This window comes from Myripristis murdjan, chromosome 12 (genome assembly GCF_902150065.1).
Source record: "Myripristis murdjan chromosome 12, fMyrMur1.1, whole genome shotgun sequence".
Classification (NCBI taxonomy): Eukaryota; Metazoa; Chordata; class Actinopteri; order Holocentriformes; family Holocentridae; genus Myripristis; species Myripristis murdjan.
The window spans coordinates 21,387,338-21,509,233 of record NC_043991.1 but is presented as its reverse complement, the minus strand read 5'-3'; the positions used below and the strand labels follow the sequence as shown (position 1 = coordinate 21,509,233).

The window sequence follows — 121,896 nt, the reverse complement described above, 5'->3', positions numbered from 1 at the left end:
GTAATTTATGTTCAAGAAAGGAATTGATCAGGTAATCTGTAAATAATTGGACTTTTAAATCCTTAAGGAACAAGCAATTCAATTCCTATTCCATCAGTGACATGTTCAGGGTTAAATGCTCTGCTGCCAACAGACATCTGAGAAGAGTGTGCGAGCAAGTTGCTGAGCTCAGACCAATCGTACAGTTATCCTATTTAAGACACAAGTTGGTATTTTACACTGGAGGCCAGAGGGCTGAAGCCTTTCCCCTATGATGTAATGTATGATTGAAAATATCAGCTCTGAGGATTCTTCGGTGTTTGTGTGGAGTGAGCAGCTATCAGCTTAAGGATCTGACTTTGCAGTGTAGTGAAAAAGCCATTCTAGCTATCTATGCCCTATACCCAAAAACACAGATTTGATCCATTTCATACCCATGAAGTGGAAACACAAGTCATTTATCCCGTCCTCCTCTTATCTTGTCACAGTTGTTTGTGTGACATTTCAGCCCTGAATGCATGGCTAGATAAAGTGTATGCAATTCTGGTTAAGGTTTGGCTGGTGCACTCTCCCTGTTTGCAACACTTTGTCCTCGGATCTTTTCGTTCAAGGTTGCACCATGGCTAAAACAACAACAACAACAACAACAACAACAACAACAACAAAACATTTCAAGGCTAAGCTGAGTACTTGATAATGAAAAGTAAAATTTCCTAAATACATTCAGCTCAGTTTCATTCATATTTTATGCTATAGCGTGGTCCTTGTATGAATTCAGTGCATCGCCTATTTTTATATTCATAGCTGTTCCATTCCCAAGCGTTAACCCCAATGCATTTCCGGAAGAAGAGAAATCAGTGCAAACAGCCATAAAATTGATTTGAACCTGCTAGATATCAGCTCAGGTGTTGGCGTCTGCGGCGGCATATCCTCCAGTGACCCCGCAGGACCCCCGCCTGGTGCTACCTGTCAAAATTCAATTCTGCACCAGCAACCACTGACCCGGCTGCTGCCTCTCTCTTTTTCCGAGCAGGCCTGATTGAAACACACACACTCATACACTCACAGGCCTTATTTCCTTGTTTGTGCAAGCCCCCTGCTGTAGGTCAGACACTAACACACTGGATTGGCAGGACCATCCATTTGTTCCCGTCTCCTCCAGCCCTGACTCATTCCTCTCCATTTTGCTGCTTCACTGCCACTCCAAGCTGATTTTGCAATGATTTCAGTTTATTTCCTGTGTGCTAATTGGCTCTCAGTAGGTAATCATCTCAGCACAATGGTACAACAAAAGTAAGCAGAACACCCCGAAATTTCTGTTTCTTAACATGTCTTTGTAAAGTAGATTCATATCATAAAGTTTCATTTGCCAGTGATGAATCTCGTCAACATTATTGTATTTGACTGCCGCTCATAAGAGGGATCTAAATGTGTCACACTGTGCCTGTCATTTGTGTCAAAGAGATTTTGCATCATGTTTTGTTGCAGATGCCTCTTGATGTTTTCCTAAGCTAAACAGTGTCAGTATTCAATTACAAATTCAATTACAAAATAAATGCGATTCTAAACCATTTCAGTTGTAGAAATAAATAAAATTAAATTAGAAGTTACTAATATACATGTTGGTGATTACACCCAAATGTATCCTTTTTGGTGAAAAGCTGATACGTAGAATTTATAGAACGTTCACTCTGTTGCTTTGCATGCTTTTGCCATGCAGGAAGGCCTTCTTTTGGCTTATTTCCAGATGTGGGTCAGCCAAAGCTGTTGGGACAAATTTGAGTGAAACATCATCAAGAGTAGAAGCTGTCTCTACGTCTAGACTGGCTCCATTTATTTGGCAGTAGGTATACATACTGCTGCACATTTTGTTTTGGATTGGCTCTCTTGTTTGAATTTTAACTGCCTCTCATTTGCCAGTCAAATCAGTTTGCATTGCTCTGCGCAACCAGTCTGCCACTTTTAATAAAAGCTGAGCAGTCAGTTTTGAGTACTGTTGTAAGTTTAACACTGCCAGGTTTAAACAAATGTTTTTAGGACTTAAGTAATCAAAAAGTAATTGTGTGTCTTATCTTTAGAAAGGTTCTTGTAACCGAATTGTTGACTAACTCCCTGAAATAAATCAATGCAGAGGTGAGACAGACAACATTATTTTTTTTCTCAGGGAATCATTATTATGTTGCTTAACTTTTTATATGAAATGTAAGATGTACAAGCAGCACTACATGTGTGAGCATGACAGTATATTGTCGACTTATTGTGTAAGTAAGGGACAGTTGTCTTATTAGGCTCATTTAAGTCAAATACAGCCACAGCATAATGGACGTTGGCTAGGAGCCCAGTGAACATGAAGGAAATCCCGACACTCAACAAACCTTTCATGGATGCCCTGAAATTCTCCTAAAACCAGTTCGCCTGATGATAATGTGATGAAAATGTGTGTTAAATTGGAGGATCCTGTAGTGATGTCTTCTCAAATCAGTCACTGTCTTTGCTCCCATTCCCCTACGCAATATATGATACAGGAACGTTTTTTGCATAGGATGACATTTGTGAAGAAATCTACCTCAAATCCCTGTCTCAGTCTTTCCTCAACCACCAGGTAGATCTGCAGGCTGTTGACTGGAGGGAGGTGAAACCATCAGACAGCTTCTGGTATGGTAATAGGTCATGCTGCTTTTGGAGCATCTCAGCTTTGTTATGCAAATAATGAAGAAATAAGTTTATGTGGCTAAATAAATTAGTTTCACTATTTCTCGCTAAAGAAAGTCCCCACACTTGGAATAGAAGAATAAACTTTCACTGACTGATTGCAAGCAATGATCATTCATTTTTAACATCTGCCAAAATAGAGCAGATCTGGGTGCCTTTCTTGATTTGGTCGTGACACCTTATTCTGCATAAAAATAAATTAAATAAAAAAATAAAAAACAACATTAAAAGGTTCAAAAACGTCTTTGCTCAGACTGACGCATTTATCCTCATGTGACAAGGTGAAAATCACATTGCGTACGCTGTTTTCACAAGGTTTAGATTTAGATGAATGTCATTTCGGCATCACAAAAGTCTACAGGTACTCACCTTTTGCTATAGGTCACCCTCACCGCTGTTATAGAGAATATCAAGTCTGTTCTTTGAGAATTGACACCCTTCAAAGTGAACAGGGATTTGGGCCCCAGGTAATGCTTTGCTGTGTGTTTTTGCTCCTCTCTGATTGTACCCTTGCAGGAGAAAGCAGGCGTGCAGATGACCATGATTCAAGATGTTCCCATGCCCACTGGAGCGGACAAGCCCCCGAAGAATTACTGGGGATCCGCACAGAGAGCAGGTCGCTCTCGCAAAGGCTCAGTGTGTGTTCGGCTGTCTTTCCAGTTTACACTCAATTTTACACATTTTATGCCGTCAGTGTTCCATTCAAAAATTTGAAAAGCTGTCTCGGCTTTTGAGAATTTTCTGCTGCAGAAAGTACTAATGCTGAATATCATTTGTGAAAGCCCTCAAAACACAATAAACGGTAAAGACAGTGTCCTTATACTAATATATTGTATATTACTGATTCTGAAGATTTCCCTGTAACGTGCTTTCCTCTCCAGTGAGCCTGACAACTTGTGCAGAAGACGTAGAGGAGAACAGAAACATCCTGGATGTCAGAGGGGTATTTGTGCTTCTGTAACTGGACAGCCAAATTGATTCTGACTGATTCAGACAAGCAAACCCTCATGAAATACAAGAGCTTAACATTAATCACTCCTGAATTCCTTTGGTCTGTTCTCATTGTCTGTTTTCATCCACTTCAAGTCCAGGTGAGATTATCTCCTAAACCTAGGGCCAGTGGTTAGAGTGAGATTTCTTGTTTCTTAATCTCAGTAGAGAGCGTCAGGGTTAGGCTCATTCTGCATGATACGCCTCGAGCTTCATTTTTACAAATCAAAAGCTAGAATTGCTTTAGTCAAAACATAATTTTTGTGTCCAGACACATTTTCAGGCTCAATTTGTACCGAGACAGACGGCACCACAGCGGGGCATCCCTCCATTAATGTTAAACCACACGGACCAAATAAATAAACACATAAATAAATCAGTTGAATGAATCAGTTGATACTGTGTTTAGAAGGGAAAAATTCACCAGTTACTGATATGGCAGCTGATAGAGTGAATTTATTTTTTTTAGCTGGAATGAAGTTAGATGTTTTCTGTGTGGATTGTGTACTGATTTTGCACTGATGTGACTATGTAAAGCTACTCAGAAGGCTGCTTCCTTAAACAAATTTATTAAGGACTATTCTATATTATTAGGCTACATGTTGTCAAACCAATTCTACAAATGAACACTGAGACATAGAGAATGAATATTTACAAGACAGTAATTTGAAAATTCTTATGCATTTAAGTTCATCCAATGGGGATTAGCTCTGCTGAATTCAAACAAAATGCCATCTTAGAAAACCAGCCTCTGGACAACAACAGCAACAAAGTACCGGTGCTAAATTTCAAAGGGCAATATGTGCAGTTTCTTTGAAAAGATTAATCAGGCAGTGGCCAACTTGGAGCACATTGTATTTTCTGAGTAAAATATGAATATGCTCGTTGGCAAGGCAGTGGTGTGAATGTGTGTGAGTGTGTGTGTGTGTGTGTGTGTGTGTGTGTTTGTGTGAGCGAGAGAGACAGAGAGAGAGAGAGAGAGAGAGAGAGAGAGAGAGAGGGAGAGAGAGAGAGAGAGAGAGAGAGAGAGAGAGAGAGTGACAGTTGACTGATGCAAACACATCAGGGGTCAAAAGTGGAAGAAAAGCCCAAAGATACATTATAACTCGAGGGACATGATGGGTATGTTTTCCCTAAAGGAACATTCTAAAATATATGTGATAAAAATACCAACTTTTTAGGCCAAGTTAGTGTCATTACAAAGACATTCAAAGGAAAACTCTGCTTCAAAGAACAAACACAACAAAGACAATCAGCAAAGGAAGCAAACTTTTGACGGGGCATTTTCCCTCTAAATTAAAATGAACATTGATTTTCTTTGACCTTCATGTCTCTTCTAAATCTTTGCCTCCTCTCATATGGAGTCCTTCCCTGCAAGTAGGATGAGATGTGCTTGGGTGTTTGAGAGGACGAAGAGGGAACAGCAAGTGCAATGTACAGTTCCTGCCGATAAATGTGACCTAGTGAATGGAAAAGGTGAGGAAAGTGTTTTCATCAGTGAAACTATGTTTTTATCATATGTTTCACCGAATTAAACACCTGCTGATGAGCCTGATTCTTCCCGCTTTACTTTAACTCCTAGCTTGAACATAATACACAACCTGCTGATCAGTGTGACTGTGCGCGGTTGAACTTGTTTCTCACTATGAGGGCTTCTGCTCTGCATGCAATCATGCACAGATGTGACTTGCAGATGAAGTGCGGTCCATCAGTGTCAAACTACACGTGAACAGCTGAAATACGATATGGCCAATTCACAAAATAGTTCTTTTCTCTTTCATAACCGAATGCCATTTGGTCCTCTGCCACTCCGTGAAACTGATGAGAAGAGGGGTGAGTGGCCACCCTCCTATTCTCCCTCCAGGGCTCATGTATACAGCACAAGTGGCATTCATTGGTTTCACTAAGGGCTTAATGACGGGGATAATGCGTGTAATGTGACATTAATTGTTAAAGGTGCATAATAACAGCCCTCAATCATGTGGAAGGCTGCCTGGCATCTAATGAGGGCCTTTCAGCCCAATAGAGTGCAGCGAGGGAATGAAAAGGAGGAATTAGCTTATTGGCTATTCATGCCCACTCTATTGCCAGCTATTTAAAAGTCATTGACCATTGCGTTGGAAGGAGCTGTGTGTGTCTGTGTGTGCGCCGTATATGTGCGTGCATCCCCTTAGTGTCTGTGTGTGTGTGTGGTGGTGGGCGGGATCCAAGGGGGCCTCTTTACCTAAGATAAAAACACGGCAATAGAAATGTCAAGTGGCTTTTGTGCATGTAGTGGGGCGAAGGAAACAAATAAACCTGGGCGTTGCGTCCCCCTTTCTCCGCATTAGCATATGAAGTGGACCAATATGGTGGAGATGGCGGTGGGTCTGGGTGCTGTCAGCAATCCCTTAAAGGGTGCAGTGATTAATATCTTTACGATGCCATATGCAGCCCATTGCCCCTCTGTTTTGACCCCCTCACACACACACACACTCACTCACACACATACACACACACACACTACTTGATGAATCAAGCCACCCACCAGTGTACAGTCTTTGTACTGTGCAAAATTGTTCCAAATCTTGTATTGCAGGCTACTAAAAAGGAATCCACTTTTGTACATTTGCTAAACTTGCTCCGTGCTACTTTCCAGTTTATGTATTTACGAGTGCTTGAGAGACATTTTAGTTGCTATGCTGAGAAAATGAAAGAGCCATAACCACCAAACTGCTATTAAACCCAAACTGACAGAGAGCATGTATCGGTTTTCACTAGTTCTACTTTTTGGATGCTGGATGTAAAACTGCAGCTTCATTGGAAGTTTACTTAACGTTATTTTATTTTCCCTAGAGGTCACAGAGGCATTTTTTTTTTTCACACCAGCAGCTAACCAGTCCCTTGGCTTTGCCCTGAATGCCGTCACCAGTTGCACTTTTGTATCCCCTCCTTTTCTCCAGCTCACTAAACCAGTCTCATTAATAAGGCCCGTATTATCTGTCCTCACTACAGCCCAGTCCATGAAATGAATGGTCAGGGTCTTCATTGCTCTCTGCTGTCTGACTAGAGGAGCTCATAATGGCTTCATTAAGGCAGAAGTTTCATTTGGTTGACAATGGGTTAATGGTCCATGTGCAGTCTGTTGGCAGCAGGGAATAGGCTACGGGAGGAGGAGAGGTTTTTGATGAGCGTTTTCATTCCGAGGTCAGCCAGGGTCATCTGAGTGTCAGCCACCAGTGAACAAATGTGTAATTGATGTTGGGACAGCCCCGGTGTCCCCCCGGGAAGCACCCCCAACCTTTTTCGATGAAATGGGCATGGGGGGGTCGTTGTATTCCCCCCGTACTCTCCCTCCCCTCATCACAGAGGACAACACAGAGTCAAGAATGAAAAGGGTAAAAGAGAGAGACAAACGATATCCCAGAAGGAGGATACGCTTCAATTTTGGCCCTTTTCTCCTGCCAGCTATGTTTCATTTCTCCCTGCTGGTGTAATTGCTCTCCCCACACGTCGGGAAGCTGGCATCTGATTCTCGCTGAGGTGGGGGGGGTTGAGGGTCGGAGAGATGTCTCCTTTTGTTTCCTGATTTGCATGGATGTTAACACAGAAAGGCAGATAAGTGTTGAGACACATGCCATAGTCTCATAAGGTAGAGCCATCGCGTCCGTTCTGTCCAGAGAGTCAGCACGGCTCGAGGAGGACAGCATTACTCTGGGACGTCATGGCTAACACGTGTCTGATTAAAGGGGCATTGTATCTGTTAGTGTTGTAAAATTATTAAATTCGCCACTTTAAAAAAAAAAAAAAAAAAAAAAAAAACACATATGTATCACTCAATCACTGAGAACTCCTCATTGCTTGATGCTTTTTTAAGTGGACAAACCATAAGGAACATCTCAGAGTGGTTTCATGCCCATGTGGAGCGGTGATGAAATCCACCAATGAGTGAATCTTCTTCATCGCTCATCGTTCCAGGCAGCCCTGCACAGTTGGAAAACGCCTGCAGGCTTATCGATGAGAAAGTTGGGGTAGGTGGTCTGGGTCTGGCCCCCTGGTTCCCCCTCCAAAAAAACACCATTGTCTGGGCTGATATTCATGAGCGCACATGTCAATGCAGGGCGCTGCTGGGGTGAGCTTGGTTCCTGTGGTCCTGGTGGCCAGCAGGATGTCACCAGGGGTTAAACATGAAGAATCCATCAAATGGACTTAATGGAGTGCATCAGCGGCCGGCCCTGCCCTCTGACCTTGCCTGTTGGCTCCCTTTAAACACAAGTGTGGTCTCTCACTCTCCTTCTCGTCCCTTTCTCTGCTCGAGGTGCCAATGTTGGGGAGAGCGGAGTCACACTAAAAACTGCTGTTGCCCCACAAGAACCAACCACTCCTCCCGAACAGTAGGGATCCCCACTGAACTTCTCACTTTCTCACTATTAAAGCTGGTTTTACACAGCATCTATGAGTTATTGGTTAGCTATTACTGGCTCCAATTATGCTTCAAAGTAAAAGCAGTGTCTTCCTTAAGAAAATAATTTTAAAGGAATACACCTACCTTTTGGGTAACATAGCTTTTTTCCAATTTACCCTGACTGAGACAAGATGTTCGATACTATTTTCACATCTGTACGTCCAGTGGTTTGGTTCCACTGGGTAGCATTTCATGTTAGCTTAGCATAAAGACTTGAAGTCTATGGGAGTCATTAGCCTAGCTCCATCAAAGAGAAAAAATAAACCTTACAGCAACTCCAAAGCTGTCGTATCTTGTGTATTTGAAACACAAGTCTTGTTTTTTTTTTTTGTACAGATATTTTAGGTTACTTTACTGAAAAAAAAAAGAAAAAGAAAAAGAAACAATCCATATACATATACACTGGATATTTTTCTGCACAAAATGCTGCCAAATTAATCAAGGCAACCACCTTTCTAGATAAATCTAACACAACAAACAAGTAAGAGAATAGATGTTAATCCAGATGGAAAATTATATTTAATACGTTATTTAGTGAGAGGTAAAAAAAAAAAAATATATATATATATATATATATATATATATTGTCTTCTTCTTCAAAGTTGCCAGTTTCAATTCTCAGGTTGTTTCATCACCCATGAAATGTAATCCTGGGCCATGTTAAGGCAAATTTTACCACTGAATGTTGTCTTGCAGCAGTGTTTTCAACTTTAACTCTGCAGACTGGGATGGGATGCTCACATTCCCTGTGGCTAACCACCTCTTTTCTCGACGGATACATCTTAAATTCGCTGTTGATGGAAGCTGTTACGAAAAAGGAGTTGGTGATGAGAGCAGAAGGCGACAGAGTCAGAGCCAGGCCTCACTGCTCTCAGACAGTGTTATCTGTGTCTGGTTTCAGGTCACAAAGCATCCCAGATGGGACAGATGGACTGGGAGCAGTATTGTAAAAACTCAGGGAGGAGAGAGCAGGGTTAGTTTTTTGTCACTCCATCCCTAGGCCCGTTTTGTTTTACCTTCACACTCTGAGGAAAATGCGTTTCTGAAATTGTTCTGTGCTATCTTGAACACTTTATGTTCACTGCTACTTATTTGGTGGTGGTGTATACTATTGTTTTGTCTCCCTTTCCCCTTACCGTTTCACACTGCCCTGAAAAAATTTTACTAAAAAATAACATACTTCCTATTATTGACCATATTAAAAATTACAAGTTACAAATTGCATGGCACTTTCACATGTGCAAAATTTAACATGAATTGTCTTTTGAATGACAGATATACAGTGCTTAAAATGTGTAAAGGATATTTGCTTCAGGTGTCCCAGTCTGTGATTATTCTTGTGTCTCATGTTTGTGTTCTTGTTTTTGGCCAGCAAAGCCAAACCCAGAGGTCTGCTGCTGAATGTGACAAAAGTTTAGGCTGGGTGCTGCAGGAGCAGAATCAGCCCTGGTGCTCTGCTGTATAGCGAGTCAAAAATAAACCAAGATGTGACTCCGCTTAGTGTTTAATCCCACCAGCAACCATGATGACTTGGTGCTGTTTTCTTAACTCCTGGTATTTCCTCGTTCTTGTCCTTTTTCCTGTCCTGAGTCCGAGCACATCTTTGATTTCTGAAGACAGCTGTCGTGAATTACACACTGACGCAGGACTGCCGCAGCGAGGCTGAGGAAGAGACACGAGCCCCTGCCTTCAGGTGAGGACCGGCACTCTTCACCTCTTTGATAATTATACAGGTTTTACGTTTAATTATACCAGGCAACTGTCAAAATCATTACAACAGGCTCTGTGGGAATCAGCCATGTACTACTGGCAGATATGGTGTGTGTCACAGGCCTGAGGGACATGACTGTTAACAAACTGTTGTCCTCCTTCAACAGGATCATTAAAGAAGATGCCCAAGTTGAGGACTGTTTTTTTAACTAATAGTATTATAACTTAAATAAATCAATCAATAAATCAAATATTTCTAAATAACAAACATTTTCATGGCTAAATAGATACAACCTTATTTTGAATGTAAAGTATCTGGGATCCCTTTTTTTGGACTTGAGAGCTGCTTTGTTTTCTACATTTTCCTTTTAGATTCAGGTTTTACTGCCAGGAGTTGCCTTTCAAAAGGCAATAAAGGTAAATATGGGCTTTGCAGGCTTTAGTGCATTTATTTATAGTATAATGTGTTTAAAGCTTGCGCAAAATGTGTTTCTCTCATTTGTACAGTAAATTGATGTCTTTGTGATGTTCTGTGGTTTTTTTTTTTCATTGTCATTTGCTTCTCTGGTTTTTGATACAAAAATTTAAATGTTGCCTATGTTGTCTCTCTTTATTTTTGCATATAGAAGTATGATGGGATAATTTATTACAGCAATCTGATCTGGAGTTTAAAGGGATGTTGCAAACATCCTTTAAATTCTATATTATCTTGTAGAAACTGTACATGTTCATAGCTGACTAGGCTATTCAAATAATCTATTTTATAAATATATGAAATTATTTTTTCCTGTAGTTGTTACCACAGGGAAGCTGTCCCTCTTTGTTGGTTCAGTTTTCATATTGACAATGTTCAGAGATCAAGGTGTAATTTGAAATTCGATGTTGCAGCTTGCCATGGAGAAAAGTCTTAAGATTTGCTGTGTACGTTGTGTATCTGAACATTTTTTAACACCAAGTTCTACGATGAAAAAAAAATGTCTATTTGTTACCATGCAATTCCCTAATTCCCCACCGAGTCCACAGTGGGATGTTGGACTGGGTCCAATGCTAATAACTGTTTTTTTTTTTTTCTTTGTGTGATCTAATATAAATGATGCATTAAGTAGGGTAAAATAAAAATCTGCTGTTAACTTCATTTCTTATTTAACAGTGATGATTTCTTACATATTTACTTAGATAGTTATACAGAAAGATATATAGGTCAACTGTATTTTAAATACAATATATATTTTCTATAGCACATTGTCAGCTGACAATTTAAAATAAATTTTCTGTCTTCATTGTTCTTAATGGTAACTGAATCCCTGTATTTCCAGCCTCCATGCAGGATCATTTTAATATAGTTTCATACTTACAGGCACACACAGCGTTATCCTCATCATATTAACACAATATAACGTCAGTATTACAATAACTGAGGTTTTGGGGACGTCAATCATGAATAATTCCTTACATTCTCGCTCATAAAAATGTGTTTCCTTCTTTCAGCTAAAAGACAATAAACTTCACACACACACACACACACACTGCTGCTTCACTTTAATTGTGGGAACACATTTTTGATCACTAAATAGTCATCAGAGCATTTTAAAAAATTATTTCTGCCAATACCCTGAAGAATAGATGTTGAACTTTTTTTTTTTTTTTTTTTTTTTTTACTTCTGCCACATGAGGGTGAAAAAGGAAAAATAATCATCACAAATAACACAAGTTGTTGATCTGTCTGTAATTGGAGTTCAGTGGTTCAGTAGAGAGATTTCCTCTCTTTTCTTTTCAATAAACTCGACTCCCTGGTGGGAGTTGTTTTTGTATTTATTTATTTATTTATTTATTTATTTATTAATTTCTATGGGAATCCTAGAATGACATCCTAGAATTACTGACACACTCAATATGCCTTCATCATACAATTCAGTCTTAATGGCTGCAGAGTGTCACATAGTCAAAGATACAACCAAACACTATTTTTTTCCCATATTTTGCTCAAATATGGAAAACTATGTTGTGACTGTGTTGTGATCCAGCCATCATTTGTAAACAGTGTGTTTTGGTTTGTTTCAGCCTGTTTCTTTGTCTCTTTTATAGCATTGTTCACCCTTTCAATGAGCCAGCAGCATACAGGTATTGCTTGCTTGGTGTTTTGCAACCGTGCATACTGAGTACCCATAATTCCATGGTCATGATAACACCACATGTAATTGTTCCATCTCTTCAAGTCCTCCTACTGCCTCAGCCCTGTCCAGTGACATGTCCCATTCCTGTTCCCTGCCAACCCAGCAGCTTTGTCAACCCACATCTTTGCACTCAGCAGGGAGGCTCCTGCCACAGTGGACCCTGCACGGCCCCATACTGGCGTTCGCATTGATGTCGTGCAGCTGTTTCCAAATCCAGCCCTTGATTTTGATCCTCTTCCTTTTTAATGTGCCGGCCCCGTGGACATCTCCGGCCCGGTGGTCCTTTGTGGCTGCGTTATAATTTAGTTGCTCTCAGATCATTCCCAGACTGAGGTTGAGAAGCACGATTATTAAAGGCCATTCCTAAAGGCCATTCTGCCTCAATAGTTACTTTATACTACAGTGTATGAAACCCAATCCTCATCAATTGGTGCATAAAATGCATAAGCTTTGTGTATTGTGCAAAGCTTGTCAAAGGGACATACACATAAATGTATATGATGTTGCAGGATGCAGACAGTTTTCTTTAGGTGTGTTTCATGTTGAGGCTCATTCACTGTGCACCCCATCACTCCTGCACAGCCACTCTTTACAGCAATGAATAGTTGATTCAGTGAGTCCTATTGATCTGTTTATGGTGTGTCTATATTCAGTTTTGACATGTCTATGGAAGAGGCCAGTGCCATTACACTCCAGTAATCTAATCTATCTAACTGTAGTGTGAGGATCTGATGCTCTTGTACCCAATTAAATTTTAAAAATGTAATACTACCGTCTCAAGACACACTGATTGCTGAAGACAAGGCTCGAAACAGGATGAATCATATAACTCTGTTCCCTGTTAAGTGCAGTAAATGTTTGAGTCAGCAAGGCAGGAATGAGCTATTTACCTAAGTAACAATTTCAAACAGTGTTACTTGCTGTGTAAATTACCTGGGGAGAGAAAAGCTCCATATTTTTTCTGTTTAAAGAAACACACACATGCACACACACACACACACATGCAAACACATTTCTCCACCCCCTCTACAGCTTGAAGAGACTCCACTTCCATCAAGCAGGTGTCCTGGCTCCCACTGTCCTGCCTAACATGGGGAAAGCCCCTTTGGGAGGGCCTGCACCTTCCTCACCTTTGCAACAGATAAGCCGATCTACAGTATCCAGCACACTGTGGCAGCTACCTTAATCTCTTTTTAATGACCCTGTGGAGGCTCCCAGGAGAGCCCGCTCTGCCGCTCGCTCCCAGCTGGCAGGGCAGGGGTTTGCTCGCACGTTTCGTTCACAGGCCTGACCGAGTCAGCTCTGAGGTGGATGAACACGGACTCCTTTCAGTGCAAAGCTGCAGTGAGCCATTAGTGTGACTTTATTTATTTATTTATTTATTTATTTATTTATTTATTATTTGCTTGGCCTGATTGGGTCCTCCAGAGTTGGAAGTAAACGCTGGATAATGGTTTTGTCTTATAAATCAATAGAATTGTAGCTGGACTGGAGTCAAGAATGAGCCACATCTCTTTAAAAGGTGCTAGAGAAAAGATAGACTCATATCACTAAAAGGAAATGGCTGATAGACTTAAAATAACATGCTGTGATTTATAATAATGACTAATGCCTTCATCTCATCTGTCTATCTGTATATATTTATCTTTCTACATGTACATTTATATATTATCTATATCTATTATCACACACACACACACACACACACACACACACACACAGATATAGATATAGATATAGATATATAAATTAAGGAGCTAAATTAAATGGGCTATTTATAATTTCTCTTCCAACTTTTCAAATTTCAAGAAATGACAAGTAGCCTATATTTTTTATGGCCTAATTTACTGTAGTCTATTTACTTTAATTTGTTTCGTTAATTTTGTTGCTGTGGCTTGTCAAAAGTTCAGCATTATGCCTCTGTTAGAAACATCTCAGGCATTCATATTATTCTGTCTTTTCTCCGGGCTATTCGTTTTTTTTTTTTTTTTTTATCTTGATAAGCGTAAGCCCCGCTATTTATCCATAAACAAATGCTTTTCTTTGATAGGTTTCCCACCGACTCTTTGAAATAAAACAATTACCGTATTCTTTGTGCAATAATTGTCAATCATCCACATTAAATTGATAAGCTTTAAATGGACAGAATAATAGCTTAAATTGTTTTACAATAGAACGGCTAAGCAAGATGATTTGCTATTGCTGACATGCCCAAGGCTTTACCAGCTAGAAATAATGCCATAGGTTAATGCATAAATAAGCAAATCAAATCCATGCGTTACCCCAATTCAATTCATTTAATTCCTCTTTAATAAAGAGCGGCCCCACCCCCCTGTCCCCGCCATTTACTTCGGATTTGTGCAATGAATGCTATAAATGTAAATCAATCTAGATGAGAAAGAATCCCATTCACAGAGGAGAGAAATTTCATCTGGGAAAAGGAGACAAATGTAGGAGGGGCCCGCTCATAAAAAGCAGCTGTTTCACAGTAATCTTTTTTCGTGCCCTGTCACTCACCTTGCCTTTTCACTATCTCTGCGTTCAAAACTCTCCGCTATTGTATTTAGGTGCCATATCTTCTTTCCCATTACATTGCCATAGTCCATATTCGTCCAGAGAGCACAACTTGCCCATTTTTTCGGACAATCCCCTTGGAGTTGTTGGAGTGAAAGAGGAGTGCATGGATGTCAAATTGCCCTCAAAACACCATGAAAGATTGATTTGCAGCACTTTTCAGGCCCCTGACATTACTTGGAGGGGAGCTGAATAGGAAACCCCCGAGCCGGGGATGGAATAAAGATGTCCTCTCTGCTGGAAAAGAAGGAAAACTGCCCATTTACCCCCAGTCCATCAAGCCCGAAAAATAGGCAAGAGAGGAAAAAACACAGAGGACTGTGACTATTGAGAAGAAAAGGGCCGTATATACTCATCTAAACGTTGTCACAATACCGGGGGACTAAGAACATCCATGAATATTAAACCGCTTACCTCAACAAGGGCTAGAAAAGTGAACCACGTCAAAGCAGCTTTGCATTTTTTGCATGGGAACAATGCTGTAAAAACACGTCGAGCTTGTTGCCATTCTGTTATTCCCGCGCTAACTCCTCACAAAAAAATTAATATTACCACCACATGAATACGGAATGCCTGAGAAAAAAATGTGTGAGCAACTCCCAGACCCAATGACCTAATTTGGCGACAGGCAAACTTGAAAAACTAATTGTCGCATTCCCAAACTTATCACCATGCGTGTTTTTTTTTTTTTTTCTTTTCTTTCTTTTTTTGGGGGAACACTAACAAGAGCAGCCATGCTCTCTACAACATGCATGGCTTAAAAAAATTGAAATAGGTTAAAAATTAATCATAAGCTATTTGTTATGGCCTGTAGCCCGTTTAATTAATTTAGCCTAATCAAATTCATTTTCCCAATGCTCTCGGGCATATTAAAAAGTTGCTATTTTTTCCAGTCGACTATAGGTTTTTGATCAAAGTAACCCCTTCTTAAAAAAAAAAAAAAAAAAAAAAGTATTTATGGTCACTTCAGCCAACCGACATGCTTTTGTAAATGGCAGTTTATCAAAAAAAAGTGTAGATTGCATTAACTGAATAAATGAGACGAATGATTATGTAGTGTACACTAAATGGTTTGTTTAATTCTGGGCTGTGCGCATGGTCCATACACACACACACACACACACACACACACACACACACACACACACACACACACAAACAGAGAGAGAGAGAGAGAGAGAGAGAGAGAGATAGAGAGAGAGAGAGAGGGAGAGAGAGAGAGAGAGAGAGAGAGTCTCCCTCGCGGTGAGAGCAGAGGACAGTCTAATAGCGCTTTCCTTGCGGTGCGGCAGGCAGGTCCACACCATAAGGGGTGTGTCATTAATAAGTAATTAGACAGGGGGTCACACCAGCCACTTATAAAAAGAGACCCCTAGGAGACACGGCAACACTTTCCACACAAGTCATCTGAGGAGAGGGAGCGGAGTTTTAAGACCGTGTCCACTTTTCCAACACGTCCATCCCCTCTTTCTCTCTCTCTCCCTCTCTCTGTCTCTCTCTCTCTCTCTGCGTTGCGCCAGCTGCAGCCTCAGTTTTTTGCGACATGGGCTCCGTGTTACCCGCTGACGCCTTGGCTCTCAAGTCTGGATTTAAGTGTCCGAGTCGCTCGCTGTCAGATGTCATCACCTCGGACATTTTGCACAGTTTCCTGTACGGCAGATGGAGAAACGTGCTGGGCGAGCACCTGGTGGAGGAGAGACAAAGCAGCATCAACCCCAAAACTGCCTTCACCGCCGAGGTGCTGGCCCAGTCCTTTGCAGGAGGTAATCATTTGCACGCAGGTTATTAATTAGTGTTGGCTTTTAAAGACTTTTTATTCATTTATTTGTTTTATTTATTTATTGGTGTAGCCCTTTTTGTGACAGCCCTAGATTTTTTATACCGGTCAATTAATAATTTAAGAGATTATCCTATAAATAGTGGAAGGCCTATTTGGCAAACTTCATTTTTTACAAATATTATTTGTAAAATATTGATTTCCACATGCCTAACATTTTAGGGTAATTAAATCTTTGTTTGCTTAATGTTATGCTTAAGAATAATAGTAATAGTTATCAATAGTTAAATAGTTAAATAGTTATCACTGTAATCAAGGAAGGAAAGTTTCCTTTTTAATTGTGACAGTTAAGCTTAATTGGGGCATTTGCGTGAAACTCTTGGCCCTCAGTCCTAAGTCGCTCATCATTTATAATCTTGATAACGCACCATATCCTGCTCCGTGGGGATGAGCCAAGAAAAGTGAGAACTTGCTCTTCCTTTCACTAAATTTATTTCCCAAGAGTTTCTGTCGCTCACTTGTTGCTGTTTTCCACATTTTCCCCATTTTTGCGTCTTTTATTTATACCCATTTAACGCATTAACCCGTTCAGGGCTTTGAGACCTTGCATTTAGAGGCTTGTTAGGCGTGTAACTGTTGCTGATTGAAAGACGAAGGGCATTAAATTCATTTGGTTAACTTTGTGCTTGACCTGGGAAAGTTTCCACTTAAACCTTGAGGAGAGAAAGGTTCCCTTTCTTTGAGATGTCCCGGGTTTTTATCCCGCATTCATCAATCTCCGGACAGTCTCTTTTCCTCTCTTGGCAGCTATGGGGCTCCGGAGCTTTTCTCTTTTTCTCTCCTTAAAAGATTTGCTGTTCCTCGCATAATGCACCGTGAAGGCTAAATCTAATGCTATTCATAGCATGTCAACCATCTAATCGCCTTTCCATTTTTTTGTTTGAGAAATTCCTGGGTCTTTTAAACAAGTCTTCGTTTCATTCAGTGCAAATTTATTGCTACAAAGTTCTTAAAAGGATAATGAATTTGGAATTAGCCGTTTCTTTTCCAGTAAGGTTTAATGAATATCACATCTGAAGCATGACAAATTGCTGGACCTTGGGCAATAGAGGACCATTTAACCTCTATTCGGCCGGGCTTTTCGCAGTCCCAAATAAAAAAAAATCTTTGATTTCGACATTAAAGAAGCGCAAGAGATTTTTTTCTTTCCCCTTTCTGAATGCGGATGAAAATGCTTTCCGAGGGGTTTCTCCTCGCAACAAAAAGTTTCAGTTCAGCCAGATAATCGAATTAAACGGCGGATAAGGTGTAGCTTAATATTTCGTGACTATAAAATCCAGTCCATTTACTGCTTTGAGGACTTTTCCAACAAATCCATTCCGTGAGAAGCATTTGGATCTCCTCACCCCACTGAACAACTATTTCAGCAGAAATCACAAATTCTCCTCTCTGTCTAAATTACATTTATGGGGAATTTTACTCCTTCCCATGTTTTTTTTTAAATCACTTTGAGGCCACTGATGGAGGCTCAGGCCTTACAAACATCTTGACTGTAAATGCATGCACACTCCTTAACCCTCAATATCCCACAATAGGGGAATGTTTAAGGTTGTATTTATTTATTATTATTCTGCATGCCCAGACCCATTTTCTCTGTGTATTTTTTGCAGAGGTGCAGAAGCTGTCCAGCCTGGTGCTGCCCAGTGAAGTGATCATCGCCCAAAGCTCCATCCCTGGTGAAGGCCTGGGCATCTTCTCCAAGACCTGGATCAAGGCTGGCACTGAGATGGGTCCCTTCACTGGCAGAGTCCTGTCCCCTGAACATGTGGATCTGCTCAAGAATAACAACCTCATGTGGGAGGTGAGACAAGACTTTGGATGAAGTTTTTAGGCCTGTAGCAGCAATGATATAATGTCTTGGATGTGACTGTGTCCCCACATTGTATTGAATTATTTCTGTGTGTTGTGCAATCAGGTGTTCAATGAAGACGGCACTGTGCGGTATTTCATCGATGCCAGCCAGGAGGACCAACGCAGCTGGATGACCTACATTAAGTGCGCCCGCAACGAGCAGGAGCAAAACCTGGAAGTGGTGCAGATCGGCAGCAGCATCTTCTACAAGGCTGTTGAGGTGAGAACCAGCTCACTAATGTCGAGCCTGTAGTGGAAGGTTTTCCATGCAGTGTTTATGCACACATAGGCTACTGGGTCATGTTGAACTGTCAAATCAGCCATGCACAGCAGAGTGAAATAGGCTGTAATTGGAGGAAGCCTACACTTTGCATGCCACTCTCGGATTTTCACTTGAGACCACCAGGTGTGGATGACCTTGTTTCTGCATAACAGCACAACTTGCTGGTCAAAAGGAGAATAGCAAAATGTAATTCCTGTAACTTGGCAAAGGTCAACATTGGGATCCACAGGAAGTCAGAGAGCAGCAAACTGAAACTGACCTTCCTTCTCTGTGTTTCAGACCATCCCACCAGACCAGGAGCTTCTCGTCTGGTATGGAAACACCCACAACACATTCCTGGGAATCCCTGGCGTTCCAGGCACAGATGATGAACATCAGAAGAAGAGTCGCAATGGTGAGACACTTTGCTTGAGGCTTCACATGGGAGGAGAGGAGGGAGGGAGGGAGGCGCAGTACTGATCACTATCAGGGCTGTGACGGCTGTTTTATTTGTCTGTGGCTCTTGTGGTTTTAGAGAAGAGATGGAGATCTGCCTCTGGTCTCTGGACCTTTGCTGAGACAGATTGTTGTATTGGACATGTTAGGATCTGACTGTTCATCAATATGCTGTTCCCCTTGACAGCTAATGCGACATAATTTAATGTTCATTTTCCTTGACTCCTTTCTCAGAGGAATCCCACTCATGTGATGCCTCCTCCTCATGCTCACCCTCGTCCTCATCCTCCACCACCAGCCGCATGCGCTGCGTCATCTGCCACCGTGGCTTCAACTCTCGCAGCAACCTGCGCTCCCACATGCGCATCCACACTCTGGACAAGCCCTTCGTCTGCCGTTTCTGCAACCGCCGCTTCAGCCAGTCGTCCACACTCCGCAACCACGTCCGCTTGCACACCGGTGAGCGCCCCTACAAGTGCCATGTTTGCCAGAGCGCCTACTCCCAGCTGGCAGGCCTGAGGGCACACCAGAAGAGTGCACGGCACAAACCGGTGGCCACCGGCAACGATGTACCCTCCCAAGTGTCCCCTCCTCCCCCACAGATGCCAAGCCTGTCCCACCAGCACCAGATGCCCATGGTGCACCACATCCCCACCATGGTGCTATGATCACACCAGGGAGAGACCGAGAGAGACAGTCATGCAAAACAACGTTGCACTTTAGAGTAGGGTTGCAGTGGATAAATAAGACAAAGCGAGCTACTAATGAGGAAAGACCTCATGAAACAAATGGGTTGATATGATAGTAAGCATTTCACAAAGATATTTAAATTGGTTGCCTTATTTGGATTGTTGTTATGCTTGTTTTTTTGGTTCCAGAAATCCAGTGTAACATCAGTTAAATGATTGTATTTTGGAAAGCAGAAATACACTGAATAAATACAACCCAAGGCTATTTCAAAATATATTTTTTTAAATAATTTGTTTTTGATTTTTCATACCTTTGTTAATAAACAAATGTCATGTATCCATACTACAGGGCATAACACGTGAGACAAGACATAGTCTATTTTTTACATTCTGAATCATCTTTATTTTGCGTCACATCCTCACCAGCTCAGGTGAACTGTACTTTTTAAATGAACAAAATGAAGTCAGAGATTTGTATGCTAGGTAGAAATAGGGAACCTTATCACCAGTGTACAGTGTTTCAGCTATATCATTCCACACTGCAAACTAAAATTGTCACTTTATCTTTGTACAGTCTGTATACTTTGGAGCATTGTGTAATTCTAAAATTGTATTGCACTGTACATGTGAATGTAAATACATTTGTGCTTTTCTTATATTCTAAATAAATGATATAAACAAAACAGAAGATTTGTCTGGCTTTTGGGATCACACTGTTTCTAGTGCCTGCAAGTTAAACGAAACAAAGCAAGATGTGCGAAAAATGGGTGGGGGTTACAAAATGAAAAGCACATTTCAAGTAATATTACTTGCTCACTACTCACCGCTGTATACTTAAAATAATCACTCTCACATATGCAAAGTATTGCACTTTAATATTACACATTTGCTGTGGTAAAAACATGAATAAATAAAGTACCATAAACAATCCACTCATGCATCTGCAGACTTTTTGTGGAAGTATTTTCTTGTAGCCAATTAGGTGTTTCTCCGTTGTCAGCTGGATTTCTGGCTGCATCCAACATCATTTGGGTTGAGGGAAATCTCTGAAGGTATTGACCCTCCTATTCACACACTGGTTGCTGTGTCTCTCACACTGGCAGCAGCAGAGTTGTTACATGCAGAAGCAGCTGGGATGTCTGTCACATTTTTGACTTGACATTTTAAATTGCTTGCAGGAGAGCTGACAACGTGTGGGACATCTTGTTCAGTAGCTGCTAACGTCAGTGTCAGAGGAAGACAGCTTGACTGATTGGCAGATTCCTCCTCGGTCAGTGATTTCAAAGCAGGTCCAGCTCCCGGAACAATATGTGTCAGTGCTGAGTGCTTTGAAGGCAGCAGAACGACAGCCACTTTTCTAAGCACATCTGCAATGCTTTTATGTTCAGCTGCTGTATGTCTGATGGCTACTTGGTGTTTCAAAGGCTGGGGTACTTTATGTATGTTTTACCTTCATCCAATGTGATGCAAAGAAGGATTTAATCATCTCGTACTCCAGCACAAATTCATCAAAACTGTCCCTCCAGTAAAGATGAGGTTATGTTTTTAAGGGGGTTTAGAGAATAATCTGAGAGTCTGTCAGTGTCCAGATTTTGAGAGAAAGAGAAAGAACAATCCAGTCCAAAGACTGAGACAGAGACTGAGATTGAGAGCCTTCCTCAGTTTGTGGCTCCAAGGTGAATCAGGTCCTGTCAACATGAGGCCAGAGGCAAGAGAGTCCTTAAAAAAAAGCAAACCTTTTTGACAAACATACTTAAAGGCAGACTACACAGATTCAAAGCGGTGGACACCCCTCAGTTCTCAAAAGAATCCTTAGAGATGCCTGAGGACATCAGGACAACTCTTTTAACCTCATCAGAGCCCAAAATATAAGAGCATCCCACTTCATTGTGTTTCTATGCTCATTTGACAGCAAAACTTTAGATTCAAGAAAGGCATTTAAGAGTGTTAAATTTATTGGTTATGAATCTTGGTGTGAACCTGAAGGATTTTAGCCTTCCTTAGCCTCATCCTTAACATTACTAAACAACATGAATGCACTCTCTTTTGAACAATTTTGTGCAAGTCTCATAATTTTCATTCCGAAAGAAACTTTTTGCCAAGGTCATTACAAATAATTTAGAGGGTCTTTGTTGGTAGAAGTGTGACAGTGCAGACTCACATGGCCACTACTTCTTCAAACTGAGGATCATTATCAGTGTTTGTGTGCTATCACCAGGGGAGCCCACTCACTGAGCTCTAAAACACTTTACTGTCTCTTATCGTTTTCTCTTTAATAGTTCCATTATTAAATGTTTAAGGCAGATAACAACAGGATAAAACAACAGATGAAACACTCTCACCTTCAGTTCCTCTCCACGTCCTGGATTAAAATGTTGTCGATGTTCCAGATCCATGACAAATGTCACCGAGCACTCACACATACACACTTACAACTGACTTGACTGAATCAATTTCAAACAAACAACTTAAGTGTTACATGAGTAACTACAGTCCAACCAGTTTGAAATATATTCTAGCTTTGAATTTTGATTTGCTGCCAGGGCGGTGTAATGCAGCTTGGATTTGACCTAAATAAACTGGAAAATAATGCACAGGTCATCTAGGCCAGTGTTACGTCTACATCAAGATCTCAAATTGTTAATTACAAAACTATAATATGTATAGTTTACAAAATGCCAACACTAATGTCCAGAGAAACATAACTGAACGATTCATGCCGTTTAAACAGTTTCAGTTATTTAAGGATCACAGAGTATATTGCTCACTTACATGACAAACTTCTTTATTGTTACAATGTATGCATTAGTTAGAGGGATAACTTATGTTCTGCCCAAGCACTGATGAATAAATCAACATGTACATGATTTTTACAATGCCATGGTAAAAATGTATTTCTGGGCCAGGTTTGATTGGCTTGTTGATCAATAGGGTTGCTTATGCAGATGTGGAGATTTCTGGTTTTCAAAATTCCCTTTCCAGCCAGTACTCCCTGAACTGCATCACTCATCCCTACATCCATTTCCTGTACCTCTTTATTCCTTTATTCTAGTCAGGGTTGTGATAGGGCAGGAAAACATCCTGGGCAGGTTGCCAGAGCATCACAGAGTCCAGGGACAGACAAAAACACACTTACAGACCATTTAAAGTATCCAATTCACCTGACTGTCAGAGGAAACTAATGCAAACATGCAAACCCTACACAGAAAGAAAGAAAGACATAAAGAAAGAAAAAAAAAAAAACAGCCTTGTCCGAACTCAAACCCAGGACCTTCTTGCTATGAGGTAACAATACAAATTACAATTACAAGCCTCCAAGCTGTGTCTGACACCGACAGAAACATATTATCATGTATTAAAATTGCAAATTATTAACGCCCCTTTAAAGATGATAGATGAAGCATGTTCACATCAGGGAATCATTGCCAGATTAATTTAGACACAATAGCATTTCTGCAGTAAACAAACAAGACCAAAAGCCAGATTGTGTGGAATCTTCTCTAAAACAACTTTATTGTGGCTGAGTGGTGTTCTTCCAACCTCACATGAATAGAACTTGTTGGGATGCATATCTGCTGCTGTCACGGACTGTTACTGGCTCTCATTCTTCTTCTTGCAAATGGTCTTGGCCCTCATCTTTCAAATGCATGCAGAACAGCAGGAGGACAAGAGACAACATCCTCTTTGTGACAGGAAGCTGCAGGGGTTCATGGGAATTGTGGTCTTCACTTTGAGTAACATGGAGTCAACACATACCACCTTGAGATTAAATTTTATTTATATATTTACAATAAAAATGACTGTCATGTTGCCTTGTGGATGAAGTCCATAAGATGAAAAGAAAAAACCTGAGGCACTCTTATTGTGAAAAAGTAAAAATCCTATATTCAACAGGGGATTGCATTGATTGCATTGATTACATAATTTTAATCAGGGTGTGTGATTTATTTATTTAGTTATTCATTAGTTTGTGCTGTCATTCGTTCATTTGTTATTTAGTTTCTAAATAAAGAATAGTTCCCTCTTGTATGAGTCATGTTTGAAGTCGTGGTGAATCCTTACCAGGTACTGGCTGACTTAATAACTACTGTCCAAAACACACAGTAAGTCTAATTGGTGGAATTATATAATTATAATTAAATTATGACCGGTTATTTTGTAGTAGTGCCTGTCTATTGACTGACTTGGAAAATCATAATGGGCCTACAATCTCATTATAATGAAAATGAAATGAAATGAAATGAAAATGTTCTTATTTTAGTATAGTCTCTACTGGTCAATTGTTACCTTATGTTAATGTTGGGGAGGATTGTAGCTGGTTAAAATTAAACTTATGTTCACATGAGTAACCATTTACTTACAAGTTTTGGTAGAAGAATCTGAAGTTTATTTGTATAATCATTGCAAAAAAAAAAAAAAAAAAAAAGGCTCATTGAAAAATGATTTCCAAAGAGCACATAAAACAATAAAAATAAGATAATAAGATAAAAGTTAGATGCATTAGTCCTGTCAGTAGTCTTATTAGTAAGACTGTAGAAAGATGTAGAAACTAGTATAGTGAGTATTTCCTTGCTCTTGCAGCTTAACCTAAGCCTTGGTCTTGGTGGTTACAAGCCAGGTTAACTATAATCCTGCATTAATTACATCCACCACAACATTCTTTTTATTACAGTAATCAAAATGTGTCACTGCTCACACCACTATTGTCAGCAAACACATTTAGTTGCTGTTCAGGAACTGTTCTGCTTAGCGGAAGAATACGGTAATGATGATTCTTGTTCTTGTCAGTTTTAAATAAAATATATTTTTACAGCCTCTATTAGCTGCTGCAAAACCATTGACTGAGGAGGTTAGGGTTTGAAAGAGTGAAGCACGCCCTCTGCTGGTGATATATGGGAAGTGTAGCATAGTGCTATTTGACAGAGCCTACCAAACTAACAGAAAAATGTTATTTTCCCAAAAATGAAGTTTAACTATTAAGAAGCAATGGCCATATAACATAAGCCTGATGTAATGTTTATTCATCCAGGAGACTGTGGTTGTCAGTAGGGTTTTAAGTAATAAAAGGTAATACAGGTACCCAATGCCTGCCTTAACCCAGCTACTCATGATGATCTAGTTTCTTTATTCTAACTGCAGTGACTGTTTACTGCAGTCTGAACAGCAGTTTAAAACTTTTCATCTATCTGCAATAAAAACACTAGAATTAATTCAGTTATCATTTATTTTACATCAAATACATCACAAGAAACATTTAATAAAGGAAGAAAAAAGATGCACCTGCCACCTGACTGACGTTTATGCAGGTTCAAGTTTATTTGTTGGCCTCAATAAGTGTCAAAAGGCTTTAGAGGCCTTAAATAACAATGAAGTGAAATTATGATTGTGTGCGAGTGTGAAACAGTCTGCTAATAGAGTGAATTAGGCTGCTTATATCTGCTCATTTATTTGGTTGTAACCTTCTTTCACCAAAACCCACTGGGGACAGCTGAGATATTAATGAAATAAAGCCCTGCCTGGAAAAAAGACAGAGGTCATTTGATCTTTTTTTTTTTTTTTTTTCTCATATGAAGGGCAGACATTTTCACACTTCCTCTCATTTTTTTGGTACTTTAGTGAGCAATTTAGTGATGCTGTTTCCAACATGGGTGCACCAGGTGGAGTGTGGTCATCCTCCACCTGCTGCTCTGGCACACAACCTCTCTCCTTATTTATTTGATTTATTTTGGATCATTTCTCAGTGTCATGAAACCTCCTCGGACCTCAGGATGTGTTGTTTGCAAACAGGTTTTATTTTAATTTTCACTTCCCCCAGATGAGACTGATCATCCCAACTCTGTTCCATTTGGAAACTAATTTCCTGCCTGCATTTTAATATAACTGTCGGAAATGAATGACTAATAGAATAGAATAGAATAGAAGATACTTTATTCATCCCACAGGGAAGTTCAGGTATCCAGCAGCTCAAAAAACAAAACAAAACAAAACAAACAAACAAAAAAATAATGTAATGAAAACAATCAAAATCCTTTATTTCTTATAATTCGTCATTTCTAAGCCAGTGTACGTTATAATATCCTTCACTCCCTTCTCTTTCACTCATTGCTCAAACTTCCCAAACGCCTTTAATTTTTCCCTGCGAAGCCCCGCCCTCCTCTGCCTCTGATTGGCTATAAGTCATTGCCACACGTTGCCTCCGTTGGTTAAAGTCAGGGTTAAGGTGGTGTCAGAGTTACGGTTATCCAATCAGAGGCGGATAAATTCACACACAACGAACCAGGACGCCTTAACGTCACTTTCAGGCGCCAATACAGACTTCCTCCACACGGCAGTCGCAAGCATGGCGTGGGACAGGCAGCGTCGCGCCTGAAGCTGTTTGCTAAGTGCTAAAAACACCAGACGAAGAGGAGGATGGCATCAGACATGAGACTGCCAGTTCTTCGGAAAGCCGTGTCGGTTTCATCCGCCGGCTCAGACCGAGCAGATCACAAAGATCTGGTGGTGCCCGGCGATGTGATCACGTCGGACCCCGGCTTCATGAGGTAAACAACAGCTGAGGATGTTTTGCACTCAGTAATGCAGCTTTACACTGGACCACAGAGCTGTAGTGGAGGATAATCCACAGAAAACCACTTTACCCAGCTTTTATTTTGCAGAGTAGAACTCATCCACCTCTTTTCCCTGCTGGTCTTTCTGACAGAGGATAACAGATACAGGGGATGAGGGAGGGTACTTTAAAGGTGTAGTGCAGCAGAGTTTATCAACCTCATGGTATGATTCAACAATGACCTGTTAATTTAAATCTGTCAGGATTATAATATCCATCATCCCTGTGGGAGTTTGACTTGACTTTCTTACTAAAACCCTCTGTATCTGCAGGGGTCATGGCACCTACATCGACGAAGAAAAGCTGACGGCATCAGTCGCTGGAGAGGTGGAGAGAGTAGACAAGCTCATCTGTGTCAGACCCATCAAGACCAGGTGAGTGCATCTACTGTATTAATAGACAATCATGTTTTTACAGTCATGGACAAAGTAAAGGTTAAGACAGTGGTTCTCATATGGGGGTATGGATACCCCTAGGGGTACGTTGGAGTACTGCAAGAGGGCATGAGAAAAGAGTTATTCTTATTTTTAAAATCCTAACATAATAAACATATGCTATAATAAGTTCAATAAAAAGCGTAAATGTAAGGTTGATAAAGCACATTTTATGTTCAAGGTTTCCTGGTGTCAAGTGTGTGTGTGTGTGTGTGTGTGTGTGTGTGTGTGGTTTAAATCTGCTGCTGTGGTCGTTGAGCGAGGACGTTTGTTCACTCTGATGGGGAAGGCAGTCAAGAAAGTGAAAAAGAAGCAAAAACAGAGCTAAGAAAGTCCTGTCAGTATCAGGTTGTTGTTTCAGACACGTGGCGCTGTATTGAATCGCTTTATATAGATTTTTTTTCTACCAAAATTTTATTTTGCACTGGGCGTGGGGGTACATGGCTGAAAAAATATTTCAAAGGGGGTACATTGTTGAGAAAAAGTTTGAGAATCACTGGATGAAGCTGTATTAATTTGATATATAGTTGCCTGCATTGCTCTCTGGCACATTTAAGCAGTGCTGATATTTTCATAATCTTTATGGATGTGATGATTTTGTCACTACATCGGCTTGCAGGTTCAATGGAGAGGTTGGAGACGTGGTGGTTGGCCGAATCACAGAGGTAAGACGCTGCCATGTCTTCTCTTATATCTGATTTCATGACATGACATTTTGGACTTGTATTTGTTCAGACATCTTGTTACAATAAGGATGTAAAGCTGTTAACTCTGTCTAGTGAACAGTGTTTGTGTGATCTGTGTAGGTTCAACAGAAACGCTGGAAGGTTGAGACAAACTCCCGACTGGACTCTGTCCTCCTGCTGTCTTCTGTGAATCTGCCTGGAGGAGAGCTGGTGAGCTGCTAGACTCATGACATGCCATAGAAATTGAACTAATAGCATAGAGTAGATTTCACATAGAATTCAGTTTCTATGTGGAATACACACTCGGACATCTTTGAAGTGTGATTCTTGTCATTCTGCTGTTAATTTAGGATCTGTAGCAGCAGCATCCTGAGGGATAGAGAAGTGGGTTTGTGCAGAGGCTGGCTTTTATTCAACATTTGTCTTGTTTTTTTTTTTTGTTTTTTTTTAGAGGAGAAGATCAGCTGAAGATGAGCTGACCATGAGAGATTATCTTCAGGAAGGAGATCTCATCAGCGTATGCTCAGTCTCCTAAGTCCCAGTTTGCAGTCGCCTTTGCAGTTCTTGGTTTCTCCCTCTCCTCCTGGTTCTCCTCCTCAGTGTCTGTCTCGTTTTTGTCTCGTTCTTCCAGGCGGAGGTGCAGTCCGTCTTCTCAGATGGAGCCTTACTGCTTCACACACGCAGTTTGAAGTATGGAAAAGTAAGTTCTGGCAATACATCCAAGAGATGCGCACAAAGCAAGCATGACAATACATTCATTGTTCAGTACAGTCACAATATTTAAAACATGGAACCGAATTTTGACCAAACCAGACTTAATGCATTTTTTTTTTTAAACAATTCTTCTTATAAACACTTCTTTTTCTGTGAACCAGTATATCATTTTAAGTGCAAACACTTCAGCCACTGAAATCCCAGCTGGGCCATGTGCAAACACATGTGAGTGGAAATGACAAAGCTGGGATAACGCAGCCGCTCAGAGCAAAATGTAGATGACAGACTGCGGGGAAAGAAATGAAGGAAGTGGAATGAAGAGAGTCAACATTGATTTTAAGATATCTGTACTAATTACTTGCAAAATTGCTTTTAGTCTGCACTCAGAATACTCAGACCTGAATCAGATTCCCAAAGACAGTGTTTTCTGACACTTGCAGGATGGTTTTTCAAAACGGAGGGAACCCATAGGACAGGCTGTGCCCCCATCTGATTTTTAAAAATACAGGACAATTCTCTAATTAAGGACAAATCTGTAATATTTCATGGTGACAGGGTGCAGAAGCAGGATTGTGTAGTCAGTACATACATGTGCAGGTAGTCGAGGCATGGGCCGTTTTACGCACTTGGCCTCCAGTGTGAGTATTCTGGCTGTTGCATTTTGAATAAGATAAATATTTATGCAGAATTGGTATTTCTGGAGAGTTTTGGAGTAATCAATTCTGCAAGAATGAAAAACTTGGATCAGTGTTTTTTTCTTGGCCAGTGAAGGAGAGGAAATTGCCAATTTTGGAGTTAATGCTGTTCTGGAAGTTGCCTTGATGAAATTATAAAACGAGGTCAGGATCAAAGATAACACATTTTGATCGTTTCCGTTAGAATAGCTGCGCACAGTCTGACTGATTTTCATTCTGCCATGTGAAGTTGCATATAATTTATATTGGAGTGGAATAAAACACCATATACACAGCTAGTGTTACCAAGGCAGAGTATGTAAAGTGAAAGAGGGCATGGATAGAGCTTAGTGTGATGCCAAAACAGCCATTATGATTATAGGAGTTGTTATAAAGTTACATTTTCAAAGCCAAGACAAATGCTACAATATGGTAACTTACCACTAGTTTGTAGTGTCCTCCCCTTTGTTCACATCATAACAGTGCTACCAGATCATTGGTCAGTTAACATTTTGTGATGAGTCAAGTCACTCAACTGAAAAACAAAGTACATGATAATGAAAAAGTGTTAATATCCATCCAACCACTGTATATCTCATACGATTCATTAAACATTTACACTCTTAAGTTGAAGCTGGCAGGGAGCAGCTATGTAACATTAGTACCATTGGATAAATGTCCATGTAGGCCTGAGTTTGACATTTAACTTTAAATGAAAATGCTGTAAACAAAATCATTTATCTGCATTTATTGACACATTACTGGGTCACTAGAAAAATAATCTAATGAATCATTATCTAGTTTTGATGACAAAGCTCATTTCACCTCATTTTACTTTGTTGTTTATGTTTCTGTGAACATCAGCTGGGCCAGGGAGTGCTAGTACAGATCTCTCCTGCACTGATCAAGAGGCAGAAGACCCATTTCCACAATCTGCCCTGCGGTGCATCCATCATCCTGGGCAACAATGGCTTTGTGTGGCTGTATCCCACACCAGGGCAGCAGGAAGAGGAAGCTGGAGGCTTCTACACCAGTCTGGAGGTGAGAACAGGAGCCCTAAACTAGAGATGCAGGATAATACTGGCACATCATCGGTATCGGCCGATATCAGGTTTAAAATGAAATATCCGTATGGGCCTGAAATGAAAAGTTTCTGAATAGGTCAGATTAGCCCTGGTTGTGGCTGTTGTCATGATTGTCTCAGGCAGAGCATCGTCCAAGCCTGTTTTAAGTAGGAGGAATATTTTTGTGTTTTTTGTAAGAAAATGTTGCATGAAAATAAATTCGGCATGTTTTGCATAACTTAAGCTGAAATAGTTTTCTTTTTTTGCCCAGTGAATGTGCACATTTTGAAAAGTTGTATTTGCCACTCTCATCACGATAAGAGTAGTATTTTTTGGTGGAAAAAATACTGTATGTGCATATATTGGTTATCAGCATCGGCAGTTGGCCAAAAGGCAGTTGGCATATTGGCAAAAAATCCAGTATCATACATCCCTACCTTAAACAGCCGTAATCAAAAGTAGATAGGTAAAGAACAATTATACTGCTGCATGGGACTATCATTTTTTTGCTCTCTGGTTTGCTGTATATTTCTGTGTATGTTTGAACATGTTTGTCTACGACTCTCTTGTCTCTGTTCACTCAGCCTGTCTCCCTGGCAGACCGAGAGGTGATCTCGCGGTTGAGAAACTGCCTCCTAGCTTTGGCTGCACACAAGGTCTTACTATATGACACCAGTATTCTCTACTGCTATGAGTCTTCACTCCCACATCAGGTGAGGGACTGCTCAAGTAGAACTGGATGGGCAATAAAGGACCATACTGTTTTTTTTTTTTTTTTTTTTTTTTTTTTTTTTTGCATATTTCACCCCATGCATACTTTGATTACTACCAAGCCTCTTCCAAAGCATACAATACTGCTTTATATATTTTGTTTTTCCTACCTTCCAGGCAGTTATTTGTTTCCATTCATTTCATTATGGTATGAGAACTTGCAGAGACTTGAAACTTGCTTGAGATAAGTAATCACTGCAATGAACATGCTGCCAGGGTTTATTTTTTTCAGCGTCGCTTTAACATTACACAGTACTTTAGTTTTAATGGCCGCACTGGTTTGAAAAGTTTACATGTCGTCTGGTGTGGTCACATGCTGGTGAGAAGCTCCGACATCTGGAGCTTCAAAGTTGGCTGCAGAACAGCATTGCATTCACATGCTATTTGCTCGGAAAATCAAACCCAGGAGATAAACTAAAGCAAACAGATGTTGTGAAAACTAAAACAAACAGATGTTGTGAAAAGGATAATGTGGATTTGTCATCTTCTAGCTTTAAAAAAGTTATGATAGTCTGGTTTCCAAGTAGGAAATTGCTTTCCCGATTTATTGGTAGCACATGAATGTGCCACTCCTCTCGTTTGAACTTGGAAATGCTTTCCATGCAGAGACAGGACGATGCACATCTTGGTCCGAAAATAGCTGCCGAGGAACAAACTAAATTCAAATGTTCATGACTTACAAAACTGGGCGCCGACATTAGCTGCAGCAGTAGAGAGCTTGAAGGTAGGTTTATCATCTGAATATTTGAGTGAAAAATGGGTAAATCAAGTAAATATTCAAAAACCTACATAATGGTGTGCTGTGAAGATGGTAAGGAGTAATGTAATCTGGGCTAAAAGAATATGTAAAAACAGCGATATGGTCTGTTAGCAAGATTTACTCAATCCAGTCTGAGAGAGCATGCAATCTTATTCAAATTGCACTTTCAAACCCCTTGGGCATTACAAAAAATTAAACCTCTGCACACCAAACATACACAAATTTTTGCCCTAAGTTCGGGAAACTTTTACTGTTTACTGCTATGCATTATCAACTCTGGGTTCATGTTTTTAGGTTAATGTAAAATTGGACTCCATAATGTCTTCTCACTCCTCTGTAGCCATTGTCATGTAGCATGTGGCTCCGTGGTGATGTAATGTGCCCTCTGGTGTTCATATGGGAAGCCGACAGCGACTGGCAGCTCTCTGCTTTGACTCAGTGGTGGACAGACAGGGTTAATTCTTGGCTGGGAAGTGATCATTTTAACACTGATGCTTATGCCAATGTTGCTTCATTTTTGTACAGTGGGAGGAAGTTGAGACGCGTATTCAATCTTTTATACAGTCTATGGCTGTGACTTGTTAAAGTTAACATTAGATACATGGATATAAGTAGGATGGATGTACTTTATTGATCCTAAATTGGGAAATTCCTCACTTAAAGAAGCAGGTTAGGGCTATGTCAAACTATTCACATTGAGCTGTGAATATACACTCATTAATTTTACCTTTTTTTTTTTTCTCTACCTGGTTGTAATATAAATGGTCATTATTGGCAAAATACCAATTCTCCATTGAGACCTCAAGCGTGATGGTAGCTGTGGTTAATAAGACATTTCTGGCTCAACTGCAAAACTTATTTTGGAATTTGGGAATTTTATAACATCTCAATAACGTTTCATTATGGTGATATTTACAATTAGAAATAATGCTTAACCTACATTTTTACTGATTTACTTGGCCCTTTGTATTTATACAGTAAGTCCTTATTTTCACAAAAACTAGATGTTTGTTTGACATTATATTGAATTTAATACAGTTATTTCAGTACTTGTGTTTGGATTTAGGAGTGTTAGTCTTTGTAATCCCTTGTCATGATCAGAAATAAATTAAAACACTTGAACTGGTTTAGTATAAACACAAAAAACCTCTTTTGCTACCATGTTGATTTTTTATTTTTTTTTTATTTTATTTATTTATTTATTTATTTTTTATCTTGGTACACTGTATACCAGTTACTCTCCCCAAAGTCATCATTGAATGGATTTATATGTACTTCACAATGTTTGTTTGCTTTTGTTGTCTCACTTTTATTTTTTATTTTTTTACAGTTTTTCTCAGGACCATAGCCAGCTTCACAGTGATTGATTTCATCACTTGCAAATTTGGGATTCACTACATTTGCTGGGTTTTCTTATTTTCTGGGAAAGACTTTACAGTTGGGATTGCGAAATGAAATGTTAAATGGGCACATGTCAGCAGCAATGGTTATGATCCATTATGTGAGATAATGCGGTGTAGATAATAAAATAATCCTTGACCTGTAACAAAAAATGAATGTGCTCTCAAATATGAGAGTAAGCAGATTCCTCAGGGTCATCCTTCGTTCTCCAATTATCTTTTCTATGCCGTCTCCACAGGTCAAGGACATTCTGAAACCAGAAGTGATGGAGGAGATAATCATGTTGACGCATCATAAGCTGATGGAGCAAGAAAGTTAGAGAGCATGAGTCCTGCTTGTGACCTTGTTTTAAAGTGTCTCTCCTGCATTCCAAGTTGAGGAACCAAGTTAAACCCATCCATGTCAGGGCCTGACCAGCAGCCCAAGGACTGACCTTGCCTTTTAAAGAGAAACCTAGCGTTTGTCACAGTCTAACAGGAAGCTTGACCAAGAAAAATTGTGACTGTTCTGAGTTTATTTATGAAACCAGACCATTCATCAGTATCTCACAGGTAATGAGACGAGTTTGTATCTCAGTATTCAAAAATCATCATCCCAGCTGTTCTTTAATCTTTTTATGAACCTTAGTTATACTGAAAAACTGATGATGCCAATTTGATGTACCAGGTGTGTAATAAATATTGTACACTTTTCAGAAAGTCTCGGTGTAACAAGCTTTGCTGAAAACTGTCAAGAAACATATTTATGCACGTTGTTGTGTATGATGTGCCTTTACTTGGATGAGAGCAGGCAGTGTATGAATGTCAGTGCTTTATGGCTTTAACTTATGGAAAATGTCAGGAAAAAAAGTCATCACAAGGGGTTATAATTTTCCCAGACATTTTCCAAGGGCAATAACTAACTGATGAACTTATGAAGATGTGTATATTTCTATACAATCTCAAATTATTTCTTTTATGTTGTGTTAATCACATCTTTATTATTCAGACTATTTTACTGATTGACTGATTTTTGTTTGAGAAGTCACTTGTGACTGGACACGGGTTATTGCAACAGTTAATATGGACAACTGTACAAGAGGTAAATAAAAGTAGTTCATTTGTTTGGCGAATTTTCAGAAAATCATTAGTTTCAGTCTTATTCTTTTCTTTTTCTTTTTTTTTTTTTAAAGATAAAATAAAATATTTTCTTGTATCCTTTTACCCCTCAGAGGCCCAGACGTGGGCTTTTGTTCTCACACATTTTAATTAGCCCTGTGAACAAAACGTCCCTTATTTTTAAAAACTTTTTTAATCGCCCATGAAGATGCAATTTTCCTATGGCTGTAAAGTGAAACCCTAATAATGATAATAATGATAATAATGATGATATCAGTGGTAACTATGGCCTTAAAAAAGAGATTTTTTCTTTTATTTCTTTTTTTGCAGAACAAAAATAAAGGAAAAAAAGACATGACTTTCAAACCAAATAAAATGCATCTCCATTGGCTGACATAGTGATGTCATCAATATGTTACTGAGACAAATATAGGGAGTTTTGTTGAGTTTTAATAAAAAACATGTCATGGCTTTCAGTGGGTTAATACACTTACAGAATCAGAAATACTTTATTGATCCCCGAGGGGAAACTAGGTCAGCTGCAGTTGCTGAGATTCACCATATATATATATATACACACCATACATACATAGTGATATTGCACGGTTGAATCGTTGTCAGGTCCTTCAGTGTAAATTATAGCACAGTTATATGGTTAAATAAACAGTTATATAGTGTACAACCATGCTGTATGTTATTGGTTTATGTAAAGGTTAAGAAGTGTGTACTCTGTATTATGCAAACAGCAGAAACATAACAAACCGCATGAGGGGCTGGATAAACACGTTCAGGTGGGTTTCACCCCGGCCTCCACCACACCAAAGTGTGTGTGTGTGTGTGTGTGTGTGTGTGTGTGTGTGTGTGTGTGTGTGTGTGAGAGAGAGAGAGAGTGTGTGTCCCCTGCACGGTCGCGGATCCTGCAAGAAACCAAATCTCAGCCTCGCTCCGCTGTACTAGCCCACGCACGCACGGTGACGTCGAGCGTAGCCCCACCCACATATTTCAGTAAACCACCTTGCGTATGGAAGTATGGCGGCCTTAGCGACAACTACTCGGCCAAAGTTTATTGCCCAGATTTTCACGTGAGAACAATGAATAAGCGCACCAACCGAGGGGACAGGTAACGAAGAGTGCGGCGACTGTGAGCACCGGGAAGGGTTTGCAGGAGCGGTCTGACAGCGCTGTCGCCCACCGGAGTTTCCTCGATAGACTTTTGCGCCTCCTTGATTGAAGTGCCTCGGTCCGGGTACCACGGGGAAGAAACTCCGCAAGACGGAAAGAGTGGACACGGAAGTTTGGAAACTAATTGAATACCTTGGGTTTGGATGGACCGGTTGACAAAGCTTTATGCCGTGACTGCCAGGGATGTTTCGGTGGAAAAGTTAAAGCACACTGTCGGATGTTTTCGCCGGCGTGGTGCTCAGTGAACCAGCGACAGCCAACTGTTGACTGCTCGATGTGCACACCAGCAGCTAACGTTAGCCTCCGCGGCTACCTCCAACATTAGCTTTATGCAGCCAGCTAAACAACAATATAAACCCTCCTGTGGCCTCGTAAGTGTCCTCCTCACACCTGTCTCTTGTACATCTGTCAGCAACCAGTCCCCCATGTGCTGCTCAAGTCTGTCATTTTCCCCTTAAAGTTGGTGTTGCAGGTTGTAGAGTGTTTTTGACATTACTTGTTTTTTTTTTTTTTTGTTTTGTTTTTTTTCTTTTGCCTTGGACTAATTGCAGAGATTAGGGCTGAACGATATATCGTTATCACATCGTTATCTAGAGATGAACATCTTAATATCTCAAAAGTAAACGATATGGACAGTATCAAACTTAGGGTTATGGTTAACCTAAGACAGTGATTGGTCTCTTGCAATTAAAAAAAAAAAAAAAAGCTGCATTTTCTACATCCATTTGGTATTACTACACTGTTTTTTGAAGAAGCTCAATTTTCACTCTTGTTACACTTAAAATATTGTTGAAGCATTGTGTCAAAGTAGAGGTGGCAGCAAAACATTTTTTAAAATGTATTTTAAAACAGCCTAAGATACAAATTGGTCGATTCTGATTAATAAAATACTTTATGCAAGCTGCTTTTTCTACATCCATTTGTTATTATTATGCTGTTTTTTGAGGAATGCATAGTTTTCACTGTTGCTACACTTAGAATTTGAACCCTGTAATCATGCTGACTATAGTATCGCTATCAAGATATTTGGCATACATATTGAGGTATGAGATTTTGTCCAAATTGTGCAGCCCTAGCAGAGATAAGGTCATGTTTTACTTTGTGTGCAGTTGTCAAGGGTTTTATTTCATAGATTATAAATAAATAAATAAGTCTGTTGTATGTCTGTCAGTACGAGATCTCTTGATATTTGAGTCTATAGCTCTAAGTACATTCTTAACAAGGTACTAGGTACAAGAGGTGTACAGGAGGTGTTGACCACCATCACTTTTTCATGTGAAGTCAGGGGTGAGCTGTTGTCAATTTTAATCTAAAAAATGTTGAATTAATGGTCACAGAAGCTGTTCAGACTTAAGGTATTATTTTGCTGATACTGCATTTTTACTTAATTTGCTCTTTTTGACCCGAGATAGCACCAGAGCTGTTGGGGTGGAGGTTTAGTTTTGGGTATCGTTGAGCTAATAAACTTATTACTCAAATACAAGTTATTAGAACAACATTCTATCTGTCATTTAGCTTGTAATTGAGAGAAAAACATACAGTTTGTCTCTGTTAGCCATGTCCTATATGATCTCTGTTATTCTACATCAGAGCAGTTTTCTCTCAAGTTCATTTTTGACCCATGCCTGTCTTTTCCATAACAAACTGCAGCATGACAGTGGTGCAGTAATAAATAATAATCATGACTGTAACAACAGCTCCAGCATCTTCCATGTTTGTCATATTGCTGTTGTCAGTTGCACAAGAATAACAAGACCCTTCCCTTCTCCTTTATTTGCATCAAGATTGCTGTTTTCAGGGTACAGTGAAACATAAAAAGACATATCAGCTTAGTTTAGTTTAGTCATGTCTTTAGCCCAGAACAGGTTCATTTGTACCTTTTTGGGGAGTTTGAATGCTTTTTCTCTGTTTAAAAGCAATATGTTACTCTTTATGACATTATCACTGATTCTGGATTGTTTTTCTCCCCCCAGAGTCCAGTGGAAGTGCCTTCTTTTGACTTCTGAATGACTCAGGTTCCATTAATGCATGATAAACGGAGACATACCAGAGTACTAAGAAGGACCTACAGTGTTGATCCAAGTCACCCACACTCCTGGAGACGCCAAACTGATCCAGGGAAAGGGACTCCTGTTTCCTCCCAGTCCTGTCCCTGCCTGGTGGCCAACTGTTGGACGGTGAGCAACTGAGTCCAGCTTGGAGAGTCCCGGCTGCGGCCTGGCACCCTGCCCTTATGGGGCAGCAGCCGGGGAAGTTTGTAGGGGACCAGAGGAGACCCAGTCTGCCAGCCTTCATCAAGGGTGGGAAGAGAGAGTCATCACGCCATGGGGCCCAGCACTGTAATGTTTTTGCTGTGCACGGTAAGAAGAGTTTCCTCTTCATTCTATCATATTTTACATGGCTGCTGTGATCATAAAGACTCATCCAAGGTCTCTCTTGCCAATTAATACCAAATTGTTTTTTATTTTAATCAAAGTATTCATTAATTATTCTCAGGAGCGTAAGGTGTATTTTCTGAGGTAGTTAAGTTTGGAAGTTCACTGACTCTGGAGCCACATGTGCTTCCACTAGTGCAGGATAAAATCCCATCTGAGCCTTTTTATCCTGTGCTTTAATCTACTATCTTCCTCTTTACCTTCATTTTAAGTGAAGGGAAAATAAAATTGAGCAGAATGGACAGACCACTGCATTTTTAGGAGAGGTGCCATTATACTATTACAAGTGTCATTTTGCTTCTAAAACCTATTCGAGATCAAGACCCTGAGACATGTTTGGAAAAATGTAACCACATGCACGGAAATCAAAAGAAAGCACAGAAAGCACCCATGCAGTTGTATATGTGTCAGCAAGAATGCAGTGTACAAACAGAATAGACTTGTGCACCCATAATATGTTGACGAGAGCAACATTCACCATAAAGCAGGCACAACATATTTTGATGGACATTTTGTTGTGACACTGGGGAATGTAGAGATGGGATGTTGTCTCCATAGCTTTGAATACAAGTTGTCAGCTTACATGAAGGATGTCTGAATCAATATGGATGCAAAACTGCAAAGCTGTGATCTCCAGCTTTGTAACATCACAGACTTGGTCAGCTCTCAATTGTAAAACAATCAATATAGGACTTTTAACCAATGAGCTATGAATTAGCTAAGAGCTAACTGATAAGTCAGGCTCTTCATGAAATGGAAGAAAGGCTGAAACAACATCTCCCTCAAAAACAACAAGAACAACAACAACAAACAAAAAACACCTTTGGTGCTTATTTCTGTTTTCAGCTAAACCTTTATTGGCTTTTGGCAGGCTCGTGTTCTGAGTGAAATTGAAGCCTAGTGGCACAGGGCCAGAGGGATCGTGTGCACAATCTACTTGTGCACGAATTTGGCTGGTTTCTTTAGGCTACTAGTTAAACAGCAATTAGTCCAATTAAGCCAGTGGAGGTATCCACACTGAAAAGGTACCTTAGCTTCTGCAATATTCTCTCTTGTTACAGAGGGTACTTCTGTTACACTTCTTTCCTTACATTATGTAAATAATGGACTTATCATACTACTTAAAGGATAATTTTGATTGTTTTCAGTCTATACTTTCCAAGTTTTTGGCATTACGACAACTGATAGTGCCTAGTTTACTGTTGATTGTCACATAGTTTCAGTTCTCTGGTAGCATGACTGTCGAAACCTCCGTGTTGGGCTTATGTAATCTTCAGGAGTAGAATCCAATAAGTGATTAAAATACGCCCTTTCAGCACATAACACTCACATTGCATTTAAGAACAAGAGCTTCATCGCAAAAGTACTTCTCCAAAGTAAATGAAGTAGATTAAGATCTCAAAAACAACACAATTTTAGAAGCGATACAAAGCTGAAGAAATGTTTTCACAGATGCATGGATTCAGCCAGTTGGTTTCCGAAAAGGCGTAACTATTTTCTACCATAGCACTGCCACCTCTGTCACCACTCAGTGGTGCTCTGGTCCCATATTCAATCTACGGCATTATAAATTGGTAGTGCTATGGCAGAAAACAGTTCTGCCATTTTGGAAACCAGCTGGCTAAAGACAGCTCTGAAAGAAAACCGAAACAAATGTGCATTGTTTTGCATGCTTCAAAACAATTTTTCAGTTTTGTGTTACTGCTCGTCTTGTCTTCTGGCCTGTATTTACTTCATTCATTTCGGAGCAGCACACTCCCGGTAAAGCTCTTGCTCTTGCAACAGGGAAGGAGTTAATGGACCAGACTTGGTGGATGCATGACAATCGAATGGACCAGCGAATACTACTATATAGTTAAGACTTCAAACTGTCCCTTTAAAAATCAATCAGATGAAGTACAGCAGATATTTTTTAGTTTTCTTAGCTGTAGTCGATTGTAATAGTGTATATATAACTGTTAATTACCTTTCAGGGGGTGATTTGATGTTTTTTCTCCAGTCAGTACTTTGTGTTGACTTTAGATATACATTGAATACAGCATAAGATTATATTAGTAGTTTTGCTCATGATAGTTAAAGTAACATATTTAATAGTGCTAATTTCAGGCAATGAGTCAGGAATGACAATAAGGTCATAATTCTCACTAACATCACTTTGGCAAGCCATCATGGAACTTTACCAGCATGTATTTACTTAATTGTTTATTTATGTTATTCACACAGTGGCCATATTTAATTTATGTCATTTTAATTTAGGTGTAAAACACTATATGGATGACCATCAGCGTGATTTAAACAATGGAACACGCAACTGGTTTTTAAATATCAAATCAAAATACATTGTCCTGAGGTATTGTTGAAAGATGAGCAAAGATAGGTGCCAAATTACCAAATAAGGTCCTGATCACAGGCTATATCAACTGACTGACAGTGTTAATTTTAACCATTATCACTAGACAAAACACTGGCATAAGCTGTTTCAACCTCAATTAAGTGTTGGCACTTCTAGTTCACCTTGAATGAGTGCTGACCATTTCACCAGCACCATGTGTTGGATCATGCAATATGCAATGACTTCTTGTTGTGTACCTCAAAAACACATTTTCAGGGGTTTATAGCTTTACACATTCGTTCTTATGAGCAACCTTGAGGTGAAATACTAGGTTTTCTTGCCAGCTTAGTGCATCACAGCACCCAGAATTAATCTAAAGCAAACATTTTCATGGGTGACTGTTAATTTACTCAGGCAGGCTGCCCAAATGTAATCAATATTTTGGGAAATCCTGGGCCATGGTTAACCCTGCTCCCACCAGTGGTTCACCCAAGGGCGTAACAGTTAGTTTACGATTGGGGTGTGGATTGTACAAATCAGAAAATCATACTGATGCAAAAACTGACAACTCTATAGCCTAAACTATAACTAAAGTCCCTCATCTTCTATTTAAAAATAACTTGACAGTTAAAGTAGGTGATTGTGTCTGCTTTATGGAAAATTTACATTGTATAAACCCATGATTGTCATATAATCTGATGAAAAGCCCTTTGAAATACCATGCATGCAAAAATCTACATGTATTCATCTCCAACCTATAGTAGTTACTATGGAGATTCCTTAACACATTGCTCATGAAAATATTATCAAATGACCTCTCTTGATGTCCAAAAAGGACTGACCAAAAATCAGTTACTGATGGATAAAAACAGTATTTTGGCATCTTTGTGGTCTTGAACTTACCAGCGCTGAGATGGGTTGACTGGCACAGTTGGGTGTGTTTCTTATGCAGATTAGCGGCGCTGTGCAATTATGGTACCACTCTGGTGTTAGATATAGTTATCACTTTCGCCCACCAAAAACAGATCTTAGTGAAAGCGGTGTCTGTTGTGTTTTCCTGGCGTTAATTGACAGAGGAGCAGTTGCACAAACCTCTCCAAAATCACATGAACCTCTTCATGAATGCTACGTGTGCTTGTTGCACAGTGATACAAATTCTTCAAGCAGTACAAATTTCTAGTTGCACATCAAAAATGTAATTTTAATTTGATGAAGGCAGCAATACCAGTAGAGCTCCGTACTGGATAAGATTAACGTCTAATTCTTACCAGTGTCTCTCCTCCACAACTGACCGAAGGATGTATGGCAGTCTTCTCTTATGACTGATTTAATTTCAATAGCCATCTGAAGGCATCTTTAAATTTCATCTTTATAGCCATGTTTATATGCAAGGCAGCACACTGAGAGCAGACTTATTTAGAAACCAATCATTAGTTACTTCATAATATGTAATTTTCTGGATTTGTTATTTTTTTCTTTTAATGCTTCTGTAGTTTGTAGCCCTATATAGAACATCATACTGAATATATGCTTTGGTAAGGTATAGGAAGGCTTTTCTCTACAGCAACTCACAATATATGATCCTACACTTCTCGTTTGGACTATAATCTTTGCATTCTTCTCAGCTGAAGTGCTTAGCGGTCTTGTCAATACTTAGTGTGGGGGCCTGTGCAGTTTCTTAAAACCATACTGTAGGCTTAAGGTGGACCATAACATTTTATTGTACTGTTTAAAGACATGATCTGAAAAAAAGCCACCAATTTAGCAATATATCAGCTGAAGTACATAGTTAGGTCGGTGTTTTAATGAACCATATGCATTCCATTGAGCCAAATAACTGATAAATTTACCAAATGTGTCCATACGAATGTGATTGCCTTGGCAGGGATACATTCCACTGACTCCTGCTCTTGCATAACACCAAGGGGGACAGGACAGGGAAGGTCAAAAAAACAGAATGAAAGGTTTTGCCGGTAAATGAGTCGAATTTGGCAAAGGGTCAGAGACATGGGGTATTTTTGTTGTGTTTTCTCTCTTATCCTTCTGTAGTGAGTGGGTTATATTATCAGTGGGGATATGAGTCACAGTGCAAAACGAGGACGATATCAGCACATGTTTTTACACCCATGTTGTTTTTCTTCCTGGTGTGCCCCAGCTAGTTAGCACCTAAGTGCACTAGTTTAGCCAGCGCCATGCTGCTTTCACCAGGCAGGTTCAGACCTCTGCTTGCAGCTGGCTGGGAGAGACAGAGGCAGTGAAGGGCAAGCAAAGACCTGTCTCCGCTCTTGGCACTTCTGTGTACTGTACAGTGGTTAGGCATGATCTCACGGGCTAGCTAGCACAGATTGTTATATTGGAGCGGAGTAGTGAATTTTGGAAACTATAACTAGTGTATTAACAAGTTGTTGTTCTGTGTGTGATCCAGCTAACTGATCATCTTTGACAGCTGACCATGAGAATCCGAGACTACAAACTGTGATAGGTTTGCAGGCCTGTGTAAACACAGCTCTGTCTGAACACACTGGAAGTTGAAATGGCTTAGTTATTAGCCACCCCAATTTTCACTTCCGCTTAGTATTGTAGATTCAAACATGAGAGCTGGATAGTGGATAGGTAATGTAAAATTGCAGATGTCCTGTCACTAATATCAATTAAAGAATACACATGCCTAAATTTCAGCTTATTGGCATTTTTATTGATACTTCTGTGTGTATGGAGCCTTTGTACTATAGCTTGCTCCTGCCATATCAGTGCCATTTTGGGTATGCAAGTCTGAAATAATATTTTGAAGCTACAGGTTGCTTAATTGAGACAGCGGAACAACAAGTAGAAATAAATCTGTGCAATTTAACCAATTTTAAAAAGGTACAATCAAGGTGATTAACTCCGTGTTTGTGTCAGCATCAGTTTTGCATTAGTGTGTGTTTAGACTACTGCAACCCCACTGTATCAAGATAATGTTTTTTTTACTCTTGGTGTCAAAGATACACTCCCTTCCTTCCCCATGGTGCACCAATATGTGACCGCTGGCCTGCCTGGAATGTTTTTGACTGGCCTGAGGAAATGGAAGTGCTGTGTAAATGCATTTAATAAAGGAATGATGCCCCTCATTTGTTTTCCTGCCATTCCTTGCAAAAGCCTGACACAGGAAATAGGAAAGCAGTGCTAGATTTGGAGGTTGAAGGGCACACGGGAAAGAGGAACTCTCTGTTCGGGCTTGCAACCACGCTGCTAACTAGGCTACTGTCTGGCTAATTTGAAGGCAGCTTGGAAGATGCAGTGCTAATGATTTTACAGAAACTGAAGGGCGAAGGTGGGCATGTTGGCTCTCTGGTAGTTGTATTTATGTTAATTGATGTACAATGCAAATGTAACTTTAGGCCATTTTTCATGTGTAAAAATCTTTCCTTTCGTTGTCTTAAAGCAGACAGAATGTAATTGATCATTTCTCAAATCAGTTTTGATAGCATTGTATAATGGCTGTAGAAAATCAAGAGCATCACCGTGAAAATTGGTTTATCCTGTGTGTTGTTGTCTATATGTTTATTCTAATTATGTGTGCCCTGATGCAATTCCCTGCAGACTATGCAGTATTGACATACAGCACAAAGGATGGGCCTCAACCAAAACAGGAAGAGGGCCGCCTCACTCTTGTTATTGGATGAACAAATGTACAGACAAGAGTACATGTGATCCAGTCCCACAGTGACCAGCTAGGTGTACAGCATCAACTGTTGCTGTAATTTAAGTTAGAACAGTTGTAAAAAAAAATAAAAAAATAAAAAATAAAATTCAGGGTAACCACATTATTCACGCAGTGTATTATCAAGAGTACAGCATCCCCACTAAATTGCTAAGCTCTGCCTAAATAAGCCTCCATGCTAAAGTGCTTTGCTGGCATTGACTGTTATGCAAAGCTGTTTTTCTTTAGAAATGTTGTTGTAACCAAAAATACTTTATTACACAAAATATTTTGTCAAGCACAAATTAGTCACTGCAGTTGCACAATACACACACATACATATACACATACATACACATTTTGTAAGCAAGCATCAGTCAATATGAAATTGAGAGGCTTTTATTTGCAGTGGAAAAATTACGTAAAAATTGCAAAAATGCCACACCTGTTACACAATACGCTTTTCTAGCCCATTCTAGTTCTAAATAAAATATTTGCGAGCTAAACTTTTTTGTCACATATTCGCTACTGCAGTTGTAAAGCTTTGCAAGATGGTAATGGTGGGTGACCGAGTATTAGTCAGTACAAGGTGAAAGAGAATTGTTTGACTGACTGACCTGAATCTGGCACCTGATGAACATGTTGGTGCCATGGGGAAAATAACTTGCATGATCCTCACACAAGTTCATTCCAGTTCAAGTCATTTTGCATTATGATAGATTCATGTGAGGCCTTGTGTATGCACATTGGTCTTCTCTCTGTAGAGAGGGGGAGCAAAGGTTAAGCTGACTTCATGACAACAATGTAAAATATTACCACTAAGAGGCTTGTGGTCACCAAAGCCATGAAGGTTCAAATTTGACTGGAACCATATATTTAACAAAGGACTTGTGGCCAAGCGCATGGCATTCATATTTAATGAAAAAAAATAGTCCTAGAAATACTCCTGGAAATTGACTTGCCCATCAAAGACCATAGCTTTCCCTGTTTCTCCTCATTCAGAGGTGCTTGATGTAGAATTTTTAATCATCAGCACATCATAGTCATTTAACTGTGGTACCAAACAAATGAGACGGAAAAACTGAGACTGGTGAAAATAATAGTAGCCCCTTTCTTATATGTGTGGAATCGTTTGGGTTAGTGTTTCTTAAAATTATGACCATGTTTCCTATATTCCCTGTAACGTGTTGTAAAGAGGATGGTGTTTGTATCCCCCTCTAACATCACCCATTTTGTATTTGGTGTGAAGAGCAAGAAGAAGAGCGTCAACTGATAATTTCTAAAAGAAATTGTGCATAAGACATGAATCTGTTCCATTATCTGCCACTGTGAGAAATTTGAAGTTTAAGTTCTGTTTGTGCTGGAAGTAGATTGCCCTCCTCCTAAGTTGTGCCTCAGAGCAATTGAGTTGATTTTGACAAAATCTGACCTGGTGGTGCACAATGTAAAATTCAGTGTAGAGGCAGGCAGAGGCTGACAGTGTTCTGGGCAGTGGTCTTGTTGTAGTTTTGCTAATTTCTCACATTTGATGTGTTAATATTTATTGATGTTAAAAAGCTATGTTTACCAGCATTAAGATATTTGTAAACAACTGTAAGCCGGTTATGTCTGAGTTCTTGACAGAGAGCAAACACTGCAAAGGTGAGAATACTGTGAAGTAAACAATATAAAATGAGTTAAGAATGCTTTTGTGACTGGAGGTATTAAGTTCTGCAGAGAAAACAGTTGGAGGTTCTTTGGTTCCCATCTGATCAGTGTAGCAAGGTGAAAGCGAGAAGACAAGCTGGCAAAAAATGTGGCTCGATCCATTTACCTTACATTGTAAAGACTGACAATCAACAAACCACCACATTTATGCAGCTTATTCTGCATAGCTAAGCAGTGACAGGAGAATTAAATCGCTAAACTATCTATCCTCCACTCTACACATGCTGACAACCAGCTTTTCTTTACACAGATGAAAATTCTGTGTTCAAAACACAGGCAGCACAAATACTTGTGAGATTAAAGATTAGAGATTAAAGACAAATAAAGAAACAAACAATCAAACACAAAAAACATTGCTTTAGTGTACCTCACTGTGGTTAGTACTGGATGACTGTTTAATAATTGACAAATCAGTCAATCAGCATGCACAACATTAATCACAAGTTATGCTGCTGTAGTGACATGCAAAATAAGTAAATAACACTGTCTTGTAAACGATGAAATGCAGTGTGCAGTCAGAGCCTTTCTCTGTGTCCAGCCTGCGGTCTGTTCTGTGCTGCGGTGTCTCCTCTCACCTCATCAGCACAGCGGTCCGTCTGTCCGTCCCCTGCTCCAACCCTCCCCCTTGCTCTTTGTTAAGAGTCATGTTTATTTTTTTTTAAGGTTTGTGCTTTATATGTCTCCCAGTTGTTATACTGGACCAAATTTGTGTCTCAGCTCATTCAGGTCAGGTTGGGTCAGGCTCAGATTTGTATACCTGTTGAGAACTCTACTCTTGTGTGTCTACCCCGTTGAAGTTGAATGGCTAGAACCAGCATGGGCCTTTGGTTCACAGCAAAATCAGAGTATTTCCAGATGATTCGCCTTGCCATGGGAGCTATACCATGCCTTTCACACTGTCGCCTGTAATATTTATGTAATATTCCTAGTTACTCCTTTATGCCTAGGGAGAAAAAACAACAATGCAGTTAATTAGAATTAATTTAGGTCATATCTAAATCACTAATATTAATGTTAGCCTGAGGTAGGCTATGAATTAGGTTTCAATAACCAGCATCATTTTTAAATAACTTTAGCAGCAGCAGATGATTTTGATTAATTTCATGCGTTCATTTTAATTTACCCTTTGTTGTTCCTGCAAGCTGTGCACACCATGACAGAGAGATCCACTGAACGTCCAGGTGCTTGTTGTGTCATGATGGAAGTTTCAATAAAGTTATTCGAACAAACTTTTCTGCTGATGTGGTGATGCTATACCTGTTGCCATGGCAAGGAGAGCCAGTTCTTTGCTACACCAGAAGTGCATATCCTTGAGCCACCTTAAAAGTGGTAGCACACTTGTTACAAAAGTTTATCTGCTGCCCTGTGATGATAATGACCTACTTATAGGACCATACATCACTGTACTGTATAAGTTTATGTGAGTGAATTGACAATGAACTCAGATGTACGTTCTTGTGTCATGTCGTCATAGCGTTCCCATTTATAGCTGGATCAGTTTAGCATGTGATTTGTTGCTTATGGCTGTTGTCGCACAAACTTTTAGCTGCAACTAACTTTCCTTTGTGGAAACTAAAAAGGAAACAGTGCTGTTGCATTCTGCCTAACTTGAGGGTAGGTTACTGAAGGGTTTCCCCAGTGGACCTCAAAAAGTAGCAGTATGATGGCAAGCACAGATAAAAACTGTGTAATTGTGTAAAAGTGTAACCGCTGTTTACTTATGGTTGACCACAGCAAAGAATACCAAAAAACTAAATAATGTCACCAGTCTATATACAGTATTTACAAACATGGTTGTATTGGTGTCCAAGTAGTAGTGCTTAGATGGAATCCCTTGACTACCATTGCCTGATGTTTTCACATCCCTAATATGCTTTAGGTCCCTTCTCCACAGACCCAACTAGGAATTTAAGAAATCAAGGACATTTTAAGCTGACAAACACATGCAGTAATACTGTACCTCTGACTGGTGCGTTACACATTAACTTGCTATGTCTTACACAGCTACTCTGCAAAAATAGCTTTTCCATTGTTACACAACATAATTTATGCACAACTGAATGGTACAGTGTATGTGTGTAATGCATGCCTCCATGTAGGCACCCAAAAGACTGCTGTGAAACACTGGAAACGAAGCTGATGTCAACTCATTCCTTCATTGTCTTTTCCTGTTTATCGATGTTGAGGGTTTGAGCACTCGGGGTGAAGGAAGGGAAATGCCCAGGGTAGATCGCTGGTTCATCACAGGGATAACACACAGATGGACAAAGACAGATAGACAAATAAAACATGTGTTGACAGTCACACCTTTGAGCAGTTTAGAGTCGCCAGTGTGCCTGCCGGTCTGCCTGTGGAGGACATGCAGACAGCAAGGAAATTACCATCACTGCAAGAGAAAATGTGAAATTAAAATAAACATTGAAATTTAGCTTTAATGTTACCTAACACTAGAGTAAGTTTAGTTCAGATACTTTAGTGTTAATGATTATATAATAATTAAAAAAAACATTTATAACACTAGAACCTTAACTTTAAATATAACTTAGACCCGTGACAAATATTGACCAAAATTGGAATTACTGCCCATAGCACCACAGCTGTATTAAAATTACAGAGGAAACACTGAGAGAGCCAGGAGTAAAATGTGAGAGCTTCTTGCTGTGAGGTGACAGTGCTCAGTAGTAAGTCGAGTAGATGGTCTGGCACAGCTTCACCTCTCTTTAAGGTGCATGGACTCGCCGCGCAAACAGGAACAAAAGGATTCTAGCAACACTTGCAAAACTCACAAGAACACACTTAATTGTTGAAGTAATAACAAGCAATTAAAAAAACAACAACAACAAAAAAAACAATATTGGTTTTAACAGTAAAGTGTGTTCTTCTGAGTGCTAAGCAGTAAACCACCCTGCACCCCACTGTCAACATAAAATGTTATCATGGCCGATATTAGATTTGACAGTAAAATGAACGTCCTCACCATGACCTTGAATTTGGATGCTGAATCTGGTCAGGGATACCTAACTCTTCAGGAGTGTGCTGTGATCACTGAACCTGGAGTAAATATTGCAAAATAATGGCTGAAATGTCATCACTTGAACTGCGTGTTTTGTGTCAGCTGTTAAATTGGTATAGTAAGCCCCCCCTCTATTGTGGATTCCAGGAAATGCAGCTGATGTTAAGAATATCCAGAACTGAGGTCAGACGATTAGTCATGACTGAGTTATCAGAGGGGTCATGACAACTAGCTCATAAGTTTTTGGGAGCTGGATTCTCAAAGACCTATTTCAAACATTTTAAAAATAATTTAAAGCCATAACAGATATATCAGAGGGTAATATGCATTGGCCTTGAAAATTATTCTGTTTTTAAACAAGGAGTTTATGTACCATGAGTTCGGTTAAAAGATGTTTCTTGGATGCGGGGTAGACTGCTTGACCACTCCTCTAGTTTAGCCTTTCAGTGACATCATACCATTTCCTGGTATATCAAGCATGCAGTGTGTGTTTCTCCTGCAACAGCTGCATTCAGCATGTATGGAGTCAGTGAACCCATTTCTGTTTTAGTTTGTAGCTCGCTCTTTCTTGGCTGGAACTTGTGGAATCTATACAGTCTAGACACCAAATCTCCCCCCATGATCCCCGTGGGTCCTGAAGATGGGAGGGGAGTGTGTGTGTGTGTGTGTGTGTGTGTGTGTGTGTGTGTGTGTGTGTGTGTGTGTGTGCGCACGCGTGTGCGCGTGCGTGAACCCACGCAGCAGGCGCCTCATAGTAAGACTCATTCAGGCCAGCTGTTAGGCCCTTGGTGGCTTGTCCCTTGCTGTGGCTGGCCACGTCGCCACCATGTGGCTCCAGAGAGCGTGCGCGCGCACACACACACACACACACACACACACACACACACACGACTGCATATCCATATCTAATATGGATAGTACCTAACATCAATAATGGATATTTTTTGGTAGCTCTTGATAGGTTAGCCCATACAAATTAGGGTAATTTTATTAACTTTATGTTGGAATGTGTGTGCGTGTGTGTCTGTGTGTGTATGTGTGTGTGATGCATTTGTCCCTTGCCGGATGACACCTTGCTGATTAGTAAGTGTTTACCCCCTCTCATTAAGGCTTGACCACCTGGAAAGGAGTCCGCTTTATTCTCACACCAACTGATGACAAGCCACAGCAGGTGTGTGTTTATAAATCAAGGTAGACCATGCCACAAGTTTCCTCTCTTTTTTTTTTTAAATAAAGAGCCTTTCAAAACCAATTGTGGAAGGAAGCACAAAGCAACAAGACAATAGACAGAACAGTACAACATATTGTAATGGAAATAATTTTAATGTTGAGTAGGAGGCACTTCTTTGACGGACCTAAGGGAAATTGCTGTAATGGAGGGACACAGCAGCTCTGAGATGTACAATCTGGTTCATATGTAATGACATGTCCTTTTCCACAAGGACCTTCATCACACAAGTGACGGGATTATTTCGCAGATCTGGAAAATCGGGAAAAGGATGAGAAATGTAATTGGTTGTTTCAGGGTGTGTAAAAGAGGTGTAATAGGAGGTGTAGAAAGATACAAAGTAAAAGTCATTTTGTACTAATACACATTTCTGTCGGTATTAAGCTACTGTCAGTAAGTGACAGAAATGGAAATTACAGAAATCTTCAAATTCAGTCAAGGACTTGGGGTCAGGAAAATGCAGGGGAGTGCACATTTTGAGAATTTTAAAATGAGTTTGAACACTATCATCGATGATATTAGTGCATTTATATCCCTGTCCAGACCAGATCGGTTTTATTGGAGGAGACAGAGTAATTTAATTGTTACTGGGATAATTTATGAAGAAGATGAATAATTTTATACCTGTGCCAAAAGATTTTACTGGTAATTCAGATTGGGCTAACAAACTCCTATGTCTTCCTTCAAACTCATTTTTATTTATTTATTTATTTTTTTTTTTGCTAGAATTGTTGGAGTTAGCATCGTTATATCATTTTTTTTTTTTTTAAATATCATAAACAATACCAAAGGATAAAACCAAGAAACTGGCTGCTGTATTCTCTTTCTGTCTCTTGTATGAATGATAATATTTGATATTTAATGTATCTGGTCCCTTGAAGATTTTATAACTTTGTGCTTTAGCATCTGAGGATCAGTGGATTCCTAATGTAAGGCTTCTTCTCTGCTCAGTCACACTGTTTTCTGTTGAGTTTTTGTGTTTGTGTTTAGTGTTTGTATGGTGTCTGCTGCGCCAGAGGTGTCTTTTGAGTATTGCCTATTTTGCAGCGCGAGAGGGAGAGAGTTGAACATAGGGCAAGCCACAGCAGTAGAGTGAAGAATGTGACCTCTTGTGCATTCCTCTCTCAAATAACTGGTGCAATCCCCCCTCCCTCCCTCCGTCTCTTTCTCTCTCTCTCTCTCTCTCGCTCGCTCTCTGTTTGTCTCCAACTCTCTCTCTCTCTCTGTCTCTCTTTCTCTTTCTTTCTTTTTGAAATCATTTATATAAACTGCATTCTGCACTTCATTAGACAGCCTGTAAACATTGAGAGAAACGGAAAGGAAAGTAAGCAAGGGTCAAAAAAAATTGTTGTGAAAAGCAGACAAATGTAGCAAGCACAATAACAGAAGTGGAACAAAACATCAACATACAGGCACAACAAACAACACTGCAGTCGTCAACAAGCATTTTGATAAGCCCTCCTTTTTTATAATTCACACCTGCCATAATGCACAAGTTAGTTTTACCTATAGCCTCCAGGCAATATGGTTACCTGAGTGTCTGCCATGTATTTGTTAATTGTTCAGTGCTCCTATTTCTACAGTTGAGGACACGGCCAAGCTGCTATTCATATAAACTTTTGATGGTGGATATTCAGCAACCCGTTTTTTTGGCCCACAGGCCAAGTTACATTAGAAAATCACTATGTGGGTGTTTATGGAATTATGCATACAGTTAGAGGCCATGTTTAAGCCGCATTTATTGAATCAGCTGAATCAGAAAGCCATTTATTGTAATAAAGTTAAAAAGCATATTTGTTTTACATGTTGGTATGTGCTGTTAACTCGTGATTTGATACCACTTTGGAGAGTATGATGATTAGTCCGTGGAAGATGCCCTCTCAAACAGTACCCGTGTGTGTACATGTGTTGACAAAATACAGTTATTAATATTTAGTAATGCAACTCCCTATGTCTCACTTCTTGTTGGTTGGAAGAAATTATTTATTCCTTGATGAGAAAATTGGCAGCATTCCTACAGTTCAGTGTAACTTGATCTTACAATTCATAGTGCTGTGATTTGATCGTAAATCGGTTGTTGTGCCATGATTTTGATTCAGTCTTAATCAGTACACAAGACTAGAATTTTATCGCTTTATAGAAGTTGACCTAAAACTCACAATTTAACTGCTTAGTGAATTAAATTAACTCAAGGTGATTTTTTTTTTTTAAATGCTGTAATGCTTTTAATGTTTTTTTAATGTCCCAGACAATCTGACAACTATAAATGTTGAGTGCTGGGTAAAAAGAGACTGTGTGCGATTATATGTATTTAGATACAAACAGGAAACTGTACTGAGTGGTGAACACATTTGTTGTTTATGAAAAGTCAAAATCAGGGCTCTTCTTGCTCAATCTTCTTTCTTCTTGCTCAAAACAGAGGGTATTTCAAGTGAGCAAGAATCTCGTGAATATTCTACCATTGTCCTCAGGCTAATTGTTTTTTTTTGTTTTTTTGTTTTTTTTTGTACCATTGCATGTTAGTGAGGCAGCAATACTCAAAATAACAAAGTCATTAAGAAAGCTAGCTCCATTATTGGTGTAACCACAGACTCCTGGAGGCTGTGACATGAAGAATGACAGAGAAAAACATGAACTATTATGGACAATGGACCACTCTCTATGTTGTGCATTCAGACACTGTAAAACATTGTCATTAATCTCCCTGTTCTGCCTAGAAATTCCACTGAACACCTAAGGAAGTCCGTTTCACCCTCTGACTCCTCTCTTATTGTTAGATGTTGCCAGATGACAGGAATTTTTTATCTTGAAATATTGTTAAAGTAGTCCGTTTATTTTCATTTTATTCACGTATTGTATTGCATGTATGTCTGTTAGGACTGGGTGGAAGGGGGAACAGGGCACAATGTTTTTGTTACACACAGTTGTGTAGTGAAGACTGCCATATTAGTCTGGATTGTCACGCATGCTCTTTACACTCTTGAGGTGATTAGATCAAGTTTCCATTGTACTTAGAGGTGCAACAAAGAGTTTTCAGATAGGTAACCGTATAATGCTGTTTGGTTTCTGATCATAACGCAACCAGATTACACAAGATGTTCCATATTATGCTGTGATTTGTGATCCAGTTGTCAAATTGTTTAAACCTACTTAGTGCAACAGTGAGAGGCCACATCCACAGGCTCTTCCCTTTTGGTGGTGTTAATATAGAGCAACGGTTTCTCATGTCACTTTTTCATCTCCTGGACCCCAAAGTTGATTTTCAATAAATTGTGGACCCCCATTTGAAGTGATTTTGCCTTATAGAGATCCTTAACTCAGAGATATTTTGGTTTGTGTTCAATTGCAGTTCAGATGCCAAATACACACACACACACACACACGCATGCACACACACAACATAGTCACATGCGCACAGAGAACCTCCAAGTTGGGACAGGAATGCAGTGTGTGGGATCTCACTGCCATCCTGGTCCACACAAACAGAAAAAACACTCCTTCTCTCCAGGCTCTAGCAGGCAGCTCCAGACACAGCTGTTGTTTTCTCTACAGACAACCTGCTACCTAGGATGCCAGCTCTGTCTGGTGGTGAAAATTCCACCCAGTCCTGGCCTTCTCACTCTGAAACCTTCCGTCCCCTAACAGATTACTTTGCTCCCCCAGAATAAAAGTCCATTTGGGCATGATGAGTGCTTTGGCGGTCTTCTTCAGAATGCCCTTATATGAGGTTGCTGTTTTTATACCGGTCAAGATGTCTCCTGTCTGTCAATTTTTTCTCTTCTTGTGCTCACAGAGTTGTATATTTTTTTTAATATAGTTTCTAATTCCATTTTTATTGAGGAGGAACAAGCTAAGTCCTGTACATTTACTTTTCCCTCCTAGCCATCGCGCAGTATCTTTTGGCCAGCTACATCATTGTCCTGCTTAGTTTTTTTTTTTTCTCTCTCCAGTCCATACAGTACTGGTATGCTGTCCTGTCCCTTCGTGTTTTGTTAAGCTCCTCTTCATAGTGCTATAAGAGGGGGGCCTGCTATGCTTGCTGCATCTGGATCCACTTAAACACAAAGAAGAGCCCAAGCAGCTCCACTGCTGCAGCCTGAGAAGCCTCATAGCCAAAGTCACTCTTGCATGTATCTGTCTCTCTTTTTACGCTTATGGACAGACAGACAAATAGGGTCTTTCCCCAGACATCTAGATAATGTCTGCAAGACATTTAAGGTTGATAGTCTGGAAAAAAAAAAAAAAAACAGACAGGCCCTGCTTTGCCTTGTCTGCCTGCCAGTATTAAAACAATGTTGTATTTTTGTTCTGTCAAATGATTGAATTAGAACCAGTGTAGTTTTAGTGATTATCATACTTACACGTTCACTCGCTTAGCAATCTCCAACCCCCACCCTTCCACATCCACATGCACCCTCTGCTTGCTCTTTCAGTCCTGATAGAGTTTGGCTTTCCATGGGCTGCACACTCATAAAACAATGGAATATAAAAAAGTCATGCTTCCATGCCAGCACTCTGGCTCAAATTGAGTAGTTTTGCTAAATTTTGAAAATGACTGAATTAGCACCCTCCCTCCTCAACAGACGTGCACACACACATACACATGCACACATACACACACACACCTATGCATACTGCTTCTGCTGTGTAGACCTCAATTGTCTGGTCTCTCAATTGGTTTTTCACCCACGTAACACATAAAAATGAGTGGCACTTTTCAGAGCCATCAGACTTTGAATACAGTGAACTACACTCCATTCACAACAAGAACACTTCATAGATTGAGATTCTGACTTCTTGTAATTTTCCGTGCATTTGAAAACTATGTCCGTGTGGTTCTGTGTTTTACCATCAGTGAATTTTTGTGGGCAAAACTGTTGTATTCTCTGTCCCATTTAGCCCTGCCAGTTAATGTATGGTTGTATTGATAAGATTTGATGTACTCTGGGCTAGCATCCATCTATATTAATTTCCATTCTTTGGATTTTAACACACACTTTCTCTTGGAAGATCAGGTTGTTGCACTGTCCTGTCCATGTCATCATATAATGCTTCCTCTTGTCTTGCTCTGGTAGGCTTGCTGAGTTTAACTCCCCTTTTCTCAGCTGTGCCCTCTAGTTTGTGTTCCTGGTTCATAGTCTAGTTTGATAGAACTGTTTTGACAGCAAGTCACCTCAAATCAGAGAGATTTCGGCAGAGAGTCTGTGTGTCAGCTAATACACGTTTACACATTTGCTTTCATCATAAAATGTGTAATGACCTTTGGGCCACATTTGGTGTTTGTGACATTGATCACTTAAACTGTGTTCGTGCTAAGCTTCAGGCCAAAGCTCTTAACCTTCCAGCTGCCATGTGTCCCCTCCCTAAGTGTCCCGTCCCCCTGTCGTGCTGTGGATAGCGCCGACTGGGGAATTATGTGGAACTCAAACCCCCTCCTCCTCTTCCCTTGTGCTGCGCGCCTGAGACACTCTGGCTGCATTCTCCAGAGGGACCTGAGTAAACAGCCACACACACTTACACACATAAACACACATCCACTCGCCACATAAACACACATGCACACACATACATGGTTCCCGATTCTTGAGTGTGTGACACTGAAGTAAGCTGGGCTGCTGCAGACAGTGGTGTCTGCTCGTCTCGGCACAGCACTGGCAGGATGAGCCAAGTATGGTGTGAAACCACTCGCAGGAACCTACACAGTTTGGTTTCTCTATATCCCGCCTTCTTCCCCTGTGTAATTAGAAAGCTGCTTGGTTTTAAGTACAATAACTCATGGTCCATGACTTTGATGGACACAATATATGCCAAGTGTTGGCTGGATCACATTTCTGACATTGTTAGACAGTGTGATTACATTTCCTGATGCACACGAGATTCTGTTTGTGTGTCTGTATGTGCGCCTTGGTGCATAAATTTGGTAGGACTGTATTTTGGAGTGTTACTAAAGAGATTAGGAAATTGAGCAGCCCTCAGGCCTCATGGTATTGGAATGTCTGAAGACAAAGTTTTCTTACCTTCTCCTCAGCACACCTTTTACTCAAGCCTCAACACCATTGCCAAGTATTATTTTGCCATATACGTTAATGGGTGCCGCTGCATCCTATCATGTTCATTGCAGATGTCAGTATCAATTAGTCATTTAACGGTCTGAATTATTGATGTACATTCCTGCTCTGTGCTTGTGAAAAGTATGAAGTATAAAATAACAGCAGGCAATTATTTGAAGGGTTCGTATGTTGACATCGCCTTAACCAAGAGGTCTTCCATTAACACCAGAATTACCCAAGCCATACCAATGTTGATGGCTTAGTTGAGTTTTTGGGAATTCAACCTGTTGAATGCTGGAAGGTTTGTAAAGTAGAATCAGGAAAACAGGAGGGGGTACATGGGAGGACAAGGGCCAAAAACCATCCCGTGGGTGGATGTACGTCAGCTAACTGTTAACATACCGAGAGAAGCTGGATTATAAAACGCAAGCGAGTGATTCTCCTATGAGCTCACTTCCAAACAATGTGCTTCATGTTTCTCCATCTGCAACCTTTTTTTCCCCTTTTTCTTCCTTCATTTTTATAGCCCCTCTCCTCTTTCCTTCATCTTCTCATCTCCCCAACACTCTGTGACTGCGGTAAGTTAATGGGCCTCTCTCGGAGCTTGAGGAAGTGTGCATTTCTTCTTAATTGGTCTATGTGGTGGTGGATGATGGGAACACACAAGTTTGCCATTCCAGCACTGCAGCGATGATGTAGGGCCTGGTGGCATGTGAGTGGATGTTTAGGGTACTGAGGTCACAGGGTACTTACAAAGCCTCTGAGACTGAGCCATGTGCAAGAATGCCCAAAGATGCACATACAATAGAAGTTGCAGGAAATATGTAGAGATAACAAGAATGACAGCGACCCTGTGTGAAAAGCTTAACCACAATAGATCTGTGATTTTAGGTATCTCTTATTTCCCTTCCTCAGCTGAATGGTCACATTCGAGTGTGGTTCAGTGGGTTACTTCCAAGTTCAAAACAAAGGTTATTATTTTGACAGTTTATCACATGTTGATTCGAAAATCTGAGGAACATGTCCTGCCATATACCTTATATTCACCTGTGGTCCTCACTGTTTGTTAGGGTTAGGGTTATCTGGGTTACTTTGGGCAGAGTGAGTTTCTATGGCAACTGCTGGATTATAGAATAGGTATCGATTTGAATGTCAGGATGCTTTGCTCTTCTGTTGAGTATTTCCCTCACCTTATTATTGAAATATAATCAGTCCAGTCAAGAGGAATGACTCACTGCCAGTTTTATTTCACTAAGCAGTGAAGGTAAGAGTCCCTTTCTTTCCTCTACCCATCCCTACTATGCCATAGCTTCCTAATGTGTGTTATGCATGGCTTCACTCAGTGCGTTCCCACCATTGTAGTGTCAAGGTAAATATGAAAAGAATGAGATTTGAGGACAAACGTGTGACAAGCATACTGTTTAATGCCCTTTGAAGCTATTTATAAGTCACAGTTCTCTCCCCCATTAGCCTTGATGTGTGTGTAATCTCTTTGACAGTTGGTATGGGAGAGAGCAGCAAGTCAAAGTGCATACTGAAATGATGCAGTTTAGTTTATTAGGGATGGATCATAATCAGATTTTCACAGTGTGAATTATCATAGCCAAAAACATTCCCTGGTAAACCGTATTATCACGTTACTCATCAAAATAGCCTGAAATAGTGCTACTAAGGCTACAACATAGTAAATCGATTCACTACATGTTTTGCATTTCAGCTTATTAAACCTGACATGCTCCAATTTTTCCGTTAGCAAACAACAACAATCTAGATATTATGTAGCCCTTGCCATAAATGCAGGCTTTTTTTTTCTCAACACAGCCTTAAGCAAATAAAGCACTAAATATAGGCAATTATCAACAAGCAAATTCTTTTATAAATAAAATGATAGTTCCTTGTCCTATGGCTTATGGTATGAACTGCATGACCCAAAACCATAAATTGAGCATTTTGAATTGTTGCCATTGTGAGGGTCCTTCTGACTTTGTCATGTGAATACCTGCAGGTTGGTTTGAAAAAGGCTATAACTGACTATTGAGTGGAAATCAGAAATCTCTGATGACTACATGAATACAGCAGTGCAAGCCAATGGGAAAAAGAAGCAGCAATGCAACATGGAAAGTTTTTGGTTACTAATGAATATAATTAGATACTTTAAACTGTAATTAGGTTGATAGCCCAGCTTTATATATTTTTTTTTTAACTTAATTGCCATAGAACCCACCTATATATCGACATAAACAAAAATACTTGTGAGCTCTTTATTTTCTGATTTTTGTTCTGTAAATATATTTTAGCAAAAAAATGCAGTCACAGTAGTGGCTGTATCTGTGACAGTAATTTTCAGAAACCAGTGTTCATGCTGTCTGATGAAAGATAAAAATGTTCCTCAGTGCATATTAGAGAGTGACTTCTTACTTCAACTCTGTTATAGGAAAATTTATATCTGTCATCAGATCAGTTCAATAGTACACAAAACAGACAAATACCTGTTGTTCACAAAGGCACCGCTGACATGAGCCATCATAGTCATACAGTGTTTTTGTTTACTTTTGTTGGCCAACAGGTCTGGAAGGCATTTGATTTTTCCAGGCATAAATAATTCCTGTCTTAACAAGAGTCTGTATGGATGAGAGCATCCAAAGCCTTATTTTCTCTGAAGCTATGACTCATCCCTCACAAACTGGTCAGCTGGTAGTACTTGGTTACCTGGATAATTGGAGTTTAAAAATGCAAACATGCAAAGACAACCGCTACTATGCATAATCTCCAAAAAGCAAAGTATCCTACTATGAATACTATGGTGCCATGACCCCAATTCATTCAAGTTAACAACCACACACTGGAACAGAGATGAACTGAATACTATTTGTTTAAAAAAAAAAATGAGTACTTAATTACTTGTAATTCCCAGTGGTGATTCTTCAGCATGGCCTGTGTTTCTCCTTGTACCATTACCTAATCATTCCCTACATGTTATATCATGTTAGCTTACCTTGAACTCATTTAATATCGTCAGGTGTTTATCTTTAAGGTGGCTAATTATACCTGAAATATTTCCTGCCCACGCTGCTATTTTTTTCTCATTTTTTTTTTTATAGAGTGTGTAACCGTTCTTATTTATGTCTCCATTTGTAGCACATTACCATAGGTTAAGTATTTTGAGCACCTGGTTGATTTCTTCCATACCACCCACCCACAACTAGCTTGGTTTGTTGGCTCTAATATTGTGCCTTGTGACTATGTGACACAGCGCATGTAAACACCAGTGCTGTGTTGTGTTTTTTTCTGAAAAATCATTGTAGCCACCACAATAGCATTTGGTCTTGGCGTTACTGCTTTTGGTATTTTTCACTGTTGTACATATTTAAAATGGTATAATACTCCACCCCTAATGTTAAAATGCTCATTTGCAGGCCTATTTGGAACATGAATTATATCTTCCAATCTGCCAGGCAGCACTTATTTCAATAAAACTGCCAACCTTTAAAGATGTACTGCACTGTTGGCACCGCCTCCTTCTTTTGATGTAAGAAAATGAAGAAGAAACTGGAGAATATTTTTATGACTTGAAATTTCATGCACAAGCGACAGTGCCATATGTTTGTGCCTCATGCCACTGGTGTGAAACTCACATAAGAGGTTAGTTTGTAAACTGTAAAGGTTGTAAAGACCATAAGTTAGTTCATATGATTAAAGTTCGCTGATATTTGCTCATATTTAATGTAATGCCTGGTCACCATCATTATGTGATAGTGGCCCAGTGCTCAGCTGGAAGTAACCTTAGTTTTGGCTCTTGTTTTGAAATCTCCATTTAACCAATGTATCATCTGAGAAATACATTTTATCTTCAGGAACAATTTCAGACTGTTCTTTCCCTTTCTTTATGCAATTAGCCAGGTGACCCAGTTGTCCTTCCTCCTAGTGAGGTAGACCTCACTGCTTTTAGTTGCAGATGGAGTTGTTCAGAAATCCTTGGCCTAGTAATTAATCATCCTTGATGCTGATCTATGACGCCAGCATGGATATAGATAGTGCACATGGCCCAGTACGTGGCGTCCACATGTCAGCAGGCTTCAAAAGTGCCTAGATAATACAGGAACGTCATTTCATGAGGCCAACCACTTTCAATTTTAGCATCTCAAAATTTAAAGCCAGGCATTAAACAAGTGGCAACAACAGTAAAACAACAATAAACATATGCATCACACAAGAGCCTTACCTATCTGAGCTTTCCTAGGTGAGCGGTTAGAGAGCACATGACTGTTTCTAATCCATATCGGTGTGAAACTCAGGTTTTCCAGTTTGTCTTGTCTCTGATGAAATAACTGAAAATTTGCATAATTGAAATGCCAGCTACTAACTAAAACCTATAAATACAATTCTAAGCCTAGGCCTGCATGTATATCCTTATCCATAAATTTGTTTATTATTATTATTATTATTATTAGTAGTAGTAGTAATAATAATAATGATGATAATAATAATAATAATAATAATAATAATAATAATAATAATATTTTATAATTTTATAACAATAATAATATAATTTTATAATATAAATTGCATCAATTACAAGTACAAAATACACCTTTCTATTGGAACTCAATACAGTTTCATATGCTAGACTAGGATGTAAGATGTCAGCTATTTGCATAAACCTACTTGCATAGATGGACTTTTATATTGTAGTTGCCGACAACTTTGTATTTATTCATTTAATAGTTTGTTTGTTTGTTTGTTTATAGCTGTAATAAAGGTTTTTGGAGCCTGTGTTTATCAGAGGAAACCTTTGCTCTAAAGTAGGGCATATTTTTAGTCACAACTTTTTTCCTCTGTGATTGGAAATTCCCCTGATTGGGTCAGCCAGACAGACAGCCAGTTCACTCCTATCTTGCACTGTGTAGTGATAAAGCCAGTGTTCCCATCAGCATGAAATCACCCACTTGACTGTGCCTGTGATCTTTGCAGAGCCATACACTTGAACATAGACTATGATGTTGGTCAAGTCAATGGAAAAACTTTGGCTAGACAGACTCAATAGGTTCTATCTTCTATTATCCTGAATATGAACAATTGAAGAATAAATATTTCAAGGGAGTTTGAAATTAAGTGTAACAGAGATTTGCACAGTGGCGAGCTGGAGGCAAAGAGTAAATAGACCTTGATGTACTAGGCAGTAAAGTTTTTACAGATGAAGACATTTTAATGTGTGGATTTTGCTGAGGAAAAGGTGGTGGTAAAATAACTGGAAAAACAGTTAACATTTGGGAGCACAAAAACCACAGGCAGAGCACTTTTTGAGGAAAGTTATGGACACACCAAGGTGCAGTCACAACCACAGCTGTAATGAAATCTCTGCTCTGATCACCACTGGCATTTTACATTATCAGGTAGTAACCTTTATTTCATGTATTCTGACTGATTTCCTCATGCCACCTTTGTCGATGGCTTGTTGCATTTTTTATAAGGTATGACAAAAGCTTGAAAACCTATCTAGAGTTGCAAATAACTATACTTGGAGACAGCAGAGAGAAGACAGAAGAGAGATAAAAAGAATCATGTCGCAAGAGTGCTTGGCTTCTGCCAAGGATTATTTGTTCCTTCCAGATATGGCCAAACCACAGCTGCTCTCTGAAATCACATGGTCCTGTGTATTTCTCCAAAGATAAATGTCTTAATTTTGATTAATGCAAATATATTAAATTGCTCAGTTCACTCCCTTTTGAAAAAGCCATTGACAAACAAGCCTTGTCTGAGTCGTGTTTCAAGTCTAGTGGGAAATGGAAGGTAATACTTTTCTTCTTGTTGTCTGCTCTGCATTCAGAGCTTCAGCTGTGACTTCAGCCAGTCTCATTTCCAGCACCAATTACTTAACCTGTAAACATTTCAGACCAGAGAGGGAAAGAGCATGGCTGAGAAGAAGAGAGTGGCAAAAAGACAGTGAGGGGGGGAAGGGGGGTTAAAATGTTGGAGGAGGGGCTTCTTGTAATCATCTTGTGACTCTCAAGCAGAAGGAGGGGGGAAGTTTTTAACTTCTCTACTGAATCTAAACTTAATTCCAAGTGTACATAACTGTCTTTTGTTGGCATGAATTTTCTGTGCTAGCGTACTGTTGTTTATATACTTGTTGATGAGTGTGTGTGTGTGGTGGCTCTCCCCATGTCTCGTTGTGTGTTTGCTGGGGGAGGTGGGAGGGTCCAACCAGCTGATGTCATTGAGTGCACACAGGCTGAGCCTGAAAGAGGCCCTTTGTTGGCAGCTTGTAGCACGAGTAAGTCCCTGTGCTTCAGATACACACTCACACAGGGGACAGGAGAGAGGAATGGCAGTGTTCAGACTGCCCTAACTGATACATCTGCATGTTAAACACGTTTTTGGACCAAAGACGCTCTTTTGGAACGTTTCTGTATCCCCTTGAAGTGGAGCGAACTAAAACCAGAGAGAAAAAAAGATGGAGCCACACGGAAGGGAACGTTTGTAGACTTTGCGGGACAGAGCGGAGTCTGCTGTTCTGTTTGGAAGAAGAGCGGGGAGAAAAAAAGAGCTTACAGCAGCTGGAAGGACCTGGTCAAAGAAAGCCAGCATATGCTAGCACCCATTTTGGCTTTGTACTGTATGTCCTTTTATCTGTTTCGGTTTTCCATGTGATTGACTTTTTCTTCCGTGGAGTGCTTGTAAAAGGAAACAGTGGAGAGACATTCCTTTTGATCAAGGAACAAAAGTTTTCAAGCAGGAAGGGAAAGAAAGCAAATGAAAATGTTGGAGATATGCCTAAAATTGGTGGGGTGTAAATCTAAGAAAGGCCTCTCCTCGTCCTCCAGCTGTTACTTGGAAGGTAAGAATATTTTTTAACGGATGTGTTCTGTTGGCGCATTTGATGTTAAAGTTTGCTTTTGGATAAAATATAGATGTATTGAAAGAAAGACTGAGTGTAAAACAAAAGATGGGGAGATACAGTGAGAGGAACTGGAGATGGGCTATCACTGTGTGAAGTCTCAGAAATGATTCCTTTGCCCTGGAAAATGGAGGAGGAAAAGAGAGCAGGAGAGTATGAGCACAGGGGAGGGCGAGTGAGGCCAGACACACTGGCTAGCTGCAAAGGAAAAGTGGAAAAAGAGAGGGAGCGGAGAATACAAGGAAATCTGATTCCTGGCCATGTCCCACTTAACTCTTGTTTATGAGGAGAGGGGATCTAATCTCGATCTTCACGCTCCTCTAACTTTGTGCTCTTTTCCAACACTTGAATGTTGTTTAATGCTTCCATATATGATTGAAGCTGAATTTAGTAGATGACATAGACCTGTATATTTTATATCCTTTTTGTGGTGTGTGGATTAGAGCCGACATATTTTCCATTTCTTCAAATTAGCTTAAGATCTCTTCTGCTCAAAGTAAAGCGAGGTAATTGATTTGCCTTGTCTGAATGAAAGATCAGTGAAATTCAGGGCACATTTGAGTTTGGACAATCAGCAGATTTGTAATGGAAGACTCAGTGAAGTCTTGCAGCTGCCAAATATTGCGCAACCAAATGATTTAATAGAGCAAATAGCCTTGGTGCGTTCCCCAGTCAAGTGGATGACTGTGATCAAGAGCTTTCAGTAACACCCTTGAAATTTCACTGCATGGAAATCTCTTGCTTAGATATTCCACTTCAGTGATGTTTCATGGTAAGTTAGGTGTAAGTTAACTCACTAACTTTGTTAATCTTTAGACCTAGGGTTTTTTATTTGACTTGGATTATGGTCCTTGGCGCAAAATTGTCATCTTGCTCCAGTTGGTTATTTGAAATCATTAGCTCATAAGCATAAGGATATAATTCTGCATGAGGCTAATAGGCTCCTTCTTGCGTCTTTTCAACCGGTATCCTTTATGCTTCCTCAGGCTCAGGTCTGAACACTCATGAAGATGTTATCTCCAAACTGTGGGTATATCCTCTAGATCTATGCCCTGATTAACATGGCTTTATCGTCCACCACCTCTCACCCAGGTTATGACAGGTGGTACAACAGAAACATGTAAGCCAGAGGTTCTTTGTCTCACAGACCTGAGAAAAATGTGGCTTGGATCTAGGGACGAACAATATGTATAAAATCAGGTTTCTATGGTATCTTTGGTGGAGTACCTCTATATCAGTATTTTAGATATGACTATTGGTGCTTTCATAGGAAATTTGCACACAAGATTTTTGAGAAACAGTCACCAGTGGATATGATGGCCAAGCAGATAGAGAAAAGCATCAGAACAGCTTAATAACTTCAGAAAAATACATCCATTCACTGTAATGCAGCCTTTAAAGTAAAACTGAACTTTGGTAGAGTGCTGGGTTGTATAGTTACCTGGCCATGATATGAGTCCACATGATGGTGAAATATCCTTATTAGTTGCTCCATGCTCCCCTGGGCTGCTAATTCAGTATACTCTACTTCATTGACTTCCATAGTGTGGCTCCTAGAATAACAGTTCTAGCATATATAAACTAATGTGAACAAAGTGGAATATGCCAATATAACAAATAATCCCCAGTAGCCGTTTTGAAAGATAATAAGTTTCTTTTCTTATTATTTTCCTATCTGATATGGAAAGCAGATCTGGCAGCCAGCGCCAGCAGGAAACTTCTGCATAGTTACCTTGCGCTGGGAAGAAACGACCTGATAGTACTTTCAAAAATAATTATTTTAAATGAAAAAAATAGGTACTGGGGCTTATTTTTTGTATTGACATTACACGGTTTGTTCATGTTTATTCATGCACATTAAGTATTTTTTTGGTATTTATTATGCCATGCTGTGGAATTTAATGCAATGACACACAAACATAGTATTGCGAATTATGAGTCCAAGAGAAACCTGAGAAAGAAGAAGAAGATATTTCATCAACATGTGAACTCCTATGACAACCCAACACACTACCAAAGTTAAAGTTTGCTTCAAAACCAGGAAAAGACAACACTTTGTTTTGGTTCTCAGGAGTAGGAAGTTAATTGCGTTTACCATGCATCATAGGTGTAAATTAGCTGCTGGTTAGAGGGCTGGAATGAAAAACCAGCAGGGCTTTGGTTGTGTTGACAGGACTGAAAAACACTGGTTTAGATATCAGTGGAACCAGAAATGGTGCTTCAGTAATTCTTGTAGCAACGTACTCACTGTGAAGACATGATGAGATTCCTCTCTGTCTTATATCACTGTGTTGCAGTCAGTTTGAGCACATTCCTATTGCTCATAGCAATGCTGTCATAGCTATGAATTCTTCACAAGTTCCACACATATTTAATCATTTTAAGTGTCATCTCAGTGATGAAGCCAGGACATGCTGTAATTTCTCCCACTGCACGACTCTGGAGAATTGAAGCTCTGTAATGGCTTTTCTCATTTTTCTTCCTTTCACTCTCACTCCCTTTCTGAGTTTCCCTTTTCATGTCTTTTATTTTTCTTTCCTCTGAGTGTGTGTTGTCTTGGTGCATGTGTCAGTGTGCTGTCACCCTCTCACAAAGAGCTGCGGTATTTGTGGTTAGTAAAATGGACATGTATGGTGTGGCCTGCTCAAATGCACTGCCCACATGTTTTTGACCATGGCAACCTCTGGACATATGGTCTCTCTTTTTCTTTCTTTCTTTCTTTCTTTCTTTCTTTCTTTCTTTCTTTCTTTCTTTTAAATCATGCTTTCTCTCAGTCTTGCTCAGTGCTGATTGCTTATCTCTCCCTCCATCTCTGGTTTCAGCTCCCTCCCAGATTCATTTGACAAAACACGGCTGTTTTTTCTCTCACTGTGGTTTTATTTGTTTATCTTTGTGTATCCTCAACATTCAGTGGGAACACACTGCTCATCCCTGTTGAGCCTATGTGATGGATGATGCACAGACATGTAAATTTTTGACCAGCAGTGATTAAAAAATAAGACTTGTTGATCAATACAGTTCAGTTTTTTCTTTTTCTTTCTTTTTTTTCATTTGCCCCATGGAAAAGAAATCTCTCCTTCTGCGGTTCAGTGCCTTTGTTTACAGATCTGTGGTAACATCTCATGGTGAAAACCTGAAAATTATTTGTTTTAGTGCTAGATTTGCAAATTTTGTTTGCAGATATCTGCACCTTTATTACCAATATAAACTTCTACACTGTATTTGGGGCACGTGTGGGTGACTGTGTATTCAACAGCACAAAATGCACACAAATATGTCTCATACACAAGAGGTAAGTTAAGTGTAGTCTCTTTTCCCCAAGGTCTATAGCCTAGATGGTGCTCATGCACGGATTAGTTGTTTGTCTTGTTAGCGCAGGACTGTTTCATTTTGACTTTAACTTAACCTTTTGTTCATGTTGTGCTTGTCTGGTGAGAGGTCTTTGTTATGTTTGCTTATGGAACAAATCTCCATGCTGTCCTGAATTTTGAAATGTCAGGATACGTTCCCTGTATAATTAGAGGCCAGCTTCCTACTCTTACCATTTACTGTTACATTGTCGCAAGTTTAGTATTTGTGTTAGCGTTTTAGGACAATCATTGATGACAGATGTATATGCATTCATTTGTTAAATAAGAAACATGTTAGTTGCACACTCTAAAAGGAGACGACACTGCTGGATTTTCCAACGAGCCAAATCCCATTTCTCTCTCAGCCTCCATCGTCTGTTGACAATTACCTGTCTAATGTGCTTTTATAACACACTTGACCATGTCCTGCCAGTCGACAGCACAACGGTTAACAAATAAATAAATAAAAAAAAAATACAAACTCTGGCATCATTTTTGTAACAGTTGAGCGTAGAGCTGAAGTGGAAGTTACAGATGCATTTGACAGTTGCTGAGCCTTTAAGTTTATATTAAATTTTCATGTTTTTATCGTTGCTTAGTTTGTATTGATGTTTTTTGTTTGTTTGTTTGTTTGTTTTTTTTTATCCTTGCTGAATCCTACTGCTTTGAGTTTTATTAAGGTTTGGTTTATAATTTTCTGTGCAATTAAACCAGACATATTTCATACCTCTGGAAACCTTTGCACCTTATTTCATTTGAGCTTTCATTTAGCTCTGTTGTTAAGAAGAAGGATTAGCTATGCTCAGTGAGCTATCGGTCTGTGCCAAATAAGGCATAAATGTCAAGGATTTAGGACGGTACACACAGAATAAACAATTATTTCAGTTAAGTGAGTCAGAGTGATTTTATTAACTAAGTAAGCAGATTGAAATGACACACGACCTTACTACTAATTTCAGTAAAGTTAATAAAGTTAATCTTGGATACTCAGACCATGTATCACTGCTTGGTCTTACAAAGGAGTACGTCCTTTAGGTTTAAATCATTACAGTAATGAGAAAATAATTGGCCTTGAGGTGTCATGGCTACGTTCTAATCATGCACATATCTCCTTATTCAGGAATAGTGACATGTCATGATTTTGAATATAAAAATGCTTTTCTACACTCGAGCAGACAAGTTGGCTTCTCTTTTCGTCAATTACACAGTTACAGTGCTAAGTAGACCCTCACTGTGCTTGTGCATGGAGCATTTAAGTACCAGTGTGCATTTTTCCTATCTCAGGGAAGTCCCCTCAATTGTTGCTCCAAAATGAAAGAGGTGTGTTGCTTCTGAGTTTGGGGACTTTTGTGAGATAATAAGTGGTTCAACTTTTCAGCTCCCAGGCAGTTTGGTTTTTCTCCCTCTGAAAGTCTCATCAAACATGTCATTCAGAGAGAATGTGTATGTCTCCTCTGTTATATACCGTCTTTTGTCACGGGCAATCATCTGTGCTGTGTGGGCTATGATTGGCTGGTATTTCCATCAAATCCAACTATGTCTCAGTCACTTTGCACACTTGCTGCTTTCACCCACATCAGTATACCAATTCCTACATTGCAGATCAAAAGAAGTTGCAATACAGCACAAACGTTCTGCATCCATTTGGCTAAACTGTGTGGATGCATTTGGCTTTTTCAGCCTGCCTGTTTAACAGACAGCTCAGTGTCACTGTCTTTGATATCACTGACCATCTTGCCCAGTGTGTTATTGGTTCAGGACCTATCTGCAGTAATAAGGTTGGTGTCTAATAGGGCTGAACGATACGGTTTAAAAAAAAAAAAAAAATCATTGTAATTTCACAGATATTGTACCTGTGTCATGATTCACGATTTCAGCAGGAATAATAGTTTTTGCATCATAACTTTAATTTTCACTGAAAGTTGTGAAAATGATGATGTTTTTGCTGGCGTCTGTACCGTAATGGGATATACAGTTTGTAGGCCAGGGCATCTCTGTAGCATGACAGTACTTTATTACAATGCTGTTTTGTCACACATTTCACCTTTATCAAAAAAATTGCACCTCCTGCAGTTTGGAGGTGTCATACAAGGGAGCATCTCTGTTTGAGCCGCACCATTTCCTATTCCTGCCGGTTTTGGAGTTAAAGAAGGGTTTTTATCTTAATATTTATATTTTTCTATATGGACACTTGTGTTGTAATTGTAATTGTAATTTTGTTTCAAATTCACATTTTTCTTGCTATGTGGGCAGCTTCACTGCTGCAGTAGGGTTATGTTGCTAAATAACTGTTAGAGAACCAATGCTTTGTACATGGGTGGTGTCTGTGTTTTGATTGCATCCATCAGGTTTACTGAGCACATGCAGTCAGTCCCCAGCCTCAGCAGGTCACTAGATGCTGTTTTATTATTTATTTATTTATTTATTTTTTATATCCCTCTGTCCTCCTTTCTTTGACCTGGGTGTTTTTAAAGTCAGACAATGGGTCTCACTTCAAAAAAAAAAAAAATGCCACCACCACCACACATAAACAAACAGCAGCCCCCATTTGTAAGGTGACTGTTCCTTTGTAAGCTGTTAAATAAAGGAAATTGTAATGCTGTGCAGAATTATGTTGAGCAGCAGTGTTCGAGTGCATAATATGTCATTTTGTGAGCATGTTTTTCAACTGAAATTAAATTTAAAAAGAAAAGGAAATAAGGTGTATATTGCATGTAAATATGCAGTGCTCAAACAAGAATTGCTGCTGCTCTAGCCTGTTGTCCCAGATGAAAAGGTATGTTTGTGTCGGGTGGGGGCTGGGTGGGGAGGGGTTGTAAGGTGCCCCCCAAAACATGTGTGACAACAGCTGAGTAGGCCACACAATCAAGCCTCTGTTAAGGCCAAATTGCAGTTAAAAGCCCCTTCATCCCTACATTGCCTCTCCCTGCGGACTCTGACACACCAAGCCAACCGCTGGCCCTTGTTGGGTCGGCAGGGAGTGTCTGTGACCGATGATCACCTGCAGTTTTTGGTTTTTGCGACGTGTCCTGCACTGTCGACACTTGTCTGGCCTCAGTGACTGACTGCCCGATTCAGCACGTTGAATTGGCTGTGGAGGCCATAGGTGAAAGAGAAAGCTTTCTTATTGGCTGTTTGAGCAAAGCAAGCAAAGGACACAGGGCACACAAAGAGGGCACTGCCCATTTTTCAGACATATTCTCAATTTGTATATCAAAAACCATTTTCGAATACATTCAAAGTGGTGTGAAAACTAAGGACTAACTAATTTCAGTTAGTTTGTTTCTGTAACTTTCCATGATTTTGAAGCTTCCCATTGGCCTTTTGAATTACAAATAAAGACTACTGCCACCTCTGGAGATGGAGAGTTATTTCCTCTCATGCAGGTGCAAAACGTGTATATGATAGTCATCAGCTATAGTCTTTGCTGCGTGTTCAGGACAAGTTTGAGCAGGAGACATGAGGCAATGCAAAGCGACCTCACCAGCTGCCTTGGTTGGTGCTGGTTCTTTGCAGTCGTCTTTGTGCATCCCTATCCTGTCTCTTTCTCTTAATTACAGTCTTCTCCGTTTCTCCTTGTTCTGCCCATTTTTGCAATGCATTGCCATCAAATTTACTTCTCTAAAATTGCCATAATTCAGACTGGGCCTGTTATGATCATAATGATTAGTTAAACCACTGAATTAAGGCGCTTCATCTGGGCACATTATGAGTCTAAGCACAGCTAACTCCACAGTCAGTGAAAGTTGTACCGAGACAGTGCACGTTCTTAAACTCTCACATGTAAAAGTTCTCTAGCTTGTCATGAAACAGTCAACAAGGGTAGTTTAGGAACTGAAAAATAGAGCAATGATTGTACCACATGATCAGTTTTATGTCTGTAGTACCACAGTGGAATCACAGCTGTTGACCTGCTGGTTGGAGCAAGGCACAGCTGATGGTTGTAGGCTGGTTGCACCCTTTCCCTTTCCTTTCCCTTTGGGAAATGGAAGAATTTAAATGGCACAAGGAGAGAGGGAAGTTGTCATTGTTGCTGAAGCAAATTAAGTTTGCTGGACTATATTAGATGGTAAAAACAGCTGAGTACTGATTCCCAACACCACTGCATTCTGAATGGTACATCATGTAAACCTCTATGAAATCTGCATATCGTTTGCCTACAAGTGTCCCGATTTTTGTTGCTTTCCCTCATTCTTCACTGAGCCATACTTTGTCTGATTCATTCACTCATATTTCAGTGAGTTGTGTGTTCTGACGTAGTGGTTCTCTGTGTGTTTCAGAAGCTCTCCAGAAACCAGACTTTGAGCCCCAGGGTCTGACAGAAGCGGCCCGCTGGAACTCCAAAGAGAACCTGTTGGCTGGACCGAGCGAGAATGACCCCAACCTGTTTGTCGCTCTCTATGATTTCGTGGCCAGTGGGGACAACACCCTCAGCATTACTAAAGGTGAGGAAGAATTTGAGTGGGAGAGAAATTATGCTATCCATTGGCAAAAATTTCACATGGAGCAGTTCTAATCTCAACACTGTTTCGATTAGGAGTGAACTTCAGCTGTCAAATAAATTTATGGCAAGGTTTGAAAAGTCATTGTAATGTTTATATATCATCTGAAAGCATATACATATCCTTGATCATGTACATGTTGTCATGATGCCAAGTTTGCATCTTATGGATAGGTTAAACAAACACGTGTGTAAATTAGTCATCATATTGATATGATATGCAAGTAAGAGCAAAATGAGATGGACAGTTATCTAATTTTCAGGCATTTTTGTAACACAATAAAAAAGTGTCATTTGGGGAAATAAGAGTAAAGCAACGGCAGTGCTGCCAATATGCCAAAAGAGACAAATTTTATCAAACCTGTATAAAGATAAATGAGACTATGATCTCTCCTCTCCTCTCACTACAAATTGCAAGTTTCTTTGGCTTTTCCAGTACTACCTTTCCTAAATGACCGGAGCAGCAGCTCATCATCTAGTGCATGAACAGACACAGATCCTCATTGCCATACAGTATCTGTCTCATAGGTTTAATGAAGTGTGTAAAAATGGCCATTTTTAAAAAAAATCCATTTGGATTTAAGATCTGTTAATTGTGTATCCTTAATTGACCACATCTCTGTTTTTGTTCACTTTCATCCAGCAGCGCCTGCTGTGTATTCTCAGTTCACCATGTTTAATAGAAAAACAGCTGATGTCACTGGAGAGTCAGTTCACCCAGCACAAACAGTCTGTGTAAAGTTATTCTCCCTCTGAGATTATATTTGGACGGGGATCTTCTTCTCTGTTTGTCATTTGGTCCAGTGAGATCGTTAATGGAAGTTCATGTTGTGGCTGTACAAAACCTTGACTGAACAGAGGCACAGCGCGGTCCTAGAGATACTTGAAGTGTCAATATGATGCTGGGTGGTTTACTGGAAGTCAACATAAGTTGCTTCCTGTCCAGTCGCCTTTCCTCTCTCTGTCTTTATCCCCGTCTGACTCTCACTTCCTGATGCGGGCTCATGTGAGTATTTTCCACTGAAAAAACTGTAAAAAAAAAAAAAAAAAAAGTCCTGCAGATGGATCACACAGACAAACAGAGGAAGGAAGGAGAGAAAACATTCACCGGGATATTCAAGGAAATGCCCTGCACAAAGCAATCATTTCAAAATTATGTCTTCACTTAGCTCTAATATGGACCATTACATTTGGTCAATATTAGAGTGTGGCAAGAGGATTGTCACTACTTTTATTTGTGCCAGCACACTGCTAGCTTGTAATTAATAGTCCTTTCCACCCACATAACATGGATTATATAATCATCTTAAAATGCCTAGCGGTGTATGATATGATTTTGGGTTATTAAAAAAATCCCACTTAAGTGTCCATACTGAGTTGAGCCACTCTTTCATTCTGAGAGTTTTGCCTCAAAACACACTGACCTCTTTGAGTTGTGGTGTGTTTTATAGTAATCTGTCTTTAGTTCAAAGGTATAGAGTATTCTCAAAAGTCTCAGCTGTAAAAAAAAAAAAAAAAAAGCAAGAGGTAGCAGCTAAAAAATATTATCAGATGTTATTGCTTTACTGGGACAAACCAGGAATGCTACCAATTGACAACAGCTTCCTTGGCATTGTAAGTTTTTTGTTTTTGAATCTCATACATACACCCCTGTGCTTTCTAACGCCCCTTCACTGATATCAGCCTAATGCCATGTTCTGCTGTTTTACCTACAAGGAGAGAAGCTGCGTGTGCTGGGCTACAACCACAATGGAGAGTGGTGTGAGGCACAGACCAAGAATGGCCAGGGCTGGGTGCCGTCCAACTACATCACCCCTGTCAACAGCCTGGAGAAGCACAGCTGGTACCATGGGCCCGTGTCACGCAATGCTGCAGAGTACCTGCTCAGCTCAGGCATAAACGGAAGCTTCCTGGTCCGGGAGAGTGAGAGCAGCCCTGGCCAGAGGTCCATTTCTCTGCGGTACGAGGGTAGAGTCTACCATTACAGGATTAACACTGCTTCTGATGGCAAGGTAAGCAGGGCTAGAAACAGATACATACGGACAAATCAAGGTTTTAACTAGCTGTTTTTTTTTTTCAATCAGGGCACCAAACACTTCCCCTCACATACACACTCGGTGTCCAAGTCATAATTACAGTGACAGCTGAAAAAAGGATGACACCCTCTCTGCACACACAAAGTGTCTAGATGTTAGGGCTGAACAATTAATCAAAATATTTTCAAAATCGCATGGTTGTTTGGTACAGACCTCAGCACTCATATCATCATTTTAATAGTTTTTTCCCATGAAAATTAGAATTATGATGGACAAATGAAATTGTGAATCATGTCCCAACTGCAATATCAATCAAAATAATCACAACATACTTATGCACTTATTTAGCCATATTGGTAAGCCCTAATAGAGTTTAAATTATCATGAAAATGGAGCATTACTTACATGGCAGTGTCTTTTATATCTTTGGGTAAAAGTTCTGCTTAGAACTTCTAAAAATGTGTTGCATAACTCACCAGTACAAACGACTCGTATTAAGACTGATGACAGGTATGGTAACCACGGGGATCGCTTTTCTGGCAGTGTAGCACTAGGAGAGTGGTTTGGAATACTTGACACACACACACACACACACACACATTCACATTGCAGTATTACTTCAATTGCTCTCTCTCTCCAAGGTATTTATAAAATGGACAAAGGACATCCCAGTCCACCAAACTTCGCCTTTGCTGTCCCTTACTTGGCCTTGCAACTCAAATGATAAAAAACGTGATACATTTTCAGTGATCAAAAAGGTGCTTGGAAATGTTAAGAGGTTTTGCACAATGTTGCTCACTGTTATCAATGTAAAGAACTTCGGCTGGAGATTGGATAAGGACAGGATCCATCATCATAATGTATTCTGCATGGACAAGCCCATTTCCCCCATGGTAAGGCATCGCTAAGGGGATTTCCTCAACAGTGGTCATTTAGGTGAATTGAAAACCCACTGCAGAGAGCTGCCACCTTGCCTATGTCATCCCCAGTCTGTGATGTAGCGAGGTGAGCTGGCTGGAGGAGTGCTAGGCATGACAGGAATGCCTCTAACTACCACTGTGCTGCTCGCAGCGGCCAGTAGACACAAGGCCAGACACTGACGCAGATGCTAAGACATGCATTTACACAGACAGATGCAGAGAAGTATGCCTGCACACACAAAGCAAATGAATGTGCACAGACAGACATGGCCAAGCATGCGCATACACACACACACACACACACAAACACAATACAGACACACACACTTGCTTCCATGTCCTGTATTGTTTTACCATCCCCCACTGAGAGTTGGAAGTCAGGAGTCTGGTATGATAAGACTTCTCAACCCTCAAAGTTCCTTCCACGTTGACTGGCTCCTTGACATGACTCTGGTCATCCAAGGATAACTCTGTTAGTGTAACTCAACAATTCATGCTGTTTTGTGCCTTTTTTTTTTTTTTTTACATTGGCCTTAATTTAATGAATGGGATTAGCCAGGACAAAGGCTCTGGATTATAACAGACCATCAAATCCTCTTTAGATTTCAAAGGTCTTTTCACTTGGATGAAAGTTGTTATTTTTCAGCTTCTCCTCCGCATGCCTTTAACTTGTGCAAAGAACCCATTCATGAATAAAGAGGTGACCTGTATGTTTTCTTGAGAATCAGGCCGTGAATAGTGAGCAATTTGTAGAGTTATATAAGTCCTGGACAAAAGAAAATACTGTGCATTCTGTAAATGTTGTGTATTATGATGATATATATTGTGGGACGAGAGAGAAATGTCTATCGGTAGATCTTCCTCCATTGTCAGAGATCCCAGTTGTCTTGAACGCAACATTACTACACGTGGGCTCGAATAACAACACAGAACGAAACTCCCCACAACACTCTGATAGAGAACAGGACTCAGCCCAATCAGGACAAGATGAGGAACTTGTACCCGAAAAGGGAGGTACCTCTGTTGTTTGGATGTAGTCCGAGCACAAGAAATTAGACACCGACCAGAAAACGGTACTTTGCAAAGTATGCCGCGGACCAGTTCCCATGTCAGACTCTAACAGAATAAAACTTCTCTACCACTTACAGAAGACCCATGAAATGCAGGACAGGGAGAAACAAAAGATGTGAGCCAATGGAAGACAAGAATTGAAACTAAAAGCAAACCTCACTTCTGTTCAGTGTCACTTCTAAATAAAACGAGAAAAGCGAAATTGTTTGTAGTGCACAGCATTATCGAAAAGTAGTCATGACACGTGTGGCTATTTTGTATGGACAACTGTTTCTTGAAAGTCACTGAAAAACAGGTAGTTTGAATGGAGATTGACATATTTTTTCTCATAGTAATCAAATCATATCAATCCAGCGGAGGATTCCCAGCTTGATAAACAAGCAGGCTTCCACTCTCTTACAGTCATGTGTAATGCATAAAATAACAGAACTTGACAAATTCTCCACCATCGGAGTTTTACTTGATAACAAGAGTTAATGTCTCATGTCTTTGTCCTCTAGCTGTATGTGTCATCAGAGAGCCGTTTCAACACACTGGCGGAGCTGGTGCACCACCATTCCACCGTGGCCGATGGCCTCATCACCACACTGCATTACCCTGCACCCAAACGCAACAAGCCCACCATCTATGGAGTGTCACCCAACTATGATAAGTGGGAGATGGAGCGCACTGACATCACCATGAAGCACAAGTTAGGAGGAGGCCAGTACGGGGAGGTGTACGAGGGCGTTTGGAAGAAGTACAGTCTCACTGTGGCTGTCAAGACACTAAAGGTATGGAGACAGAAAGAGAGCCAGGTTTTTTGGTTAAGGCAGGAAGCAGATTGTTGTTGTTTTTTTTTTTTTTTTTTTTTAATGTGGTGGTTACAGTCCTGAAGCCTGTACAGTTGTCTTTATTGGAAAAAAAAGGTAACAGTTGAATCCTAATGTGCTAATGTGAAACAGCTACTGACACTGCATGTTAACCTGTGGTGTCATGAAATGCTTTTGGTTGGCTAACGGCACCCCCTGGTGCCATTTAGATGTAACTGCAGTTATTTTCACTCTGACAAATGTTTACCACTGCCTCTCTTCCCTTGTCCAGGAGGACACTATGGAGGTGGAGGAGTTTCTCAAGGAGGCTGCTGTCATGAAAGAGATTAAACACCCCAACCTGGTACAACTACTGGGTATGTTTGACACCCCAGGTTTCTCTTAAAAGCCCTCACTCTCTGATTGTCAGCACATTGAAATTTATCTACCTGGTAAGGTTTAGATTGGCTTTCTAGATTCCTGTGAAGAAATTCACTTTTTGCTGCTGTATGGAATGGGACAGGAAAGGAATACAATCACAAAAAAAGTTGTTGATTAAATTTACAACCTCTCCCTCATGTTAAAATAGGATTCTTTTTGGCTTGAATTTATTCTTGTTGAGTCATTTAAAGATTTACAAATGTTTGCATTTTATACATTTCTAAAGAGCATATTTGCAGGTTGGGTACATGTGCATTGTTGAGTATTTCTATTGTCAGATTTACATATGGAACTGACTCTATTCCATTAAACTAAATTATTCAGTACTCTGCATTTCTGTCTTACATACTTTGATTTGTAATGTGTGTCCTTGTCAGGGGTATGCACACGGGAGCCACCATTTTACATAATCACAGAGTTCATGACCCATGGCAACCTATTAGACTACCTGAGGGAGTGCAACAGGGAGGAGGTGAACGCTGTGGTGCTGCTCTACATGGCCACACAGATCTCCTCTGCCATGGAGTATCTGGAGAGAAAGAACTTCATCCACAGGTGGGTGTAAACATGTGGGTGTAATCATGGTTGAAGTGAAAATCTTGGATGCTTGCTCCTAAACAATCTGTCTGTATGTCTCTAATCTAAAACATTTTTCTTCTCTAAACCCACATTGAAAAAAAAAAAACATTCTTGTAATTGAAGAGATTGGGCAGTATTGAAAAAGCCTCCTAAAGTCTTGAGTGCTAACCTGGCCTTGATTTTAATTTTCTTTAGTTACGTGAAGGTTTGCTGTGCAACCTCGTTTTTACCAAGAGCTGCCTGATGCTTTTATTTCATTCTTTCCATTCTTGCCATGTCCCCTGTCCCTCCTCTCTGTGCATCTGCTCCTCTCACCCGTTTGCTGTCTTGAGCCATCTTGTGTCAAGGGTGGTCAAACTGATAACATGAGCAAGGCTGTCTTGTAACATAGTTATCGTTCGTTGTAACATGTTTAATGAGGTCCTTCAGAAGCAGTGATATGATTTATGGCTTCTCTCTTGGCCAATCTGCATGAAATTTTAAAGGCTGTCAAGACTCAGCTTGTGACTCTGCTACACAAAATACGCCAAAGGAATGCCAGCACTACACTGGATGTGGGGAAAAAAACACACTTAATGCCATTCCCCCATATAGCCAGAGAGAATATCTGATATGTGGACATGTAATATCTCAACTGAAAACACTAATGTTTCAGAAAGTATGCTATTGCGATTGTGGTATATACCAACTTATTCTGATTGGAGAAAATCAGGATTCTTTCCTCTCTCGCCTGCAGGGACCTAGCTGCCCGTAATTGTCTAGTGGGCGAGAACCACCTGGTGAAAGTAGCAGATTTTGGCCTGAGCCGGCTGATGACTGGAGACACCTACACAGCACATGCCGGGGCCAAGTTTCCCATCAAATGGACCGCACCAGAGAGCCTGGCCTATAACAAGTTCTCTATTAAGTCTGATGTGTGGGGTAAGCACCAACACAATGTCTGGTTGCAATTGTGGAGTTTGTCAGATTCAAGCAATGCTAAAATTTTGAATTCCTTATTTTCCTTCCTCATCTAAGAATTTTTTCATGTCCCGCATTTCACAAATTGAATTATCTTCACTCTTGGAGGCACTGCACCAAAAACGTGCATGTCCTTTAGTTACAAGCTCCAAAGAAAGTCATGGTCCTTCAGCTTCCCATTATTGCAGTGCAGTAATGTCTCTGCTTTTTGTTGTTGTATGAGCCAAGCAAGTAATTGTCCTGTTTCTACATCCCCAGCGTTCGGCGTGTTACTATGGGAGATCGCCACCTACGGCATGTCTCCGTACCCTGGCATCGACCTGTCTCAGGTCTACGAGCTGCTGGAGAAGGACTATCGAATGGACCGACCAGAGGGCTGTCCTGAGAAGGTCTATGAACTCATGAGGGCCTGTGAGTGTCAAAAACCACCTCAGCATAATTGAACCGGAGGCATTGTATTTCTCAGTGACTACTGAAACACAGATGGACGGGTGATTTAAAATTTCTTGGTGTTTCTACCAGGTTGGAAGTGGAACCCTGCAGAGCGTCCATCTTTTGCTGAAACCCACCAGGCCTTCGAGACCATGTTCCAGGAGTCCAGCATCTCTGACGGTCAGTGCTGCTTTCTTTGGTCACCTGAGTTCTTCTACTACCGAAACCACAATAACAGAGATTTGACAGTCTGTGTAATGAAACTGGCACTGGTTGTTTTGAAGCACAGGGATTTTGTTAACTCTTAAATTTTGACTGTTGTGTGTCTCTGTTCAGAGGTCGAGAAGGAACTGGGGAAGAAAGGGAAGAAGGTGACATTAGGCTCCATCCAGCAGGCTCCAGAGTTGCCCACCAAAACCAGAACTCTGCGCAAAAATATGGACAACCGGGATGGAGACAGCCCTGGTGAGTCACACACGCACACACAGACACACACACACACACACACACACTCTTGTTGCTTGTTGCTATCATTGATTTGAACATATTCTATCGTAGTGGCTGTTTTGACAGTCAAAACAGACCTAAGACCATGTGACATGGTTATTATAATATACACAGGACTATTTCATACACAACTCACAGGTTTTCTGATGAGTTAAATGAAAAACACAAGCCTTTTGTGTTTACAATCCATTCAGATAGTGCTGATAATATTAAGTCACCGATTAGTTTTAAGTTATGTTCTGGGCTACTGCATAGTTTCATGTCTGTGATTCTAACCCCAAACGTAAAACCAAGTGCTGTCTCAGATCTTTGGGCATTGCCTCTTTGGCTCTCTCTCAAATGGTCTCCATTTTGTTTTTATTGTAGTTTTTACCATTGAGTGCATTTGTTAGTTTTTTGTTCTGTGTTTTACATATTTATTGTACTTTCTTTTTGGCTTTTCAAAGGAGTTATTAACCTCTCTTTGGGTGATTGTTCTGTTTTATGTTGTTCAGCATCTCCTGTGCTTTTCCTCACAGACCCAGTGGAGCCGGAGGTGGCTGTGTCATCACCCATGCTCCCCAGGAAAGAGCGCCCCCTTCTGGACACCAACCTGAATGAGGATGACCGACTGCTACCAAAAGACAAAGACAAGACGCGTGGCTTCCTCAGCCTTATCAAGAAGAAGAAAAAGAATGCCCCAGCCCCACCAAAACGCAGCTCCTCATTCAGAGACATGGATGTCCACCCTGAGAGGAGGGGCCTGAATCTAGATTCCAGAGACATGGACAACATCAACAATGGTGCATCTGTTGCCTTTAATGACACCACACACAACATTGACCCCATAAAGTTCCTGGGGTCTAACAACAATGGGGCAGGGGGTATCGCCAATGGGGCCCCCACCTACCCAGGACCACTTTTCCCCAGGAAAAAGGGGGTCCCTGCAGTGCCAGGTCCTGGAGGTAAGACAGCTACCACGCCACCCAGCGAGGAGGAGATGATGTCTAACTCCAAGCGCTTTCTGCGGTCCTCCTCTGCGTCCAGCATGCCCCCTGGCTCAGACGGCACCGAGTGGAAGTCTGTCACTCTGCCCCGTGACCTGGGCCAGCGTCACTTTGACTCGGGCACCTTTGGAGGCAAGCCAGCACTACCACGCAAAAGAGCCAATGAGCAGAAGGGGGATAATGCCCCTAGGATGGGCACCTTGACTCCCCCCCCACGCCTGCCCAAGAAGACAGAAGATACATCAGATGAGGTGTTTAAAGACACTGAGCCCAGTCCAGGATCTAGTCCTCAGGCATTAACACCTAAGCTGGTGAGGAGACCTGGAGGCCAGGGGCTGGACAACTCCAAGACCAGCGCTCTCCAGGCCGAGCTGCTCAAGCCCAACGTGTTTCCTGCTCTGGGGGCAGCCGGGGACGAGTGCAGGGCCCGCCGGAACAAACACACGGTGGACTCCTCATCTGTCAGGGAAAGAGGCAAGTTCCAGAAACCCAAGCCAGCCCCTCCACCACCACCCTCCAATGCCAAATCGGGCAAGATCTCCCGCAGCCCGACCCATGAGCTCCCGTCCCCTTCATCCAGCACGTCAGACACCAAAGCTAAGGGCCTCCCTTCACTCTCAGAAGCCCAGCACACAACCACTCCCAGTGACCAGGCCCGCTCACCCCTCAGTGAGGGCTCGAAGAAGCTGCCTCTGGGCTCCACCTCCAAACCTCAACCGTTAAAGACCTCCGCTTCCTCCACTTCAGTGACCACCTCCATCTCCAGCCAGAGCCTAGGAGGCTTCTCTTCCTCCCTCACTTCTCCAAGCGATCAGACCTCCCCCACTGCTTTCATCCCCCTAGTGAACAGCCGGCGCTCCCTTCGCAAGACTGCACCCCGCCAGCCAGCTGAGCGCACGCCCAACTCGGCCGTGACACGGGAGATGGTGTTGGAGGGCACCGAGCTGCTCCGAGCAGCCATTTCCCGCAACTCGGAGCAGATGGGCAGTCACAGTGCTGTGCTGGAGGCCGGCAAGAACCTGTCAAAGTACTGCATCAGCTACGTGGAATCCATCCAGCAGATGAGGAACAAGTTTGCCTTCCGTGAGGCCATCAACAAGCTTGAGAGCAGCCTGCGCGAGCTGCAGATCTGCCCCACTGCCACCGGGAGCGCCAGTGCACAGCAGGACTTCAGCAAGCTGCTCTCCTCTGTCAAAGAGATCAGCGACATTGTTCAGAGGTAGCGCCATAGACTCCCAACCTACCAAGACATAACACTTGAACTGATATGAACTTTATCTTACTACCATTTTCCTGGCTAACTGCATGACCCACAGTTGTTTTCACTAAATGTGGTCCATGCTGAACTCATGTTGGAGAGCAGAGTGAAGCGAATTGGATTCACACTAAGTACTGGAGTACACTTTGAAACACTTAAGCCTGTGGTTATTGTGGACGGAATCAAAGAAATCTTTCTCTAGACATTTCAAACAAGAGTTTGTAATATTGAAAAGCCTTAACTATGAATGAACATTTCCTTTGGCCTTAAAGAGAGGCACGGGGCCAATTCTGTATCAACATGACTTTTCACCAATCATTTCAGAAATGATCATGTCTTACTTTTCCTAGTTCTTTTCCTCATCAGTGACACTAGTAGATTAAAAAAAAACCCTGTGATACTTGTTTCCATCACTGTCTGTGTGTAAAATTTTGCATTGCTGCCAATGACTGAGCAAAAAAACAAAAATAAAACAAACAAAAAACACCCTTAACCTCACTATGTTTAAGGATGCCTTCTAACATTCAAAGCCCTTCTTGTAACTTGTATTTTCACCTGTAAGAATTAGGGAGCTTCTGGAATCGCACAATGTTATAATCTGATGTCTCCAGCCACCTCATTCATCACTTCCCCTCTGCTATTGGATGACATGAATGATGAACATGTATGCCTGTGTGTGTCAGTATTTAGTCTAAGTGGATGCTTATCGCAGTATTTGCAAACATGTGCCATAAAGGAGTGATGGAAACAAGCAAACTAGGCAGAAAGAACACCTTGTTGCTTCTCTGTACAACTTGGTAAAAAAAAATAGTGCCTTAAACACTATTGGTAGAACTCTGTTCAAGACTTGCCACTTTAAAAATGCCGAAATATGGCTTTGGTTGGACTGTGCTCAGTGGTTGTGCTAATACATCTTTTGAATTTACATGTTTGATCTCCATACCAAACACAGTTGTCTCCAGTATTGACTGGAGAGGGACCAGGGTGCAGGATCCGGATCTCACTGGATCTTAATGTTGTCCTCAGACTCAGTGCTTTCCCGATTTTTCTGAATTTGATTCAATGTTCTGTACTTGCCAGTCACAAAAGCCATCAGTAGCAGCGTGGCCTTAGCAGAAGAGGGATCACAGACTGAAACAGTGTTTCTCCTACCAAGGAACAGGCAGGAAGAGCCTCTTCGCCTAAAAGAATAAGTTTTGGTTTCAGAGTAGAGTTTGTGTCACATGGTCTGAATGCTGTTGCAGAGGCCTTTCCACCCCAGCAGAAAATATATCCTGGGGGAAACACTGGACTGAAATGAAATGTTATGTCTATGGACATCTGTCACTTGCTGTCTTACAAAATTTTAAGTATAAGTGAGACCATTATTGACTGTAAAAAAAAAAAAAAAGAAAAAGAAAGAAAAACATGAAATTCCACTGTAACATTATACGTTCCTTTATGCTCTTCCTCTGCATCTCTCGTTGAAAGTTTTCAGTATTTTTGCTGTAGTCCAAACCCCGTGTGCCCTTTCTGACTGCGATGCCTGAGGACACAAGCTGCCTTGACTTCACCGTGGTACTGTCAATGTTGGCTCATTCTTAATCTTTTTGTTTTGTTTTGTTTGTTTTATTCTTCCCCTTTACCAATCATACCACTACTTCTCTTTTGTATCCGAGCCTCCTCACCAGTTTTGTAGACAAATTTTGCTTTCCTTTGTAAATATGTATTGTCTTTTTTTCTTATTTGTTCATCCCCCTAGCCTTGGTGCAATTTTTGTTGCAATAAAATACAATGCAGTTGTGCTACTTGAAATACATGACAGTCTTTGGTTCTTTTTCACGTCTGTCGTCTTTCTGTAAATTGAAGCTAATGAATAACATTGCAATAATTCATAAAGAACTTGAACGTGTTTCCTCCATTTCTCTGCCAGGCCCCTCATCAGCTGAAGCACTGACACCTTTGACCTGCTGCGGTGCTTTTTGTTCCAGCGATAAGAGAACAGATATACCACACGATGGAGTCCGAGCACAGGGCGCTGATTTGTCCAGACAGCAGAAAGTCATTAGACTAAATGTTACAAGACACTAAACCAGCATTTGCTAAGTTTTTTTTTTTTTGGTGCTCTGTACAATTTACAGTAAAACATTAATTTTCACTGACCCCATTTTTTTCATATAAAAAAAAAAATCGTATCAAATTTGACAATCTTTTAGTTACAGTTTTAGTTATAGAACTCAATTTTGCTCATTTTCAAAATTAATGGAGGTTGAAGCGAGGTGTAGTTTCCTTTGCATATACATTATCAGTTTAATAAAATTTAAACTCCAGCTGTTTTTATTGTAATACTTGGAAAATCTTTAATCAATCGAACTCAATTTCATGCAATTAGACGAACTTTGCACAATGTTGGCGCCCTCTAGTGGTGCGATTAGGATTGCTTAGTAGGTCTGCTCAGTGAACATTTAATAGCACAGTACATGAAATATGCTAAATATATATTTTGTTATAGTGCCACCATGTGGTCAACTGATGTAATTGACTGAGTAGAGATGAGGGTGAGATTTCAGACCAACCTGCCAACCGCCTTTTGCCAGTGTCCCTCTTCCAGTTTGTGAGATCCAGATACTTTTAGAGCAGAAGTAGAAAAAGAGGAGTCCAAAAAAAATAAACGACAGGTTCCAGCACTACCTGCTTGGACACCTAAGTAACAGAAAGGACACAATGAAACAGGTTATGTATAATTTATTTTTTTTTTCTGTCTAGAGTATTTTATTGTCATTATTAAAATCAAAATGTCAACATTTTAAAATCATATACACGCAAGAACGCATTTAAATGTTAGCACAGCTCCTTCAAAATTTATACATATGTACGTTGTTTTTTTTTTTTTTTGTACTTGTGGACAGACAAAAGCAGGAAGTGGTCACTCAGACTGCAAAGAGGTGGGACACAGGAAAAAGGAAGACCCGACCCACAAACTTGCCACAAATAACGAACCAATCCCCGCTCCCCCCAAATTAAGACAGCGATGCGGGCCCCTCCCAGTGTGGAGGAGCTGTAATGTTGGTGAAAAAGGTAGTAACAGAACAGAACATATAAAGTATTTAATAAACCCAACTCAAAGTGCCTCATTCTCTACACCACTTCCCACAGAATAAAGAAAGAAATCAAAGTTTGCCCACCACCAAACTCCCCCTCCTCTCCCCTCAACCAAAGACTGTGGAAAAAAAAATAAAATAAAATAAAACAGAAGTAATCACCACTTTTCACTAGTGTGCAGGATAAGGGGGGCTGGGGGTGTCTGTCCGTTACATACATGTATTCTTAGAAACTATGTTACAGAATTCCCCAAGCATGAATTACAGGCAACCCACTAGCACATCAACTGTACAGGTCTTGGCAGAGCCAGCAAATAGTTTTCTATATCCCAAGTAGCATGGTCATCACCAATAGTTAAGAAGCAATATATACAGCTGTCCAATTAGGGAATCACTCTATGGTACAGAAAAATTGTACTTCGGAGAGAGGGCAGAAACCTGGACTTTTGACAGTTTCATCATATTTGAGGGCGGGGCATGCTGCTTGGTGTACTATACAAGGCTGATGGGGGCAAAGGGCAGAAGAGACACCGCCCATATGAATCATAGATCGACTCTAAAGATACAGGAGTGATCTGAGTGCCCTGCGGATTTTTACATCGCAAAACAGGGGCTTAAGTGATGGGCTGCGGATGCTCGATCATCATTTCAAGGGAAACGTTAAGCCCGTGCGCTGTTTCTGCACAGTTTCTGACCACCACGTCTCCCGTTTGAACTTTTTCCTCTCCACACAAGTGTAGTGATTATTTGTCGAAGAGCTGCTTTAATTATCAAGAGTGAGTCCAACAGCAACATGAAGAGCAAGTGCAGCAAAAAACAATAAGATTAAACAGTAATAGTAATAACATTAACATTAATCATAAGGCAACAAACAACGACAGAGAAAATGCTGGTAAAGACAGATTCTATTGATATGACTTGGGGGAGAATTTTTGGAGGGGGGGGCAGACCAGGGGAGGAAAAAAGGTGGGGCGCTGGTGCAAAGAAACTGATGTGAAAGAATATTTCTGTTATAAAAGGAAAAAAAAAAAAACATCTGATCTGTTAAAGTGTCATTTTAACTTAGTCTGAAGAATCCCTACCCAACACACACACACTCACAAAAAAATAAAAATAAAATAAAAAAAAATACAGGCACACACACCAGATGGAAAAACACCCATATTCCTTCCTGCGATATCATCTCAAAACGAGAGAGACTCTGACCATTACCAGGAATTAGTGAGTAATTCTTGGTTTCTTGTTTTGTTTTGAAATCATCTCTCCTGAGAGCTGGTCACCACTGGTGTTGCCACTTTTTGCCATGCAGCAGAGAGAGTTGCTCAACATTAAACCCGACTGACAGATTGGAAACCTGCCTGAGAAAAGCTCACCCCTTTACACGTTCTCTGAAACACGCTTAGAGCCTTTTAGTGAGCCTGTAATCTACGAGTTATAATGTGGCTGCGCGATACACCGCTTCGTTGCTTTCCCCGTCCAATCCCACAAACATGACAGAAAAATGAACAGCGATGAGGGAGAGCAGCATCGCGCCTGCACCCCTCAGTACAACAATGGACTGGTGAACCATGCAGGAGAGACGTCAGGAGTCGGGGATCAAGGGAAGGGCATGATGAGTATTCAGATCCAATTCATATAGTTGATCGATGGTGGATGCGATATATAGCTAGAAAACCAAACATTAAAAAACAGTCTTGGTTCATCATTACGGTATGAATATTACAACTATCTAGGTGTCAGTAACCCATGTCATGTGTGGTGGTGTCTATGATACTATGGCAGATGAACTAGACTGAATGGTGGAGCAGGAGAGAGAAGGGAAAATGTGGGAGTGAGACATTAACAGAGGGAGACAGACAGGTAGAGGAAGACAGGAGGGAGGAGGAGGAGGAGGAGGGGAGAGATGTTGTCCACACAGCCCAGCCTAGTCTAGCCCAGGTCGGCATCCATCCTGAAGCGCCTTCCCTCTGTGGCCCCGCTCTCATGCAGCTCCTGGTGATGAACGGATGTACAGAGGTGGAGAAATGGATGGAGGGGTTGGTTGGGGGAGGGCGGATGGTGGGCGGGAGAGACAGAGAGAGAGAGTGAAAGGGGAGGCAGGGTGAAGGGGATTGCTTGGTCATTAGCATCCGCAGCCTTCCCTCTGGGGCTGTGGTTCGCTAGTTAGCCGTCCGCCCTGGGGGGCCGAGGGCTTGTGCTGAACCCCGGACTCTGCGGCGTTCAGGTCCAGGCTGCCGTCTTGGATGTTCTGGTAGATCTTCTTAGCAGCCTCCAGGAAGGCGTCTTCAACGTTCTCACCCCTAAACAGAGAGAAGAGTTTAAGTAAGCAAAAGGATCACTGGCTCGGTGGCAGTGACAGAAACAGTGATGTTGTGCTGACTTACGTTTTTGCGCTGGCTTCCAGGAATAAAAGACCTGCAGGATGTAAGACAGGGGACAGAGTCAGACACCAAAGCTCAATGAAAATCTCTCTCCAATCTCACGACTCTTTCTCTTCCCCTTTAAGTTCACCTTGATGACACTGAATTACAAACACTGAAAATCCCTTTGTTACCCGATGACTTCTGTTTTAAGGAAATCAGGGATGGAATTAACCAAATTTTGGTTTAGCATTAATCACAAATAGCTTAACTTCATGAATCTCAGCAGACTACAGTACACGCCAGGCTACAGTGAGGTTTCATGTGAAAGTCTCTCAATTAGATGCTAAAAAAAAGCAGGCTATACCTTGAGGAAAATGCCATGTTACGTTATCAATTAGGCCAAACATAGTACATGGCCTGCAAGGTTTATTGTGCTTCATAAGTGAAAGCAAATTCATTCAGAGGCTTGCTCTAAATTCATAAATAATGAAAATGATTACAACAGATACAGAAAGCTACAGCGCTTGCAACAAGACATTTGTGCTGCAAGAAAGCAAAACATGTACATTTAAAAAACATGCTGCAAAATAAGAAAACAAGCAAATACAGAAAGATGTACAGCACAATGCAAGTCAGCTACAATACAACAGAAATGGCTGCAACAATTGGTGGTTAGAAACCACCATTAACTGGTGCAAACTGGGCATGACTCAGCTTTACAATGACAAACTACTGATTTCTTGGAAGCAGCAACATTTGGCCATGATGTTGGCTAGTAATGGATAGCTATAGCTATATGTAAAATATGCATCCAGAATCCATCCCTCTGCTTTGAATCCCAAACCACAACCTTCTAGCTTCACTCCTGCTTCCTTCTTTTGCTCTCCAACTCACCGTTCTCCTCAGCAAACTGCTTAGCCTCCTCATATGTGACGTCCCGCTGGGCCTCCAGGTCAGCTTTGTTCCCTATGAGAATGATCACCTGAGGACAAAGGCATACACAAAGAATAAGACAATCTTAATGCCGTCAACTTCCCACAGACTGAAATTCACCTTTGAGCCTTTAGAGTCAAAGGCAGTGGTCTTAAAGGAAATGGAAGAAGAAATACACCACATAGTTGATGTTAAATACCAAAACAAAACACAGCTGCAGCAGCAGCAGCACCCCTAGGAACTGCTTCTCCACTGATGAAATTACGCCTAATGTAGTGATGCAATGTAATGCAATGAACTGTTATTTCGTTAGCACACTGACAGACTTTGCCCAAGGACTCTTCTGTGATGTTAAGTGCTTCCTATATATATGTTCAGGCTGAGCCTATACTCTGCCTTTGATATTTACCCTCATCTGACATTGGAAATCCCCAGCTGAGATTCGGCTTCAAATATTTTTGGAGCATTCTTAACTCCTGGTAAGCCAACACCATGAGTGGGGAAAGTGCAACAGTTCTTATTTTACCCGAGGAGGCTGAGGAAAGCTAACATGCCTCACAATCTGTCCTACCGCTGCATGATGGAAACCATCATGACATACTGCATCAACCCAACGGTATGAGGCTGGGCAGAGGGCACTACAACAGGTTATCAAAACCATTAAACACTTCATGGGACACCACTTCCAGCCATGGAGGACATCTACAGCATGTGCTGCCTCAGGAAGGCTGTTACCATCATCAGTGATCCATCTCACTCTGATAACCACCTGTTTAGTCCAAAGCTGGGCCATATGGCCAAAAATATCTTCTTTTTTTCACAATTCACAATTTTAATTTAGATTTTTCTTGTTTTTCACTAACTACTGATGACCAACTGATGGGAATCTTTGCGGGCATGCTAGGTGTACGTGTTTTGTATAGATGTTGTTTCTCCACATTATAACATACACTGAATCAATTCAGTGGATTTATCACCCAGCCCTTTTTTAGTCTGCTCCCATCTTGCAGGTGCTTCGGTTAACAGCTCCTTCTCCAGGCCTGTATGTAGGAGAACTCTGTCATGCCCCCATCCTGCTTCTCCCAGCCTACTACCCACCCCTCTGCCCCTGGCAAATGGACAGAAGAGTACAGACAGACACACATTTCCACTGAACTGAACTGTGCGCTATGATGACAATAGGATGTTGTTTTCTACTATTTTAGCTCAACTGATTTTTAGGGACCATAACCATTAATCAGTTGACAATGCATTTTGCACCGTGCACTTTATCTGTCTAGACCACATATATTACTTAACACACAATGCTATTTCTATTTACTGCTATATATGCCACAGTTTTTCTTAAATCACTTTGGCTCAGTTCTCAAATGATAATTAATGTTTCAGCACATTTATGCAAATGACCTAATACAATTGTCTACTGTTGTCCCAATTACCGAGAGCATAATTAATTAAGCTGCTTCTTAGTTGAATAGTTTTACTCTCAGAAACATGCATGAATTCTTTCATTGTCATGTACTCAACAAGTACAATTTCCTTGCGCTTGTCCAATGACAATTAAAGGAACCTGAATCTTTCTCCACATCACCAGGCTCATCAATTAGTCCTTACCAGCACTGTTGTGGAAGTCAACATAAACTGTGCCATGGCAGTGCGCCTCAACATTTTTCAGGGTAAGTGCTAAATGTGCACTGACCAAAAGAGGGAGCCCTAGGCAATGTTACATGGGTAATGTACATGTCTTCAGCAACGGAATCCATGCGCAAGGGGAACCAAAACTTCTCTTTCCCTTGAAAAGAGGAGATGCCTCAGCAGAAATTTCATGTGATGTACACCAGTACAAGTCCTATGACACAGCATAAGAGGCAGTTTGAAAACAGCTTGATTTCAAAGTAAAAACATCACATGTACCACTGTACCGTGTACACCACTGAAAATCTGATGTATGTAAAACCATCAATGTGAGAACATTTCATTTATAGCAGGCTGTGTTATAATTCCTCACTGCTACATTTTCTGATCACACTGGCTGAATTTACAGGACTGCACATGTTGTCTTAATGGAGTGAAATAGCCAATTCCTGTACTCTTTTCACATGTAACATTTAGATTATATGTCACAAAACAAATTTAAATAATTCTGATGCTTTCAATGAGCATACATTACATTACAGGTGCAGATGCTGTTTGCATTTTTGCATTGGTACAACCTGGAAAAATGAGACTCACAGCAACAAGATTTTCTGAGCCACTGCCAATATTCAAAATAATAAGAAAATGACCCTATACAAGCCCCTCTTTGACTTTGTGTTTTCAGATTATGATGCTCCTTGTGTCAACAATCCTCGCCTTTTAATCTCCTAATAATACTAAACCTCTTTGGGCAATAGGCCTCTGCTGATTTTCATGTATTTTCTGTAAGAATCACAAGTACACAGCCTGAAGCCAAGACTTTCTATAATTGAACATCACAACTCCTATTTGGGTTAAGCCTATCAACCCGCTGCGTCTCTCTCCAACCAGAAAAGGAGGTACATTACCAATTCAGTATCACATCTCAGCGGAGTGTGGCAGATGAAAATAAAAGGAATGCCACAACAACTGTGACAAAAAACATTTAAATGGTAAGGTTTAGTTTAGGGTAATACTTAACCATAAAAACAGCAAAATAGAAAAAAAAGCATTGTCATGGCAGTAATGTTTACAAAGATAGCTGTAAATAAATGCATTTTCCTGTTGTCATTACACCAGAAAATCAAGGCCTGCCACTTGACTAGGAAAGAAAATCTCCAAGAGGAATAATGTGGAAACAGACTCCTTTGAGAGCTCACAGGGCACAGTATGATTTAGAGCTAATCATATTTACCAAGGAATCCAATTTAAGAAATGGACAAAGCTCTGGGGCTTCAAACAAACTCAGCAGAGAGAGAACAACACAGGAGGAGCAGAGGAGACATGAGGGAGAGCAGACACCAGTGACACACTTGAAAGACATAGGAGGGATAAGCCAGAAGACAACACTACATGGAAAAAGAAAAATATGCAAATAGCAGTGTGTATAGGGAAGAAACAGTCGAATAGGTATGGAGATAAAGCTGAACAGAGGAGGTGAAAGAGAGATAGAGGAGCAGAGGTAGGATGGTAGGATGTGCAGAGTAGGACTAAACTATCCAGTGTGCCAGTGGAGTGTCAACACAAATGTACTTACAGTATTGGGGTTGGTAAGGTTTCTGGCATCAGTCAGCCAGCTGCTGAGGTGGTTGTATGTGCTTCTCCTGTGTGGAAAAAACACAAAGAGGGAGGTTAATACGGCAACAGGTGAAGGCAAAATAGCATGGCAGCTCTGAGGAGGGATCAGAGGAGTGTCAGCAGCAGTAGACAGTGGCTGCCACAGTGTGTCACGAGGTCTTTAGAGTAACTACCAGGGGACAGCATCCCTACAAAGAGTCCGATTTAACACATCTTAAAAGGCGATGCATTCCTGCAGTTTCTCACAGGTGAGATGTGGAAAATAACTTCACGCTTGTAGTCTGCCAACGCAGGTTTTCAGACCGGGAAACAAGGGTGGTCGGAAAACCATTGTATTTCAGATGTATGAGTTGGTTAACTAGGTTCCTTCAACAGCTTTACTATGACTATTTGCTTACTGTGTATGGTCATTTGTTCAATAATGGTATATTAATTTAACAATGTCCATTTCTGTTTGGTTAATAATCTCCCATCTCCACTTCCAAGGGTGTTTATTTGCAGCCTAATGGGGGCGCCCCAGCGGCTCTCCCAGTAGAGCATGAACCACCCATATGTCAAGGCTGTGTGCTTACCTCAGCACCCTAGGTTGGAATCTGTGCATTTGCTGCATGTTATCCCATCTCTGCCCCCTGCCTTTTCTGTCTCTCTCTAATATAAGTATCAAATACAGCAAAAATGGCTAAAAAAGTTCCAAAGTAAATTAATTTGTTTAAAAAAAAAATTAAAAAAAAAGGGCCATTTGTTCCTTTGCCCTCAGGGCCTAGGGCTGTTGACCTGACTGTTGATGTGCCAAATAATCTAATACAGACACTTCATGTCACCTGAGATTCTTTGTCGAGAACACACTGTAATTTGTGCTATTGTTCTATCATTTACATTTTTAATTTTTAAATAATGAAGTTAATTAAAAGAGCTTCATTTAACCTGAGATTCTTGTCTGCTGACTCGTCTGTCTCATTATTCTAACAAATGTTCACAGCAGAATGCATTCTGCATCAGCAAGTCAAAATGGTTAGAAATTAAAATCTGCCTTGTAGATCTGAAATACTCGAAAATACATTGGTATAACTCTGGCATATGATTATGATGCTTTGATTATTACTAATGTGGTTGATCGACACTCAAACTTGCGAAAACTCGTTTTCTGACTGCAATAGAGTCAATGAATCAAACATAAAACAAAAACAATAAATAAATAAATAAAAATGAAAAACTGTCACACAGCAAACAAACAGCAAAATCCGATTCAATAGAAGACATTCTGAGTCAGAGCACAGCAGGCTGAAAGACAACAGGATGATTATTTATAATGTCTAACTATGACAATAAATTGAAAGTGATTATTAAAAACACTGATATTCAGTAACTTTTAACACAGCTTAAAAACAGCTGAAATCTTCAGAAAGACAAAGGGAATAAATTTCGAGTTCACTGCAAAAGTTATAAAAGCGGATGAGATCATATTTTTGAGTTTTAGTCATGCCGGAAAATAAAATCCATGTGTGAAACCACAAAGGAACTGACATTCAAGCTCAGTTAGGTAGAAACTTCAAAACTGTTCTGGCATCAGTCAGTATTAAAACTGGTAAACAATTTCAACTTGTAACTAGTTTGAAATAACTTCATGATCATCACTTCCCTGAGCCGAGCACATCAATTCACTAAACACCATAATGTGATAAAGAACCTGCATCTAGCGCATGGCCACAGAGAAAAAAATACATCAGACTCGCTGATGTTCTTTAAAATTTCTGTGGACAAGTGGAGTGATGACTATTAATTGACAAGATATTTTCATTTGGTCAATGACATCAATTATTGGATAGATATCACCAATCGATCCAGATTTGGTTGTGACTAAACCTAGAGTTTTTTCTTTTGCCTAAGCCACCGTTATTGAAGATTTTACTGTTTTGCATTTTTGTGCTTGGTTCATTTGGGTTCACACCGCTCAGTTACAAGTGAAGCACAGCTTGTAAATAACTGTCACAGATTCGCAAGTAGCTTGTTTACTGCACAGAGTTTTGGCAGGATGTTATCCTGAGAGACCGGAGATTTTCAGCATGGTGGAAGTCAAAACAAATCTATTTCAAGTTCCTGTAACTTTAACTATGCATTATGGACTTGACTGAACTTTTTATTGTACTGTACCTTCTCTCTCTTTACACATGAATGAAAAACTTGAATACGAGGTTTAACTTTGCCGCTTCATTTTGTTACGCTAGGCGTTCCAAGCATGAGAAGAGGCTAACTATCCATCATTATTCATCTGCCAATACACCAGCTTGTGTGGAAGAGAGACTTGAGCAAGATAAGACAGTTCACCTTTTCATACATTAAAAAAGGTTTAATGACCATCTAAAGATCAAACACTAAGGAAAAGTGAGGGCTATTCAAGATGCAGTTGAAGGTCTCTGGGAATGGCTTTCAAAATACTGAATCCTTCAAACTCTACAAAGACATTTTTACGTATCAAATTTGGCTGGCTGGAATAAAGCACATTGAGTCAAAAGTTATGTACTTTGCCTTTTAATGGTGGTTTTAATGTTTTATTCTACATCACATCAATACATGAATGAATTCAATAAAATACAAGATGGTAAGAGTGGGAGCTCCAAGGCTTATCTTTCCTGCCAAGACATCTTTTTTTATTTATTTATTTTTTTTAATCTGTGCCTTGAATGGATGGCTTTAATTGTTCAGTTGAATTGAAAGAATGACTTCAATCAAATTTGTCTCCAGCCCCTTTGCTGGGTTGACAAAAAATTAGATATGCTTTGTCAACATTTCAAAATAAAACAATTAACATTAAAGTGGACAGAAACATCCACTCATCAAAATGCCAAAACTGCATGGAGAAATACAGGGGCTGTTTTAAGGGCTTGCAATCAACAAAAGTGAGTGTTTGCCAAAGCCCAGCGCTACCAGGTTGGCCTGTAGCGACGTTCTCAGTCACCTTGAAACCTTGTTGAGCATTTTTCCACAAGCTGCCATGCACTTGGAAATTTAACACTGCACTTGTGCCATATCTTCAATTGCACCCATTTTGGCTATGTAGTCCTTGGCTGCCCTTTGCTTTAATTTCTACTTAGAGCATTTTCATCCATATTCAAAACACAACTCACTGAAGGCACATGCTGTAGTTATAATACGATATGGCATGATCAGCCATGTGTTCAAAGCAACCATGCACGACACCAAGAACTTTAATAATAATGGTGCAATTAAAATTTGTCTTTAGTCACATTAATAGTGGCACAAACAAAGCCAATACTTACATACCATACCAGTGATTCTGCATATTTAGCATAGTATCTAAATATATATATATATATACTGAACATTTCTGCTAATTTCAACCCAACTCTGATATAATCTTTCCCATCTTTTATCCAGCCACTGGTTTCCATTCATTCCACTGTTAAAATGAGCTTTCAGAGACTTCAAAGTTTCTTCACAACAGTATTGCATAACTTTAATAAAGTCCTAAAAGCAGCCGCACTGTTGTGTTTTGATGACTTCAAATGGGGCGGAGTGAAACTGTCTCCCTGCTGGAAAACAGTCCCCAGGGAAACACTTGGTTTGCACAGCCAATTATCAGTTCTGTGGTTTATGAATGTAGACGGGTTTGTTAGCTGTACAAACAGGACATTATAAGGGAGGCAGGGTTTCACAAAAAATTCAACTTCTTAAATCGAGGGATTTTGAATATGTTATTAAATCTTTTACAAAAATGTTTGTTGCAATGTAAAATGTTGGGAAATTGTAGTAAATGAGCCAAACATTCAAAATCACTGGTACAGTCCTTTAATAGTATTTGGCTGTTGACTGACAGTCATTCCACATGTTGAACTGTGATTATTTAGCAAGCCGCTGATACCATCTCACAGTTTTGGCTTGAAGGACAGACATGAACCATAAGAAAAACAGGTCATGTTTGTTTATGAAGGAGTTTGTGTAGACTGTCAAGGTAGATTCTTTTGCCTCTGTTGTTGTTCCTCTTGTATAAATACAATGACTGTAAAATACCGTCTGAAGGGCTGACGACAGACGGAGAGCAAGAGACTGAATGTTTATGTTTGTGTATTTTGTTGATTGTTATGTGATATACTATGAAAGCTCTGATGTCATATGGTGACCACTTAGAAAAAATGTGCATCTTACACACACGTGTCACGCACACACGCACATATTCGAGTATCCTGTACCTGGTGATGTCGTACACCATGAGTGCCCCTGCAGCTCCACGGTAGTAGGAGCGGGTGACAGCCCTGAAGCGCTCTTGACCCGCTGTGTCCCAGATCTGCAGCTTTATCTTCTGGCCACTCACTTCGATTATCCTCGTACCAAACTCCACGCCGATTGTGTGGGGGCAGTCTGCCATGACTGGGGAGAGAAAAGTAAAGATATTATAAGTACAAGTGTTCAGATGAAGACCCTTTTGTGGAAACACAGATCAGATGGCACTCCTCATGTGTGCATTAAACAACATCACCTGACTGGTTACAATGTGTGTCAATAAAGGACACAAGCAAATAATTTTTTCACAAAAAAACAAAAAAAAAAACAAAAAACAAATAAAGAATGTTGTCCACCACAAAAGATGCATCCCCCACCCACTTACAATCCCCTTTTTGACTAGGGGCGGGCAAAGCTAGGCACTTCTTCCTTGGCCCATGACCAACCATCCCACCAAATTTCAATCAACTGGATAATGACCGACTGTTTTCAGATATACGTTAAGCGACCCAGAGCCAAAATAGCGCTCTCAGCACTGTTGAGGAACACTTACGAGGTTAGGCAGACTGCTTCCAAACCAAATTAATACATTTTACAATTTTTTTTTTTGTTACTCATGACTGCACTGTCCAACCAAAAATTGATCTTGTAGACTGATGTAGCCTAATGATTTTTTTTTTTAATGTTTATGAAAATAAATTAGGGGAATTTAATTCAGAGGGTTAAATAAAAGTTTGATAAAATACACGCCAGCCTCTGGGCTCCTTTAGGTTTCCATTAGTTTGCTCATATTTAGTATTTAGGGAGTCTTCCCTGAAAAGTCCACATGGGAGTTGATGCTAAATGTTTCTCTGTCTTTAAGTGACAGTGAAATAATATTTTAACCAGCAGAATAATCACGAGGCGTCAGATGCTTTATAAAATGAAATATCAAAACCAGTTGAATCAAAGTGACGATTCGGACGAAACTCAAACTGAAGGCAGCGGTCCAGCGAGGGTCGACCCTCACTGTGAGAGAGGGCCAGTTCCTCTGCAGGAGTGTATGGCTGAGTGGGAGACACATTCATTTATTGAACACACACGTTACTGTAGTCAGTTCTACTCGTGCCGTCATGGTGGGGAAGTAATATTATAATCCCACTAATTTACGCATTGATACAGTCGGCGATTTTTTTGCCACCATTCCTTGCGGCTTTTGGCAGCTGCAACTGTGTTGCTTTTTGCCTGGATTATTGATTTATATTCCTCATATTTATTTCAGATTATTGTCTACTCCTCGGTTGTGACGTATGCGGCTCGGGTAGATTTTTCCATGTCTGCGATTGGTCGCATGCAGCAAACTCCGCCCTTTTTATGTGAGCGCACACAGATCTAGATTGGAAAGCCTGGGTTGAATTAGTGAGTTGATAGCCGGCTTTATGGTACCGAAAATCCTGAGTGCTGGTGTCTCGTTAAGTGAAGCCAGATAAGTAAGAGAAAGCCCGACTATGTTAATCCAGCTTTATGGTACAGGCCTCTGGTGTAGCAAGCACACGGTGAGTTTGGCCAGGTTTTTAATTACTGTAAGTTTATTCTCCTGCCGTGTTTTAGCTAAGTGTATTACCATTACAACACACATTTATACAAGTGTTATCATGTGAACACACACACACAGCGCATCTCGACTGTGAGCCAGCAGCAGGTGCATCAGTTATCAATCATAGTCTATAGAGAGATCATTCAGACAGACTATTCTAACTCTCTACATCTTATGTATCAACAACCAGGGGCAGAGAATTTCTTCAAACTGACAATTAAAGCCTTTTCTAAATCACTCCCTGTGTGTGTGCGTGTGTGCAGGATCTGCTGGTGGATGAATGAGGAACACAGCATCTGGCTTGTTAATAGTGGCACTAAACAAAACTGAGTTGAATGGTAATGGGAGGCTGCAGCTGACTTCACACACAGGAGAAGAGTCTCTCACTGTTCAGTGCACACTCTACTTCTATGAGACTGACTTCCCCTGGTATATAAAGAAATCTAAAGCGATCGAGGCACTCCAGTTGAACCTGGCATCCTAACACACACAGAGACACACATACACACAGAGACACACACACACACACACACACACACACACACACACACACACACACACACACACACACACACACACACACAGATGAAAAGGAGTCAGAAAATCAGGGCAGTACTTACATTTCTTTTCTGTGAACTGGTGAAGCAAACATGACTTCCCTACCCCCATGTCCCCTGTGGAGAGACGGAGAGAGGAGAGAGGGGAAGAGGTAGAGACTCTAGTCAAGCATGAGAATAATAGAAAAACAACAATTCTCTATTCAAGCCTGCAGTGTTGTCCCCATGCATGATGTAGCAGCCCCTTTGTGTCAGTCAGTGAGAATGCTTAAAATTTCATGTGGAGTGATGAGATAGAGAGAGCAAGGCTGTTAATACTTGTGGTAAAATTATAAGAGGACAGCCAATTAATCTAATATCAGACAATGGGCAGCTTTGTAATGTGGACAGTTGAATAACAGCTGATATCTGACCCTACTGCAACAGAATAGCTTAAGCAAGCCCTGTTAATTAATTATGATTATCAGCCATCCTCTGGAGCTCTAACTGCTTGAATTTAATGGCTGCTGTTTACGAGATGTGACAATATGACCATTTTGACATAAACGGCATGCTGGTTATCAACGTCTGACCCTGACTGCGTAGCCAATAAGCCATCCATGGCTTCCGCGCGCTCTATTTCCAGCTCACCAAAATAATTGCAAAAACAACAAGAACTCTAAAACAGACAAAGTCCAGGGGGAAGCTCAAGCATGTGGCATTTACTGAACAACAGAGGGTACAACAGATGTGCCGACACCTTCCAGCTAGGGCTGTGACAACGAACTTCGAAATTCGATATTAATTCGAACTGGAGGGAGGGATATAACGTTCGATTGCTGAAATTCACGTTCGAATGTGTGTGTGTGTGTGTGTGTGTGTGTGTGTGTGTGTGTGTGTGTGTGTGTGTGTGTGTGTGTGTGTGTGTGTGTGTGTGTCTTTGTTTACGTTGCGTAACGATGCAAATCAACGTTACGCGTGATCGTGCGCGGGATAAAAAAGTGTGGGCATGCATCAGTGCAGCGCGCGCCTGTAGGAAGTTTACAGCATGGCTGAAAACAATGCAGCAGCAGAACCGGTCCCGGAGACTGAAATCACAGCTCCTGATCATCTCAAAAGTGATGTGTGGAAACTTTTTGGATTTCCGACAAAAAGTGCTTATTAAAATACGATCGTAAATACATCCAGATTATCATTATTAATGTTGTGCCTTTCAGAAGGAAAGCGCTTGTTAATATGGTTGAAACGCCCTCTGGCGGACAGACCGTAAATGACACCCATATTGTACATATCAATAGGCTAAACAATAGACTAAAATTGACCCTAAAAATTCGAACATAATTCGATATTTGACATTATAGGGCAATCGAAATTCGAAATTTATTTTGGAGGAAAGTCACAGCCCTACTTCCAGCACCTTTCTATACTGACTCTCAGCCACATATATGGTCTCTGCCTCAGTCACTGGCTGGCATCTACCATTTACAGGGTTACAGTATTAACACACACACACACACACACACACACACACACACACAAAGACACACACACAAAGACACACACACACACACACACACACACACTATTTGCATAAAACCATTACCAAATATATAAATACAATCTTAGTTAATAAATACTGACATACCCTATAAAACCTAATAGTCAAATATTACACCTGAACTTCCCTCCACCCACTTCGTGCTTGCTAGTACCCTCCTGGAACTAATAATTAGGTGCATGGGCCCGCAGGGAATTCTTTTGCCCAGCTCCCAGGGAGAAGGAGAGCAGTCAGGAGTATGTCTGGGCACAATACACACATTTCAGTTTAACTTAAAATTCACAAGCAAACAACAATCCAGAAAAGCCTAGCATCCCCACTGTGAAAACTACCACACTCATGTCAAATGCATGACAATAATCTAACAATCAACACATCATTAAATACATTTGTTAAAATACCAAATGTGTTGTTATTTAACCCGTGTGCAAACGCAGGCAAATCTCATTGGGTCTAGTAACATTTAGTAACAGACACCTGCTGTTACAAGCATTGTGACTCACTCAGACCTTATTTTCTCAAAAATTAATTTCACAATGCCTTTTGTATTTGCAGTGGCCTTCACAGCCTATGGCTAAACAATGAGGTTTAAAAAAAAAAATCATATAGTGGTTAATTTACAGATGTGATTGCAATACGATTCATGATGTTTTATTCATGATAGTTCACATTTTATCTGCTGACATATCAAATATCCATGCATGAGTATTACCACTGCTGGACCCCACAGTAATATCTGTTGGCCTATAGAGCCTTTGATTCTTTTCTATCCATTCAAGGAGAGACACATGGAGTGGGTTTGGTAAAGCGGGGCCAGTTTCTGGCTTCATACAGTACACAAGCTTGCACGGGTTTAATTTTCTACACATTGACTGTACCAGCATTTGATGACAAAATGATTCATGACATGTCTATAATGCATTACTTTATAGTTTTAAAGGGAAAATCATTTAGTGCAGCCTATAGTCTATAAGGCCTCACTTAGCCGGTCTCCCTAAGACGCTGGAGCCAAGTTTAAAGACTCATCTGACTGATGAGGAGCATACGTAATCTTAACTTGAAGATGAAAATTTATTTCTTGTCAGAGCTATTATCCTATTCGTGATGATTTGGAAGATAATGACCAGTAAGTGTATGTTCTGGTCATACCTTGCCATCTCAAGCACCATGACCCATTGCCATGATGATATAATGACTGCATTACACACCTTCAACCTGCCCTGTGCATATTACATTATACCCATTATGCCCTTGTAATAAGTAATATGTAGCATGCCTTTTTATGGTTAAGTTATATATATTCTGTCTATTGGGCTGCTATATTGTTTTGCATGGTACGTATGGTTTATTTAAACTTATGATAAAATTTACACGTAAATAGTTTTATTAAACAGCAATATTAAATGGTCTTCAGATTTTATGATATATGATTGTATATGTCAGTGCATACATATTTATTAGGAGATATCAAAGTGTACGCCTTTACTCCTGATACTCAGGATGGGCCAAATGCAGAGAATAATCCCCTACAGGGATTAATAAAGGGTAAATTAACTATATCAGTAAGCTGCTAACACTAGCTCCATGATTTACATGAATGAACCACACACACACACACACACACACACTATAGATCAAGCTAGCTAGCCTCAACACTCTGGTGTTTGGCTCACTTACCAATAATGATGTATTTGAAAATGTAGGAGTAGTTGTACGGTGCAGTGGCCATCGTGGCTCTGAAAGAGAGAGAAAAGGTGAGATTAGACATGTGAACAAGTTCATATGGACAACGTGGTGCATTCCTAATGAAGAATCTAGGTTTACTAAGTGAATGTATCTTTCTAATGCTTCACAACAACTATCAGAGGCTATTCTACTCTCATAAACAGACCTCTTCAGTTAAGTATCATGGACACTGAAATAAACACACACCAAGAGTGTCCTGTAAAACTTAAACTCAAGGCTGACCACATTCAATTGCACCGGGTTTAGTTATTCAGACAACATTCATGCCATATCACGATATTACACTATCCAGAACTGCAGGCAATATCTAATCTTATAATAACAATGGATGCAATGTGGTTTATGTCCACCTCTGTTTCTGGGCACCAGCACACAGACTACTTTTGAGACATGGTAAGGCAAGGATTGTTGTTTTTGAAATGAAATGAAATGAAATGAAATGAAATAACAACTTTATTGTCCACCATGGTAGAACATTTCCTTTGGCCAGACAGGACATACACTGATATTAACATGTAGTTATAATAAAATAAATAAATAAATGAATGAATAATGCACACAAAAGGAGTCTTTCGCATTGTTATTGTTAGTGCATTGCTGTATTAAATGCAAAGAAGTGTGGGTAGTTAATACCCAAAGGAGCCTATTAAAATGTTAAAATCAAGAGTTAAGAAGATAAACTTATCTTTAGTCAAAGCATTTGTTCTTTAAATGTGTGTACTTTTTTCAAAACAGCCACTTGGGTGTTTGCATAGGCACATTGCTTCCTACAGAAAGATTGCTTTAAAAAGTCTGTGAAATACCTCATGCTCTTACACTAATAGTCCGTGCTATTATAATGATAGTTCAAAGGACAACCTATTTTCAGTGGAAGCACCAGGTTGTACAGGAAATAGTTTAACCACTTGCCCTGTCGAAAGTATTAAATAAACCAAGCCCCATACACAACCAAACTCATTCAGCAAAGAGTTACACAGCATTGGTAGAATTTCCTCAGAAATCTGACACAAGCTAAACTGTGAGGATCTCTGCCCTCAGTGCCTACATAATCGCAAATGTTATGCAACCAATCAGCACTGTAAAGAGCAGAATGTGATTATTTTTGCCCATAATCTGCTTCAGACTATGTAAAGTTTGGTGTGTACTAAGCACTTGTTATTCATTTAAATAACATACTGAGTAGTCAACCATGAGAAAAACAGACTTGTATAGGTATATACTACAGAGACATCTCTACAATATATACCTGGGTAGTTCAACATGTGTTCTCATTTCTGTAAAAAAAAAAAAAAAAAAAAAAAAAAAAGCCCTTTCATACACCCTGGAGCTGCACAGCGTCCCTTCCACTATGATACCACCATCCACTGTACTGTGTATTACATTGTGAATTTACAGTGTGAAACTCTACGTTAGATGCACTCATGGCTCCTAATTACTTACAATGACAGGCTACAAAAATATATATAAAAAATAAATAAATAACAAAAGATTTTCCGGCCACACCAAATTATTACTCACTACCACATGCAGTAGAACTAACAGAAGTATATGAAAAGAGTAGCTAAAAAAAATCATAACAGAGCAGACCATCCCTCACACACATGATTACATATGAATGCTGTATAGAGTGGGTAATGGAGTGGTCTTGTAAGGGCGAGAGTTTCTCTACGAAGCCATAATCCTATCAGATCGTTGGGACCACTAATGAAGTGAAATCAGGCACGGCCAGATCCCTCATCACTGTAGCCTTAAGAATGAAGCATTAAAAAAGGGAGTACATCTCCATAAGGACTATGAATCACCAGGCAAGCTCTCAACAGTACAGTAAGACCATTAAAATAAATAAATAAAAAAAAATCTACCCAATTATAAACAAAGAGCTCATTACTAACAACTAGCATGAACTTGATGAAAACAAAGTACAAGATAACTTGCTTTTTTTTTATGATGTGCACAAATTCCTCAATGCAACAATTGATGTAAAATAAATATCACTCAACACAGTCTTTTAGAGTTCAGTGTAAAATAATCTATTTAAATTCCCTTTCAACGTGCATCTTAAGTCATTTAAAGTCTGTAGGTCTTGGTCTCAAAGTAACAGCAATGGTTTGCACAAAGGGTCCCAATCTTAGTCCTAGTCAGGGCAACGTTGGTAACCTAGAGTCATGTTAAAGGTCAGGTTTTCAGTAGATATAATTTTAGTAGTCTATGAGTAGGTGCACGCTGGCATCTTGGTGCTTGTAACACAGCATTATGTGCCCACAGACCTTGTTTCAACTAATGGCGATAATAATGCAAAAATAAATACATTTTGAAATTAGCCATTTGATTAATGGAGTTAGGCTATCATTGAGACAATGGAACTGCTGACAATGACCGCAAATGACAGCTTGCTGTTTTCATAACCCAACTATGACCACAAGATGGAAAATAACATCCTTGGACAATCTATTCTTCATCTTTCTTTAGTTTGACCAACAATTAGGAGCTGCACTCATTTTGTTTTCACTTCCCTCAAGCCTCACGTCTCCATACAACAAATGTGCATAAATGTTATTAGTATAGTGGCCCTACATCGACAATTTTATTACTGTACCATAGTACTGTACCTGTGCTGTCACACTACAGTATGTTTTCATCAGATAGAGAAAAAATGAACAAACAGTGGCAAATTTCTGAACACTGCAACAACAGGAAATGGAAAAACTACAAGTACTCATGAAATTATAGGCAGAGAAGACAGTAAATCTACAGTCCACAATTTAGGAGAGTTGATGCAAATCAGTGGAGATACAGATTATCAAAACACTATCAGGCCTTTCTGAGGGAGCAACAACTGGAGGACACTACAGAAGCTAACAAGAAGCTAAATTACTATTTTTACCACCCTTGGCGAACTGCTGATACAGTACTTTACTCCTGTGTGGTCTGTACAGTTTCACATACATTTGTGTTCATAATGAAATACTTTATGTAATTTCCAACATCAAGAATCACAATATATGTGAGCTATCGATGCAAATTAACAGGTGAAAATCATCACTCAACATTCTCTGCTCAGAAAGGAATGTAATGACATCAAGTCTCTCTCTGTGCTACAGCAGGGGACCAATATTGTGTTCAGCAGAAACAGTGCTTGACCAATCACCGATGGCCTATTTAAAATGCCTATCAGCTGATTGCGATTAGTGGCTAATTGATCAGTACATTCCTAATGGAAGGAGTCATATCAGCAGGGAGAGACAGGTCCATTGCCTCTGAACTGCAACTACACTGAGGGAACCTACTTATCGCAGCTTTGCATAAGCTATTAACAAGCCTCAGGTCACATCGCATTAAGGTAGGGTTATTTTCAATTACTGAGAGCATCACAGATAAAATAAGATTTTGGAAAACCAGCTGCTTCTTATGCCAATTATCAGCCTCTATATGTTCATATGTATGTTACTGATTTAAGAGCAGCCAGTCCCATTTCTTGACAGTGGATGAAAACCGGTGAGCAGGCCATACACATTATTCCAAGTCAAGCTATAGTACCAAGCACATTATCAGTGTCACACTGCTGAAAACATTCAAAACACATTTTTCCTGACAAAATGCATCAATAATAAATCACAAAAAGAACTTGAAAATGTAATTCTGGCATACTACAGTCTCCATATCACAGCAACATGGTCTTCAAGAGTTGAGGTCAGGTGAGGCAATTTGCTCCTGTAAAAACAGGATGTTATCAAACTTTGTCACATGTAGTAAAAATCATTTTCTACAAACGTCTGTTCTTTGTTGAGTGATTTCTACTTAATAAAATGTCTACATTTCTGTCTAATTATCTTATATATAAATCATCAAATATTAGTTTGTGATTCTTCACCAAAATCATCTTATCTTGTATGCAATAAACTCAAATTGACACTGCTCAATGGAAAATCCTATTTGCTAGAAGAAAACCTTTGATATGCAAGAAATTTTTCTTGCATTTTAAAATAGGCCTACATCATGTTATGAGAAGTGTTTCCATGTAACACACTGTAAACTATCTTTGCTAACAGTTCGGTTTCTCCAAAGCCATTCAATCTATTTCCTGTATTCTCCAGAGAAGATATTAGGCAGCTGATCAACAAGAGAGCCAGAGAGCTGAGCTCACATTCAATTAAACTGATGATTAATTAAATCTATATTTCACTGTCATGAGTGTGCTGCCTGAGTGTACATGTTTGTGTAGAAAACAGTATCAAAGTGGAATATCCTTAAACTGAAACTATTTTCCATGTCGTCTGACTCAGGATAAATCATAAACAAAATGGAAGCCATATTTTTTCTTCGCAATAAGCTAGTCCTTATCAATCTAAATTAAATCAACACCAGTAACGGTGTAATGCATTTCCTGAATATAATGAATGAATGAATTTTTTTATATACGTGTCATGCCCACAAATTATCTCGCCCATCCAAAATGGGATTACAAGACACTGTGATTAGTCAACAAATAGAAACTTCTTTTGGTGATAAATATTCAGAAATAAAGGCACAGCCACAACATTATATGTCCATACACACAGTTTCAAATGCAAAATAAAATTAAAATCAAAAACAGATTTTTGGCTGGTACACATCAGTGAGGCTGGCCCTTCAAAATGGAAATGCCCATCACTGACACACTGAGTGATGAAGTTGCACTACTGGTTGACCGAGTGCTGGCCACTGCTCTTATGTCAGCACATTTATCTTCGATACAAGCCTTGATAAGCACCACACAAAGTATTTCCTGGATTACTTGATACACACGTCAAAGCTGGTGAAAACAGCTGGTTTTTAAATGTAGCTGTGTTGCTACTGCAGAAATTAACTGTGCTTAGACATGTTGGAGATTAAATATCATAGCTTCCAGGATTTAACAAAGGTTAAATTCATGGCCATAGCCAGCTATGTGCACAGTGAGGTCCAGGCATGATGATAATTTCATTAAAAAAAAATGGCGTAATTTAACTGTATAAATAATCAGGGTTTGAAAACTGCTGTCCAGTACATCAACTGTTCACGGTAATAAGGTGAAATCAGTCACAATCCAGCCATATACTAGGTTTTGACCCAGTACTGCTCAGAGTAAAGGTTACTCTGTATCCTGATAAACAGCTTTCTTTCTCATCTCCCAGACTTTCTCCAAATAAGTAGCTAACTTAAATGGTAAGCATGAGTAAATGACCAGCTAAATCTTTCATGCTTAATCCATATTCAAAATCTATTTAATTTTCACAGTACAGAACAAAATATTGCAAGGTTTTCAATCAAAAAGACAAAAAGAAACACGATGGTATTCATTTTTGACATTATTTAAATTACACATTTAACAAATTTGTTTTGCTTCCACTGAGTACACATAATGATCTATGCCTCTTGGTTCAATTATATGAAACATAATTCACTGTAACATATTCATGGTTTATCATCCTAAATGTACCCAGTTTTTATTTACTACAGATTTCATTCGTCTACTTTTCTGCAATTTCACACAGACACAGACTCATTACTAGGAAATGACTTTACTGAACCCATATCTGTCAAACATATTGCTCACTTCTCTTTAGCTGGACCACTGACATCTTTGACCCAGTGAAACATTCTTCTAGTGAACTTATTTCCTTTCATATGTATGAATATAAACTTCATTGACCTGTTATGCCATTTCACAAAGGCTCAATCAGAGCCACTGGCAGGTATTCCTCATTGCTACAACCTGAGGTAGGCATGAGGACAAATGAATTAACAGTCTGTAATATGTGACAGTGACCAATTAAGTCACGTCTCCTAGCATTACCAGGCAGCAAGCACTCACCAAGATACCTGCTCTCTCCACTGGCCATCTGTTCCCAGAATGCTGAAACAACACCCCGGTGACACTGGCTAATTTATATGGCACTGGACCTGGTGTGTGGCACTCACACAAGTAGCCTACACAAACACTTCTCCAGCACCATAAACTGAAAACTAAAAATAGCACTGACACCTATCTGTTATCCAGTGATGCTACATTGTTACTGCTCCCAACACACCACAGATGCAATCGCACAGGGAGAAAGGTGATGACAGGGCACACAAGACTGTCAGTGCCACAAAATCAAAAGAATATTCACATTTTTAAAACCTAGGAGGGGTTCATTCAGTGAAATACCCATTTGCTCTATTTGAAACCATGCAGTTTTGTTCATTAATAAATAATCTGGCTATACATGACATCAGCAAATCAGCTTTAGGCAACATGAAGTTTTCTCATGAGCACTTTTGCAGTAAAACTCAATTTATAATGCCATCATCAGACATCAGGGCTACTTTCTGGCACAAGTAATATAAGGGAAAGATGTGCTGAGTAACAGCTGTAAGTGGATTCAGAATCATTCAGCAGTGTAATGTATTTGCTGATTCAGATAATTTTGTAATTAATGAGTCAGGTTTCCAACACCCTGAAAAGACAGGATAACCAGAAAGTTACTCTTCTGACTGAGTTTTTTTGAAAACTGTACTGCAGTTAATGCAGTTCTTGGAAACTCAAATCACGGTGCAACATCTAAACCTGATCGCACTATTGGAAAACAAATCATCCTCATTTTTCTGGCCCTACGGTTCAGTGGCCATATCTGACTGACCAGATCAATGCTGATGTCTGGGAAAAATGTTCAGCCTGGGACAAGGTGTGATCAGAGAAGCGAGGTAGAAATGGATTAAATACAGAGGACTTGGGCAAGAAACTGGGCAACAGGGAGGGATGGGAAAGAGTAGAGGTAAGTGTGGGCAATATGGAAAAATCAAAAATCATGATACTTTTTTACCTAATGCCTCAGTATCAATACTGTGATAATATTGTAGGGATGACTATTGGTGCTTGTACACCAGGGGTGTCCAGTCATGTGCCATGGAGGGATTTCACTGATTAGTTCCTCCTCTTTTTTTTCTGATACAAGGTGAGGTGATCAGTGAAGTCACCTGGTGGAGGTCTTGGTTGGAATGAAAACCTGCAGCCTCTTGGCCCTCCATGGCACATGATTGGACACCCCTTATTTACACAATCAGATTTTTGAGTCATTAGTAATGTGGATGTTAGGACCAAGCAGGTAGAGGGAAATATTACAACAGTTACAACAGTCTATTCATTTCAAAATCAGTTTACTGTAATGCTGCCTTTAAAACAAGGAAAAACCAACACTTATGTTATATCGCAATAACTAAAATACCAGATGATAAGCTATCTAGTTTTCTAATTACAGTATTGATTTAATATTGAAATATTACCCAGCCTTAAGTATTGGGGCATAAGGAGAAATCCTCCTTTACTTTCACAGCAGAGTATAAACACAGCTGTGCATCATGGGATGGATAGGGGATGAAACAGGCTACATGCAGAAGCCAACCAGCAGAACGCTTCGAGTACATTGTTGTGTACCATGTTGCACATCAAACTCTAAAAGACCCTATATACATTATAACTGACTGCCGACTGACCCAAAACAACAAAATGGCTTGATATAACAAAATAATTACAGGCATAAACTACTCATTAGGATGATGATTTGAAAATGAAGTCTTGCAAATCCAAATGTCCAAGTCAAGTGAAGTAAACACCTAGGTAGCTAGTCAGTTATCCAAGTTTAGTGCTAGTGTTGTCAATTTTAATGCCCACTTTTCTACAAGAGAGTCTGAGCAGAAGGGTTGCCGTATTTAAAGTTGCATCTATGGTAAGACAGAAACTTGAGGACAGTGTTTACTTTCAGTAACAGCGTGTGCTCACTGCACACGGAGTTTATTTACCACACAGGGTATATCTTAACACAGCTCTGAACAGGGTTGTTAATTCAACACAAAAATGGTCCCTTTAGAAAAACTAATCAGTCATCCCCAACTGCCGATACACTACCTACATTACTGACCCAATAACATGAACATGAACATGTCAACGTCAACAGTTAACAATACCACTACCCTGATACTGATCTGAGAATGCGACGCACTGTTTCTGTTATGACACAGATGCTGAATACGGCCAATGGAATCTTAAACAGCCTAGAAAGATTATATTTGAGCTCTGCTAACAACTGTAGGGTGAGTAGTTAGTGTTAACACTTGAACAAAATGAATACTTGAAAGTCCCCATGAAATGACCTCACATGACTTTTACTGCCGGTAAAACAGTCTCTTAAATAGTGACATCATCCTGCACTAGTGGATCTAAATTAAAATTTCAACCAGTAAAACCTTCTCAAATCTTCAAACATCTTTTCTTATCCACCTGTCCCTTCAAATAAAATGCATTTCTCTCCCAAACTGATATCCTGTTGGGTTAGGGTTAGGTACAGCTGGCTAATTATTGCGTGTTTACAGAATTATGCTTAATTGATGGGATAGCCTACATGACACAGCTTTTAATATAACAGATTTTGAAAAGACTGGGCATATAACACTGACTGACTTTTGTATATTTTAAACAATGACAGAAAAAAGTCGCATAATGATTACACAAGACACATGGTCACACACTACTTGACTTGTTACACAAACACATGAACTCCTGCACTAAGCTATGAGACATTTGTACCAAAACAGCTATGGTAGCTGTTAGTATATTCATGTATACACAGATTCATGTTACTGCCTCAAATCAAATAACTCCTACTGTTTCCATTGTCCAATTCCCCCACATCACTCCCTTATCATAATTTTTCTTCCCCTATTTCCTGCATTATTCTCCTTCAGTTTCTATTGGTTATTGACAGGATCTGTTCATGTTTGTGTATTGGCTAAGTAAACAAGGCTCAATTACATCTAGATTACATCTTTCGCTTAAAAAAAAAAACAAAAAAACAAAAAAAACAACTGTTGTTTGATGTAATTGTAGTGGTTCGGACTCACATGAAATTAAATCAGGAGGAGAGACATCAGAGTCTGTACCCCTTGTGCACTTTTCGATTTTCAGTCCCAACTACCCACTCCAAATGACCAGCATCTGCAGACTAGCACACACAAGCACAGACTTGGCCTGACTGAATCCTGCCTGAAATAGTTGCATAGTGTAACCCAAACTAAACATGCAGTCCCTATAAAAGTCAAGCAAACATAAGTAAACAAAAAAGTGTTGGTAGCTGATGCAAAACCTGGCCAAGGGTGAAAAATCAGTAAAGCGGTAACATTATTAGCCCCACACACCAGATTTCTTTCCTGTTAAGTATGTGGCACTGAATGAGCACTGGCCCCACCACTTTTCATTTCCGTTTTCCTGATTTGAAAGATAACACTGGTAATTTTTTCCCCCTATTATCATTAGTCCCCGTGAGAGGTTTAAATCCATCAACGTATGCCACAGTCAGATGCAAGTAATGTTTGTTCCACTGCAGGTTTGCTCTACCTCCCAGGGTTTAGATTTTTTCATGGGACATAACAGCAGCTGGAAAAAAACTCAAATAACACTGGTATGTTTTTTAAATCCCACAACAATGTTTGACGGCCTGATGGTCTTTTCCTACACTGCCTTGTTTCACATGACCCTCATGTGGTGTCTCTTGCTCCAGTGTGAAGGTTTTCTGCACTATGGTCAGCTATTGGGGAACATCACCACAACAACAGTATAAACAAGGTGTGATACAATAGTGATAATTGGTTCATTTTCCTTACTTTGTCCAAGTAGGAAGAAAAAAAATCTGTTTTTTTCTCAGCAAAGCCCAGGAGTATCCATCAAGGAGAAGGAGAGTCACAACAGCATGTGACCAGACTGCAGCCTCAGCACTTCTCCCATACTCCCCTGCAACTGACTCTCTGTGTAGAGGAGCACTGTCACTGCTTTTCCTCCTCTCAACACACACTTGCTATTGTGGCAAGGATGTACTCCTTACAGATCACTCAAACTGAGGCTGATTATCAAGACCTACACATGGTCATGGTGATTCCACATTTAGGCCTACAATCCAAATAATGTGATTTGCACCACACAGCATAAAAACAACATGACTAGATCATTACTAATGCAAACAACAAAGACCGAGAGCACACTGTCCTAATGTATGCTAAATAGTTAAGCTGATTTCCTACATATAATATAAAATTTAAAGTCAATGCAAAAAAAATATTAATGACAAAATGTGACGACGTTGTCAAAGCATCAAGGCTTCCAGTGTACTGTATCCTTGGCATAGCTGAGATAACACCCTGTAGTAATAACGTACAAATCTAGATCAAAATCACCTGGTGGCATTATCGGACAGTAAAGTTCAGTTTTCTGGCTGACCTACATTTTTAATTTAAAATCTTGTCTGTCGCTGACCACTCTTAAGACAAGTACACAAAAGCTAGTGCTGTCGGCTAACAATTTAGCATCCGACTAGCAGCTTGTGTCCAGTGCTCTGCTTGGTATGATAAATTACACAGGCTGCCGTAACCATTGTCAAGCACAAGAAATCAAAGGTAACACGACGCCACAACACAACATCGACTAGGATAACTAACGCTAATGTTAACTTAACTCTTGACTCGACGTTGTAGGTCTAACGTTACTATCTTGGCTAGGCTTAGCTTAGCATAACACCCGGCAAAGTCACAGCACAGCTTGCTACAATGCAGACTTGGTTATCAGCTAATTCTGTTTAAAGTTTGTTAGCTCACAAAGGAAAGCTAAAGGAGAATCTAAAAATGCGTTAGTTATTGCCTAGATTGCTATAAGGGTAGCTAGCTACTTGATAACAATCAGGCCCCTAAATTAGAGATTTTGACAGCTGATCTAGCTAACGTCACCATACCACCACTTTTTCTGGCATTAAAGATTTGTCAACACATTACGTGGCGTACGCTAGGTTTGTTGGTTATTTATATTAGTCCGCGGACAGCCGATTTAATTTTACTCAATTCGTCTCACCGTTTTAGACGACTAGTTTACTGATAGCCTGAGCATGATTTGCCATAACAGACACACCAAACTATCGTTAGCGAGCTAGCTTTAGCATGCTAGCAAGCTAGCCACACCGTTAGGGGTACCTAATATGAACAATTACTTGTCTCACCAGTGAGCCAAACGCCTTCCACATCTCTTATGTGTGATGGACGAGCATGTCACTGTCTCCGTAATTGTTTTCATATTTGTATATTCATAATATCTCAACCACTAGGCTCGGTAACGGCAGCCAGCAATCTAGCTGTCTGTCAATTAGGCTAGCACCGTTTGCTCGCAAATTAGCTGACTGCTGGCTAACGCTGACTAGCTTAACTGTTATAACTACCTCACCATAACAATATCAGGGTTTTTATATTTATGCGAAGTTGTGGTTTTGGGTGTGGGTGTGTTCCTGCCTTCCATTCTTTTTATTCTTACCAGAAATTATGTTTTCAAGCTTTGTCGTCTTGAGCTCCTCAGGAGAGATCTGCAGGTTATCCCGGCTGAAGTATCTGCCTATCAAAGATGGCTGCTTACTGCACAGGGTTTCCTCAACTGTCTACAATGGGCTTGTGGGACAAAGAGGGATGGAAATGCGGCGATTTGCGCTGCGTGCTCCAATAGTGCGCACTAGGAGCTATACTGGGAGACAACCTCACCTGCACAGGTATATTAGTGCGCTCACTGTACTGTACTTACGGTTGATTAAGGGCCCGCATCCGATTATGAAATCAGCATTCAGGTTAAAACAGCTGACACATATTTTACTCTCAGGGTCTTCAAATATTTGATCCATGTTCATATTTTCATAGTGCTCTTTTTTATTGCATCAGTGTCTGTTTTCGCTGATATTTAGGGGCACCACCAGAGATTTTTGGGCCTCATGAGGAGATATTAGTTTCAGCCCCACCACATCCAGTGGAGGTGGGAAAAAATCAATTCACTTAAGTATTTTCTTTGGACTCTTAAGTTGATTTTTGCATCATTGAATCAATTTAAAGTACAGATATTGGTATTATACAAAACCAGACAGCCTAAGGAATAAGTTTGTGCATGTTGTCAGAAAGGCTGCAAAATATTGCTCTGAAGTAAGGCTTAAGTTTGGTGAGGGAAAACTGGTATGGCCATTTCAAGGTGGTCCCCTGACCTCTGACCTTAAGATATCAGAATGAAAATGGGTTCATTGGGTACCTCCCCTTTGCAGACATACCCAGTTTATGCTAATCCCATATAGTTTGCGGCACAAACCATGCAGGTTTTTTGTATTTTGTTTTTTTGCATGCAGTACAAATGTTCTAAAATGGTGTAGCCTAAGCAGACTTGGAGTTGCATATATTTGGTATGACTGGAAAGCTGGATCTCTGTGGATTCAATGAGCCTGTAGTAGCCATTTCATTGTAGTGAGGCCATCTATCTATCTATCTATCTATCTATCTATCTATCTATCTATCTATCTATCTATCTATGTCTAAATCAAAATAAATTGCCATCTGTTCAAATGATACCAACAAAAAAAATGTTATTATTGCCATCAGCTTAGTAAAAAGCATATAAAGTGGCCCAAACATGATGGTAGCTTTTGAATTCTGTTACTACAGTGCATTCTGACCTTTTCAGCTCTGTGGTTTAAGTGTCCTGGCTGGGACCACCAGGTGCCCTATCCAGGGATCTTTGAAGGGCCTATATGTGATCCTCAGTAAAATGAGGAATACTTAGGGGGCCCAAACATAAACAGGTTTTAAAACCTATGGTTTTCAAGCATTTCTGTCTTTTGTTCATGTCATTTCACAGTTATTACTAGTAAGACTACTACCCACGAGCCCAGCGCCAAGCCTTCCTGCAAGCAAAGTCACAAAGTCTATGAAGTCTATCCAAGTTCATGACTTAAATATGGTCCTGAATGTGTAGTGTGCATAAGGCATAGACTATTTCATGTATCATGTATGTATGAATGTTTATTTATCATTACATCATTTCACCGTAACCTCAGTTACTATCATTTTTCGTACTTTGATTTTAAATACGTACTTGTTATTAATAACACCTGCATAGTAGTGCTAATGATACTGAGTGACTGAATATAATTTAACACTTCCAGTCACCATATGGACTTTCATTTTTGACAGGAACATTAAAATACCTGTTTTAACACCGACTTGGTCAATTTTTATTAAAATCATAGCATTTAATTAACCTGTGTGTCTGTTTGTGTGTGTGCGAGAGAGAGGGAGAGAGAGAGAGAGAGTCTGTTTAGTTAGTTTAGTTCTGTATGTCTGGTCCTGTGTATGTCTGTCTGTCTGTCTGTCTGTGTCAGTCTCAGTAATGTATCATGAACAATAAACTAAAAAAGTATTGATTATCCTTTCAATCTTAGATTTGCATCACAGAAGCATTTCAAGGCTTTTTGGCAACTGGTGGAAGCCTGCTGTAAAACCTAAGATGGTGCAGATCACCAGTGCCAATGCTGCTTCTGCCAACAGCGATGAGCCAACTCAACTAAGAGCAAGTTATGTAATCAGGGTCTCAAAAAACAAAATACATTAAAGCAATGCTTAACACTGAGCATAGGCCTGTCTCTGCTTTATAAAACAGTTATTCAGCAGACACTTTTGCCATTAATGCTAATAATACATATGTGTATGTGTGCGTATATACATATATACATGGACCGTGCCCAAATCATGAAGGCACTACACATCTACAGGAGTGGGAGTACCAGCAACAGGCCATCAACACACTGGACACCAGTTTTTACACCCAGATAGGTCCATTAACAGATAGCAAGTGGTCATTTCTGCCTCTAGAAGCAACCCCATACTGTTTGAGACTGGACAACAGAGGACTGACGTAAGCATTATATCTAAAGGAAATTTGTTTGGACACATAAGAGTATCTAATGTTACAAGCATCTGAGTCTATAGACTGTTGCAGAAATCACTGAGACAAAATGATCGATTGCAGTACCCCTAGTTGTCACTGCCAGTCTTTGACATACTGCAGCTAATGTAGCCTTACACTTGGACTTCCCACAACCTTTCCCTCTTTTCTGCAGAAATGTTGCCATTTGTTTTCTGTCAGTGACTGATGGTGCTTTCCAGTGATAAATGAAATCACTGTGTAGAGGATACAGGTCCTCTAAATCTTATATTTAGCACAGGCGCTGATACTGTAGTCTCAAGTCATATTTCAAGCAACAGTCTTTAAAAGTGAAAAATGCAGTGGTTGATTTAAAGTACCACATAAAGGCATGTTTTCAAAGTTTTCATAATTTTGCTGTTCACCAACATGGGAAAGCTAACTTTTACTCTCACTTTGGTCTCCTCTACACATTGTAAAGTAGATCTGAGTTGAAAAGATGTTAATGTTAATTTTACCTGTTGGGATGGAGGGGGTATCATATTACATTTCTGGTATTATAAATGAGACTGTAAATTATGAATTGATTGAAAGAGCTTTTGGCTGATTTACATAAACCAAAACTCTTTGTTATAACTTATTCTTATTTTTTATGTACAAGTAAAAAAAATAAATAATCTCTCTTCTCTCTAACGATTACAGCAACTCCTGTATATTTGTGGATCCTCTGGATTTCTATGTCCTCCTCTGCGAACACTTCAAAGTCACACCACTCCATTCCCATAATCAGCAGCTGGCCTCGGACCTGCCAGTTGTAGCTGTGCTGCTGTTTCAATTTAATGGTGTCACTTTGCAATTTCAGGTATTTACAGTCAACATTGCTTTTGGGCATTGATCTCCAGCACGCTAACAGGTAGATTTTTGGTTGGGTCAATCTTCATCAGTGCTGTTTAAGACACACCATCTCTTGTTCACTCAGCAAGGATTTCTGCTGAACAGAGATACAGAGACGCTCTGCTCACCTGTAGAAATCTCTGTTTTCCTGGCCATGTCCAAATTAGTTTGTAGTGATTGCAGATGTAGCTGCTGTTGGAGGCTGCATGCAAACTTTTCTGCAGCCATCTATAACCTCTGATCTCTGGGGTAAGGGTCTGGGTTGGGGGGTCAATTAACATCCCAAAGCAATATTTCATTTCCATCTGTGCAATATAAGCTTACCTCATTTGAACATACCATATCAGACCTATGGAGCATGTCTATATGATCTGTTCTTGGTCAAAATGGTCTTAAATATTGACTTAGTTGCATTATATGCAGTCTACGTTTGAGTAAATATATTTTACTGCACTGTGATTAAAAAAACATGGAACTATGGTCTGATTATAGGGACATGAAACAGTTCAGAGTGTCTTTAAAGCTGTAAGCTGTGTCGTAGTGGAAAATAGTGGCAGGTATATCAGGCAGCACTATTTTGTGTTGCGTTCCTAGCAAATTCTGAAATAATTGACACACAGGTTTGTGTGATCAAAGAGAGAAGTCACCTGTCCGTTTGTCCCGAAACCTCCAGGCTAAAATGATAATAAAATGCAAAGACATATGAGGTCCAAGGATTTTTTGTTTCAAAAATAGGAAATGTTTTAATACAGTAATACACACCATTACATGCCTTCACTGTACAATATTTCAACCTCAATAAAAACACATGCAGCGTGCATCTCCAAGCTTATAGCCTGAACTGGACAGTAAACTGAAAAAATAACTTTTGTGTTACAAAGCATATAGTCTATCACACAGTATTTAAAAAGAACGTGCCCCACACAGACATTTGATCTTTACAAGAAAATGGGCTCGACAGAAAAAGGATTCTAGATACAGCAGACCTACAACTTTGCAACAGTGAGATTTAGTGTTTTTCTTCATTGCCAACGGGAGGTGTCTTTTTGGAAGTTTGGAGGCATACAACTCACATTATAACTGTAGAAAAGATCTTTATTTCATGGCAACAAATGTCCCATAGTATCCTGTAAGCACAAGGCTACATTTGGGTAACTAAGTCTGATCATTATTGTGGTAAAACCCCAAATTGAGAAAAGCAGTACCCACATTTATGGGGCATTATTTTAACAGCATAAGTCCAAGGTAACACGGTGACAAGAGCTTCTATTTCAAGCAGTTCTGCCACACAATACCACCACATAGACGAACCCTCTCATCCAGCCCTTAACATGAACAGCTAAGAGGAAACACTGAGAGTTATTAATACAAAATGTCCATTTGAAGGAAATGTTGCTCCCCAATTCCTCATGTGGAACTGACTGGTGTTCTCTTCCTCTCCAAGCTGATCTCACATCACAGCAGCATCCTAAGCAGCAGGAGGCTGGCCACAGAGCAGATGTAGTGCAGTGTGCTTGCTTGCCAGGAGGGGGTGCTGTTACATAGGTCTGAGTCACAGCAGTGGATACGCACTCCTGGCAGCTCTTGTTGCTGGCAGTGTCTGGATGTGGCACAGCCGCTGGTCAGGACAATACCCAGGGCCGCTGGAGTGACAAGAGATGGAGAGGAGTCAGGCAGATGGGAGTGACAAGCTGGTGTTGGCCTCAGCAAGAAAAACAGAGGAGTAAGCACTGTGTGCTGCAAGTTTGTAATGAGGAGAGATTTGACCATCTTAAAGGCATGCTCCACATGTCAGCAGGATGTGCTTTCACAGCTCAGAGATAAAGAATCTGACTAACAGTGGATATTTGTACACACTCTAAATTTATATAAGAACTTTGAGATGCATTCACTCTATTTAGATTTCTGTTTATACTCCACCTTTTCTGAGTGCATTTTGTAGTCTTGTACTCTTTCTCTTTAATTTTACACTTGAAAAATAATATAACTGCTGTCACACCTCAAATAGGCGTATTTCTTATCCACGTCTGAGAGATTCCACAAGTTTTGGTTGTTGAAGGCCCACAGTACTGAAGAAAATGTGAATGCATATGGCCATTCATAAATGAGAGTAAAGGCAATTTTTGTGATACTTGGATGGTTCTGTGGCCTGAGAGTATGTTTAGAGCCACTGACTTTTTTTTTCTGTGGTGCCAACTGTTCAAAGAGCAGCAATATGTAGCCTCAGCTAATTGCAAATAACTAGGAGTCATATGGGTAACCAAAAAATGTTTCACATTGTGGGTAAAATCACCTTAGTTTTGTGTTGTTGATTTTATAAGGTGTTTTTGTCCTTTGTTGACCTCAAAAAGGTGATCCACGCTTTTATATAATCTTGATTACTCTACTGCAGTTGTCTTTACTCTTGTCTCAGCCAGAATTATCTCTCTCATCTGCACCAGCAAGGCTTTTTAATTAAATGTAGATGTTACCAGTCCTATTTTAGCATCTCTATGATGTTTGCCAGTGAATTTCAGAGTTTATATGAAGCACTGAATACTGAATACCTTCAAGGCCTTCAAGTTGGACTAGTATCTCTGTGACTTTTTAATCTCATAGAAGCTAAATTGCAGCCTGGGGCATTTTTTTTTCTTCCAGAATTCAGACTGGAAATGAAAAGTGTTTGGGTCTTGTCAGTAAGGACACTGGTGTTGTAGAACAAGCTGCCTACGGACATAAGACTGTCTTCTTTAGTGTCTTCTTTCAAAACACTCCTAAGTACAGCCTATTGCTCCTAAACTTGGTTTTATTTATCTTGCTTTTTATTTTATTGTCTGTTTACCCCCATCAATACTTTTTTAAAGGTTAGGCTGTTTTTATTTTCCATTTCTGCTGTTCTGTGAAGCAATGTGCAACTTTTCTTTTAAAGTACTCAAAAAATATGAGTTACTTGCTTTGACAAATCAATATGGAATACCACAACTTCCCTTGTGATTCATGTTTATATATTAGGAATGTCTAAATTTTGCTGACATTGGTGTGGCTTTGAGCACATTGAAAGCAGGCAGTAATGACTCTTAGACTATCTTACTCTCAGGCCAAAGATTTATCTGAATATCATAAAGGAACAAGAATTGTTCATTAAGCCTTTGCAGATCATGTTTAGTCTTCTCAAGGATCCTCACCTCACCTATTAGACAGTGACAGCTGGGCTGTGTGTAGACGCTGTTCAGGAGAAGGGCAGTGGGCTGCTTATTGACAGACGTCTTGTGGCTGAGGACAAATGGGACGAGGACACTAAGACTCTTATGGAACATCACCAGTGTTTGCTTGGTTTGGGGTTGCCTGGCTAATATGAAGACTAACAGAGACTCTGAAGACACCGTTTTGCAGTCCCTGTCTTATTTGGGTCTGATGGGCTGCTGTCCGACCCTAGCTGACCTTGCTATTTCCCTGAGCCAATGGAAAACAGCGCCACATCAGCCCTTTCGACATGAGCGGGTCCCTTTAGACGTCAAACAAAGGAACAGCTGGACTGTCTGTGCTTCCATGGGTATCAGCAGAAGTACTCATCTGGCCATCACCATCCTGTCTTGGATGTCCGCATCCTCCATTTGATTTAATATCAAACAATGACTGACTTATAATTTACTCAGCAAAGCGCACCAAAGTAGAGTTACGTAACTACCCTCATTGCACTCAATAGAATATTCACATCAGCAGACCAAGAACATTTACATGAAACTATGATTAAAAATTATTCTGCCGATGTCCAGTGGCATGCCAGAGTGAATGCATCATGGTTTAATAATCTGCCATCCTACCATAAATTTTGTCCAAATAAGTATGATACACAGAGGCATTAACTTTCAGAATTAGAGGTGATGAGAAAGGAGAAGAGAAGAGCAGAGAAGAGAAGGGAGGAGAAGAGAAGAGATGAGAAGAGAGGAGAAGGGAAGAGAAGAGAAGAGAAGAGAAGAGAGGCTTTTTGTTATAAAATACTGGTTACGAGAATTGCACTCACTGCTCTCTGTCTTGATGCAGAAACGATGTTTGAAACCCTTGTGTGAGTGGGTGCAGGTGATGACCTCTGGGTTGGAGCAGCCCACGTCCACGTACCGCTGGCCCTGGATGATGTTGCAGCCATAGCACTGCAGCCCCTGGACTGCAGAGGGAACAGGAGGCCATACATGACAACCTGTTAAGCTATGCCTTGAGATGATGTACTTATTAGAGTACATCCACTAAGATCCAATGCATAGATTATCGGATTGTTACTGCTGTTGCTGGGCTGTGGCAGGAATAGAATACACAGGTTGCCTTTGTAGATTCACCGTAATGCCAGGTGTTTAGTGTGCAGGAAATAATGAGAAGGCATGACTGCACCAAGGCATGAGGCGAACTTCTTGTAAACATGAGGAGTAGTCATGTTTCCATTGTAATTATTAAAGCAATACGTAAGCGTTTTGAGAATAATACCATTTTTCTCGACTCACCCAGGCTGAGACAAGATGCTTGATACTATTTTAACTTCTGTAGGCCCAGTGGTTCAGGTCCTATGGGTAGCATTTGGTGTTAGCATAAAGAAGGTTTGTTTTTTTTTCGTTTTGATGGACCTAGGCTAATGACTCGAATAGACTTCAAGTCTTTATGCTAAGCTACCATGAAACACCCATATGAACTAAACCACTGGAAGTACAGAGGTGAAAATTGATCAAATATCTTGTCTCAGCCTGGGTACATTGGGAAATGAGTATTTGTGCAGAGTATTTGTTTAAGATATTAATATTTAAAATTCCACACAGTGACAACAAAGACTTGGTTGACAACAGTTTTCTAACACAGGCTTTCTCTTGTAGTTTTTCACTGTTAAAGATCCACGCCTACAGGGAACAGAACACTTTGGAAATATATAATGAAATATATTTTACTTATATACCTCAAGACAGCAGCTATTAAACCATTAAGCTCCGATGTGTGAATCCATGTTAAATATACATTGAAAGCATGTCAGCTGTCTCTAATTCAACTTATTCTGTTTTCCTGCAAAGCACTGGAAAAGCACACTGCTGTTGTCTTTATATTACTGCAGGATGATCATCTTCCGGATGCTATGTAGCATGTTAACAAGGAAATGAGCTCATTTTTAAGCAATCCATTCCATTTATTATGATAAAGTAACTCCTATAATTCAAATGTATTGTCTTACAAGAAACATCACATTTCTCTTAATCGCATTGGACAACCAGGAACACGGTTTTGATACTTGTTCTCATTCTGATGAAGCAAAAACCTGACTGGAACAGACTGAACCAAAGGCTCAGGTTCATCAGGACTGGATTTCACACTTAATGTATTGGTTTCAGCAGATTTATGCTGAAAAAATATTGGTTATACAAACTGTCTTTAACAATTTATTGTTAGGAAAAATAACTAGCTGTTTGTGTTTCAGCTAGATTGGGCCTTGCAAAAATCTCTATGACATCAGCTGGGCTCTCTTCTCTTCTCTTCTCTTCTCTTCTCTTCTCTTCTCTTCTCTTCTCTTCTCTTCTCTCTCAAAAACTCCAGTGCCTCTGCTTAAAGGTGACTCACCCTCAGTAGTGCATCCTATCCTAAATTGTCCGTCTGCCAGCTTCATAAGCTCGTGATCTCAAAGCCCTGTCTCTACCACTCACAGCCCTATGAGATGTGGAAACTTTCTTCTCCTCAAGTGACCCCTGAAATGGTGGATCAAATTACAATTATCACTTGACACAACGGCTTTGGTCCCATTCTACGTGATAAAGAGGGCCTGGTCTGCACTGACCCATCGTACAATTAAATTTTACAGCTTATTCACTCGATTCAAAAGTATCACAATGTTCCAAGGACTTCTTTTCATCTGCCTCTTCCTTCACCTCCCATGCCACTGTCTCACTTCGCCAAATGGCTAAGTCTCTGAAGAAAGTAAGGTTAAGCTAATACAGCACAAATCCACCAGAGCTTAAAGAGATAGTCCATGAAAGCAGACCTCTCACACACCTGTAGTCAACCTCCAAAATCCCCCACACACAAGACAGAAGATCAGCTTTGGCTGAAACCAATCCTCCCTCGTTATCTGTGCAGTCCTGTGGACTCAGTGTGAGGGCAGCGAGGGAATACCAGGATGCCGCCTCTGCTGTGGTAAATAGCCCACCGAAAGCTCTCATGGAGCTTTCAGGAGCAAACTAATCCCAGGCAAATGCTCTTACAAAAATCACTTTCCAAATCTGCTGAAATCAATGTAAAGCCCTGCAGGGACAGAAAGCACATGCCAGCCTTTAGGGAATGTGTAATATTACACTAGCGGTGATACAACATTAAAGTGAAAGCTCTCATAAATACTGGAGTTTTTCCGCTGGGCTGTGTGATGCTTGTGAAAATAAATAGCGGTGGAATAGTCATTTACAGGCAGCAAACAAATCACTGTGCTGTGATTATATGACTCACACATTAAACATTGAAAAGGCATGCCTGTATGAGTATTTATCAAAATAATGAGGGAATACAGAAAACATATTCAGCTCCCGTGAACAAAACAATTTAACACACATTTCAAATGTCCAGGTGATCTTTTAATGTTGATTTTTACCCAAATATTTGTGCTATTTATTTTAAAAAAATATATGCAAACAGCACATTTATTTGTAAAATTCACACGCCAAACTCAGGCAGTTATAGTCCCTCTCAATATTTGATGTCTTCATCATAAATATACATTTGTGTATAAATTAGCAAAGGTTTCTCTCGCCTCACTGTTCTTGGTGCATACACTTCTGCAGTGCTCCTCTGGTGGCACTTAAAGTGGTGCTTCAAATACATTTTTAGCTCATCAAAGACAAATGTTGAATGTTCACATTTTCATTTTTAAAACTTAAAAATGATCTTTTATTTTTAACCTTCTTCCAGATCCCTAATGTTATCATGTCACATTTAGAAATGTTTTGGAAATTCAAAATTTTGCATATTTTATCCAGCAGCAATATTGGATTATATTCAGATGGAATAATGTTCAACACATGACCACAGCATGATTTACAGTATTTCAGATATAGAAAACATTTTTATAGAAAATATACAACATCCAGTACTGTTTACATTGCAGTGGGGTGATATTCATGTCCTGCACTGTTGACTTTGATGGAGGTTGCCTTATTGATAAATGCCATATCAGTAATGTGCCCAAGAGCTTACTTCGCACTCAATCTTGTCCTCATTGAGGATAAAAGGTGATTTGACACACACACACAGCCCTCAGATAAACTCAAGAGAAGCAATAGATCAGCACATAGGAGTCCAGTTTTCACATTTGTCCCTGTGTGAAACAAAGGTTACAGTCAAGCCGAGTCAGGTCAATCATTATTGCTCTGCAGGGAAATTTAGTTTCCCACCTTTGGCTATTACCTATTGTAAAGAGGCATAGATTTGGGCTCCCAGGGCAATTACATGCAAAACAAAGGCAGGAGCCCCCCTGTCATGATGGCCATTCATTATATTCATGTGGTCTGTTTAGCCCATTGAGGTCTTTAATTTAAATTACGTTGGCTGTATTGTTAAATTGTGTTGCTATGTTGTTTAAATATATTGCAAATGTTTGACAATGTTAATACTGCATTCATAATATGTGTTTTGTCTGGGAAAGACTTACAAACAAACATTTTTTGTATCTATGATTTCTATTATTGTATTGTATGTGTATCATTATTTTATCTGTA

The 121,896-nt window shown here is 40.1% G+C and overlaps 4 protein-coding genes across 5 annotated transcripts; 3 read left to right on the top strand and 1 right to left on the bottom strand.

The window, feature by feature from the left end:
• Positions 1 to 16,126: 16,126 nt before the first annotated feature.
• Positions 16,127 to 19,657, top strand: prdm12a (PR domain containing 12a). Its single transcript, XM_030065727.1, has 5 exons — positions 16,127 to 16,346; positions 18,031 to 18,221; positions 18,336 to 18,491; positions 18,834 to 18,948; positions 19,224 to 19,657. Exons 1-5 carry the CDS (start codon positions 16,127 to 16,129, stop codon positions 19,655 to 19,657), a joined length of 1,116 nt encoding a protein of 371 aa, XP_029921587.1.
• Positions 19,658 to 25,964: 6,307 nt separating this feature from the next.
• Positions 25,965 to 33,483, top strand: exosc2 (exosome component 2). The gene is made up of 9 exons (XM_030066067.1): positions 25,965 to 26,220; positions 26,558 to 26,659; positions 27,339 to 27,384; positions 27,526 to 27,615; positions 27,857 to 27,922; positions 28,037 to 28,105; positions 29,658 to 29,834; positions 30,442 to 30,570; positions 33,028 to 33,483. Exons 1-9 carry the CDS (start codon positions 26,090 to 26,092, stop codon positions 33,106 to 33,108), a joined length of 891 nt encoding a protein of 296 aa, XP_029921927.1. The 5' UTR covers positions 25,965 to 26,089; the 3' UTR covers positions 33,109 to 33,483.
• A 1,425-nt stretch (positions 33,484 to 34,908) lies between these two features.
• abl1 (c-abl oncogene 1, non-receptor tyrosine kinase) lies at positions 34,909 to 82,043 on the top strand. Of its 2 annotated transcripts, XM_030066065.1 has the most exons (12): positions 34,909 to 35,439; positions 37,042 to 37,428; positions 70,044 to 70,208; positions 71,981 to 72,276; positions 74,792 to 75,064; positions 75,375 to 75,459; positions 75,901 to 76,078; positions 76,839 to 77,023; positions 77,321 to 77,473; positions 77,585 to 77,674; positions 77,831 to 77,959; positions 78,520 to 82,043. In XM_030066065.1, the coding sequence occupies exons 2-12, from the start codon at positions 37,302 to 37,304 to the stop codon at positions 80,208 to 80,210; spliced, it is 3,372 nt and encodes a 1,123-aa protein (XP_029921925.1). In that variant the 5' UTR covers positions 34,909 to 35,439; positions 37,042 to 37,301; the 3' UTR covers positions 80,211 to 82,043. The 2 variants fall into 2 exon arrangements, with proteins under 2 accessions (XP_029921925.1, XP_029921926.1); XM_030066066.1 differs by lacking the exons at positions 34,909 to 35,439; positions 37,042 to 37,428 and adding an exon at positions 61,783 to 62,353.
• A 991-nt stretch (positions 82,044 to 83,034) lies between these two features.
• rab14l (RAB14, member RAS oncogene family, like) lies at positions 83,035 to 111,004 on the bottom strand. The gene is made up of 8 exons (XM_030066068.1): positions 110,873 to 111,004; positions 99,460 to 99,518; positions 96,309 to 96,362; positions 94,082 to 94,259; positions 89,833 to 89,899; positions 86,583 to 86,670; positions 85,710 to 85,740; positions 83,035 to 85,625 (listed from the first exon to the last, which is right to left on the bottom strand). Exons 2-8 carry the CDS (start codon positions 99,509 to 99,511, stop codon positions 85,448 to 85,450), a joined length of 648 nt encoding a protein of 215 aa, XP_029921928.1. The 5' UTR covers positions 99,512 to 99,518; positions 110,873 to 111,004; the 3' UTR covers positions 83,035 to 85,447.
• Positions 111,005 to 121,896: the final 10,892 nt, after the last annotated feature.

What these genes read in the sequence shown, in the direction of transcription:
- abl1 (XM_030066065.1), top strand. Translation starts at nt 37,302, where the DNA reads ATGGGGCAGCAGCCGGGGAAGTTTGTAGGGGACCAGAGGAGACCCAGT. An exon ending in AGAAAGAACTTCATCCACAG is followed by an intron (nt 76,079 to 76,838) that starts GTGGGTGTAAAC and finishes TCTCGCCTGCAG; the next exon opens with GGACCTAGCTGCCCGTAATT. An exon ending in CTATGAACTCATGAGGGCCT is followed by an intron (nt 77,474 to 77,584) that starts GTGAGTGTCAAA and finishes TGTTTCTACCAG; the next exon opens with GTTGGAAGTGGAACCCTGCA.
- prdm12a (XM_030065727.1), top strand. Translation starts at nt 16,127, where the DNA reads ATGGGCTCCGTGTTACCCGCTGACGCCTTGGCTCTCAAGTCTGGATTT. An exon ending in GGCCCAGTCCTTTGCAGGAG is followed by an intron (nt 16,347 to 18,030) that starts GTAATCATTTGC and finishes TATTTTTTGCAG; the next exon opens with AGGTGCAGAAGCTGTCCAGC. An exon ending in ATAACAACCTCATGTGGGAG is followed by an intron (nt 18,222 to 18,335) that starts GTGAGACAAGAC and finishes TTGTGCAATCAG; the next exon opens with GTGTTCAATGAAGACGGCAC.
- exosc2 (XM_030066067.1), top strand. Translation starts at nt 26,090, where the DNA reads ATGGCATCAGACATGAGACTGCCAGTTCTTCGGAAAGCCGTGTCGGTT. An exon ending in GTCAGACCCATCAAGACCAG is followed by an intron (nt 26,660 to 27,338) that starts GTGAGTGCATCT and finishes ATCGGCTTGCAG; the next exon opens with GTTCAATGGAGAGGTTGGAG. An exon ending in GCAGTTTGAAGTATGGAAAA is followed by an intron (nt 28,106 to 29,657) that starts GTAAGTTCTGGC and finishes TGTGAACATCAG; the next exon opens with CTGGGCCAGGGAGTGCTAGT.
- rab14l (XM_030066068.1), bottom strand. Translation starts at nt 99,511, where the DNA reads ATGGCCACTGCACCGTACAACTACTCCTACATTTTCAAATACATCATT. An exon ending in ACCTTACCAACCCCAATACT is followed by an intron (nt 86,671 to 89,832) that starts GTAAGTACATTT and finishes CTTTGTCCTCAG; the next exon opens with GTGATCATTCTCATAGGGAA. An exon ending in GCAGTTTGCTGAGGAGAACG is followed by an intron (nt 85,741 to 86,582) that starts GTGAGTTGGAGA and finishes TACATCCTGCAG; the next exon opens with GTCTTTTATTCCTGGAAGCC.